Source organism: Siphateles boraxobius, unplaced genomic scaffold (genome assembly GCF_051911475.1).
Source record: "Siphateles boraxobius isolate OS27281-9 unplaced genomic scaffold, OSU_SipBor_1 130, whole genome shotgun sequence".
Classification (NCBI taxonomy): Eukaryota; Metazoa; Chordata; class Actinopteri; order Cypriniformes; family Leuciscidae; genus Siphateles; species Siphateles boraxobius.
This window is the reverse complement of record NW_027508734.1, coordinates 28673326-28786146: the sequence shown is the minus strand read 5'-3', so window position 1 is coordinate 28786146 and position 112821 is coordinate 28673326. Positions and strand designations below refer to the sequence as shown.

The following is a 112821-nucleotide window of genomic DNA, read 5'->3' as shown; positions in this document are numbered from 1 at the left end:
TAATAGGTCTTGCTTTATTTGATCAATTCTTTAATCTTCAGTGAATATACTGTTCGGACAATAACAGCCTCATCTCAACTAGGGAAGAAATTTAGTAAAACCAAATCTTATGAGAGCTATATGCTATATTAAGAGAGCTATATGACCCATAGACCGTGTGACGTCCTCTGTCTGGTTATTTCTGGATTGTAAATTACAGAGGGTTTGTTTATAAAATTAGAACCATTAAGGCAGTTAGTATTGCAGGCACCGGTATTCTTCTGTTCATTCTTCACACAACCCTTTTTTTCTCATTGTGAATGACAAATAATCTCTGTCTGATTGGCTAACTTTCCAGTTATTATAACTGCAATTCACTAGGGGAATAAGACATGTAGATGAGTGGAAGATGATGAAGATGATTCAGTGTCTGATTACATAGATTGATTCTAGTGAATTATTTCACTAAATTGGCTGCTTGCTCTTCTCTTTCCGATTATTTACTCTTGTCTATGGAGTGCTAAGAGTCAATTCAAGTGATGAGAAATCATTTCAGATCAAGAGTGCTGGGTTCACATAAGAGTTTAAAAGGATGAAACCTAACACTGAGAAATTCTTTCCTCATTGGCAGAGCTCTCTCACCAGTAACTTTACCTCAGGTACTGTTACAGCTCTCTTTCCTGCTTTTTCTCCATCTTTCTCTTTCTTTCCAGTTGCCCTAGTTTTATAGAAACCAGCTCTTCAATAATGGAATTTCTTTTTCCAGTGAAAGGTGTCATTTTTCAATTCACGTCCTACCTTCTACAGATTACATTTGATTACAAAATGATTTTGTTATGTAACTCTAGTTGTTTTTCAAACAAATGAAGGTGGAGCTATCAATGATTATTATGAATGGTTGTTATGGTTGATTTTACATTGGAATTTTACTTGGAACCTCACGTAGCCTACCAAGTTGAGGATAACTCAAGGATACAATGGTGATAGGGTTCTCTCAGCAAGTATGTCATTTACAGGTTTCCCGTACCTGGGATTGTCATTTTTATTGCAGTCCAGGCTTACAAAATATATCGGTGGTGGTCAAAAGAAAAATCTATGACTGTGAATTATCAAAGATGCATATATATAAGTTACAAATCAGGATAATATGAGACAGTCAGTCATAAATAGTTTTAAAGGTAATTTAATTTAGAAAGTAATAATATAAAATACAGACACTAAAAAGCCATCAATAATATATGACAGAAACAGACAATGTTACTGACCCTAATGATCAGTCAACATCTCGGTCCATATGACTAAAATCTCCTGACTGATACCAAACACACACATCAATACTGTTTTGGTCTTTTTGAAAAGTATTCAGGAGGAAGTTACCCTATATCGTGATTCACACAGAAATCTCAGTGGAAGAGTCCCACATGTGATCACAGACCAAAAACCTACCACACTGTGGAAATAGGATAATCCTATAAACGCAGGTGAAACAGTGATATTTTGAGCTAAACTGCATCCTCTTATTTCCACAGATTAAGAATCTCTCTGACGTCAAACAGCCTGTAAACACTGGAGAGTTCGTTCTCTTTGTAGTTGTCGTGGTAACCCTCACACCTGGTCAGCTCTCCTGTTCGTATGGTTTTTATGGTCATGTGAAGCTTCCGTCCTCCTCCTGTGCAACACACACACACACACACACACACACACACACACACACACACACACACACACACACACACACACACACACACACACACACACACACACACACACACACACACACACATCCCATAAACAGTATGTGGAAGGTGACATGCTGGAAAAACACCATAAAGCAAAGCAACCATGAGGTTTCACTTTATTTACTGCCCTGTGTCTCCACATGGTCTGCAAATTCCAACCCCCATCCTCATCCCCACACATGCCTCTCCGATCAGCAGCTTTTCAGTCATGCTGTGATACTCGCTGTATAGAATAGCCTACTATTAAATACACTATGAAATATTGAACATGTTCAACTGCCCAAAACAACCACAGACCAATGGCAACAAACGCTGACAGGGGTAACACATTGATCCGCCTAAACCTGACGAATGTCTGTCAGTGCAGTTTGAACTTTATTAAGAGTTTCACTTGTTTTCTTTTCTATTTTCACTTTAGTTTAAAAGTGTATATTTTTTGAGTTAAAAACTCCTCGCAATCTCATCTGAAAAGGATAGTTTACTCAAATATGAGAAATCTGTGATTTACTCACCCTTTCATTCCAAGCCTCTTCCTCAGTGGAACACAAAACAAGAATCTGTATTTAAATTATTATTTTTTTTTTACAGTTTTTGCCGATTGCTTACACAATAAAACCGAATGCTTAGACCAAAGCCTCAATACCTAAACTTCTTGTATCAAACCTTAAATACAGTGTAACCATAGCTTAAACACATTGTCAACTTTGCACTTGGTTTGCAATTCTGTAACACCCTAATTGCGAAACACACGTTTTCTTACAACACTTTGTTCAAAACCGAAATCACCTGTTATCATTGGGAAAACACTTCAAAATGCAAAACAAATCTGGCAATTGTAGGCACTTACATACACACCTGAAAACACACCTGAAAACAGAACACCAATCGGTCTGAGCCTTAGCACTACAAATAGGCCTCAGGCAAGCCATTTTGAGAACTTTGCAAGAATGGAGGCAATGAGAGTCAGAGTCAGAGTAAGAGGAGGACAAAGAAAGAGAGGAGTAGGACATGGAAGAGGTCGAGGACAAAGGCGAGGACCAGTGTGAAGACGTGTATCAGATGACATCAGGGCTACTCTGGTGGACCATGTGATAAATCATGGCCTGTCCATGAGGGAGGCTGGACAAAGAGTCCACCCTAACCTTAGTCGCTACACAGTAGTATCGATAATAAGGACATTCTGACTGGAGAACAGGTATATCTTCAAGTTTCTACTCCAGACTGTACCTACTGTATGTGTCACATGATTCTGTAACATATTACAGTATTACTGTACTAACTGTACTATACAAAAATGGGTAGTGCTGTGAAGTATATGTAAAGGAATACAATTGTGATTTTACAGTACAGTGTACAGTTTTAAAAAGTACAGTATGTGAAAAAGAACCTAACCAATGACATCTTGTGGTGGCATTTTCTACAGAATGGTTGGACGACCTCCTCAAGGTGGAAGGGAATGGCTCTTCACTCAACAACAAGAGCTTGCCATCATTGCGAGAAAATAATGCAATCTGACTTCGTGAGTTGCAACAATGCATAATTGCAAATAGAAATGTATTCAACAATGTCAACATTTCTACACTAAGTCGCATCCTACAGAAACATAACTTCAGAGAGAATCAGCTGTAAGGTGCCATTTGAAAGGAAAAGTGTCAGGGTCAAGGATCTGCGCCATGATTATGTGCAGGTATGTGTCACTTTACCTTACATACTATATATTGTGATGTGGGAATGAGGGTTTATGCTACCACCTGGCCTGCCTGTAGCTTGTAGTTTTTGTCTATACAGGCCCAACCCAGCCCCTACTGGTGTTCAAATATAGACATTGTAGTTACTGTATGTGTTTTCAGTAACACCATTCAATATTTTCTGTTATAGACAGTTTTGGATTTTGATACCACCGAACTGCCACATGAGTTCATCTACGTGGATGAGGCAGGCTTCAATCTGGCCAAAACCAGGTGTCGGGGCCGAAACGTAGTTGGACAAAGGGCTGTTGTAAATGTCCCGGGCAGCGTGGGGGAAATATCACCTTGTGTGTTGAAATTAGTGTCCAAGGAGTCCTGCATCACCAGGCCACTCTAGGTCCCTACAACACAGGACAGATCATTGCATTTCTAGATGTACTACATGTATGCAGTTCAGCAGGACAGATAAGAGCAGCCCAGGTTTATTGTCATCTGGGATAATGTTAGTTTCCACCGGGCTGCTCTGGTCCAAGATCGGTTCAACAACCATAAACATTTCACACTTTTATACTTGCCCCCGTACAGCCCCTTTCTAAATGCAATCGAAGAATTCTTTTCAGCGTGGCGGTGGAAAGTATATGATCGGCAACCACACGCCCGCATGACTCTGCAAGCAATGGAAGAGGCATGCGGAGACATTGAGGTGGGATCAATCCAAGGATGGACTCGGCACACAAGGTGATATTTTCCCCGACGCCTAGCCCACTAGGACTTCGCCTGTGATTTTGACGAGGTCTTGTGGCCAGATACGAAAAGAAGGCGGGATCTATAATCTGCCACCTCCCCACGTACAACACAAAACAAGTATATGTTTTTTTTTCACAAATAGCAATTTATCCAGTAATTGTTTTGAATCTTTTACTTTTGTTTTGTTGCTAAATTTGATGATTTGTAATTCTATTTTTCTTTAATTATGTAAGAATGTTTGTTTTTTCTAAAAACTCTTGTTTGATTACTGCAGAAATTCTACTTTTGAGTTTTACAGAAGACTGAGTCTGAGAAAATGACAATAAAAATAGAAACACAAAGACTGCAGTGTTTTAAATAAAGCCCATCAGTGTGTTGCTGGTGATATGAAAGAGTAATTCAAATGGTGCTTGTGTGTATGGCTTTGTTGGAAGAATTTAATTTTTAGACAAGAGTGTTTAAGTTCTGATTGCAGTGTTTCATTTTCGGCATAGATGCGATCTCCAAGTGCTATGTCTGATTGGCTTGTGTGTAGAGTTTTGACATAATGAGCCAAATTGACCGTTCGCAAAGACACGCCCCCTTTAGTTACTGTTAGTGTTACTATGTCCAACAAGCCACGCCGCTGTCACGCCACACTCCAGATCAGACAGTGAAAAATACAACGCGGAGCAGAGGACACTGACAACGCGCTGACAGACAGGACAGACCAGGTTACTTTTGATATGAAACAAAGTAACAACTTTCAAATTTGGTCATTTTTTAAAGAAATTTAAACAATAAATACCGTTTTGTGGCTCTTTAATGTGTCAGACAGATCGCTGTAGAGCCCCAGTTAAAGCTGCTCGTGAACTGACCATCTCTTCCTTTTAGTTAATTTATACTTCAAATAAACAAGAAGGAAGGTTATTTTAACCACGGAAAGACGCCAGTACACTTAGTTTTTCAAGTTAAAATCCTCCAACGTTAATCTACTAACTCTCCTGACTTCTTTGTCGGTCAAAAATGGCGAATTCGGCGGATGGCGGATTATGATTGGTTAGATCGCCTGTCAGTCAAACTCTTTGCGAAGAGTCAATTCTGCAAAAAGTAAGCAATAGGCAAAAACTGTAAATGTCCATGCAATGAAAGTCATTCGAGTCCAGTGTAGTTTTGGACCTCATTATCTCTGACTGTAAAGACAAAGAGTTTCCAAAATGAGAAATCCAGAATGAATTGTAGTAAAGCAGAATGAAAATGCTTCTTTTTCTCTTCTCAGAAACCAATATTTATGCTTACAATAGTCTAAAAAAGATCCTTTCTATAAGCACTATACTCAAACAAAAACATAAATATTCTTGTAACAAAAAAGAAGCAGATTGGGTTGTAATACAAGAATCATTGTTCTGGATTAGCTAATCTAGTTCAAATGAGTTCAATTTCATGATGTCTGCAGCCAACCGAGAGACACTGGTGAATGTCAGGGACAGGAAATAAAGGTGAACACTTAATGCATAATCCAATCAGACACTGTTGTCTCTTAATTAACCAATTAGATGACTAATATGCTCACTGCTCTGCTAATGCTAATGTAGCTGAGGAGTAAGGTTATGGTTGGGCGCTGTTTGCAGGTCTGTGAGGGGGTGTGCTGATGAAAGGACTTGAGACTACAATACAGCTGACGGTGGCATTAGTGTCTCTGCTCTCCGTTCCGACAGCTTCATCTTATTCATTCATTATCTTCCCTTCCTCCGTTCTTTATATTTTTCACTAATCACGCACAGCCATTTACGCTCACACGCACTGCTATCCAGAGGGCACGGGTGACACTGCAATGCACACCGCAGAAAGAACGAAGCAGAGATGATCATCCCTTTTTCAAAAAGCACAGTTGAGTCTTCGCCCCATATTTAAAGCTTACAGTGTACACTCTGAGTGGCATATGATTATAGCATTACTCTCTGTGTAATGAGTGAGGGCCAGCACTGTCACTCAGTAATGTAGATACAACAGAATATTCTAGATCACCTGTCAGGTGGACAGTAAATCACACAGGATTCAAATGAGGTTTTCCAAAAGGTTTCCCAGGGTGATTTTTATGTGGACAACATGCATGCACCACCACATCAACCTTATTTTGGACACTTACCCTAGACCAAAGACAAAATCACAAGCGATTAAAGTCAAAATCATTTAGCCCTCTAACACAGAGGTTTTCAAACTGGGAGTTGATAAGTTGTAAATTTAAAATAAGTAAATATTAGAATATTCAATAATTTAATAACAATAAGTCTTCTTTAGAGGACCACTCTTAACATTTCTCTAATATGTATAAATAGGTATATATATAACTTTTAATTTCCTATTTAAAGAATAATTTCATATTCCTGTATTTGAAATGTTATATTTAAAATCACATAGCATTGTTTTTGCTATTGTAATTGCTGTTCAAATGCATCTGTCCCTTCAGAGCTGCATTTAACAGTCTGTGTAAATACACCTAAATGCAACTTCTGTGCCACCTTTTGTTGATACTAATTTCATGTAATTGTTAACAACAACCTGTAGAATCTTATTATTCTAATTAAATGTATGAATCCATTATCATTATTTTAGGAAGGGGGTCTTAAATCTCCTGATCTGCCGATCAGAGGATGGACACATGCTGCTCAAAGTTCAGTTCATTTGTATGTCTCAAACAAATTTCAGGTTTGCACCTTAAATAACAGAAGTGCAAATCTTTCACACCCTCAAAACAAACATCTGAATGCCCCAGTGTTCAGATAAACAGAGTAAAATCCTATTTCAATCTCTCAATTCTTTACTGTATGTAACATCATAGCCACAGGTGAAGGAGTTTCCATATACCCACTGAAACCAGATAACTGAGCCTGGGTACTGAAGACAGGAAGGTCAGGACACACAATCAGTGAGCAGCCTCCGAGAACAATCCTTCTGTGCTGCCTATCACAGCTCCGGGTCCTCTGACAAAGCACGCCTGTGAAACCAAGCCTTTCTTGCTGAAACAAGCAGGGCCGATAGCCATCAATGTAGTTCAATATTTCAGTGAGTCGGGTGTGAGAGGGTCATTGAAAGAGAAAAGAAGAAATGTCCTACAACAGCCAGGGCAGGTGTGGCTTGGATTAGAACAATCAACAAATATTCAAGTTTCACAAAATTTCATATTCATTTCAATGCGGATAACACTGAATTTGAATTTTTGTTTAATGGGGTCATGAACTGCATTTTTTATAATTATGTTCTCTGAGGTCCACTTATAATGTTATCAAGATTTTTCCGTCAAAAACATCCTTCTATTATTTAGAAGTAATAAGCTATTTCCTATCCTGTTTTTTACCCTCTCTTTCAAGCACTCCATTTTGATAGGCGTGTCGCATTCAATACCACACCCACTGTTATGATTGGGTAATCATTACACGTGTGGAATTGTTTTGAAAACTTCCAATGTTGAAAAATATCTTGTTACATAGTTGAAACATTTGCCAACAATGTGAAACATTTGTGCGTATTACATATGCTTTATTAGTCTTGGTTGTGGCAAGTAAAGTTTAAGTACTTAAGAGTTACAACAGTTATAATTGACGAATGCTGACATACTGTGTTTTGTGTAAACGGAATTATAATTGAACGTACAATTGTTTGTCATACTGGCAGTTCATCCTTTTCGATCAAGTGAAAAACGTATACATTATCATTTGCAGTGTCCTGTTTAAAAAAATTATGTTCATGTCCTACTGTAATGTCTTACTGATAACAAAACAGATGTTTTTAAAGCTTATTAAAGCTTTTATTAGGATTACAGCAAATTACTTGACAAAACCATAACAAAAGCAGCATTCTCTACGTTCTTTCTTCTGTATCCGATGATCAAACACATTTACCCCATAGATGCCAAAGCAAAAGAAAAAAGAGTGAGTCACAATATTACAAGTATTTGGTTTGACTCCGGCGCTACAGCATAAATGCTCAGTACATTTCAAACAATCTGTATCAGACAAAGCAATTGTGACATGGTAAAAACACTGTTGCTCAAACTTGTGTGTCGGAACTAGTGTGGGCGATATGGCAAAAATATCATATGACAATTTTTTTCAGGAAAATCACGATTCACGATTTTATCATGATTCTTTTTCATGTTGGTTTTACTATTTTGCAAGTGACTGAGCTTAACAGCCAAACTAATGTCCCTATTTTAAAAACAAAGCCTTAGGTAACAAAATATAAAATAAAAAAAGAATGGCAGACATTTAGGACAAAATGGTGAAGATAAAAATCTTCGTCATCATTTCCTTTGTTATCAAAAAATAAGAACAAAGTTACACATAGGCTACACAACTTAATATACAAATGAAATAAACAGTGCTTTATTTTTTCAGCTAGAGGTGTATTTAACAGTAGCATTCAAGAAAGTAATTGAATGAACACATATGAAAATAAAACACTGCATAGACTTCACTGTATAAATTATGCATTTATTCTTATTAAAAAGCTACTATTACATTTCTCAGTCAAGAGCAGTGAGTGATTTGTGCTTGTTGTTTTATTAACATTAAAGGGATAGTTTCCCCAAAATTGTCGTCATACACTCTCTTAAGATGTTTAAACCCGAATAAGTTTCTTTCTTCTTTTGGAAATAAGTTATTTTGAAGAATGTGTGTAAGCAAACAGTTGCTGGTCCCTAGTGACTTCCATGGTAACCTATATTTTTCCTACTATGGAAGTCAATGGGGACCAACAGCTGTTTGGTTACACACATTCCTCAAAATATCTTCCTTTGTGTTCAGCACAAGAAAGAATTTAATACAGGTTTGGAACAACATTAGAGTGAGTAAATAATGACAGAATTTTTATTTGTAGGTGAACTATCTTTTTAAGGACAAGCAGCAGCATGTTTACTATAGGCTACTGTCACTTTAAGACCAGCACCCGACGCAACGCGTCTAATATACATTAGACTATAATATACATGCATATGACACACACCAGATTTTCTCCTGTGTTTGCTTTCACTTTAGACATAACCAACTGTGAAAGTAAATGTAAATGTACTATGTAAATCTTGTGTGTCTTACAATATTAGCGCAACAAGACTAGATACCTGTTACCTGATTATTGATTAATTTGCCCCATCTGTCCTCCCTCGTTACCTGCTTTATTTGTGCTCCCTATTTATTCTCCCTGTGTTTGCAGGCCTGTGTTTGGTCGTCGTCGTATGTCTGTCGTATGTCTACACATTTATGTTCCTCCTAAGTCAAGTCAAGGCAAGTCAAGTCAAGTCATCCCCCTTGGGATAGTTTTTGTTTATTTTAGTTTTTTTAAAATTTTATACTTAATAAAGACCCATGGTTCTGCACTTGAGTCCTGGCTACTTTCATCTACCCAAACCCTGGCAGAACTGAACTTACTTCAGCTGAACTACGACTATTTTCTTCTAGATCTGCTGTACAGCCGAAACAAACTTTGTTGCATTATTTTCCTGTTATCACTGTAAAGCTGCTTTGAAACAATCTCTATTGTAAAAAGCACTATATAAATAAAGACTTTTTTTGCATATGCCTTGGATGGGAATTGTTAAATGAGGAATATTGTGAAGTGTTCTGTTCCGGACCTGGTTCCCTGAGATGCTTCGTCATGGAGTCGACGCTATATGGGATGCCATCAGCGTCTGAAGTGTCATAGGCTGGTGTCATTGGCCGACGACAGTCCATGACGTCACAAGCGGAGCACCTGTGAGTATAAAAGGCCTCCTGAAATACACGTCATCAGATGTAGTGTCTCGTTCTCCTTCTCAGGGAACAAGGTTGCATACACAACCTAGACATTCCATTTCGAAGTGGATCTTTGATGCTGCGTCATGGAGTTTATGCTATGGGGGACCAATACCTACTATGCCATGGTGAAGGGGTGTCTGCCTCTCTAAGCTGTGAAAATACACAAACATAATAGGCATTGCTTAAATTGACTCTACGGATTACTTAAGTAGAGTCAGAGTATGTCAACCCCAAGGCCGCATCCAAAATAACTCATTTGGACTTTATAGAGGCACCATTCCCTATGCATAAATCTCTTAATACCAAGAGAAGATCCCAAAGCATCCATATTCTATAACAAGGTAAGTCCCAGCATTTACAACTTTCCTCCCTCCCTTGCTGGACAGGCATCAGCCTTATAAAGACCCAAGAGCAGAGCTCTAAGGTAAAATGGCCCCTGCTATGTCATCACCTTGACAAAAGCCCTTAGGAAGTAGCCTACCTAAAGGAGTATATCAACTATGACCAATTTGATATTATCACTTTTTCCGGGGGGAAAATGCAGTCCACCAGAAGGGATGCAAAACACGAGAGAGGAATGATGTAATTGCCAAAACTCTTGCCATCAGAAAACTAAAATCCCAGGGAAACCGCAGGGGAGCTTCAGCTCTTCTTAAATACCCTAGAGCAATTAGGAGAGAATGCTCATGCCATGCTTGAGCAAAGGTACCTCTCTAGGATCCAGTATGGAATTACTCAATTCATGTATCATACTAGAGATATTTTTCACAGCCTTTTGGAGCATTTTTTTATGCTCCAAAGAGGAGCATAAACCCCTACTTCAAGGCCCAACAATAGTTGGGGAGGGAGGCAAACTAAATGGGTGAATACAAATTACCAACCATACTTCAGTTCACCCTGACTCATCTCTAAGGGTCTGGTAAGCAGCTTACCAACCAAAGCATGCAAGGAGCTAAAAGAAAACCTTAGTAATTAGCCCTTCAAACGGCAATCTTCGATGTTGCTGCTTCTCTAAGGGGGAGCCTACACCCTTTATAAAGGGAGGCAAATGAGAGCAGGACATAATGCCAATTTGCCCAATAACTCCACTTCACCTAGGCTCTAACTCCAAGGTAGCCGCAGGGAAAATTAGGCTCTATTTAAAGCACAAAATGTAAATGGAGAGAGCAGCTCGTACCTTGCCTTGAGTAAAGGCACTCTACCTGAAAACCGCTATATTTCAAAGATAAGTGATATCCCTCAAACAATAATTAGAGAGGGAAGTAAAAAAAATAGAGGGAACTATACTGCTCACCTAATTTCATTAAATTCCTTTCATCAACCCTTAAGGTCATCCAAAGGGGAGATATGTCCTATTATTCAGACATGGAGGCAATAAGAGAAAGGTGAGCTACAGGTTGCCTATAATGCTCGTCTGCCAACTCTAACCCCAAGGAAGCCGCAGGGAAGTGTATGCCCTTATTAAAAACCCTATTTCTTTTCTCTTTTTTTGCATATAGGTGATGAGCAGCTAAACTCTGCCTTGAATAAAAGAACCTAAAACGCGCTATAGCTAGTGTTTTGTCTTTTTTTTTTTAGCACTAGACCATAGCATGTGACAGATAACAAGTAGGGTCGCTCCACAGGCGAGCTTCCTATACGTATTAGCATTGTCAAACCAGGGCCATAGTAGAGTACTCATCCAATGGCGAGCTATATCCCTTTCAATACCCAACAGTTGTTGGGGAGGGAGGAAAATTAAGTAGATGGAATCTATACTGCCCTACATAACTCCTTTCACCTTGCACCAACCCTTAGTCTAATTAGAAGGGGCAAGTGACAAGCTTTTTAAACAAAACCTATACAACTCTTGTGAATTTAACAAGGAGGTCTAGTTTTTAAACTAGAGTAATTAAGATTGAAGGAAGATAAAATAAGGCTCTATCTTGAATTCTTTAGGTGCCTCTAGAGCAGGGGTGTTCAGGGGTTTTGACTTCTTTCTCTTTCAGACCGCTTTCTATTGGCCACACTCTCCTTCTGGCCCTGTCTCCAGCTGTCTTTTGACGGACCAAAAGTGTTAGAATGTTTTAAGGGAAAAATGCACGCTGTATTCGGGTGTCAAATAACAAGAACACAGAGGCACACACTTTCTGAAGCACTTGTTGCCTGATCTTTCCATTTTCTCGCCTTCAAACATGCGCTCCTGAAGACAAAAAAAGCTGATGATGTGTATTTCAGGAGCCCTTTTATACTCACAGACTTGTGACATCATGGACAGTCGTTGGCCAATGAGAATTGGTGTGTTGGTACACATGCTTAAAGGGTAACTAAACACTAAAACAACTTTTTTTAGTTAATGATCTGTAAGAATGGATCTTCATAAATGCTGTTCATTGATTCGAGTATTTTATTTGACATTTGGGTTTAAAGTGTTTTAATTCTACAATATATGGTGTAAAAACGTCTGAGTTCTGCCTTCTTCAGGTTGAACGGTGGCTACTGCAGTTGAATTTTCCTATTGGAAGTTGTGGTACCCTCTGACGTCAGAGTACCAGCTAACCACACCCTTGCCTACAGAGAGATGCGTCTCAGGTGCACACCCCCCTCCGCTGGGCTCTGCCCACTTTTCCAGTATTTTTCAAATATTGCCAGAGGGTGGAGTCAGGCTATGACCAGGGGTTAAGTTACCCTTTAAGACATCGGTGTATTTTACCAGCGTCCCCCATTGTGTCAATTCCATAACACATTGTCAAAGTTCCACTTCAAAAGGGAATTTAAGGATTTAATCGATGTGTTTCAAGGAAGTTTAGAAAAAGTGATTACTGATATAGAGAATAACTCCCTTTGAAGTGGACTTTGTGCTTTGTAACTTTGCAGACCTACTTCATGCTCAAACAGTAACATTACACATGTTAAGAAAAGCAAAGCACTCTAAATAGTTTTCTGTGTTGATGTTCTGACATCTCGCCCAACATTTCATATGAAGGCAATATGATTTTACAATTATTTTAGTTTTTTTGTCTTTGATTCAGTGGAAGTCTGTCATTATGTGGAGGCTGAATCCTTTGGCAAAAGCAGCGTTGCATTACACAGGACTCAGTCAAAGTTAATGAGACCTAACAGGTGCGCTGTTAATAGCTGCACTGGTATGATCTTGCCTCTGAGGTGCCGTTCTGTGATTCTGAGCAGTGTTCAAAATCAATGACAGTCTATCTAGCAACTGTATCCATGACAACCACGCTTGCATTAAAGATCATGGGATCTATTTGTACTGAGAGGGTCAGAGAAACTGCAGTGCAGTCAACTGCACCGTAACAAGAACAACAGATTAAAATACGGACAGAGGAAAGGAAACAAAAAGACATTAAGAGGGAAAAGAAAATATTTTGTTAAGCATATATTTCACGTATGCTGCAGTAATAATCAGTGTTTCCATGACGTCGGGAAACAGGTGACACACTGACCGTACCTGACTCATGATGTCGTGACCATAGCTGCTAGCTAGTATCATACTTACGTAGTTTACAAAGCAGTCCAGTGTAAGAAGAGCCAGCGGTACTATGACAACAGCTAGAGCAGGACTGATGAATGAACATTCAAGCATGAAATGAGAAGAAAACTGTACAGAGACAGAAGGAAAAGTGGATGATATAGAGAAGACAGAGAACAAGAGAAATTATGTGTAATCACAAAAGATCTCATCAACAAGTGGAGATGAACACATAATTTGTAACAGGGTGAAAAAAGGAATCAAGATGGCACACGGATGGCTTTTTCTGCTGGATTCTGCTGTTTTTGTTTGTTTGTTCTGTTTAGTCCTTCTTTTCCTATCAGTTTTACCGGAGGCAAACTGCAGATCAGTAGACAAATTTTTTTTTGGGCTGCAGTGCCTGAAAAAGTCCTACAAGTCCCCAAAAATATAGCATGGTTTCCACAAAAATATTAAGCCGCACAATTGTTGAGTAATGGCTGCTGATATGCTAATATATTACATTTTAAATATGTAATAAAACAAAATAGTTATTTTAAAGCTTTACTAACATTTAATAATATACTATACAACAATATTTGACACTGTACAGTAATGAGAAATTGTGTGGTCAAATGTGCTATTATTATATTTTTATATATGTTATATATTATCCAAAATAATGTGTAAAGTTATGAAAAATATTTTCTACATTTCCTTTTTTTTCCACAGCTTTGTGCTATTTACCTTTGCAGTCCATGGACATTTTAATACATTTCAATGTTTATTTTTAATTGCATTTTTGCTAACTTCTGCTGTATGATAAACCATTTTAGTACTGTACTGGGTCATTTGGTCAAAATTTGGAACCACTTTTCTAATGCAAGAAATTAATTATACTGTTATGGTAAAGTGGTAGGGCTAAACATTGCATCACTTGTTTAAAAATAGAGTATAAATCTGTGGAAGGAAAGAACATACTCCTCTGTTCTGCCTCCACGGATTTATGCATCTTTTAGCCGGGTTGCAATCTGTGCACAACAGTGAGTCAGTCTGTTAGTCATCTCCACAGTTTTTTTTTAGGGTAAAACATTGTTCTGGAAGGTTCTTGTTTTAGTCAAGCACTCTTCTTTATCTGAGAACAATATGAAACTACTACAAATGCCGTTTCATAAAGGGATGAACATTTGTGTATTTGCATGTAGGGGGTGCTGTGACAAGATGAGTGAGAAAAGAAAACAATATTGTACATATAGAGAAAAGAGAGATACACAGAGAATGAGTAATAGAGACAGCTCTGTACATGCCCTAAGCCAGATACTTGGAATATTGAAACGTTTAAACAACATTATCCTGCGACCTAGACACAGTTTAAATTTAGTGCATCGAAACATGTATTCCCACAGGATATTGCACAGTGACCTGAGATTTTCTGGATTTCTGTTAGGGGCCTGGAGATATTTGCACATAATCACATTCATACATAGACGCCATAGAAAACTGCTATCATCATTAACGCCCCTCTCTTCTGTTTGCCTCCTGACTCTTTTTCACAAAGTGTAGCTTTATAAATCGAAAACATTCTGTTTTTACAGTGTTTTTGAGCAAATAATTGCAGCCTTGGTGAACATAAAATCTTAGCAACCCCAAAATGTTGGATGGTAATGAGAATCATCATTAAAATATAATGAATGAGAAAGACAATAGCAGAAAACATACGTGAAACTGTGGGGTAAAATGTGTTAAATTGTCCTAAATAATGTCATCATGTACAAAATTCTAGGATTGCTATATTACGGTTAATCATTATATAAACATTCAATGTGTCCTCTTTGCCCAGCAATAGTTATCAGTGTTGAAAGGTTTGTTTTGCCCTCTGGAAATGAAGCAGAGTAGAATTCAATGCAATTCAGTCAGGAGATAAAATGTTATTATAAATGATAATTGTTATTAAGAAATTAAATCCTTGCAAATCCATGAAGTTTGTTTCATATTGATTGTATGAATGCTGAGTTAAAGAGCTGTTAGTTTAAGGGCGGTAGAATTAGTGTAACCATATTGAGTGTGCATTAGAGTAACACTGAGCTGTTTGCCACCTATGGTGCCACCTGTGACTGTGTGGAAACCACTTATCGGGTCTAATTCATCCACAGCAGAGTGAGACGTAAGGATCAACAGATGACAGACAAATGTGGGATCATCAACTGTACTGCACATCAACTGTACTGAATAATGTTTCAGATTTACTATTTGGTGTACATGTTCATGTGTTTGCTTGTTGTGTATAATTCAGCAAAACATACAGAATACAGCGAGATTCCTGCGCTCATTTGTTGTGTTTGATTAGGGCTGGGAATCACAGGGTACGTCACGATACGATACATGATACCGATAATATCACGATACAGCAATTCTGCGATAATCATTACACTGATAGACAATCCTATGATACTGTCACGACACACACACAGGGAAACAGTAGATCCAAATGCAGTATGTTTAATGGGTAATCCGTACACGTAATCCAGTCCAGGCAAGGGTCAAACACCGTAAAAGCAATCCAAGAACAAAACAACAAAAACGAGAAACGAGCAGAAACAAACCTCAGAAGTGTGGGGACATAAAATACAACGACTCCGTACACATACTAACACAGACAGGGAATATATACACACACATCTAACAAGACTAACAATGAACAGCTGGGAACAATGATGACGGGGAACAGCTGAGTGCAATGAACTGATGAGTGACAGTGACAGACAGAATGCTGGGAAATGAAGTCAATAGTGAAGGACACCGTGATAACGAGGACCTCTAGTGGACACCTGGGGAACACAAACCCAACACTGTGACATAACCCCCCCTCTACGGAGCGGCTACCAGACGCTCCAAGACAAAACACACAACACAAGAGTTCAGGAGGGAGGTGGAATGGTGGAGGATCAGGGGGAGGGATGGGGGGCCAGGTCCACGACAGGGAACAGAAACAGGGGGTGATGGTTTAGCCGGGGGCCAGGGCGAAGCAGACAGTCCATCGGGCGGCCAGGGCGAAGCAGACAGTCCATCGGGCGGCCAGGGCGAAGCAGACAGTCCATCGGGCGGCCAGGGCGAAGCAGACAGTCCATCGGGCGGCCAGGGCGAAGCAGACAGTCCATCGGGCGGCCAGGGCGAAGCAGACAGTCCATCGGGCGGCCAGGGCGAAGCAGACAGTCCATCGGGCGGCCAGGGCGAAGCAGACAGTCCATCGGGCGGCCAGGGCGAAGCAGACAGTCCATCGGGCGGCCAGGGCGAAGCAGACAGTCCATCGGGCGGCCAGGGCGAAGCAGACAGTCCATCGGGCGGCCAGGGCGAAGCAGACAGTTCTTCGGGCAGCCAGGGCGGTGAAGACCCTTCGGGCGGCCAGGGCGGTGAAGACCCTTCGGGCGGCCAGGGCGGTGAAGACCCCTCGGGCGGCCAGGGCGGTGAAGACCCCTCGGGCGGCCAGGGCGGTGAAGACCCCTCGGGCGGCCAGGGCGGTGAAGACCCCTCGGGCGGCCAGGGCGGTGAAGACCCCTCGGGAGGCCAGGGCGGTGAAGACCCCTCGGGCGGCCAGGGCGGTGAAGACCCCTCGGGCGGCCAGGGCGGTGAAGACCCCTCGGGCGGCCAGGGCGAGGGCGACCATGGCACAGGAACAGCAACAGACCTCGGCTCATGAACAGACACCGGCTCATGCACTGGAACAGGCACTGGCTTTGGAACAGACATTGGCTCCAGCTCTGGAACAGGTACTGGCTCTGCCTCCGGCTCTGGAACAGGCACTGGCTCTGCCTCCGGCTCTGGAACAGACACTGGCTCTGGAGCAAGCACTGGCTCTGTCTCCGGCTCTGGAACAGGCACTGGCTCTGCCTCTGGAGCAGCAGCCACCGGCTCAGGAACTGCAAACACCGGCTCAGGTACAGTCACTAGAACAGACATGGTCACAAGGACAGACACAAACACAGAAACAAACACTGGCTCTGGCGCTGGAACAGGCGCTGACTCTGGAACAGACATTGGCTCCAGCTCTGGAACAGGCCTTGGCTCTGCCTCCGGCTCTGGAACAGGCACTGGCTCTGCCTCCGGCTCTGGAACAGCAGACACTGGCTCCGGCTCCGGAACAGACACTGACTCTGCCTCCGGCTCCGGAACGGGCACTGGCTCTGCCTCCGGCTCCGGAACAGGCACTGGCTCTGCCTCCGGCTCCGGAACAGGCACTGGTTCTGCCTCCGGCTCCGGAACAGGCACTGGTTCTGCCTCCGGCTCCGGAACAGGCACTGGTTCTGCCTCCGGCTCCGGAACAGGCACTGGTTCTGCCTCCGGCTCCGGAACAGGCACTGGTTCTGCCTCCGGCTCCGGAACAGGCACTGGTTCTGCCTCCGGCTCCGGAACAGGCACTGGTTCTGCCTCCGGCTCCGGAACAGGCACTGGTTCTGCCTCCGGCTCCGGAACAGGCACTGGTTCTGCCTCCGGCTCCGGAACAGGCACTGGTTCTGCCTCCGGCTCCGGAACAGGCACTGGCTCTGCCTCCGGCTCTGGAACAGGCACTGGCTCTGCCTCCGGCTCTGGAACAGGCATTGGCTCTGCCTCCGGCTCTGGAACAGGCACTGGCTCTGCCTCCGGCTCTGGAACAGCAGACACTGGCTCCGGCTCTGAAACAGGAGACACTGGCTCCGGCTCTGGAACAGCAGACAAGGGCATGTCCAGGATCCGAGCCAGACGCTCCAGATAGTCCGTAAGTGCCTTGGCGCCCACACAAATGGGCATTTCCGGATCTGTCTCTGACTGGGCAGACTGGACGTGCTCAGTCTCTGACTGGGCAGACTGGACGTGCTCAGTCTCTGACTGGGCAGAATGGACGTGCTCAATCTCTGACTGGGCAGACTGGACGTGCTCAGTCTCTCGCTGGGCAGACGTGACGTGAACAGTCTCTCGCTGGGCAGACGTGACGTGAACAGTCTCTCGCTGGACAGACGTGACGTGAACAGTCTCTCGCTGGGCAGACGTGACGTGAACAGTCTCTCGCTGGGCAGACGTGACGTGAACAGTCTCTCGCTGGGCAGACGTGACGTGAACAGTCTCTCGCTGGGCAGACGTGGCGTGAACAGTCTCTCGCTGGGCAGACGTGACGTGAACAGTCTCTCGCTGGGCAGACGTGACGTGAACAGTCTCTCGCTGGGCAGACGTGACGTGAACAGTCTCTCGCTGGGCAGACGTGACGTGAACAGTCTCTCGCTGGGCAGACGTGACGTGAACAGTCTCTCGCTGGGCAGACGTGACGTGAACAGTCTCTCGCTGGGCAGACGTGACGTGAACAGTCTCTCGCTGGACAGACGGGACGTGAACAGTCTCTCGCTGGGCAGACGTGACGTGAACAGTCTCTCGCTGGGCAGACGGGACGTGAACAGTCTCCCGACCACCTCCTCCACTGCGACCTCCACGGGTCCCGCGAAACTTGACTAATCGGGTCCCCTTAAATAACTCCCTTCTCTCCCGCTCGGTAGCTGGGGAGGAGATGTTAAAAAACATACCGCTGGATCTGAGTTGACGGAGTCGTTCTGTCACGACACACACACAGGGAAACAGTAGATCCAAATGCAGTATGTTTAATGGGTAATCCGTACACGTAATCCAGTCCAGGCAAGGGTCAAACACCGTAAAAGCAATCCAAGAACAAAACAACAAAAACGAGAAACGAGCAGAAACAAACCTCAGAAGTGTGGGGACATAAAATACAACGACTCCGTACACATACTAACACAGACAGGGAATATATACACACACATCTAACAAGACTAACAATGAACAGCTGGGAACAATGATGACGGGGAACAGCTGAGTGCAATGAACTGATGAGTGACAGTGACAGACAGAATGCTGGGAAATGAAGTCAATAGTGAAGGACACCGTGATAACGAGGACCTCTAGTGGACACCTGGGGAACACAAACCCAACACTGTGACAGATACATCACGATATCTGTCCAACTATGAAAACAAAATGCGTGTGAAAAGGTTAAGTGCAGTTTTTCTCTCTTTATTCAAGTTCAAACTATTAGATAACAGCACAAAAAGTTTTCAGTCTGTAAATTAAATTGAACATTTTAAGTAAATTAAACATTTTCAATGAGATTAGGGTTATGGCGTTGCAAGTAGCTTTGCATGTCTGTGGTATTACCCATGCACTTTACTTTTACAAGGCAGTTCTTGGATACCGCGTACTCTTTGTCGATTTTGTTTGCCCCATCAATGGTACAAAAAAAAGAAGTGGGTTCAAACTTTGGACTTAACTGGTTGGGCCATCTGTTATTTTACTTACCCTGATTTCCGCAATCCAATTAAAAAAACTTTTTTTCTTACAGTATACTGGTTAACTTACAGTCACGTTTCCCTCATTAATGTATTTAATCGCCACCTCGAGGAGCCATGAAGTAGCAACGCTGGGAGCCGGGAAATCTATTTAAAGCACCTTATTTTATGAACTAAAATATCGATATTTGATGCCAGCGTATCAATTTTCATATAGCACAGAGAAGGACAACGATATTTTGTCCCACCCCTAGTTTTGATTTCATTCAAATGGGGGAAATGCATTTGACAGAAAAAGACTGTTTGCTAAAATGTCACCACATTTGTGAGATCAACAAAGTGTGTATATATCTAGTTGTCCAATATTATGTTAAATTATGGTGTACAGTGTGGTTTTGTGAGTTTGATTATTGTGTTCTGTGTTTATGTGTTTGATCAGTATGATAATGTGAATTTAATCATCAACAGGACAGAGCCAGATCAGACTCAGAGGTCACAGAATGCGCTGTGAGGGGATGACCTTTTCATTTGTGTGTGGATGCGTGTGATCCTGACATTTTCCTATGACGCCTGTGAGAAAGGTGCAGTTTGATAAACACACTCACCAACTGAAGCGGATGGCAATGAATCTCACATAAACAACATGGAATATTCTAATGTGACTTTGGATGGGGTTAGAGACAAGTGACTCATCTTACAGACCTCGGGGACTGAAATGTCATACCTTAAAAACACTACGTTTATTCCAATTGCCCTTATAAATTAGTTATCAAGTGACAAACATGACAAATTATATTAAAACAATTTAACAATTATGTTTTATATATTTTAATTAAGAAATTTGTATGTACTAAAAACATAGTTTTGGTTTTATGTTAAATGTAAAACAATATATTGTTTTTAATAAATATACACATTGCACACACATAAAAATTGCATTATAGTAAATTATTGTTACGTATATGAATGGCATACATATACTTTGCCATCACAAGAATAATTTACATTTTTAAATATATAAAACTAGAAAACAGTTATTTTAAATTGTAATCATATTTAACATCAATATTACTGGTTTTATTTTATTTTTGATCAAATAAATGCTGCTCTAGTGAGCATTAGCGAATTTAAAATATATATATATTTTAAACATAGTTATTCCACTTTTCCATACAGCTGTATATGTGTTTGAAGACCTTGTGAATCGGAACACAGCTATATGGAAAGTATGAGCCTCATTTTTTTAACAAAAATTTGTGCTATGTTCAGAGTCTTATGTGTGTGTGTTTGCTTTCCGCTGGAGTGTATTCCCCCTTCTGTCCAAATTCTTCATTGTCTAAAACGCACACCTTACATACCCTCTCCTTCTCTCGCTCTTTCTCTCTCTCTCTCTCTCTGTATCTTTTATTCTCTGAGGTTTACTTTGTTATTTCGGTCAGAAGCCAAAATGAGACGCTTTAGACAGCAACCCCAGAAGCAGCCAGCAATAAGAGGTATATTTATATCAATCCATGGGGTCAGTGTGTCTGCCTGTCTGAAAAAAGAGAGAAGGGTGTGTCTACTCTCTGCTCCCACAGTCCTGTTCAACAGCAGCACTTCCACACACTCTTCTGAGGGCGGAGAACTGAGCACACGGCCGCAGGGTTCTGATGTGGTGTGTGTGTGTTGGGGGGGAGTGGGATGATAGCAGAAGACAGGGGGGCTGGTCTGTATGAGGAGGCTGAAACCCCCACTGAAGCAGCACTGCACACTGACCCAGAAACTGTCTACTTCACTCTGAGCTCTGTCATTTTCCTAAGTGATTCACAAACCACAATGTCCACCAAACCATGAGAATAATCCTTAAAATAATAAAGCTATGGCTCCCTTTTTAATCAAGGCATTGTGTTCCATTCCTCTTTTAGTTCAGTGATAGTTTTTTTCCTTCATTTCACAGCATGATGAAAGTGGTGTCTGGATTTCGGTAACTTAAATTAGGTTTCGGTTTAGTTTTACTGGACATTTTACTGTAATATAACCGAATTTAACTGTTATCAAATTATATTTGAATCTCTAGCAAAAATGCCTGCACAAAATCTCTCAGTAACATTAAATTGCAGAAATTTGATTTAGCATAAACTCAATCAAGGGTGGTCTGCTTAAAAAACTATGGAGTCTTTGTAAACATGTACACACTCACAAATTAACTGAAACAAACTGATTAGAATTGAAATCATTATAATAATTAAGTGTTTTGAAAGAGTTACTTGAGACAATTAAATTTGTTGCCATGACAAAGCCAACATACCGTTATTATACAAACATCAAATCTTTAATTATATATTCAAAACAACATAAGCCCTTAATTACTTTCAACCTCAATAGCTTTTCGACTGTTTGGTCAAAAATGAAACATCTTAGTTTTATACCTCTTTTCCCTGCACACCAACGGGTCCACACAATGTTCAGCAGCTAACAATGCCATTTAATCTCCCCGAAGCATTCGATTACATGTGTAACATTGCAATTTGCTGTGAGGAAGCACTATTGACCTATTATGACAAACTCCTCTGCGTATGGTGTGTGAGGTCTGGAGATTTTTATTTGAAGTCTGGTCTTGTCTGATCTGGTTTCTTCATCAGTGTGCTGCAAACAAATGTAGATGAACTCAACACGAGTCTGGGCAACATTTAGGAACAGATGGAGAGATGACTAGTAATAAAGCTATCAGCTCTCTTTACACTCACACACCACACAGATGTACCTGACTATTCTGCAATGTTATGATTCAGACTTTCCCTCTTCTTTTCAGGACGGTATATGCTACAGTTCCATTTTTGTGAGGGTGTGCATGATTACTCCCAGATAGCAAAACGAACATAACTCACAAAGTGTGCCTGTTAAATCCACAACATTGACACAAACGCACATACACCTACACACACAATCTATACCAGTTGCCCCTGTTGTATATTAGCGCACACTGACATGATCCAGTGTGTAACCCCTGTAAATTGAGTCAGAAATGACTACCACAAGAGGGATCCCTGGCCTAACAGCATATTCCCTAGGGATGCCTGAGGTCTGCCCAACTCATCAGGACTGTCTCGCTGCTCTTATTATGGTCATTTTATTCAGAAATCGAAAGGACTGGAAAGATTCAATATTTTTGAACACTAGAAATAGAACAAAGTGATAATTTGTATCTTCTAATGCAGAATACATAAAAAAAGTTAAGTAGGGTCAACATACAAACAGACTTTAGGCTAAAACAGCGGGATAGTGCCAAAACATCTGTGCTTTAAACTACAAACACACAGAGACACCTAGACATGCACATGCAAGCATTAATGAAAAACATCCAGAAGTGCACAAACCAAAGAAAGAAAGAAAGAAAGAAAGAAAGAAAGAAAGAAAGAAAGAAAGAAAGAAAGAAAGAAAGAAAGAAAGAAAGAAAGAAAGAAAGAAAGAAAGAACTGATAACTGAATGTTTAGAAGCAATATAATTTGTTCTAGCAGAAACATGCACAAGTGATGTGACAGTTTCCACATGTGAAGAATTATAATGATTTCATATTCTGGGTTTTTTCGAGTGTGTGTCTGATTGTTATCCAAAAACCACTTCACAGCAGCCTTTCCCATTTGAATTCAAACATACAGCTTGTAAAGAGTTTTAGCTATTGGGATTTATATTCATTAAGTCTGTTGCAAACATTAAGGATGAAATATGAGTAATTTAATTGTGCCCTAAAATTCACACAATTCACAGTGGAAAATCCCTGGGGAATTGCTGGCATTGGTAAGAATCCTGCCGGCTACAGTTTTAAAATGTTCTGTGGGAGGCTAATTCGTGCATTGGCATAGCAGTGTTTCTGTAGAACTGTTTCTATTTTAGTGTAATAATCCACAGGTTAGACTTCCTTATTTGATTCTTAGATCAAGTAAATAATTGGTGAAAATGTTTTAGGTGAAAATATAGCCAAAGATGTACCTCATTGTTGTAGTGTTTCTATTCTGAAGCAGTTTTTATTCATTGAATAGTAAGCACTTTAAACTCTACGTATGTTTCTTAAAGAAAACGGGATGAAGCCCACAATCATGGGCAATTTAAAACTATATAAATAAATGTAACAATTTGTAAAGAATTCTTAACAAAACTTGCATTACATTTTATGTTTAAGGAATACATTTAATTAGAAATATTAAGTGGATGAATTCAACTCCAAAAGGCTGTTTCCTTATTATTTTACACTGTAGCTCATCACCATTCATTGTTTTACTTTTTTTGTACTTTCCTGTTTTATTTCTTGTCCTGCAATCATGACAAAATACACTACAAACCATACTTCAACTAAAAAGAAAATGAGTAACAAAAAAAGAGAAACAAAGCAAGCAAGCAGGCAGACAGTGATTACAGGGTATATAAGAGACAGAAACATACAGTACGCAAAAAGGGCCATGTGGTAGGCAAGATGGAAGGAAACCATCTCTTTTCCTAATTCTATCTCTGTGTGTAGTAAGGTCAGAGGGTTTGGGTCAGTGAATGGAGTTCAGAGTGAAGGATGTGGTCATCCTGATGAGAGGTTTAAGGCAGCAGTGATGCTGTGGTTCAGCTATAGTATCTTCAGCATAGATGTCAGATCACAGCACTCTCAGCTGAACGCAGCTTTGCTTACTCTGTGCCACTCAAATTAACACCACACATGTCTCTCTCTCACTACTGCAGTCTAGTTAGAAGAAAATATGCTTCTGCTCCTTACGTCGTGATGCTGTTTCTGGGTCCAAGCCTATAAGTGAGAATACTATCTCAACAGCCCTTTATGAGCACTGAGCTTTTAAAAAACTCAAAGTTGTACACAACAGTCTCCAGGCTCATGAGTCACGGACACCAATATCTTAACGATAATTCGTTAAAGATAATTCACTGTCTGGCCAGCTGAGGTTAGGATCATGATTTTTTTGGTAGTACTACAGCTGATACGGTTAGATTCTGTTATTCTATCTTTGAAATTGTGTCCTGTTTCCTTTTGTTCCTGTTTTCCCGCTCTGTTTGGTTTCAGTTTCCTTAAAGCTGCCGTCGGCAATTTTTTTTTGTTCATATTCAGTGAAATCGACACTATAATCCGACAGAACAACATAAATAAAGTGGTTTTAGAAAAAAGCCTGAGCTTCTAACTCCACCTGGAGCGTGTTATTTGTTTTGCAAAAATCCACCCGTCCCGGATCATCGGGTCCAATCAGCGCAGGGGGGTGTGAGATCTGACTGTCAATCACAGGTTGTGCACACGCCACCCTTCGCGCATGTTACAATCACATGTACACGCCTGAAGTTCGTGCAGTTATGAAGAGTGATGGCGGAAAAGATTCCTCGGTTAACCTCAAGAGCTAGGAGGTCAAAAACAACACAGGAAAAGAGAACACCTGCTGAAAAGAAAGACGTAAAGAAAGAAAGCGACCGTGCCCGTAATAAAACCAGGATCAACATCGGATCGGCATTTGAAAGGTGGAGATTACGTGATTTACTGGGTTCAAACTGGATGCAGAGCTTGCAACATTTCTTCTCGACAGGCAATTGTGCTTTATCAACCAGCTACTTTATTTCTTAGTGTTGTGTTAGTAATCGAAGTATGTTTGCCCAAATGTGTTGGTATGGATAGCTAAAGTTAGCACTTGTTGGGCAGGTTCGTCAGCTTTGTTTGCACTGAAATCCGTGTGAACGTAACGTTAGGTGGATAAACATGTCCAGATGAAAATTTTGCCTAAATCCACTCAATCTGCCAGACTTGCCGACTGGAGCTTTAATTACTGATTATGTCCTCATTTGTTTCTATGGTTACTTAAGTTTATCATCTGAGTCTCTTTATTTTTGCCATTTACTTCCTGTTCAATTCAATACCTTGTCGGTTCTTGTCTATATTGATTTGGTTGTTTATCTATGCTTTTTACTCCTGTGATCTCCTGAGTGTTCCTAGTCTGTTCTTTAATAAAGTGTGTTTTGTTGTGGACTTTCCTTCATTGTGCGCTCATTACAGCCAATCGTGACAACAACAGCACACTGTGTGTGTGTATACACCTTTTGCTTCTAGGATCTGATAGAGCATTCAGGTCTGGACTCTGGAGATGATGACACGTCACGTCAGATATCAGAACAGAACAGAACAGAATATTTAGTGCCACAGAGACGGTGACATTAAATTTGTATAGGGTACACAACCATTTAAAAGTCTGAGACTTTAAGACTGGATTTATCTGAAGAATAATATTTAGAATTATTTGAATAATAATATGTTAAGAAATTTCAATACACTTAAAACTGTAATATTGTGAAAAATTATCATTTGAAATAACTGTTGTCTATTGTAATATATTTTCAAATGTAATTTATTCCTGTGATTTCAAAGCTGAATTTTCAGCATCATTACTGCATTATTCAGTGTCACATGATTTTTCAGAAATCATTATTATATGCTGATTTGAAGCTCAAGAAATATTTCTTATTATTTTTATTATTACCACTTTTTAAACAAAACTGTGCCGCTTGATGTGTTTGTGAAAACCATTATACATTTTTTTCAGGATTGATGAACAGAAATTCAATAGAATAGTGTTTATTTGAAAAAGAAATATTTTGTAGCATTATAAACATGTATAAACTGTGACTTTTGATTATTTTAATGCAACCTTGCTGAATAAAAGTATTAAAATGCTAAAGATTTAAAAAATCGTACTGACCCTAAACTTTTGAACGGTAGAGTATACTGCACAATGTGATACAAAACACAGTACACAAACTGATATATTCAGATTATATATAGATGCACTATAACCACTATTGGAAAGAAGACTGATCTTTACTGATAAGGGGTTTTAGTATGATGTCTGCGTTTATATTCGTCAACTGTATAATGCCTGTGTTAAATACATTGTTTGGGAATAAGATGCTAAGCACCTTATCATGCGTCCTTTCATTAACACTGAGAGCCTCCTTTGCTTTTTGGTTTATGTAAACACATGTTGACAAAAAGAATGTCTGACTCAGTTTCTGGCAGAATGGGACTTCCTGATAAATGGAGTCTTGTTTAGATCAGTCACATCGGATTAGTCTGGAGGTGCAGTGCAAAATCCAATATTATACTCTATCAATGTCTTTCAAAGATCACAGACGCAACGGCCAATCAAAATCAGCCAGAGAGGAAACAGCTCAATGAGGTCTAATGACACAAGAGCTGAAGAGGATGAGTCACTGACTGCCAGCTGATCTTTCATTGTGTTAGATGAAATAAGAAAGGTAGATAGCAGAGGCTGCTGAAGATTCTGATGGCTGCCCTCGTGCACTGCTGTGCAATGGACAGTATAGGGTCGAGAAGGGTCGAGTGAGTCCCCATGAAATCAAAATTGAAAATTCTTTTTTATGGAGTATTGCAGTATTTATTATAAGTGATTCATCCGTGCACATCATTGTTTATTTTTAATTCATGTGCCCTCATAATCTTTAATCAAAATAATTACCCCTTCCACTCCTCTTGCAACGACATCAGCTGTGTCCGAAATCGCATACTTACCTACTATATAGTAGGCGAAAAACTATGTGACAAAAGTATGTCCGAATTCACCGTACTCATAAAAGAGTAGACACATACTGTTTTTCGCCTACTATATAGTAGGGAAGTATGCGATTTCGGATGCAGCCATCTCATCTCTGATTATGTGTTTAATGGTGTGAGGGCGGGACAACCTGTCACTCACATGAGATCACAGCAACAAACCACAACCATCCAATCAATTACCAAAGGACAAACTTATGTCCCACACTACATTATTTCTGGTTCCAGAAGCCAGATATACGTAACATTAGGGAAGAAATGGAAGTGTATTCCCAGATACATGAGCGCTTTGCTAAGAAAGTGTTGTTTATGCATTTCTATGTAAAATAAAGGGCCAAGGCGATGAATCAGTAAGCATAGCATATCCCAGAATAGTAAATAAAAATACTTTCACTGACCTCACTCCTGGAAATGTGTGGATTATATAAGATCACAGACAGCCTCAACTCATCCTGCCTCCAAATAAAGAGTGCTAGGAAAAGAAACAGGAATATTAGAGAAGAGCTCTGTAATTATACACACAAGGAAAGCACTGATACAATTACATTCATTAAAACATCAGTAACTGTTTTGCCATTATTATCGGATTTTTGTTTCCATGTTCAACCACAACAGAAGATATTTATGCTCTTCTCTCATCTCTCATATTACTTTCAACTGCTTCAGCATGTTGTTCGCAATGTCTCGACAGACAGTGATGTCACTCTTCTGCTCTGTATTTCATTATTAAATGGATGTAAAAATGTTGAGGTTCGTACTCCCTGTTCTTTTTGTGCAGAGTGATAATTCATAGCGAACTGCGATGACTCAGTGGTGCTGATGACGAAGAGTGTGGACCAGTTTAGGAGGCAAAGGCCTAGAAAAGAAAACGGTGCTGAGAGAGCAGGATTGATCACTCACAAACAAAGCACTCTGTCTCCCCCTGCCGTTCACTTCTCATAACTCATGCCACCAGAAAACTGGCCACATTTCTGGTAGTTACTGACATCAAATAAAGAAAAAAAAGTAGAAAGTCAAAATAGTGTGTATTCACCAATCTCTCTTTATACAAAATACACTATACACAACAAAATCACAGATGAACCTATTGCACATAGATTATATTACACAGTGATTGAAAGGAAGTGTGCAATGAAAATGGTTTATATTGAACATATTATTTAATGCATAGCACTGCATCAAGAGCACTTGAACAGACCCCAGGTACATCACAAGAAATAACCAAAATATAGGCCTATGTCATATCACATGCAATACTACTAATTAAAATAAAATGCTTTTATAAATGAATTGTTAAAACATTTCTGTTTATAGCATTTTGAACTGGAACGTTGTGTTTTAAAGGTGTCTAAGAAGCTCGGACGCCTTTACGAGGGGATATAATAGGTTTACTGAAATGATCATGGATAAAACATAAAAACTTCCTAAAAATGCATTTATTTCTGTGAATACGTGAACAGCAAATCTCTTCTCTGTTATCCTAACAATATATCGGGCCCACACTGGATGCAGATTAATGTAACTTCACTCAACGTGAGTTTCACTGAGTTTACATCCGGGGCTTTTCCCTAGGCAATGGGGGGCGCACTACAACCGTTCCTTAGGCAAAGTGAAATAAATTCGCCGCACCGTTAAATAAACTAGTTCTCTTATTCGAAGTGTTCTTTCGTGCTGGGTAATACTTCTTTCGCCCCGGTTTGCGACAATATTAAATTAATATCCAATAATATCCATAATGTGTTATGTTGGGCGAGTTATTTTGGGCGTTATACGGCATGGTTTTGCTGTCCCATTATCTCTCTTCTGCGCGCATTGATACGCCGAGCGCACAAGCTTGGGGTGAATGGGATGGAAGAAGAGTTCTTGTTTTGTATATCAGTTTCTGTCTTTTTATGTATTTTTGGTTAAAAATCAAGCGAACAAAGCGAAGATTCCTCCTGCTATACTGTACAAAACTTTAGGGTGGAAAAGAGAGCGAATTCATCCGTGGGATAAGGTTTTAGTGGTGAAATGCCCGGCTGTTTGTAGATATATATTTAAATAATTGGTGAGTGTGTGTAAGTGTATGAAGATCGGTGTTTGACTGCTGGAGGAGTGAGTACAAGGGTAAGTGCACCTCGGTTTTTTCATCTTCATCTTGTGAACTTTTGGGAACGGTGTCTTGCAACTCTTTTAGCGTTCTTTATTTGATTGTGCTGGTGGTGATTTGAGTGGATGTGAAAGCGCAGAGGCAGCGCAGGGGGGTTTTGTTCATTTCTCTTTATTGTAGGAGTTGCAGGAGAGAGAGAGAGAGAGAGATAGAGAGTGCAGCTGCAGTCAACGAAACGTTATAACTTACAACCGTTACACAATAACGCATCGAATGGCACCCAAACACATTTTAAACGACACTTGCTTAAGAGAAGTGGAATAATGGTTGAAAATGTGATTCCAGCGCGTGCCGTAGTTTTCACAGCATGCCGTGAAACAGTCATGGGGTGCCATTATAAATTCACTTTGCGCTTACATTTACATTCATTAGAGCAAGGGACGAAATCTCGAGTCATAAACAGGATAAAGTGTGTGTCGGTACTCTTGATGTGTTGAGCTCGACCAGCTCGCACGGTGTTGAGCTACTATTATTGTTAAGAGCCGCTAGGGCGACAAGACGTCTGATCATGAAAGATTTTTTCCAGTTCGTGTTGTCGGCACCACGCCTTGACATATCTGCACAAACGCGAGCTCGCTTTCATGAAGTCTCCTAAAATCTGTTCTGTGGTAAGGTGGAGGAAAGTTGTAGGCCCTGTGTAGTGAGTTTGATGTGTGATTGTGTGAGTATATAAAGTGATGGTGCTGTTTCCGGTGAGGATGCGTTGGAACGCTAATGATGATGATGATGATGACCTTTCTCAAGCTTTCAGATGGCGCTCGGTCCGCTTTAACGACTGGACCGTCATGAGCTCCTTTCGCAGTCTCTCAGTGTGTCTTTTTTTAAAATTATGTTATTATTAATGTTTTGGTTATTAGGTTTAGTACTGTAGGCTATAGCCGTCAAACAGTATTGTTGTTCCTCATTAAAAAAAATCACACCCTGTTTTTAAATAATATTTTAGCTTAAAATTGCTACATGTAGGCCTACGAAGTTATAAAATAATAGGCCTACAGGTTTTCTTCTCTTCAGCTTTTTCATGTTTTATTCATGTGCGGCTGTGCTCTTCCATTATCAACTATGTGGACTGTACAGCCATTTTTATGTTTGTTCTTCCTCTTAACTCCACCTGCTTTTTTCTTGCAATGGGTCACCAAATTCATCCAGTTAGACATTTCATCATTTAATGTGCAAAGAAATAATTTATTTATATTTTTCAATAAATTAGGACTTCAATAATGTAGTTTCATTATTTTCTAATTGCTTTTATTTTCAGTTCTACACACGCAGTTGTATATTGTGTAAAAGATAAGTGTTTACCTCCTGTTTAGTGGTTTTCTCACTGCATGCTGTCGTCATTTTACTTTCACATGAAGATGCTGAGTGGATACCAGAATTTTTATACCAAGGTACTTGACCTGAGTGGATTTGGGGCCTTCTTTTTTCAGTATTTGTTCAGATGTCAGGCCCACACACTGCCACATAGTTTCAACAAGAGGCAATCTAAGCAGCAATTTACCTCACCACCGTGACAATTTGGCAAATCTGACATTCCTCCTTCACCCCAGCTCCAATTTGTTTCTAATACTTCTCCCCCATATTAAACGGCACCACTTATGCCCCTTTTTACAAGATGTTATATAAGTCTCTTGGGTCCCAGAATGTCTCTGTGAAGTTTCAGCTCAATCGCGGTCAAGCTAATGTGATATTGCAGTTCTTCATCATCATGAAAGTTTATTATCTGCATGCGTTTTTAAGCCATATCTGTTTAAACTTCTGATATATGGTTTTCTGAGCGCACACATCCGAAGCACGCACACAGAAAGCTTGTTGTGCGTTCCGTGAGTATGAAACTAAGTTCTCTTTCACGTCTTATTGTGCTTCAACTGTCACATACACATTACACACAAGGTTATTTCAAAAACACAAAGTTCACATGAACAGTCGGTTATGTCTGTGAATGTAAACAGAGAGTAAAGAAATCGCATGTGAATATTAGATCTGTGTATTAGTGAAAGCAGCGTAAAATTCAGTACCTACTGATATGTTGTTAATATTTCTCAAACAACAAAAGAAAAACAGAAAATCACTCATTGCCCTTGATTGAATAATTTTAGTAGCTTTAATAAGAATACATTTCTTACTTGAATGCTGCAGGGGTCTATGCCAATAGGCTTTTATCACACTTCCGTGTTTGAACAGCGGAAGCTTCAAATAGGAGCGTAAAACAACTTCTGCTGCAGCCTGTATCAATGGCTGTGCCCATAGTATGGGATTGTTTCAATTTGTGTAAAATTCCAAAAACGTATGTTATGTACCACGTCGGTAATACTTTATAATAACTGCACGCAATCATTAGTTAAGCATTAGTAAACAGTTCATTCATAATTTATAAAGCATTAATAGAAAGTAATAAGCGTTTATAAATACAGCTATTCTTGATTTATAAGTATATCTATAATGTGTTTAATAATTGTACTTTCATACTTTATTAATGATCAATTTATCATTTCTAACCAGTTATTTAGGAGTTGTCAGTGGTTCATAAGATCAATTAGAAAGTGTAAGTAACTGATTAATAAAGTATATAAACGTACATTCATACATCTTATTATTCATACAAATAGTAACCATTAATTAATGTGTTAATAAATGCTTTATTAACATGTATTTCTACTGTAATTCATGGTTAATTCAGGAAGTTATAAAGCATTTAGTAGTGGTCAGTTACTGTTTTTGTGAGATCATCTAAAGTGGGGACTATTCATGCCTTGTAAAGCATTTACAAAGGATATTTAAAGGCTTGGTTATCTTCTAAACAGAAAAAGGAAACAAACACAACACATTGATCTAGAACATAGAAATATTTAAGATGTATGAATGTAGATTTAAATAGTTTATTAATCATTTACTTAAACTTTCTAAGTGATCTTATGAACCACTGACAACTCCCAAATAACTGGTTTGTATATGCAATACTTTTAGAAATGTTAAATTGATCATTAATACAGTATGAAAATAGAATTATTTAACACATTATATATATGTTTATAAATCAAGAATAAAGCATTTATAGATGTATTTTTAAACTGCTTATTAATTCCTATTAATGCTTTATAAATGATGAATTAACTGTTTACTAATGCTTAACTAATGATTAATAGCATGCAGTTATTATAAAGTGTTACCGGCTTCGAAAGACACCAATCTCAGTTTACAATGATTAATTGGATATTGTGAAACAAATAAAAAAGGTGTCTCAATATTCTGAAGGATATTTTGTGATTTAAAGGGGAACCATACTGTGTAAGCGCAGTACTTCAGAGACTGATCAACTAATTTTATTGCAGAACTCCAAGAATACAATACAAACAACATCACATTAAAGAGCATTAGAATTAGACAAATTTAAAATATTAATTACGACTATTTCTAAGTCTATTTTGGGGGAAACTTATTAAACGAGTGGTAAAACACATTTTTTCGAAGGCTTGATTGTGTTTTTGGGGTGCACTGTAACGTGTTCGTAACATTCGTGCACTGTAACATGCTTCGTTTTAAAAAATTTCATTATTTTTCATATATTTTACCTTAATCTACACTTTTACCTTATTCTACACTGCTCTGTCCCTCCTTGTAAAAACAAACGGTCTGATGGTTTCCGGGCTCTTTGAAGCCAGTCCCTCAAAACTACGCAATGGGCTCAGATTGGTTAGCTGGCCCAGTGTGTTGTGATTCGCTAACCGCCTAGTGCACGTTTTTCGGAAACGTCACGCCCCTTACCTTTACCGGTACTTTGTGCTTTGGTGTATTATAAACAATGGCGTCAATAAAACGATACCAATTTGAGCCCGAATCGGACCCAGAGAATGTTAGTGAAGATGATCAAGCAATCCTCAAAGTGATTTTTTCGAGTAAAGACTGCGGATCTATAGTGATCGTTTATTTTTAGTTTTATTTTATTAAATATGGCACCATTACTTTTGTATTTTTATAATGATTGTTGCCAAATATCTTTCGCCAGAACTATTAACCCAAAACGAACACTAAACTTTGGCTTTACTACAGTAGTCAAATCAAACACACAACCATAGCATGCCTGTAGATAAACAAGCATGTAGATAAACAATACATAAAAGCTCTAATCAAAGAATTATTTACACTAATTCCAAGTTCGCTGTTTAGATTAAAAAAAAAGTTTGTAACGTTAGGTGCTTGTCGTATAACGTTAAGTATGAATGAGCATTTAACAACCTGGTTTGCAGAGCCAAAACAGCGTTGTCATTTGTTTACTTCCTTGCTACAACGTACAATTAACAATATGAACTATTGCAGGAAAACACATTGACGAAAAATAAATCATACTTACAGGTTGTGGCCCGTAAACAACAGCTTCTGTTCTTAAAGTTGGAACTGCTCCATCTTTCTGGACAAGCCGTTGTGCGGGTCCTGCATTGAACTCGCGAAGATTGTGGAAGCTTTCCTCCGTAAAATGTGCAGCACAGAGAGCGAGATTTGGGTAATAATTATGAGGGACTGAGTTAAAAATAAATTTTAACCATTGATCCCTAACTCCCCCGTCACTAGGAAGGCTGAACAAATTGGACCTGAAATCCGGATGAAAATAACAGCGTTTCGACTGCACTGCCACAACAACACTCCAGCCTACTATACCACAACAATTCTTCTCCAACGCAATATAAAATGGCCTCGTCCCCCTTATTTAGTATTCTCGGAGGAGGGGTTTATGTAAATATTGGGGTTAGTGATGTCAGCAACCCTGGAGAAATGTCATGTAGTCCAAAACCGGTCGTTTGCTGTAGTCCTTAGAAATTGATTTCTTTAAAACTAGCAAATATCTCCCTTTGCTTTGAACTTTGAGCGCTGTAACTTTGCAGATGTTGTTTATGCTCAAACAGCAACATTACACACTAGCTAAAGTTAGAAAAGTGAAATCGTGTTTTACCACCCCTTTAAATGATAATGTTACATTTTTTCATGCACTTTAAGATGCAATTGTCAGTAATTAGATAAAATTAAAGTTGTTTAAATAAAGGAATATTTCCACCCCATAGATTTTATTAAAAAGTATATGGTTTGATCATTGTAAACGAGTCATATTCTTCGTATTTGAGTGCAATGTTTGGATAGCATTATACTGTGTAGACAATAATGGGTGGTAATATAATGCAACAATAACATTAAAAATAAAATTAAATCAATATGATGATTCCTCTGGCAGTAACTTGAGCTGTGTGCTACTCGTTTAACCCATGACAGCACTGGCAGCGCTGATGATCACGTCTCTCTGATAGTGTTACACAATAAAATAAAAGATGACAAAAATAGTAGGATATCATGTAAGTCTAAATAAACAGATTTCAAAATTGACGTTTATTAAGTTCAACTAAATTAGTTTACTTTTCTTCTTAAAACTGGTGTCCGTCTATTGACAATAATGCAGATGGAAATTCCTTTACTACTAACGCTACTAATCGGTGCAGGATGTAACAACACGCGGACTGTGATAAAGGCCATTGGCAGTCGTGGGTGGGGCCTGTTCAATGTGCACTTTATTTGCACTTCATTTGAGGCTTTTAAACAAGGGTGAAGAAATCAGAATTGCTAAAATGCTAACTTGTTTCCGGGGTTTGGCCTACAAAAATATGTAATCTCAGCTGCACTCTAGTAATGTATATAAGCTATCTATTATTAAGAATTCTAAAGAAATTTTAGAGCTGAGTAAGAGTCATTGCAGACAGCAATCTGTTCACCTTCATCATTATAAAGAATTATATCAACACGTGAGGTTATGAAAACGCTAACATATAGACTGGGTTGCATGATTGTATTGCGTGGTAATGAAGCTGCTTTGAGTCGAGGGCGGTATTGTAAAAACTGCTTTGGTTGAGTAGAGGCATTGTAAAAGTTTTGTTAAATTTGATTAGGTTTGAGTGCAAGCATTGGACAGAGAACGATGAAGGGTGTATCAAATGTTCCCTTTCTCTGAAGAGTAGTTCTGAATTACTTGTGCCCCTGCACATTTACTGAGCCAACAGGTTAGGGTATGGTGTGCCAGTCAGATCAGGCAGGTGTAGTGTGTGTTATGATCACTTTGGCTGTTTGCCCTTACTGAATACAGAAGTCCCAGAAAGTAGCCCTCTTTTGCTCTGCTGTGCAACTATAGACACTTATAATGCAGGATTAATAGGACACATTACATCTACTTGTAAGATTAATTGTATTCATTTTTTAATATTTTTAATATTATTTTGCTCAAATATCAGATCAGTGACTGGTGAAGTTACAGATCAGGGTTCCAGACTGCGACCAAATTTGAGAATGTGCGAGTTAAAGGGGTAGTTCGCCCATTTAAGACATGAAGTTGTATGCAGTCCTTACCAGCACTATAGTGCATACACACTGACCCACTCTGTAGTCACCACCCTGGTCAGAGTTCTGGCTGCGGGAAGTTTTTCAAGAAAGTACTCCCGGTTAGTTTCCGGGGCCTCAAAACTGTGCGTTTTTATCTGAAAAAATTATTTGCGTTTCAAAGCTTTATTAATTTAACACACAAAAAACACGCCGGTCAAAATTCATACCTCAGTTTTAATCGGCACTATTTTCTTTCCATTTCTATCAATCCGCGCTGCTGTCAACGTCAACAGTGCGCACGTTCCGATCAGCTGTTCCATAGTGTTTACACAATCGATTGACAACGACATAAAAAGTAGAAAATGAACGATGGTGCGAACTTGTACATTTACAGGCTGTGACCACAAGGATGTGCAGTGATCACCGTTCAGATTCCATCGTTTTCCTGTTTCGGATATAGCTACGAGACAGCTTTGGCTGGTTGCCATCGGCTACTCTGCGGGAGCTAAAATATCCAGAATCAAGGATTATCGTGTGTGCAGTGCTAACTTCAGGGAAGACGATTACATCCCCAACCAAGGAGGAAAAAGAAAAAAACAGATTTTAAAGAGTTTTGCTGTACCAGTACCACGGGTAAGCTCTATTTACTAACTTTATGATCACATGTCTAAACTGTACGGTAAACAAGCTGATGTTTAGACTCCAGTGGAAAACACGTGAAACGATGTCTAATATAAAAACAGTATATAGGGATATAGGTACAATTTGCTGAGAAAACTATTTGATTTAGTTCAATCCCTCTTCCCGTTCTATCTCCATCTGTTGAAGTTCGGCATCGGTATACTCCGGTTCATAAAGGTATCCCTTTGGCGTTGTGCTAAAATTACTTTCATCCTCATCTGTTCCGTCTGACATTGTGCTAAAATTGGTTTCATCATCAGAAGTTTCGCAGTCAGACATGTTGTCAGCGAGTCGCGCTATCAACAGCTGATCGGAACGTGCGCACTGTTGACGTTGAAAGCAGCGCGGATTGATAGAAATGGAAAGAAAATAGTGCCGATTAAAACTGAGGTATGAATTTTGACCGGCGTGTTTTTTTGTGTGTTAAATTAATTAAGCTTTGAAACGCAAATAATTTTTTCATGTAAAAACGCACAGTTTTGAGGCCCCGGAAACTAACCGGGAGTACTTTATTGAAAAACTTCCAGCGGCCAGAACTCTGACCAGGGAGGTGACAACAGAGTGGGTCAGTGTGTATGCACTATAGTGCTGGTAAGGATTCCATACAACTTCATGTCTTAAATGGGCGAACTAACCCTTTAAAATGTTATGTGGTAGCATTTGTGCGAGTGGACGCTTGAGCAACAGAACGCCGTAGTATCAGCTGCTGCAGTCCGTAACTTATGTTCAAAATGAACGAGTAAGCTACATCATGAATCCATTTTCCAAACCGTGTTTTTGACTTATTCTGAATCACTACGGTACGCCTATAATAAGTGTTTATATTCGGACTATTTTATCCCGGGGTCGTCTCGGCTGCGGAGTAGCCCAGTGCCTGCTTGACTCGCCATAGACATTAACGGAGAGAAGTTCCGTCTACAATGTTCTTCCGCAAGACACGTGCAGTTTATTTATTGACGAACGTAGACGTCACGCGCATTGCACACTGATGGTGAAACGCGCCAATTACGAATTCAGGAATTAAGGCATATAAAAATGGTCTCACGAAACACAGAGACCCTTCCTCCTACGTCTTTTCAGCGGTTATATTTTCCTCTGTCGAGCGATTACTCTCATGATCGCTCGACAGAGGAAAAGGAAATTATTATAAAATGCAGAAGGTAAGGAGTGTGAGATTTCTCCTTTTTGTTACAACTATAAACTTTGATAACGAAAAATCTGTATCCGTTTATTATAATACTCTAATCTTTTAAAATGTAATGCATACATTTGAATGTTTAATGATTTTTAAAAGATAGAAAGATGATAATAGATTAATCCCATGGCATGTAGCAAAAAAAAGGTGCGACCAAATCATATGCTGGTGCGACCAACTGAGAAAGTTGGTTGCACCAGTGCAACCAGTGGAAAAGTTAGTCTGGAGCCCTGCAGATAGAGGATGCCACTCTGTAGATGAGTGAGAAGCTCTCTGTGTGTGGAGTGCCCATCTGGTACTCTCTGCTTTCATTCTGATGAGAAGAGAGTGATGATCTGTGGCAGAGACAGAGCCTGATTCTGTGAGACACAAGTACTGAGAACAAAAAATAACAGCTCAAACAAATCAGAGAAAGCAGGAAGTGAGTAAATTTGCACTGGCATCAACTAATTCAACTCCAAAAGACGTTTTAAGACCGAGACAGTCCACTTGTACATGCATGAATGGAGGAAAACATATGTGGCGGCTATAGTCCCGCTTTACAAAGGACTTTTTATGGAGGCTTCGCAACTCAACATGTAGCTGTTAAATGAGCCAATCGCCTCTTAGTTTACTATAGAACATGCTTGTTCCTTAGCTGGACCAGTCCAAAAAAAAAAACCTTTTTATGTGAGCACAATTTATGATTTTATTCTTGATTTGAAATATGTTATTGAAAAGTGCAAGTTATTAGAGCTGTATTTGCATGGCTGGAAATAGCTGCCAGGGGGCATTACGAATATGGCCGCCAAGTGAAATTACTTGCCTTCAAGGGACTTTAGCCGTTTCTCAATATGCGTTCTTATACTTGTGTTCTTGTGGACTTGTGAAACATCATCACTGGCTGCCCAAGTACTGTTTCAATTAAAAGTTCATGTTAGCCAAATACAGTGCAAATCCCCGGATGTGTTCTTGATCTGCCCCTTTTATCGAGGATCCATCGTGAGGTTTGCGGACTTGAGTCAGCCAGGTATCCCAGAATGCATCTAGCACCAACCAGCAAGCGTGAATAGCAGAGGATAAAACGTGTGTAATTTAAAAAAAATATTACAGTTATTGTGTCACAAAATATAGTTTTAAGAGTTTTTCAGGCGAGAATGTAGTTTTAGAATGTATAATTTAAATGTAGTAAAGCTCAATTCTGTGGTTTATTGATAAAGATAGCCTATTTGAAAAGTTGATCTAGAGTTTTTGTAGTGTCTAGGTCCAGGCGTTCACTGGGCGCTCAGCACTCATTAACCCCTGCCAGAAACCGCCGTACCTCGACTAGTCCTTCTGAAGTTTGCCTGGCTCTGATGTCTCTGTATTGGTTAAACATGAGATATAATCAGGGGTAGACTGGCCATCGGGCATACCGGGCACTTTCCCGGTGGGCCGACGTGCTTTTTCGGCCGATACAGATCATTCTTTAAAAAGAAAAAAGAAAAAAAAGATTTGGCTGAACGGCCCATAATACTCGTACATCGGCGGCCCATTCGTTTAGTTTTGCTTAATTGGCGGCGCTGGGATCTTTGTGCCGGTGTGATGCATTGGACAAAAAAAGTCAGCATAGGGGTTTTGTTTTTTTCACAGACCGGCCCATGAAACGCGTAGATCAGCAGCCCATTGGTTCTTCTCTTGATTGACACTGGGCTGGTCCAATCACATCTTTAAACTCCTCCCCCTTTGGGCTCTGAGCGAGCGTGCAGTGTCAATGTGTATCTGTCAAAATAGTCAGAGATGTAGAAGAAACGCAAGGAATGTGCAGAGAAATAGCATGAAAAATAGAAACTTCAAGTGTCTGATGATGATATTGAGGAGGATCAGGAGAGAATGAGTGAGTGTAGAGAACTGTGGTAAGCAGAACTAGGCTTCTTTCAGAATACTTAGGCTATGAGTGAGGAACCCATTACCCAGTTACGCATTATTTACACATCTGCATAGTTGACGATTACGCATTTTACTAGAATTGTAATGAGACGCGTTTGTAAACCATGTTTTCCCCCAAAATAAAAGATCATGTGTTTATCTCTTTCAAGCATAGAAATTAGTACAAAACTAAATATGATAGTCGCTTTTATTTTTCAGTGCATTTGTTTTACAATATATGGCTATGACTGTCATGGGATTAATATTATAACTATTATTATGTAGTAGTGTAATGCAGACAGACACTATATCACAGCTAAAAGAGTTTCGAATTTTTCTTTGTTCAATTTGCACACTGATTATGGGTTGGAGCTCTTAATTTTTAACTATCAAAGTGCACCAGATTGATGAATTTAACATTAAAAAGCACACATTTTTCTTACGGGGGTGCTTCCCCCGAACCCCCTAAAGGGACAGAGGTCCACCCACCACAGATTTACCAAAAATCCTGTCAAACACTGGTATTGCTATGCCAGTGCAGCTTATAGCTTGTTTTAGGATTCATCATTGTGGAGTAGTTCGATTGTATTTTAGTTATTTCATATATTAACTCTTACTCATTCCTAGTCACTCATTACATGGCATTAGTGGTTTGAATAGGAGTTAGTATACATATTCAGGGGCGTAAAAAGATCGGTTGTGTTTATGATTATATGTAGTGGTGGGCCAGTCTGGGTAAAAAATGCCCGGGCTGATTTTTAGTCCCAGTCCAGCCCTGGATATAATTTGTCTTGTGTATGTCTAACAGGCAATCTTTGGTCTCCTGAATCTATCATTTGTTCCCAAGCAAATCGTTTTGGCTGAGGGCAAAGTGAAGTTTCATAACTTATGTATACTTATATATATATATATATATATACACAGGTCCTCCTAAAAAAATTAGCATATTGTGATAAAGTTAATTATTTTCCATAATGTAATGATAAAAATTAAACTTTCATATATTTTAGATTCATTGCACACCAACTGAAATATTTCAGGTCTTTTACTGTTTTAATACTGATGATTTTGGCATACAGCTCATGAAAACCCAAAATTCCTATATCAAAAAATTAGCATATCATGAAAAGGGTCTCTAAACGAGCTATTAACCTAATCATCTGAATCAACTAATTAACTCTAAACACCTGCAAAAGATTCCTGAGGCTTTTAAAAACTCCCAGCCTGTTTCATTACTCAAAACCGCAATCATGGGTAAGACTGCCGACCTGACTGCTGTCCAGAAGGCCATCATTGACACCCTCAAGCAAGAGGGTAAGACACAGAAAGAAATTTCTGAACAAATAGGCTGTTCCCAGAGTGCTGTATCAAGGCACCTCAGTGGGAAGTCTGTGGGAAGGAAAAAGTGTGGCAAAAAACGCTGCACAACGAGAAGAGGTGACCGGACCCTGAGGAAGATTGTGGAGAAGGACCGATTCCAGACCTTGGGGGACCTGCGGAAGCAGTGGACTGAGTCTGGAGTAGAAACATCCAGAGCCACTGTGCACAGGCGTGTGCAGGAAATGGGCTACAGGTGCCGCATTCCCCAGGTCAAGCCACTTTTGAACCAGAAAGAAGAGAAGCAGCACTGGAGGTTGCTCAGTGGTCCAAAGTACTTTTTTCGGATGAAAGCAAATTTTGCATGTCATTCGGAAATAAAGGTGCCAGAGTCTGGAGGAAGACTGGGGAGAAGGAAATGCCTGAAGTCCAGTGTCAAGTACCCACCGTCAGTGATGGTCTGGGGTGCCATGTCAGCTGCTGGTGTTGGTCCACTGTGTTTTATCAAGGGCAGGGTCAATGCAGCTAGCTATCAGGAGATTTTGGAGCACTTCATGCTTCCATCTGCTGAAAAGCTTTATGGAGATGAAGATTTCATTTTTAGCACGACCTGGCACCTGCTCACAGTGCCAAAACTACTGGTAAATGGTTTACTGACCATGGTATTACTGTTCAATTGGCCTGCCAACTCTCCTGACCTGAACCCCATACAGAATCTGTGGGATATTGTGAAGAGAAGGTTGAGAGACGCAAGACCCAACACTCTGGATGAGCTTAAGGCCGCTATCGAAGCATCCTGGGCCTCCATAACACCTCAGCAGTGCCACAGGCTGATTGCCTCCATGCCACGCCGCATTGAAGCAGTCATTTCTGCAAAAGGATTCCCGACCAAGTATTGAGTGCATAACTGAACATAATTATTTGAAGGTTGACTTTTTTTGTATTAAAAACACTTCTTTTATTGGTCGGATGAAATATGCTAATTGTTTGAGATAGGAATTTTGGGTTTTCATGAGCTGTATGCCAAAATCATCAGTATTAAAACAATAAAAGACCTGAAATATTTCAGTTGGTGTGCAATGAATCTAAAATATATGAAAGTTTAATTTTTATCATTACATTATGGAAAATAATTAACTTTATCACAATATGCTAATTTTTTGAGAAGGACCTGTATGTATGTATGTATATATATATATATATATATATATATATATATATATATATATACAGTGTTGGGAAGGATACTTTCAATACGTATTTCGTTACAGAATACAGAATACATGCCCAAAAATGTAATTTGTAACGTATTCCGTTACGTTACTCAATCTGAGTAACGTATTCTGAATACTTGGATTACTTCCACATTGAATTGCATTGAATAAGTGTAGGAATGCGGTCATCACATCCTGCGTACTAAACAGGCCTATGCTGGTGTGTATTTCTGCATGTTCCAACTGGCTGAATGTGTTATAGGCCCATGTCTCCCTGAAAGTGCAATATATTATAATTTGCTATAGAAGAACAAAGACTATAGTGTATGTTGCGGTCACCGCTGCGGTGATGTGGTGACTCGTACATGTAACATGTAAGTGTTGCGCTGCCAATAAAACACCTAAAAGCTGTCTCATAGAACCGGCAAAAGTAATGATTGAATATGTTAGTGTCGGATGCAAAGATGAAGTTGACGATGCTGACTCGCGATCTTCGCAGCAGCCAAAGTGAATGCGCCGGAGAGAAATGCACGTTTCATACGGATTACATAAACCGAGAGCAGTCTGTTTTCTTTTGTTATGAATTGTTCTGTTTAAAAGTAGACATGTTTGTGAGGCAAGTAGGCTAGCCTACCTTATACGCTAAGTTTCGGTTCATTTATGAGACGAGCCCCAGTTCATGCGCTGGCGCCTCCGTGCCGTGATGTCTATTTTCTGCTATATTTACTTCTTATTTTTAAAATCCAGGCAATTGGTTGATGAAACATTAATTTAAATTTAGATACAATTAATACAAATCGAGATTCACTTTAAAGAAAGGCTTTGTGCATCTGTTTGATGTTTCTGCCTATTAAAACATATTTGGACTAAAAGTTAAATATTTTTTTGTGTCACGCATGTTTATTTCCCATATTAAATATAAAACGCATGTGTATACAGATATTTTTCTAATGTCTGGACTCCTTTATTAAGGGAGTATGGATATATAAACAGACATTTCAATATATTGGAATTAAATGCATTTTCTGATAATGTATATTTCAAGTTTTGACTGCAAATGATTACGTCCTGGAATTGCTCAATTTTAAAGAATTATTCCTCAACTAGTTTTGTGGTGTAGGTCTACGTATTTTATAATGTTAACTTCAAATAATACTAATAGTAATTTAAAGATGTGTTTGCATTGGATCTGGACGGGAAGGATAACTCTGGGAGTTGGAAGGTGAGTGTCGCGATTCTGCCTTCTCACACGCGACACAGGTTCGTGGATTTGAGTGTCGCGATTTCGGTTTCATATCGCATATCCTTACAGCCCTGTAGCTAGTAGCCTACCTGATACAACTATAAAATAGCAAGGTGACCAGTAAAACTACAGCAGACGACTACCCCTGGCTAATTAAAAAAATTATAATAATAACTTTAAGATGCTTCTTCAGGTTGGAGGTGGAGTCTTTGGACGCTGAAAGGAGGATGGTTGCTTGCAAGCAGAGGTCGCACTGCACAGTTATATTTGTTCTCCCTTCTCTTTCTTTAATGTGAAATGCTGTTTGAATTTCCAAGATAGAAACGCATTCTTGCCCTGGCTTTTTTGCTCCTGCTCCATCTCTACCTCTAGCTCCCGCTGCTCCTCTTCCAACTCCATTGTGACTTCACTGATCACGCAAACCGCACATTATCTCGTTTTCATATTGGGGCTTCTGGGAAATGCATGGAGTTGCTTTAATTTATTTAGAAAGTGAATAAACTCGTGACACAGAGAAGTATCGTCATGTAATCCATCGATTTCATCAATGTAACTGTATTCTAAATACCAACTATTTAAATTGTAACTGTAACGAAATACGGTTACTCATAATTTGTATTCTGAATACGTAACGCCGGTACATGTATTCCATTACTCCCCAAAACTGTATATATATAATATTATGTATATGTCTTTAACTTTACCATTGTAGCCTACTAGAACGCTGACTTTGTATGTTTGGTACTGAAGATAATCAGAGTACATATTCACATATTGCCTAAAACATATTAATATGTTTAATATTTTTAAAATGTAAACAAAAAGAGGCAGAGTTGTGGTTTATATTTTGTTTTGTTCTAAATATACATGCAGTGAAGATAATCAATCTACGCATTGTCTGAACCACATTTGTGTGGCTATTAATGTTTAACGAAACGAGGCAGAGTGGTATTTTATAACATTTTTCATTTTATTGTTGCTTAAAGTATACATACTGATATAATCGGAGTAGCCAGAGCGAGCTGAGTGACGCTATCATGAACGCTGCTGTTCCATTGGTAGAATTACCGGACTTGCGTCCTCCCGTCCTCCGGAGTTCGTTCTCCTAAATCGAACTTGGCAAGTCCGAACTACCAAGGAGCCAAGTCCGAACTTTGCATATTTGGAAAGTTAAGAAACACCTCATGTCTCTGTAAATGTTGTTTCAGGACATTGTGCTAGGAACTTAGGTTCTTGCTGTATAGGGGAAACTTTTTCACAAAGCAATTTGTAGTTGTCCATTTTAGGAACCTTGATTGAAAAAAATCCCCAAATCATGTGGTTCCAAACTTGAATGACTTTCTTTCTTTTGCGGGTAACACAAAAGAAGACATTTTGAAGAGGTGTTTGCCTGTACAATGAAAGTCTGTGGGGTTCAATAATGTTCGGGGTTCAATAATGCTTGAAAAAAAACTTCTTTGTGTTCCACAGAGGAAAAATAAGTCACACAGGTTTGGAGTGACATGAGGGTGAGTAAATGATGACAGAAGTTTCATTTTGGGGGTGAATTATCTCTTTGAGTGTATAAAGATGTATTACTTTCTTTTCTAGTAAGCTTCCAATTTCTGTGTCCTCTCAATTTAGGATTGAATCTGCAATCTTTGCATGCAGCCAAAATCTTTATCCCCAAAGCATGCACTTAAAATATTCCTGCTGACATCTTTTTTTCAGTATTGCTATGATGTAGATTTGTAACTCTCCGGAGCGCTATGTGTGTAAATGTGTGTGCTCCAGTCCTTACCATCCTCTCTTGTCTGTTCCAGCTCCACCCCCCACTCTGCCAGTTGGATGGTGTTCAAGACGGCAGACGCTGGGAAGGTATAGAATAAACCATTGTCATAAGGGGGGTGCACACATTCTGACACAACTGTGATGTTCTGCTTTATGCCGTTTCATTGGCTAGCTAATTCATTTAAATGTTTTCCAGAACTACACTTAGTACTATTACTCAAAACAGCAGCATAGCTACACAGTTCTGACGAGGAGAGAATGAAACAGTTAATGCATGCGTCAGCATCATTTCCTCCCAAAGAAGAATGACAGCAGCAGTATTGTGTGTGTGCAAAAGAGTGCTGTTCAGTTTGATCCGTGCTGTTCAGGCAGGATTTTGATGAGAGTAGTTCTGATTGAATCAGTACACAGAGATATATCCTACGAACACTGAGCAGATTTACACACACTTGCACAAGCACACTAACAGATCTGTCATGCATGGTCATGCACATTGTCAGACCGCAAAAAGCTCTTTTACCTCTTTTTTATATACTTAGTCATTCCATAACATCTCAATTAATGAAGGAATATCTGCTCTCTTCCTTTTATTCGCCAGGCAGCTGTGTTGGGTTTTGGGAAGAAGAGATCGATTATGGAACTACAAAATTTACAGGAAGCACTCAAAGTGGAAATCCAGATCCATCAGGTATCCCCACCGCCCTGCCCTCCATATGGATTGAGTGTGTAATAGTTGCGGCTGCAGTACCCTCAATGTCCTCTAGAGATCACTGCATCTGCATGTCACCCACTCCTGAGAGTGCTAAAACTTTCTTCTCTTTCTTGCAGAAACTCGTGAGCCAGATGAAGCAAGATCCACAGGTGCGTCTCCCTCACTGAACATGTCCCTCACTTAAGTTACTGTTTGATCGATACGCTCTCATATACCGGCCACTGGACTAGTGTATTAGGGAGGAGTGTGTGTGTTCTTTGTACAGAATGCAGATCTGAAGCTGCAGCTCCGTGACCTGCAGGCCAAGATCACAGCGCTGAGTGAGCGGCAGGTGAGAGCTGCTCTCTGAGAGAACACCTGCTGCCATATCAGTGTTCTCTACGACAAACACATGTCTTGATTGGGGTCTGAAAGTCTTTACCTCCTTGTGTGTCCCAAGAAAATGAGGCGATCTTGTTTGGTTATGAAACCTGTTACATCATGGCATTGTTTTGTGTTGTATTGTGCTGAACATTTGTGGTGTGATTTGTGCGTTGTGGTTTTGTGTTGCCAAATGAACTATTTGCCAACACACAAACATGCGCAAATCTATTCTCCCCCTTTTCTTTGACATTTCTGTAACTGATGATTAATGTCTGGGGATGATTACGTGGCGTACTGTTGTTCGATTGAGCTAACTGTACAGAACTCTGTTTACAGAAGTTCTGTGGAGGAGATGGAGAAAGATGTGTTGTAGATTTCTGGCAGTGGCAGCAGAGATGAATTTTAATTAGCATCTTTAAGCCTTTTAAAGTAACAGAATAAAGCAGGTAAAACACATTCGCTAAAAACACACCTGAGATCCTCTCTCCTTCTGCTGAGAATAGGGAATAAGTCAACCCTCTCAGAGCTTCAGAAATGTGTCAGCCTGCAGCACTATTTAATAAAGTGTGCTGCCTTCCTCGCTCAAACACATTCAGTATCCGGTGGAATACTCCCAGATCTAGGAGTATGTGAGTCTAAAAGATGGTGGAGGAAGCCTGTTAAAGCTATAATCAGTGAGAGGACTGTGCTGGGGGGTTGTGTTCATATTCATTAATGTAACTGTCACTCTGTCTTCACTAGTTACAGAATCAACACATACTCGGCTGAACACAAACAAGCTGTATTGCACATTTGTAGCCTGCATTGAGTAAAGCCTTAATGCAGTGAACTTTTGATATCTTCCTCCTTCTGTCTTCTCTTATGATTGTTATGGATCCATACTGTTGCTTTGTGTACACGTGATTATGTGTGTGTGCAAATTCTGTGATGCTGAACTGTAACACAAACAGTGAATGGCTTCAAATGAATTGCATTGAGAGTACTCGAGGAATGATCATGTCATTTAGAATCACATTCTGTTTTCTCACTGTAATTTCTCACTTCCATAGTTATAACAGAGCTCAATAAGTGTGCAAGTATGTTTGTTTATTATCAGCTAGAAGAACTTTTATTTTTCATTCCTCTACGTTTACTTAAGACTACGATTTCTTTCCTGTTCATCATCATGTAAGTTACTAAAGAACCTGCCGCACGTCACTAAAGCAATTCTATTTTAAAATTGTGCCTAAGAGTTTTTTGAGTTATTATGCAAATGTAGGTGTGTTCTTATAAATGCTAATGATCTAGTTTTTCTTAGGTTTGAACTCTTCTAAAAGAGAAAAAAAGATTTGATGTATCATAAGTTTAAACATGAACATTTCACCCTTTAAAGGTGAATTTCTGTGTCACTGGCAGCACCAAATAGAGTATAATTAATGGTGATTGCTAACAAGTCTGCTATCTGTCATCGTTTAGACTTTTTTTTTTAGAATTATTTTTTCAAAACATTCCTTAACCTGTATGGCTTACTTTCAATTGCAGAATATAATTTATTTTAAAGAATGTTTCAACTGTTTTTGTTCATACAATAAAAGTCAATAAGGTCTCTGCTCATGAAACTGGAAGTATTAGAAGTTTATAGAAGGAAGTATTTCAACAGAAAAAACACATTATTTACTACTAAAGAACAAAAACACAGTCAGAAACTCAGAAAAACAGAAACAGAAAAATGTTGTATAAGTATACCTTTATAATGAGTATCATAATATATTAATCTATAATACTTTTTATTTGAAGAAGCAAATGTGGTGACAGTCCTTTCAACTGTATACTGGACATGGCTCGCTAATTTATTACTGCTAAATGTTTCATGCCGTTATGCCATAATCCAGTTTCTTGAAACACTTTTAAGATGTTTTTGAAGGTAGATTACTGTTGGCCCCCTGCCTTAGACAGAAAGAGACAGAGAGAGAGAGAGAAGTTCAGTTGTAGGGATTCCATGTTTTCACTTGCTGTCAGTGCAAACGGGCCAAAATCCAACATGACAACAGCAAACCGAAAAAGAGCATGAGTGAGAGGGACTTCATTGCAGGTATGGATGACAGAACACACAAAAAATGAACAGGCACTTGCTCTCTCTTTCTCCCTCAGAAAAAGGTTGTGGAGCAGTTAAGGAGAGATCTACTGGTGAAACAGGAAGATATGAAGCTGCAGACGCTGCAAGCCGATGGGCAAACGTCTACCTTGCTCATCACACAGACGCCTCTGCCTGCTGCCAGCCTCACTACTCCACAGGTACCCACATAACACACAGGAAACTGCGTCAATGGACTTCTTTAAAAACAAAGCCTTGTCTTTCCTGAACATTTAAAGGATTAGTTCACCAAAAACTAAAAACATGTTTTTCCAAACCCATATGACTGACTTTCTATTGGAGAACACGAAAGGGATGAAGGCCTGGGCTGTCAAGTGCCAAAATTGCAAAAAAACTATAAAAAAAAACAACCACTAAAAGTGTCATAAAAAATTGTCCATATGGAAATATAATTCAGAATTTTTTAGTATTGTGTTCGTTGCACTTTTTTACGTGTGATTAGGCTAATCATTGAGGCTTTCAGGGCACAAAAGCACCATAAAAGTGTTCCATGTAAAGTTACTCTTGAGGCCATATTATTGCTTTATGTGTGGAACAGGCTGAAAGTTTAATTTTGTTATCCACTTGACATCTGCCCTTGCTCTCTTTGGCATATTCATGAAAGTTCATGAGAAGTAGATTCTATGAATCAGTTCTTTTTGTGTCAGTGGTCTGAATGATTTATTCATCAATTTAACTGCACTTGAGAGACTCAATAGCTACTAGGGGTGTAATGATACGTTTTTTTATGGTTAGGTTTGTATTGCGGTTTTGGGGTCATGGCTTCAGTACCGTTTGGTTTGAGGGCAGTGGATGGGGGGATTGCCAACTGGTCTTTGGAGGAGACTAAATATGTATTTGGTATTTGCTAAAATAAGCTCTGACATGTGTTACTTTCTTTTTAGATATGTCATCAAGGCAAAAGTGACATTTATACTCTGAGTAGCTCCAGTGACATTATCACAGTGGCATTTTTCATTATAAGGAAATGAGTGGCAGATCATTAGGTTAGAAAAAATCATGTTTCAATGTTGTATGTGTTTGTGACCCTGTAGAGCTCTGTGCCCCCTGTCATTGCTTCAAAGACTCTACCTCTGGTACTGAGAGCCGCCACCCCCTCCTCACCTATCATCATGACACCAGCACCTACTATCACCGTGGTGACAACCCTTGGCAACGCACTCCTTGAAGGCCCTCCTAGCTCAGATCCTCAAAAATCCCCAGTAAACTTCCAGCCGCTCATCCAACCGACCAATCAGGGAGCAGATCCAGTACGAGTCATATCTAATAGCACCATTGTTGTAAGTATTTCTCAAAGCTGTTTTGAGTCTCTTGTTACAGAACAAGAAGAGTTTTGTTTTCTTATTCCCACTTGTTTTGCAAACTGCATATGAGGCGGGAACAAATTTCAGGCTGTCTGTTTTAATTTAGAACCCAAGAGCTCAGGGTTGGTTCTTTAGATACAATTATTCTATTACATCTGTGGCTTAAATGGTTAAAGTTATTTGTAGTATGATGTATGTTGGACAGGTTAGTAAAGTAAGGGTGTCTAAATGGGCGGTCTTGTCACAGGTGCAAGCTGCTTCCCAAACAATCAAAGTTCCTCAGTTTGTCCCACCAACCAGACAGACAACTCGACCAGCCACTCTACCGCAGGTTTGTTTCCATAGAAACCCTTCACACCCTAATGCCTGGCTGGGCTAGTGAAAACCCCTAACTGCTAAGTGTCAGTGTGCATCTATGTCTTGTTTCTTTTTAACTACAGGTGTTACTTTTCTGTGTGATATTTTCTTCTTGCCCCATCTTGTTTACTTGCTCTGGATTTAATTTCTGTGTGCTTGCATAGTCACGACATTTGCAATTCCTGCTTTGGCTGTTGCTTTTCACCCTACTGTAAAGTGATCCTTATTTTTGAGTGCATTTTAAAATAGAATTTATTTCTGTGATGGCAAAGCTGAATTTTCATCAGTCATTTTTCCAGTCTTTAGTGATCCATGAAATATGTCTAATGTACTGATTTGCCGCTCAATAATTATTTTTTATTATTATATCAGTGTTGAAAATAGTTGTGCTGCTTAATATTTTTGTGGAAAAGAATAGCATTTATTTAAAATATAAATATTTTGTAACACTATAAATGTATTTACTGCCGCTTTTGATCAGTTTAATGTGTTCTTGCTGAATAAAACTATTAACTTCATTCAAAAACATCTTACTGACCCCAAACTTTTGGTAGTGTATATCATAATATATTTGTTAAGCTGAAAAATATTTATCAATTCATCGAATTTCATCCTTTACAAATGAAAGGTACTGCATTTAATTTATTTTCTCTTTATTTTATTTTTTTATTATTTTCTCTTTTTATTCAGAACTTGATGGATGAAAACCAGGAGATAAGGGTTATGCATAATAAATAATTAAACATTATTTTATTGTAACAAATTATATTATAAAACAATAGTCAATAAGTAGAGAACTTTTATTTGCATTGGAGTGGCGCTGGTGTTAGTGGTGGTGTGGAATAGTAGGGAAAATATTTGTTGTTTGTTGTATACTAGAGTCTAAATGTGAAAGTCTTCTGCTGTTAAACCGCTGAGTTGTGCATCACTTTTCTGAGTCTTTTTTTTCACTACTTGGGTCCACCTTTTATTTCTCAGTTTATTCCACAAATAATTGTCTTTTTTTTTTCCTGTGTGTGAGCAGGTCAGGCCAAAACCTCCAGCTCCAGCTGCTGGTCAGATCTCTGTGCAAACCTTGCAGTCACCGGTGTTACTGAGCACTGCCCTCCCTTCCTCTGGACACGTCCAGCAGATGCGTATCCTCAACGGCCTGCCCTGCCCCAACAGCTCTAACAACACAAGCATCCTGATCTCCCCATCTACACACATGCAGCCGTCTGTGCAGACACGCACACAGCAGTTACCTCAAAACAGACCAAGCTCTGACAACACGGTGAGGGAAATTTACACTTTATGTATTTAAGTTTACTCTAAAAACATTAATCACATGGAAAGTTTCTTTAAGGAAAGTCAGTTCACTCAGCCATATTGGTCTATCTCTTTCTAATACTGTCTAGGTGCACTATCGTTCAAAAGTTTAATTCAAAAGTCAATAGGAAAGACAAATGACAATTTATATTTCAAAGAAATGCAGTTCTTTTTAAATGTATATTCATCAAATAATCTTGAAATAAAATATGGTAACCCATACTCGGAATTTGTCCTCTGCATTTAACCCATCCAAGATAGTGCACACACATTAGGAGTAGTGAACACACACACACACCCTGCAAACCGTGATACACACCCAAAGCAATGGGCAGCCTTTATGCGGTGGCGCCCAGGGAGCGATTGGGGGTTAGGTGCCTTGCTCAGGGGGACCTCAGTCTTTTACTACCGGTACTGAAATCAAACCAGAAACCTTTGGGTTACCAGTCAGACTCGCTAACCATTAGCCCATGACTGAAATGTTTCTTGAAAGCACAAAAGCAACATATTAGAATGATTTCTGAATGATCATGTGACTCTGAAGACTGGAGTAATGGCTGCGCAAAATTCAGCTTTGCATCAGAAATAAATTACATTTTAAAATATATTACAATAGAAAACAATATTTCACAATATTACTGATTTTACTGTGTTTTTGATCAAATAAATGCAGACTTGGTGACCATAAGAGACTTCTTTCAAAAACTAAAAATCTAACCGACCCCAAACTTTTGAATGGTAGTGCATGTATTAATACATCTTTGTTTCTTCTTCAGATACCCGCAGTAGAATATGCGACAGAGCCAAAGACTTCATTGCTCATCTCTCCAGACACACCTACACACACTTCTCCTCCACTGTCCTTACAAACACCTTCTTTACCTGCTCCCACCAACACACACACTCCTTCCTCCAAACATCAGGAGGGCCCTCTGGTAAAGTATTTTTATGTTTATAAGGAATATAATGAGTGTGGTGATGTAAATTATGATCATTACTGAGATAATGACACGCATTCTTTCCACAGAAACTGGCCTTCATGTTGTCTCTGGGACTAGTCACGCGCGACTATTTAGAAGGTCAGGAGAATGAAATGTGTCTGTGTTTGTTCGTGAATGAATGTCTATTAACCTTTTCCACTTTGTTTGTGTAGAGATTCAGAGCAGGCGTCAGGAGCGTAAGAGACGTACAACAGCAAATCCAATATATAGCGGAGCCATGTTTGAACCAGAGGTAACAAACATACACATGCATTAAACGAGCAGTTCACTGCAAACAGATTGGAGATATCTGATGGAATTAACTGTGCTTGTGTGTGTTTCAGAGGAAAAAAAGCTCAGTGTCGTATCTGAGTTCCATAAACCAGTCCAGCAGGAAGAGAGGTGAGCCAATCACACTTTCTCTCTGTGCCTATATTAGATACTCTGTGTGGCTTATTGAGGAGAAGTGTGTGATTGCTGTTTTAAGAGATCAAACTGATAAATAACATTTTTTGTTTACTTAGTACTGATAATTTATCCAAAATGATTAATAACAAAACAGTCACAATTGCAAAGCAGCAATATGAAAAACTAAAAAAACATCTGGACAAGGTATACAACTATGGAATAATTCACATTCTGACCCTCTGAAACCAAAACCAAAGGTTAAGGAACCATAATATAAAAGTGTGGTGATGCTTTTTGCCACCTTCCTCTGCATCATCGTTATGAAGCAACAGGAGTAAACAGCTGCTGCTTTGATGATGCAAATTCGCAGTTCAGACCCAAATAATATAATGTGAACACAGTCCAGCAGGGGAGGGGGAGAGCAATCAAACTCCGGTTCAGACTAGGCAATCGCACCAAGTGTGAAAGAACTTTTAAAGTGTAACGATTTTTTTTTAATATAACCCACTTTGTATTGTTAGAATGTCTGTACTAGTATACTTAAATTAACTATTCTTACTTGTTTTCTGTGTTACGTGATCTGAGAAATTCACATTTATTTGTCAGCAAGACTTGACATCTCCAGAGCTTTTGTGAAAACTACAGATTATACTTGCGCACTTTTATATCCCCGCCCTCAGACTACCCAACAGACCCCGTCTGTTGGGTAGACGGAGGGTTATTAACAGAACATTGTAAGGGTAGGTTTATCATTGAAAATAGCATCATACTTTATCTACTTGTTAAACAGCATTATGGTAAAAATGGAAAACTATGGAAACAGCTTTTTTTAAACCCGTTGCTTCAGGAAGTTGGGCGGATCTGACAGACTTACAGTTTGTTAGTTTCTTTCTGTTTTTCCCCTCTGTTTGGCCTTAAAGGAATAGTTCACTTAAAAATGAAAATTCTGTCATCATTTACTTACCCTCAAGTTGTTTCAAACCTGTATGAAGTTTTTTCTTCTGCTGAACATAAAGGAAGATACTTTGAAGAATTTCTATAACCAGACAGTTAATGTACCCCATTGACTTCCATAGTAGGAAAAAAATACTAGGGAAGTTAATGGGGTACATCAACTGTTTGGTTACTGACATTCTTCATAATATCGTCTATTGTGTTCAGCAGAAGAAAAAAATTTATACAGGTTTGAAACAACTTGAGGGTAAGTAAATGATGACAGAATTTTCATTTTTAAGTGAACTATTTCTTTAAACACTGTGTTTGTGGTCATCCAGTTTAACATGTTGACTACAAACAGAAGTTTTCAGATTTTCCCGCGTTGCGTTCTCACCATATTTACGATGCTTTGCAGCCTTTAGTCTCTGGCTACAACGCGCTGGATCCTATACCAGTCAACACCATTATGACTAAAAATTTTGCTAAGAAGTATTTCCTAGTAAAGCAAGGCACTATCTGACTCTGGTAAGCATATCCATAGCAGACAGCAACATGTCCAATGCATTATTGACATTTAAATCACCCAGAACACCCTAGCAAGCCATAGAAACACTTAAAAAACATTTAGAAGGCCTTAGCAACTGTATTACATTAGCATTTTCTTCAGAAAATATAAAAATTTGATTTTAAATGTTTCAGGTTGAAAACAAGCTTTTCACAACACTGGTTAGATATTCTCCATATCTGTGAAATGTGAACCCACTGTAAATTGTCTAATTTTACTGCGGTAAAAATCTGTAGCCAGTCATTAAGCCCAGTGCATTAAGCCCCTTTTCTACACCTCTCATCCTGAACTGATCCACTCTTCTTTACTCCCATCAGTCAGTCTCTCTCGGTTTTACACAAGCACACATTCAGCAGTAATGACTGTTTGATTATGTAATGTGCTTACAGGCACTCTGCTATGGAGTGGCCCTGGAGTGTATGTGTGAGGCAGGAAGACATGACCCTGCAGTGTGTTAAGTGGGATAATGACTGTCTTCAGGCTGCTGTAAAAGTCTATACATTAGTAAAAGACTCAGACAATGTTCTCAGCCTACTTTATAGGTTTACAATCAGGCAAGTTGTGCACATCTTAAAGGTGTGACAATACCGCATCATTAGTGTACCATTAGAACTTGTTGTGTTTTTGTACTCCAGTCTTTCCAATACATTACAGTTTGCCAAAGAGATTTTTTTTTGATACTTTGATATGACCAATATTTTGATTGCTCTTCAAAGCTCACCCAAAACAGCTTTCACTGTTGCAAATTAAAGGAATAGTTCACTCAGAAATTAAGTGTTATCATTTACTCACCCCTTACTCACCTGTTCCAACCCTGTATGACTTTCTTCTGTGGAACACGATAGAAGATATTTTAAAGATTTTTTTCAATTCTTATTGTTATAATGGAAAGTCCTCTGGGTCCTGAACAGCATTGGACCCCATTGACTTTCATTGTATAGACACAAAAACACTGTGACATTTTAGATGTCAGTTTAGATGTTCCTCGAGGCAAATTCTGTCAGAAAAGTGTAGTAGGTTAGCATTCAAGTGGTTGAGGACAGAATCAGAATAAAATTGCAGTAAAGCCAAAATTATGCTTTTTGATAAAAAAAAAGACTGTTCCTGTCTTTTATAAAAACTGTAGGCTATATATTTGGTCTCTTAAATTGATCTTGAACACATTTGGGACCAAGGCTCCAGCCATATATTGTTTCGTTGAATATAACTCTTGACTTGGGTCTGCGTGTGTAAAAAAATAAATTATATAGATATATACGTGTATGTGTATGTGTATGTGTGTGTGTGTGTGTGTGTGTCTGTATGTATATATATATATATAATGTGTGTGTGTGTGTGTGTGTGTGTGTGTGTGTGTGTGTGTGTGTGTGTGTGTGTGTGTGTGTGTGTGTGTGTGTGTGTGTGTGTGTGTGTGTGTGTGTGTGTGTGTGTGTGTGTATATATACAGGTATATATATGACGTTGAAACTTTGCGACCATGTGTAATGTAATGGTACTATTAGTTCTTGGTGATAAAAGACATGCATACTTGCTCTGTTAATGTCCAGTGCACACATAAATGTGCATAATCTGTTGATTTATGATGTTGAATATGGCTCGTCTTAACATTTGACAGCATCTGTGTTAGCTGTAGATGAAAATAAGCTTCTTGATGCCTGGATAAGCTTCTTTAAATCGTTACCCTCTGATCCTTCTTTGTTATTGGCATTTCTTATCCCCATCTGCCTAAATGTAATGCCTTCTGCCTTTATCAGCTGATTTGAGGCCAGCTTTTGCAGAATGTGTTGTTACCCAGCATGCAATGCTTCCTTTTGTAATCTAACGATGCTCTCTCCCTCCCAACCACCATCACACCACCCCCACCTGCTCCTTCCTGCTACCCTAGCCAATGAGGACAGCTTGTCAGAGGTATGCTACACCAATGTTTTGTCTTCTTTTTCTTTTCTTTTCTTTTTGTGTTTTGTTTGTCCTTTGTTTCATCTCACCCAGGTCGCCTTTCTAAAAACTGCAGTATTGTGGAGCGGGGGCCCCTCCCCCCAACCACCAGCAGCCATCATTCTACCTTCCCAGACCTACAGCGGCCCACCGCGGGCAGCCCATTCTCCCCTGCCCTCTCACTCACCCTTCCATCACATTCACCCTCACCCAGCCCCAGCTCAGCAGGGGATGTAAGTAGCTGTGATAGTCCACTACAGTTACTGAGACACAATTCAGACTTCCCTATCTCAGTGTTCACCGTGCTCACCAGTGACATCTAGTGGTAGCGGAGGTGAATGCTGAGTCTCCGGTAACTGAGAAACATTTATATTAGAGATTCATTGCCATTCACTGTCGTTCTCGTAATTCATTTCATTTCTTTTTTCTGTTCCATGCCATGACATGTTTTACTTTTGTCAGTGATCTTACAAAGCAGACAGTCTTTATAGAGGTAACTTAATAGACTACTCTTGCAGGTTATATTCTTTCAATTTACAAACTTTTAAAATGAATGGCTATGTAATTTCTATCCAAAATCTAATGAAATAGAGGCAAAGAGGCAGCTGTTTAACCTGGACCCACCAAAAATGTTCTTTTTTTTAAAAAATAGCTCAAGTTAGAATGTAATAGAGACAATAGACCCTTTCACAGCAAGCCTAAATTTCCGTAAAATGACCAGAACAACTTTTCCGGTAAATACACAAATGTGCTATTCACACAAGCAACAACATTGCGTCTTTTTACTGGTACGATACCATTTGCACATCAGTACCAGTAAACTCATGTCATGTTGGTCATTGGAAATGACCCATTTGATTCATCCACCTGGATGAGAAGCGCTTGAGTTTCATTTTAGTTACATTTTGTTTTACTTCTGAATGACCAGCGTAAGGAGATGATGACACAGAACGTGGTTCTGCTCTTAAATACACGAGGCACATAATAGTTATGGTACTGCAGTCACTATGGTCAGATGTTCGTCTAGTGCATGTTTATATAGAAAAACAATTAAAAGCAGCAGAACTTACTCTAAACAGCTCCGACAGAGCTTACGTCTTCTTAATTTGCTGGTATTGTTACAACTTATCAAAGGAAAAAGTGCCAGAAAAGGTCCTGTTCACACATGATCTCCTGATGGTAATTTACCATCAGTAGAAGCTGCATGTGTAAAAGGGGCTAATAAGTATCAGGTTTTGATTGATGAGTCAGTATTTGGCAGCTGATGTCATGAGATGGAGGGGGCAGCGTTTCATATGTGATACTTGCTCACATATAAATCATCTGGGCTTCATAAGGGCATGCATATCTGCCTGAAACGCCACAGTTCTTCTGCTCAGGACCCCTGATTTGATGCAGGGCTACAAAAACTTAGTAATATTCACTCTAAGTACACCTAAAACTGGAAAAAAGACTGTTCAACTTTGTAAGTTGTAGGTAGCCTCATGCCTTGCCACTTCATTTGTTTTCACTACTATGCATTCATTTCCACATTCATTTTAAATGTTCATGTTTTTGTGTGCATCACTTTGAATGCAGACTGTTAACAGTTGTGTATTTCAGTGCCATTCAGTACATGTTTTCTTTAGATTCTGCAGAAGGAAGATGCCATTGAGTGGCCAGGGACTCTTGCTATTGTCCATTCTTACATCTCCTATAAAGCAGGTGAGAAGTTTCACAGACATCTGATGATACCTAGAAAAGTCAACCTGCAATGACACAGAATCAATGTGATGTAAGATTGCTTAAAAATGTTTTGAGTTAGGAGTTTAAAATGGAACAAAGTTTCTTTTTATGAATCTGTTATGAAATGCACCAGTAAATCTCTGATCTTTGGAAAAGCTGTCCTAGAACTATAGAATAGCAGCAACAATTTACTTTTTCTGCAGCTTTGGTACTGGCAGTATTTTTCCATTCATTTTCTTTGTTCTTCAAGTCATGAACCAAACCAAACAGCTCTGAAATGAATTACAACATTACAAACTTAGATTTTTGACCAGTTTTGTTTGCAGTGAACACCATTGTTCAGACGGTCATGAACATTCACATTCTGTCAGACACATTAACTACCATTAATTAAAATTTAAAAACAGGCCTTCAGGGTGCAATTTAAAATAAGTCTTGATCCCCCTGAAGCACGTCAAAAACGTTGTAAAATGTAGTTTAGAATGGAAGTTTACTTCCAAAATTACAATATAAAATCAGTCAGAGCTATAGAAATGTATCTTCATTTTTAGATTTTGCTGAAATTGGTCATACCATTGACATTACCTGTGCAGTTGAAGTAAATATGTAAATGCTAACTTGTTTAATGCTGTTAAACTGAATGTTCAAAGCAATTTGGGAGTCAGAAACATCATAATCATCATTGGTCTAATTCATTTTTAAAAGTTATGAACTACATTTTTTTATTTTATAATGTTTCCTGGGGTGCACTTATAATGTTATGTTATATGATATTATCCTTTATAAATAAAAGGCCATTTTCTACTCGTGATTTTAGTCCTGACTTGAACGCTCTGTTTGAAGGGGCGTGTCTGCTGTGAGACTTAAGCGTAAACGCCCTCTGCTATGATTGGCTAACATCTTTGCGTATGAAATAATCATTACATGTTTAACTCTCTCGAAAATTTGACTACGTTTTACCATGACAGTTGTTTTGACATTAACTAATCGTGAAAAGTTTTGATTATATCATTATATTTAGATCTACTCCCGTCTCATGACATGTTGCAGCGATAAACGTTGTAGTCGATGGCGACAGTCTGAGTGCATGAATGCAGTGATCTTGTCATTGCAACTCTATTTCTGCACTCTCACGAAGGCTTTCATCATAACTAACAAAAATCATATAGTAACAGAGGAGTTCTGAAACTTACAAGATGTTTTTATAGTACATTTACCTCTTACATGTCAAAAGATCAAGGAAAATTTGATTTCTCAATTCATGACCCCTTTAATATTTAAGGGCACCTATTATGCCCCTTTTTACAAGATGTAAAATAGGTCTCTGATGTCCCCAGATTGTGTATGTGAAGTTTCAGCTGAAAATACCCCGCAGATAATTTTTACAGCATGTTAAAATTGCCACTTTTTGAGGGGTGAGCAAAAACGCGCCTTTTGTGTGTGTCCCTTTAAATGCAAATGAGTTGGTGCATCTGGTCCACTTTCAAGAAGAGGGCGTCGCTTCAAGTCAAGAGCTCTGTAGTACAACTCAGCGTGGGTGTAGGAAGAAGAAGACAGGGTCGGCTGAATTGGGACTCGCACGTTATTTAGAAATAAAAATAAAGAAAACAAAAGGTGCGCTCGTGCGCCTTCACCGTAGTGAAACACTACAGCAATATATAAACACTCTGCCCGCTGTACCAGCTCACGCTGTATGTCTCCAGCTCTCACAGTCTTGTCAGATGACCACTCTTTCCACTCAGTCCGTTTGCCAGTGCGTGCTGCGGGTCGCGTGCGAGTCCCAGCTCTCTCTCCCCGCTCTCTCATTCCCGGCAGCTTATAAGCGGTCTCCACGCCAATCACTGCAATCAGACACAGGTGTTCATCATCTGCACTTGACCTACTTACTCATGGCACAGCTCGCTGACTCGTCTCTCGCTACAGACTTCGCAAAACCACGCCCCCCTCGCCACATACCCCCACCGCCCGACTCAGGCCGGGGAGCCGTCCGTTCGACCAGGCACGGGAGAGAACACATCAGCAAATTTCAGCTTGTAAATTTTTAATGTCAGTGAGCTGGGAGGGTGAGAGGTGATCTCCGCCAAGAGCCAGCGCGAGAGATTGTGGTTTTGTGTTCGCTTCTGGCCCGAGATCCTCCTCTCCGCTCACTACCGTCGCCAGCATCACTGACTCTGCCTCAACCCACTTTTTGAGGAGGTTGAGGTGATAAATTTGATGTGCCCCGCCCCTATCTGTTCGAACTACCTCATAGTTGAGATCGTTAACCCGCCGTGTGACCTCAAAAGGTCCTTGCCACTTTGCGAGTAATTTCGAGCTAGAAGTAGGGAGTAATACAAGCACCTTATCTCCCGGTGCAAATTGACGAAGTCTAGCCCCCCTCAGGCTTTGATGAATGGAGGTTTGGTTGCAGCCTGAATCCACCAAAGCCTGATAAGTCCCCCCCTTGATACTCACTGGTATCTGGTACAGGCCAGCTTGATCGGGGGCAGCCTGTGGCGCGTCGGGAACCCGGATCAGTGTCCCCACCTCCATCACCGGACACCGGTCGATAAAGTGTCCCGGGTCCCCGCAGCGCCAACAGGCCGGCCCAGGCCTCCCCGCCGCCCCCAGTGGCGGGAAGCGGGTCAAGGGATTGGCGTGGAGAGCGTAGGGCTGCCGGAATCGGGGCGGAGTGGTCGCCGGACGCAGCCCCCCTGGGTGGGGCCCTGAATGCGGGGACAGGCTCCGCCGGAGCCCCCGTTTTCCACCTCGGCGCCGGCCGGGGCATTAGCCCCCCACGAGACCTGGGAAGGGGAACAGGTTTGGGGAGAGAAGGGGACGAGGGAGAGAGAGAGGCAGATGGAAGGGGCTCGCCGACCCCTGGGCACGCCACCATGTGATCCTCCGCCAGGTGGATGGCCTGGTCCAGCGACGTCGGCCGGTGGCACTGGACCCACTGTGCGGTCTTCTTGGGCAGTTTGGAGATGAATTGTTCCAGTACCACCTTGTTGATAACGTCCTCGACGTCGCCTCCGTCGGCCATCAGCCATCTGCGGCAGGAGTCCCGGAGCTGTTGCGCCATGACGAAGGGTCGGCCGGACTCTTCCAGGCTCAGGGATCTGAACCGCTGGCGATGTTGTTCAGGGGTCCGGCCGACCCACTGAAGAATGTCGCGCCTCAGGTCTTCATAAACCAGGAGATTCTGGACTGGCAGTTGGTGGGCGGTTATCTGCGACTCTCCCGATAGCAGTGGGATGAGTCGCATGGGCCAGTCCGCTCGGGGCCATCCCCGGCCTCGGCCGACCTCTCAAAAAGGTCCAGGAATCCCTCCGGATCATCCTGGGGTCCCATCTTATTGAGAGGCATGGGCGGGGCCGAGGCCGTAGCTGGATCGGGGACGGCCCGAATCTCCCGGTCGAGCCAGCTCCGGAACAGCTCGCGGTCTTCTTGCTGGCCTTGGAGAAGCATCTGGAACCGGTGGTCTTGCTCCTCCTTTACGGCCAGCAGGGCGTGGTGTTGCTCCCTGTGAAGACCCGCGAGCGTTTGGATGAGGTCCGCAAATGGCGTTCCTGGCGGGGTCTGCATGGAGGCGGCAGTCTTCTTCTTCCCGGGTTTCGGCACCAGTGTAGTACAACTCAGCGTGGGTGTAGGAAGAAGAAGACAGGGTCGGCTGAATTGGGACTCGCACTTTATTTAGAAATAAAAATAAAGAAAACAAAAGGTGCGCTCGTGCGCCTTCACCGTAGTGAAACACTACAGCAATATATAAATACTCTGCCCGCTGTACCAGCTCACGCTGTATGTCTCCAGCTCTCACAGTCTTGTCAGATGACCACTCTTTCCACTCAGTCCGTTTGCCAGTGCGTGCTGCGGGTCGCGTGCGAGTCCCAGCTCTCTCTCCCCGCTCTCTCATTCCCGGGCAGCTTATATGCGGTCTCCACGCCAATCACTGCAATCAGACACAGGTGTTCATCATCTGCACTTGACCTACTTACTCACCGCACAGCTCGCTGACTCGTCTCTCGCTACAGACTTCGCAAAACCACGCCCCCCTCGCCACAAGCTCGTTCTTCAGTGACAGCACATCTCATCTCACTGAATGAAAATGTCAGAACAGAAATTGTACTAGCAGTGTTCAGTTTGAACCGGAGTCGGACAATAATGCCTACAGAGCCAAATAAAATATACTTCATGGAGATAGAACAGGTATAGTTTAGTTTAATTACGGTTATAACATATTTGTCATCTTGCTTTTACCCACTATTAGTGTAAAAGCCTGTTGTAGCTGACCCCGTCTGAATGCTGGCCAAAAATTTACTGATGAGTTTTATGAAGTTTATTGTTCTTCACACAAAATATGAAGCACAGAAAATCACTGTAAGAGCGGATTAAATAGTACAAGAAGTGCGCATTAGAGTCTTATCCATAAACTCTCTCTCCTTTGCATTATCATCATCATACACAGCGAATTACACAAAAACACTCGTTACAACTAACAGTAAACAAATATGTACAGACCTTTTCAGTTGGTGCTTAATAAACTGATAAACTTTATGTCCGTAAAACAACTCTGATGAACTTGAATAATCTGTGCGCTCTACCTTTCATTACTGCCTTGACCAGTATCGATCTGGAGACTGTAAGCTGGATCACAAACACAACAGTTGGTACTGATCCATCCTCGAGTAACAACTTTTTGCCAAAGCCTGCTTTGTACGGACCCTCGTTCACAAAGCAGTCTGGTTTAAAATGATTCGCGCAAACATAAACGCATTTAGGGAGCGCGTTCCCTTTAAAAACAAAAGTAATCCACTGCGTGTCTTCAGCAGCTCAAATGTTGGGAGTAAATGACGACTGCTATGTTCCTTCTTACATCCAACAACAAAACACCTCAATCTGGCGTCGAAACTATGGCGGTCTATGTAGAGCTCACTCAGGACGGGTCTAATACGGCAGTGTCAGTCAATAGTTGTGGGCGGGGCTTATGCAAAAGGACGTCACATTGCCCCGAATCTGAAAACAGCTTGTTCTGAGACACTGGTTATGATATATGGGGATTAAAAAAAAGCACTGGGTGGATTTTTATCAATATAGGGTGGTTTGTACACACACTGCCAACACACATTTACTGTATTTTCAAACACCATGTAAAAGTGAATTTTACATAATAGGTGCTCTTTAAAATAATTTAGAATCATTAAAAATGAACATGATCTGACCAAGACCATATTTATAAATTAGCATTATACCAAAATGGACAAATGTGTGAAAAATATATCTCTGACCTGCTCCCTGACCCCTGAAGATCACAGTGTCTCTCCACAATCATGGTTGGTCTGTCTTACAAAGTTTCTACAGAAAATACCTTTGGGGGAAATGAATGGGATTTTTACTTCCAGAACCCGACTTGTGCTTTCTGTTGAGATTTACTTATACACTCATTTCCCCACAGCTAAAGAGGGAGAGAAAGATCGCCTGAAGACATGGAGCACAGAGCTGCGGCAGGAGAGAGAGACACTAGAAGACCAAGTCGGACAGCTCAGCAACTCTATAACGGTGAGAGAATCCCTAAGTTCATATCATCCACTTTTCCTCTGGACGAAGAGTCATACCACTGAAATTACAAATCTAAACGTGATGCTAATTCATCCCGTACCTCCAAAACTATATAATGATGAGATTTTGGTTGTACGAGTCAGCAGCACTGCGTCCTCTCTCCCTTCACAGAGATGTATGGACAGCAAGAACAGCGTACTGGCCCAGCAGAGAGAGATGGAGGCTTCGCTTGAGAAGATGAAAGGGCTGGTGCGTCTGATCAGAGGGATCCAGTTGTCTCCCTTCATCTGCCCTGGGGTCATGGCTAATGGAGAAATGCCCCACAATGGTGCTTTTAAAGCCAGCAGCTCAAGTGCGGTCACCACTGACACAAACAACAACACAAATACAGCAACAAGCTCCTCAGAAGCTATGATTATAATTAGCCCCCTCACAAACACAAGCGATACCTTAAACCAAATCGCCACCAATAATTACGTTGAGGCTGCAAGCGCAAAGAGCGATGAGGGCAGTGAGGAGAGCGCACAAATCATCAGCACGTCCAGGATCAGGAACGAACCCACAAATACAAACGCCGCAGCTTTCAGCAATAACAGCAGTAACCAGGCAGTTCTGAGTACCAATGGAACCATGCCCACCGGGGATGAGAGTACAAAAAAACATAAAAACAATAACAACAGTGACCTCAGCGTCATCCCACAGGGCCTCCTCGGCCCGATCGTACCCCTCACAGAAGTGACAGAGGGGGTAAAATAGCATTGACCACCCCCGCAGCAGTTGGGGCCCAAAGCGTGCCAGTTAACAGTGTTGTTGTTTTGCGTTGTTGTTTCATCTCTTGTATCTATGAGGGAAAGAAAATCCATAGTGCCATTTACTACATGCAGGAAGGAGGTTCCTAAAGTACCAGCAATGTGTATGCTAACGTATGCACACCGAAAAGATTTCTACAAAGAATAATGATATAGAAAAGAGTAATAAAATTTAAAGATATCACACCATTGTGTGCCTGATACAGTTGCCATAGCACCTCTGAGTGGGAAAGCTTCTGAAGGCTGGATCGGGTAAAGGTCTCGTCCTGCTAGATGAGTAGTGCAGCTTCCTATCAGGTCCTGTAGCTCTGATCTAAGACATAAGATATGACGCGTCGAGGAGTTTAGTATCCGTTTTGTCTGTGAAACACAGCCGAGGTGCAGTGGTTTCGTCTAGTTTTCTGTTGTAAAAACAGTTTCTTTATCACACTGACAGAAATACAGGTCTTCCAGGTGTTCTGCTGGAGGTTTAACTATTATCATTAGCATTTGTCTACTTTGTGGTGTTTTTAAAAACCGAAAACAACATTTCTGTAAATATGTTTTGCTATTTTTACACATGACCTTATTTATAATTTTCTTCTTTCTTACAAAAATATTCTGTAGTTCTGTTCTGCCAAATAATCGATGCCACAGGGAACTGTTCTTTTATGTTACTCTCAACATTAAATAGATATTTAAGAGTAGTAGAGTAGTATTTGTAGTGTCAGTCCTGAAGTGTCTGTGAGGTAAATTCTGACCATGCCTTATCTACTGACCAGATGTGATATACTGAGTGCGCAGTTCAGGCGCAGTCACAGAAGGGAATGATTTGAGACTTCTCTCACGTCACTCTCACTCCATTTCCACATCCAGAAGACTTTTTATTTTTATTTTTACCCAGACTGTAGCAGGGGTCTCATGCCTTGTCCAACGACTTACGAGGAATCATGCAGTCAGAAATATCCCGTAAAACCGGTGTGCCAGTAACGTTATGCTTATGGGCCAATTTAAGGGCTTCTGTTCTGTATCGTTTTAACACGCATGGTGTCACTTTACTTAGTGATAACACTGTTCTGTAAACCTGTCCAAAAGCACAATACAGCAGGCGTACGTTATACGTGCCTAGCGCAACTACTTCACCATTGTCTCCTAGGGGCTGTTCTGTTAACGCTTTATTTTCTTTACATTTTGCATTTGGCTAACGCTCTCTCACCGCTGTGTATTTCACAGTGTGTGACTGCACATGAATAAGCACAGACAAACACTTGTAACACCTGAGATACAGCCGCGGTAGCTTGAACACTGTATCATGTGCCAAGATGACACTTCCATAGTGTTTTTAAAAAGCACAAGAAATAATCCAGAAACAGTGGCGTCGAACACACAAGGGGTGCGTCGCTTTTGAAAAAGACAGAAATATCTACAGTGTTTATATCTTCATTTCAGGTTTGTGGGTGTTTTCAATGCTGAACATGCAGCTCTGGCCTGCAGTAGCCTCTGTGTATTGGTTGCCTTAAGTTCTATAGACTATGTTAGGCTGTTTCATAGTAGTGTTATGACTTGTCTGTGTCTTAGTCAGTTGTCAGCAAAACGAGTGTTTTTTCCCTTTTCCGTAACAGAACCTACTTTGTCATACAGTGTGTGATCATTCTGGTTGTGTTAGTGAGGACAGTGCCTGCGCTGCCTGTAGTGAATCCGAAGTCTACACATAAGAACTCTGAAGTGCTTATGTATTTTAACAATACACAAAATGAATTGCTGGTATGTTCGTTCACGTTTTTATGAAAAGACTTTACTTTTACTTACAACGATTCCATTCCAGTCTGATGATCTGGGTATGTGTCCTTCATTTTATTTTGCATCTGAGTTTTCAAGAGGATACTAGTGCTGAAAACTACTCTGTTCCGGTTCCGAATTCAGCAAATGTTTCAACGGTCACAGAAGTATTCACACATTTTGTCTGATGAAAGTTAAGAAGTATTTCATCACAATTGCGAAAATTCCAAAGTAGCATGCAGAGAATCTGCGTTCTGTTAGGTGGTTTAATGGTATGTCAGGTTTCTCAGTGCATTTAAAAAAGAAATAAAAGGGAAAAGAGCCCTTACATAAATGCTCATCAGATGTGACATTTGCAAATGTCATGTCCCGTCCTTTAGGGCCAAGAATCCTGAGGCCAGATGTGGCTAGTAGGACTGACAGAGCTTCTGTGACAGATGTTCTCTGATGAGATAGATGGGAATCTACGGTGTCTCCTCATTCATGTTCCTTACACATAAGAATTGGGTATTGTGTCCTGAAGTGTGTGTGAAATCTGATTTGCTCAGATATTATAGTGTTTACTGAGAGCTCAGGCTTTTGTTCATGGTTTCAACACGCATAGTAATGCTTATGAAGAGTCATATTCTTACACTTCATGCTGTTACCTCATTCAGGTTGATGAAGCCCTCAAGTAAAATCAAGGATAGATTATTGCAACGTGAAAGTATCAGTGCTTAATCTAATGTCCTTTACTATAAATTAAAAACACAATTTACATCAATTTGTTGTATAAAATTGTCTAGAATATTTCATAATGGTTTTTGAAAGGGATGTGTATTGCTCTTGTTTCATTTTTTAGTTTTCTAACATTTTTGTATGTTTTGTTTCTTAATCTTGTGTGTTGCCTGATGTCTGTTTACCTTTTCTCATAGAAGTCAAGTCCATGTGTAAGTTATTTGAATATATAACTTTATGAAATCTTTCTGTTGAGGAGGCTGGTTATTACTGGAGCATTTGATCAATTTGTATTTATTTATTTTTACCATTTTTGCTAAATAAAATTGTAAATTAAATAGTCTGTTTATCTCTCTAGATGTGTTTTACAGTGAAGCAACAAATGAATATTTTAACACTTATACTAATATACATGTAAAGAATACAACCACAATAAATTATACAAAGATTAGCCATACTGTAACCAATTTTGGAAACATTTTTCTCCACAGAGTGAATAGTCCACGCTGACAGAATATAGAAAGTCTAAAAACAGCTGCCTAAAATGGAAAAAATCTAATTGGTTCGGTTCCCTCATGACATTTCAATCTCATAGAGGCACATAAGAATGAAATTGGATCAAAACAGCATCAAAACACCAAGTCACAAGACACAGATCTTCTGCCAGACATAGATCATGCCATTTTAGGCACGACTTAATAATACTAGACAAGAAAGAATCAAGTGCCTATAAATATGCATTTATGACTTCTCACACATAAAATGAAATTTAAATACAGAATGAATGTTGCACTGAAAGGCTGCTACTTACAGTAATAGTGATGCAAAAGCAGTACACTGAGCTAAAGTGGTCAAATGGATCCTTTATAGATGTTAAAGGACTTTCTCTTAAACCAGTTTAATGCACAGAGAGTGGGAATCAACATTGTTTTGTTTTTTGGTCCGACACATCGGCTTCTGGCTCAATCAGAGGCAAAAGTGGGACTGCCTGTTTGTCCGTTTTAACAGTCATTGTTTGGTGCTGCCAGTGGCACATAAATTACACACTGCACCTTTAAAAAAACACACTGCTGCTTATTGCGGTCTGACATAAACATACAGATAACACTGTCCATGACAGTATTTGGACACCCAAAAGGCACTTGTTCTTCTCTGAAAGGTAGTCATACCAGGACACAGCACTGTAGCTGTCGGGTCTGAACTGCAGTTAGTCGTTCTTGTCACCATTGCATGGTTTTACTCCGTGTGAGTTTGTTTTTGAGCGCATGTCTCATCTGCAGCATCCGTGAGCGCTTGTCCATAGCCAGCAGGTGTCGCTGAAACTCCTGCCGCACTTCACACACCAGCTGCCCGAACACAGCCTCCACTGCTGAAGTGTCCTCTGCTACAGACAGCTCAAAGAAACTGCACCTACATCACCAGTGAAACCTTAACTTTAACACACAGCTAAACCTTCACATCCAAACAGTAAGTGATGTAACAGGGCCATTGAAGATCATCTAATAAGTGTGCTTAGAATTTTGACTGGTAGTGAATTGAATATCTGGTAGTGAAGTGGTTATCTTATTATTATGACAAAATTCTGTAGTAAATAAATTGCCCCTTTTAATTTTGGAAATTGTGAGTAATCCATGGAGTGTATAGGAATTAATTGTAATTATTATAATTAAATATATTTATAAATTATTACTATAACTAAATATTATTATTTTGAGCATGAAAACTGCATGTCACATAATCCTTCAGAAATCATTCTAATATGCGGATTTGATGCTCAAAAAATATTATTAAAATAAGATATTAAAATCATTATTATTTTCAATGTTGAAAACAGTTATAATTACAGTATATAGTTAAATAAACAGTTATTTTTTTCAGGATTCTTTGATGAATAGAAAGTTCAAAAGAACAGCATTTATTTGAAATAGAATCTTTTGTAACATTATAAAATGTCTTTACTGTAACTTTTGATCAATTTAATTTATCCTTGATAAATAAAAGTATTCATTTATTTTATTTATTTCCCCCCCAAAATAAGATAAAAATTCTTACTGACCCCAAACCTTTGAACGGTAGTGTTTAATGTTACAAAAGCTTTCTATTTCAGATGAATGCTGTTCTTTTGAACTTTCTATTCATCACAGAATCCAGAAATAAAAATGTAAATAACTGTTTTCAACATTTATAATAAAGATAAATGTTTCTTGAGCATCAAATCATCATATTAGAATAATTTCTGAAGGATCATGTCACACTGAAGACTGCAATGAATGACTGTAATGATGCTGAAAATTCAGCTTTCACAACAGGAATAAATATATTCACATAGAAAACAGTTGTTTTAAATTGTAATAATATTTTACAATATTACTGTTGTTTTTCTATTTGTAATCAAATAAATGCAGCATTGGAGAGCAGATGAGACTTCTTTTAAAAACATTAAATATCTTACCGATCCAAACATTTTGACTGGTAGTGTACGTCTAACACATGTAAATGGCATGGCTGATTCTCACAAAAAAGATTTATGAAGAACACATGGAATAGCAAGGAATACAATTATATTATTAGAAAAAAATGTGGTAACACTTTATTTTACAGTGTCTTTGTTACACATGTTACATGTAGTTACTGTAGTAATAACTATAAATTATGCATAATTGCATGTAACTAACCATAAACCAATCCCTAATCCCAACCCTATAGTAAGTACATGTAGTTAATTATTAATACTCAATACTTAAATGCATAATTACACTGACAATAAAAACACAGACAACTTAAAATAAAGTGTGACCAAAAATGTTTCCAAAAACCACACCCTACTGGGGTAATTTGACCCCCATTAAGCATTCTAGGGTTAAACAATTCAGTTATATTAACCTATATTTGTATATACTTCATACTAACAAACTATCTTACTATCATAAACCTGTGCAGTTATCAGTGCGAGCAAAGCGTACTGACCTCAGGTCCGAGGCTAAAACCTGTCCCTCATCCGTCCTCACCACTCGACCGTTCTCCATGTCACATTTATTGGCAACAATGACTGTTGGAATACCTGGAAGACACGCAAAGACATACACAGAATGAAGTAATGGATGCTGTAGATCTGAAGAAAAACAGACTACCATTAAAATGACAGTACCTGGAGATGGATGGTATAATAAAAGACTGCAGTGTTGTGATACTTTCTCTCTCTCTTTATCTCTTTCCGCATATCTATCTGTCATTAACAAACTCACACTCATAGACTGCAGTGTACTATATTAAGAGTTCATGCCTGAGGTGAAATCTCTGAACTGAGACCAATTAAGGCAGGCTGAGTCACACTGATGGATAACAGCACTATTTACTAGTTGGAGGGTCTGTATAAACATGACTGCTCGAAAAAGTGCTAATAACAGTACATTGTTTCTATTTGTCCTCAGTCACTATGTTCCCAGAGTGATCATTCACAGTCTGATCGGCCGTACCGAGCGTTTGTTTAACGTGGTCAATCAGTCTCTTCAGGCGCGACACAGCCTCAAAACTGCTGCGATCCGTCACAGAGTACATGATGAGGAACCCATCACCCCATTTAATGGAACTCTCCAGAGAGGACACAGCAGGTCCTACACACTCCTGAACACAAACAGATTCACACATTTGAATAGTTCTTCCTGCATGTGAGTGAATGTGTGCGTAGCAGTGAGGATAGAGATGACGCACATCTAGACTTTCACAGATGGGATTCTGAAGGCAATTCTGGAGCACAAAGGATGTGAACTAAATTCCCACAAACCAAAACCTTCTCCTTTCCAATGGAGTTCCCAATCCTGGTCTTTGAGTCCCCCCGCACCGCAGATTTTGTCATTATCTAAAAGGATAGTTAAGCCAACAATGAAAATCATGTCATCATTTACTCACCCCTATGTTGTTCCAAACATTTATGACTTTATTGGGACCTGTGGAACACAAAAGATGATATTTTGAAATTTAAAATTTTTGTCCATAAAATGAGTCAATGGAGTCCAAAGCTATTTTGGACCCCACTGTCTTTCATTGTATTTAAGGGGGGGGGGGAAATCATACAATGCTTCAATGTAGGGACAGAAAAAAAAATTGTGTTCCGTGGAAGAAAGTAAGTCATACAGGTTTGAAACGACAAGAGAATGAGTAAATGATGGCAGAATTTTTAGTTTTGGATAAAATATGGCTACAACACCTATGATTTATATCATCAGCTCATAAGTACTGGGTGTGTCACACAAGGGAGTCATCCAAAATATCAGACCCACTACTCTACTGCACTCACACAGATGGTAATGCTTCAGCCTAATCCTATGAATTAACGTGTGCCGCTTTCTACTGTGTAACATGATCAGTGGCAGGCAGGCTGTTAAAGCCGCTCCACCAGCCTGAGATTCAGCACAGCAGACATGAAAGGAATGGAATGGTTCAGAGAGTCCTGTGTCTCATCAGCCGTTTGACAAGGCAAGATCATCCTGTGGATAAATGTGTGTAGAACAGCACGCCGGCAGTTGCACAGTCACAAAGAGATGGTCCCTTAATAGGTAAGAGCCAACACTGTAAGATCTCATCTCAAGTGCACTGTACCTTATTAACAGTGTCTAAAATCTCCAGTTCAATCGCCTCCTTCTCCACGATTTTCTGACACCTGTAGGTGACCTCTGAGACACAAAAAGTAAATGGCATGTCATATGATGCACAGAACTCAACTGCAATGCAGTTACACAAATATATACAGCGTGAAAACGGCTATATTCTGTTGCTTTACAATGATAGGGGAGGTATGTTTTTCACATGGTCAACAGATCATCAATGTGTATGTATTTCATTTGTGTTACCCCTTTTATGTTCATACTCTCCAATAAAACGCCTGGTGATGAATCTGACACACAGAGCTGGAGTTCAAAAGAGAAAAACTGAGTTAATGCAGTCGTCAAGATATGATATAATAATCATTGAACCCAATAAATAACTGCAGTGTTACCTGTCTTCCCACAGTTATCTCTTCCCAGCACAACGAGCTTCGCCCTCAGCATCTTCCGTGCAGACTCTGACATGATCACTGATAATATTATATCTGAATAGTATTAACACTCAGGCAATAAACGACCGCAGCAATATATGTAACAGGTACGAATTTTCCCTCGGGTTAAGCGTTGCTAAACGTGCGGTAGCCATACGCTAGACATGACAGATAACTGCGGCATAGATGCAACTCTGAATCTAATACAAAGTTAAAATACAAGGCAGTGTTAAAGAATGAAACAAAGCCTTCCAGACAAATACTTACTTTGCTCCCGAAAGTTGTAAAAAGTGCGAAGCACAAATGAGCAGCGCTTTACTCTATATCATTGTGTTCCAGTGGAGACTCTTGACGAGTTCATATGCTGCAGATTCTGCTGCTTCTGCGCTCTCCGGATGTCTTCTTTTAGTAATGACATTAGACACACACAGACACACACACACACACAGCGGACAGCACGTCATTGTTCAGCGCGGTCTCTCTACTTATTCCGCACATTCATCACCGGGCTCGACTGCGAGACTCATTAAACAACCATCTGATTTATCGCCTTTGACAGTCGAGCCTCCGGAGCAGCAGTCTACTTGGTCTTGCCGCCAACAAAACCATTAATTAACCCGGGCTAAAATTAAAAGCTTTATATTCTGGCCTCGATATATCTTTTACTCAGATACAATCAGTGGGATATCTGCGGGATAGCTAGCCTTTTTGATAATACATAATCTAAACAAAATTAACTATATTAATCTGAAAAGAGCTGAGATCATAAATAACTAATAAGAAGTTTGTTTGGAAAGTAAGCTGTTAAAAGCAAGTTTTGAATATGACAAATATATAAACAGACACGATAGTCTACTGTTGAGGTGTCATTTATTGATTTCTTCTTTTTACAGGCTACAGGTCTGTTTTTTTTAGTAAAATATCAAAAAGGATGTTAAAATGACATATGACATCTATAAAAGCCCCTGACTCTTTTCATATCATTCCTAAAGTACTAGTAAATAACTGAAGTTTAAAAAAGACTGGAGCTTTGCGTTTTGTGTGTGTGTGTGTGTGTGTGTGTGTGTGTGTGTGTGTGTGTGTGTGTGTGTGTGTGTGTGTGTGTGTGTGTGTTCACAGGACCAATACAGAGTGGCAAACAACACATTCGGGATAGTTCACCCAAAAATGAAAAGTTCGTCATCATTTACTCATCCTCATGGCATTCTAAAACCATATGGCTTTCTTTCTTCTGTGGAACATTAAGAGAAACATCTCAGTGTTTTTCCTTTGTGCATACAATGGGATCAATTGTCACCAAAACTGTTTAGTTACCAACATTCTTCAAAATATCATATTTTGTGTTCCGCAGAAGAAAGTCATACAGGTTTGGAACGACATGAGAGGGAGTAAATGATAGGTGACAATTTTAATTTGGTCAATTTTCAAATTTCTGTCATTAATTACCTTCGTTCCAAACCCATAAGACCTTCGTTCATCTTCGGAACACAAATTAATATATTTTTGATGAAATCTGAGAGGTTTCTGAACCAGCCATAGGCAGCAACGTCATTGCAACTTTCAAGGCCCAGAAAGGTAGTAAAGAAATCGTTAAAATAGTGCACGTGACTACGGTGGTTCAAACTTCAAATTATGAAGCAACGAGAATACTTTTGTGCGCAAAAAAAACAAACAAATACAACAACTTTATTCAACAATTTCTTCTCTTCTGTGTTAGTCTCCTATGCTGTTGATGTTGTGTACACAGTGCATCGCTTCCGGGTTCTATGGCAGAACGGCGGCTCAGTATTGACCAACGCTGTTCACGTGAGCACTACGACGCATGCATGTGATGCTGACGCAGGAGCTGGCCAATGAGCCGGCATTCTGCCATAGAACCCAGAAGCGATGCACTGTGTACACAACGCCAACAGCGTAGTTGTCACATGGACTATTTTAACGATGTCTTTACTACCTTTCTGGGCGTTGAAAGTTGAAATGACGTTGCTGCCTATGGCTGGTTCAGAAACCTCTCGGATTTCATCAAAAATATCTTAATTTGTGTTTCGAAGATGAACGAAGGTCTAACAGGTTTGGATTGACATAAGGGTGAGTAATTAAAGACAGAAACTTCATTTTTAGGTGAACTAACCATTTAACAAAAACAAAAAAAGTTTGGCACAGGCAATGGCATGTGTATTAACGATTAAAAATAATTAAATGGTGAATCCCAAATTCCGTCCTAGCTAAAATGATTTTGGACGATTTCCTGTCGAACTCTTAGAGCCTCTGGATCGACAGTGTCAGTGGGATCGATATCCTCCCCTGATTGGTCCGTGGCCTCAGTCCTCTCAAAAGTCCAGGCATCAAGGCCTGACTGCAGGGAAATATTATGTAGCACGCAACAGGCCTGGATGATATGGGAGCATTTCTCTGGGGAATACTGCAGGTAACCCTTTGCCCCATCCAGGCACCGGAAACGTGTCTGAATGGCTCTGAACGTGCGGTCCACAATCTCATGTGTCGTTGTGTGGGCAAGGTTATAGCGGTAGTCAGCAGGGGACTCCGGACTCTGCACTGGAGTCATCAGCCACTTTTTTAGAGGGTAACGGTTGTCACCTGGAGGCCAGATACAGAAAACACACTGACATTTTCATATGTAAACAATACCATAGAATTATTTGGAATGTCAAGAAAAAGTCTCACTGTGGGTCTTACCTAAAAGCCAACCTTCGTCATTGTCTTGCTCTTCAAACAGCTTTGCCACACTGGACTGCTTAAAGACAGCTCTGTCTGTCAGACTACCCGGCCAATGTGTCTCAGCGCTCAGGAGCAGTCCTCTGGCATCACATACTAATTGGCAATTGATTGAGTGAAATCCTTTTTTATTTACATATGAAGAGTCATCTGCATTGGGAGCTTTAATGGCTATATGTGCACAGTCCACTACTCCCATGACATTGGGAAATCCTGCTATTCTGTAAAACTCCTCTTTAGACTGCTGCCTGGTGGCCTCATCCCTAGTGAAGCCAATAAACTCTGGTGCTTTCTCAATAAGAGCTTTAGTGACATTAGACACACAACGACTCATGGACGCCTGGCTGATGCCAATCGCATCTCCCATCTTGCTCTGGAAGGACCCGGTTGAGTAGAATCCCAGCGCTGCGAGTATCTGAACATCTGGACTAATGGCTCGTGACCTCTGTGTCCGTCTCAACAAGCTGTCCTTTAGTAGTTCCACCAGGTAATAAATGAAGTCACGTGGGAAGCCGAATGTTGTCAGCAGAAATTCATCCGACACCGTCTCGATGTCAAATCGATCCAGTGTTTTGTGCCCTCGACCATGCAGCAGCAGGTCACAGTCTAGGATTGCAATGGAGATTGCCATTCCACACTCAGCAGGACCTATGGACAAATGGCACATGTGAATGTCGGCGAGTGTCATGCAATGCCTTGTCAATAACTAAACCATCCAGCACCCACATACACTTGGCTACTTTTGAATGATATATATTAATTGATAACATTCGCAATTCATAGAAAAGCAATTAGTATGGGAACGAAACGTGCTAAATGTTTCTGCATACACCGCGGAATTGATTTATCCAGTGCGTGGCTGCTAACACAAGCCTAGAGCCATTCCAAATCATATATTTTGATAACAACATTTATCTCAAGCTGAGTTAGTTAAATCAACCAGTTTGTCGAGGAGTAACCAGCACAGTACAGTATTTTACACAAAAACTAACGCAATTAACTCTTGATATAAATTATTTCCCAGTGAATAAATTATCTATCTATTCGAGGACAGAGCGAATGACTAAAAATTAGAAATTCTCTGCTAAAAACGTTACCAGCACCGGTGATTGTTTGTGTACGCCGACATTGAAATGTGTCGTCACAGTCTTAACAATTTCCTGTTCACTATTTGCATTTTCGATAGTTGTATTCGTTACTTTTGACAATAAATTAAGAGCGGTTAGATGCATATTAAAATATAACATATTATATGTACTATTATAACAATTGCATACAGTTATCAGATGTATTTAACCATTTTTTCACGAAATAACGAAAGTGGTGTGGTTGAATCGGTACAGGCAACACGTCATTCCTGACCTAGCCGAAACAAGCAAAATAAACAAAAATGGGGAGCCCGTCAGTGTGTGATGTTGCGGTGCTACGATGTGATTAATTGAAAATACAGGATCGTTTATAGGCTGTATTTTGCCGTTTCACACAATCAGCTACGGTGAATTGCACAGTTAACGTCATACTCTGCGTGTTTACAGTTGAATCTCCACTCTGTGATGAGCTGTAAGTATGTGCGCGTGTTTTGCTAAGGTGTTAGCATTGACTGCACAGACATACAGATGATTGTAAACAACTTGAGATGTATGGCTGTTGATAACAAATGGCGAGTCTGCTGTTTCAAATCTCTACTCGGATGAACTCACAGTTAATTGACGTTGATTTTTATAAATCTGTTTTTGAAGAGAAGAGTGCTGTTGTTATTGTTTTCTATTGAGTAAGTTACATGATTAAATGCTTAGAGGCGAGCTGTCAGAGATGTGACAGTATTAATGACACGAAGACAATAGTGAATTCGTTTATTATTATATATTAAGGTAGGATTATGCAAAAGACCCCACCACCATATTGATTTTAACTTATACATGGCACAAAATCCCAACTCAACACATTTGGTAAATGGCTATGCTCTTCTTCATTTATCTGAATACTATGTAGTATAAAAATATAGGCTAGTTTTTATTTTAAAGTGAAAATATTATTCTGCCCTCAGAACAGAAGACCCTAGTGACATGTTATATAATAATAATAATAATAATAATGTAAACACATTATTATATTGCGTTTATTCAGTAATTCCACAAGTTAGATGTTTATTTCAGACATCTTGGTTATTCATAAAACCTATAGGATAACTCCGTGAAAACATTCAGTTTGAATTCAGTGTTGTTATTGACAACTATAATCAATTAATAATGCATTCATGTGTCTGTTATAACTTAAGTACTCGAATAAACTGGGATTCTGCTTTGTCTGTCATCAGTTATTCAAATATTCAACAAAATGGTCAAAATAGAATAGATAATTTAGTAGTTTACATCAATGACACTATTTCACCTTAATCTATATTAAGCAAAAGTCATTTATACATTCTGTAAAAGTTTACCTGTGCAGTGGAGTAAGATGGCCTCTTTGAATAATTTATATTATTTTCCCTTGGTAACACTTTGACTGATAAATTGTCATCTTGTAGATGTTGTATCTGAATATGTTATGATTTTATATTATATAATTTATTTATTTTTTTGACTAATTGACTTGACTTTGAATTATGCGTTGTATATACCTTTTCGATTATTGTACTATTATCTGTAAAGTTAATCAGCTCTTCCACTGTTTACTGAGAAAACTTCTTTCGTTTGTATGTCTTAGGCTTATGCGACAATGGATAGTGATCTGAGTACACAGGACAAGAAAGACTTGGATAAATTCATCAAATTCTTTGCCTTGAAGGTGATTGCATTAATAAATACATTATAAGGTTTTGTTGCATCCGTGAAATCTGGTCTCCCAGTCGACACAGAGTGATGATGTACTTTGTTGTACCTATGTGTCTTTCAGACGGTGCAGATTATAGTTCAAGCCCGACTTGGAGAGAAGATCACCACTTGCTCATCTTCATCACCGACCGGTTCAGACTGGGTAAAACACGATGAGGATGCTCCTTTTACAAAGAGCCCTGTTTTCTTTACATCACAACTAACATGAACTCTGTTTGTCTGTGTGTCTTTATGTTCTCTCAGTTTAATCTGGCAATAAAAGACATCCCTGAGGTGACTCATGAAGCAAAAAAAGCTCTTGCTGGACAGCTGCCTGGCATCGGCCGATCCATGTGTGTGGAGATCTCCCTCAAAACCTCAGAGGTCTAGTCTTCATTTCTGTTCACTCTCTATATAATAACAGTATTATGATAAACATGAAACAAAATGTTTGAAATGCCTAAGATTTTTACCTGAGTATTAATAAGTTGTGTTTACCAATTCAGGGAGACTCCATGGAGCTGGAGACGTGGTGTTTGGAAATGAATGAAAAGTAAGCACTCTGATCCCCTACACATTCAGATGCTCTGTGTAGAGGTTGGTACATTAACAACATATACCAGGACGTAACTACGGTTTGGATTTTTTCCCAGGTGTGATAAGGACATTAAAGTGTCCTATACAGTTTATAATCGGCTGTCTCTGCTGCTCAAGTCTTTACTGGCCATCACAAGGGTGACACCTGCTTACAAGCTTTCACGTAAACAAGGCCATGACTATGTCATACTCTACAGGTACTCAACAAACTTCCTTCAATGCTCCACAAGGCCCCATAATAATACATGGTTTTATGCAGGGAAAACATGTCCAATCAGATTTTGCTACATTTCTTGACACTGTTATTGAACTGAATTGAATCAACACTGAAGTGAATTGAGCTGAATATTATTAAATGACACTATTGCTGTCTGTAGAGCTGCTAATAGCTGAATTAAGCTTGTTTCATGATTTGATTAACTTTGCACTTGTTGAACTAAACTGAATCCACACTGAACTGATTTTGAGCTGAATAACGACACTATTATGTTCTGTAGAGCTGTTTTATATTTGAACTGAGTTCGTTTCATAATTACTGAACTCTGCAACATTCACAGTGCTGAACTAAATAATGAATAATGACACTTTAGAGAAACAGTCTGTATTGTATAAAGCTCTACATAAATAAATGAATTGACTTTATTGACATTATCTTAATAATATCTCTTCGATAGGATCTATTTTGGAGATGTCCAGCTGACAGGTCTCGGGGAAGGTAATACTGTGAGGAGCAAAATACTAATAAATGTTGTTTAGATATTCTCCAGAGCTGTGTATTTGTTCAGATTCTTCACGTCTCTACGCAGGGTTCCAGACAGTGCGAGTGGGTATTGTAGGCACTCCCATAGGCACCATCACTTTGTCCTGTGCATATCGCACTAATTTGGCCCTCATGTCTTCAAGGTATACATTACAGCTTCCCATATGCAATACTTTTAAACGCCTGGGCATTCTGGTTATTGTAGTTTTGTAGTGGTTTTGTGCTAGATGTCTTTGTGTTGTTTTTTTTACAGGCAGTTTGAGAGGACAGGCCCCATCATGGGTATCATCATTGATCATTTTGTGGAGCGACCCTTCACTAATATGGCACACATGCATCCTTGCAGTTACAGGTGTGAAAAGTCATAGTCACAGAATAGATAATGTTTAAACATTTGGGGTCAGTACGATTTTTGTTTTACAATGTTACAAAAAACTTTTACAATTTTACAAAAAAGTCAATTTCTTATAAATGCTTTTCTTTTTAACTTTCTATTAATCATAGAGTTCAGAAAAAAAATTCCACAAAAATACTAAGAAGCACAACTTTTTTCAGCTTCGATGATATAGCAGTATAGAAACCCATATTTTGTTTTTACAGTATAAAGTTTTACAATAGACCTATGTAATAGTGTCAGCTGTATAGAGCCTTTTTAACAATGTTTAATATTATGTTTAATATTAAATATGTTTACATCTGTGGGGGGGGGTTTCCAAGCACTCAGGATGAGTTGGAATTAGGCTTGCTGCGATAGTCTATGTTAACGGTGTTACGCGGTTTACAGCCTCACACCGATTACATCACTTGCCGCCCCTACTGCCCCACACGCCCCACACGCCAATGAACCGGTGGGAAAATTTCCTCACTGTCACATACCTAGTTGGATTTAAACTGTTAATACCAGTGTCTCACTTCAACATACTGATAGTACAGAGATTCAAACTGCTAACTGCTCTCTTAACCTCTGGCCTCATACCTCCTTTTTTCTTATTTCTCTCTTAGAGCTCCTGGAGAAGATGAGGGAGGGACTTATGCAGGAATAGAAGACTCTCAGGAGGTGTGCACCACATCCTTTTCCACCTCCCCACCATCACAGGTAATGCCGTCACTGTCAAAAGTAACCTTTTACCACCATCTTTGTGCAGGTCAAGCCTCAATACAGGTGCAGTGCAGCCTGTCATCTAAGAGATTAACTGTTAACCTCTCATAACGATTAGCTGTTTTCATTCACGAGTCTCATTCTGTGGTACTCATTCTTTATATGTGATTGTTTTTTTTTGTATTCCTCCAGTCACGAAAATGATCTGAGACTGCTGTGTAGGAAAAATCTGAAGTGTTTCCCCCTCCCCACTGTTTGGTTAGACTGGTGTCCTGATTAGTGTTGTTATTGTAAACTAAAAACAAATAGTTTTCAGTATTTGAAAAAACTTAAAATAGAATTTTTCCCTAGGAAACTAACTGAAATAAGTTGAAGTACTAAAATCACAAAAACTGAAATAAAAATAAATTAAAGTAAAATAGACATTTAAAAAAAAATAATAATAATAAAAAGAAAAAACATGTAACAAAATAACAAAAATGTAAACTAAAAGTAAAAGTTTAAAAATAAAAGCTATTTCAATATATGAATAAATATGAATAATACTACAATGACACTTGTCTTGCTGTACTGTGTGGTATTGCAGGGTTCAGAAGACGAACGTTAACAAAGTCAATACGGTCATAAAATACCATTTATGTGGCCAAAGTATCAGATTCTCTCTCTCTCTCCATTATCTCTTTCTGTGGTAGCGTTGCTTCTTTTCATTTCTGTTGCCTTTGTTTTTCTTCCTTTCTCTCTTCCTTTCTTTCTTTCTGTGTGCATGTAGTGTGCGTGTACTGTAAGTAAGGCACATTTTAAGACACCTAAGCCAGCTCTGATGGCCACACTGAAGGTTCCCCTCATGGGGCTTGGCATCTCACAGCAAGTGAGTCGTGTTTGTGTGTGTGTGTGTGTGTGTGTGTGTGTGTGTGTGTGTGTGTGTGTGTGTGTGTGTGTGTGTGTACACGCATGCAGCTGGTAGAATAATTACAAAGAGTGTGTGTGGCCCAGTAACCTACAGTATATTCCACTGCTTACCCTTCATAACCTCGTATAACCTTTTAATTCAGAGGGTTATACAGTAATACCCATCCAAGAGATTGTTTGCACACTGCAATCGCTGCTGCCTTCTCCTTGAGCTCACCTGCCTGCTGTTTTATTTGAATTATTATTGTGTTCGCTCTGACCACTTCTCTGTTCCCTCTTGCTCTCTGCTCTGCAGTGAGGTTAATACAGGACCGGACTTTAAAAGGGCTCTTAATCTGACATTTGACCCCATTGTGACATGAATCTCTCTCTGTCTCTCAGCTGTACAGCTCTCGCCTGTCATATCAGACTCCTGCCCTGGGAACTGTGGATTTGTGCCATCCTACGAATTGTACTGCTGCTGCACATCCTCACCAGGTACGGCCCACACACATGCAGGGGCCCTATCCTGACTTCACTTGACTTCAAGCCCTTCATCCCCTCTTATGTACACCAGCTGCTGGGAATTGTGTGTGTATGTTTGTGTGTCATTCTGCCCTGAGCAAGGTGGCCATGTGTGTTTCTCTACCTAATCAGATGGTTGTGCTGGGTAAAGAAGGTGGAGTCCCACAGTTGCCGGCTCAACCTAATCATGGCACTGCAGCTGAGCACGGTCGTATCCCATCATGCCCCACTGGACAGTCCCATCAGCCAGCACCGCCCACATCCTGTGGCAGGTAAGAGTGAAGAGATTATGTTCAGTACTGATTTTTTAATTTGTCAATTCACCAAAGTGTGTGTGTGTGTGTGTGTGTGTGTGTGTGTGTGTGTGTGTGTGTGTGTGTGTGTGTGTGTGTGTGTGTGTGTGTGTGTGTGTGTGTGTGTGTGTGTGTGTGTGTGTGTGTGTGTGTGTGTGTGTGTGTGTGTGTGTGTGTGTGTGTGTGTGTGTGGGTGGTAGTGAGGTGAAGACTGTGTGCCCTTCTGATGCTCCAGAGACAACCTTCACCAGGAAAGTAGGAGCTTTTGTCAACAAAGCCACCACACAGGTTAGAATACACTTACAAAAACAATCAGAACAAACATTCCATCATCATCAGTTGCGTATACAATATTTTTCTGCATTTACATGAACTACTGGTTTGTTTAGCATAGAATTAAATTATAATTTAAAAGTTTGAGGTCTGTGAGGTTTTTATTGTTTCTGAAAGAAGTCTCTTATGCTCAGCAATGCTGAACTTAATACAAAATATATATGAAATAATACATTATTACAATTTAAAATAACTGTTTTCTATTTTCAATATTTTAGTTCAGTTTTCATTTTCACTTCAGTCGCAAGATCTTTCAGAAATCATTCTAATCTGCTGATTAGCATGCTGCTCAAGAAAAATGTATTATTATTATCAATGTTGAAAAAAGTTGTGCTGCTTAATATTTTTGTGGAAACTGATACTTTTTTTCAGAATTCTTTGTTGAATAGAAAGTTCTAAAGAACAACATATTTAAAATGCAAATCTTTTCTTAAATTGAAAACATCAATTTAATGCAACCTTGCTGAATAAAAGTATTAATTCCTTAATTGTTCTCATCCCAAACTTTTGAATGATGGTGTATACATTAAGCATGCGTTTTTTGATATTCATAAGCCAAGACTTGCTTATTACATATATAAGTATATGATATATAAAATATTACTGATAAGTGCAGTATACGCAGAGAACAATGTAACTTTAATGTAAACAAGTTGGATTATAGCAACATTGCTAATTAACATCCATTGTCCCTAGGCAGGCACATACAAGGACACATACACAAATATAAATAAAACACTAATAGACAGAAACCTCAAACACATTATTTAAAAATGTCTAAGTAAACTTTTTACTCATCTGGTTCAGCATAAGCCACTTTTTTAAGGTGATGTTTAAAAGTGTAATATGTAGAACACTGTCTTATTTACTGCGGTAAGCTATTCCAATAATTACTCCCTATTACAGACGACTTTTTGTCCAAAATTTGTTCGCCTAAATGGCACCTCGCAATCCCCTCTAATGATAGACCTAGTACCAATGCCACAATCCGTCCTCTTTTTTTATAAATTCATTTAACGAAGGTGGGGCAAGCCTGCAAAATGCATTCTGACGTGTACGTGTTACTCCAGGTTACGACAAACAGTCTGGATCTTCCTTTTGCTGCGTTCGCTCCAAGAGTATATGACCTGGAGGAGAACGACCCAATGGTACAGTTAAGCAAACCCACTACATGTCCTTAGCGTGCAGCTGCGTCCTCCACTGTCTCTTCATGTTTTTCTCGTTTTGCAGGTGCACCCTCCTCCATCCCCGGCCCCTTCATCTCCTTTGCAAGGCAGCCTGCACTCAAACAGCTCGAGCCACAGCGGGGGACAGCCACACGACGACTTTGTCATGGTTGACTTTGTAGGTGCACCGCAACATGATATAAAAAAAATAGTTATCAAGATCAACTTTCCTCTAGAGGTATTGACAGCTATATTGCAGCGAGCACATTGAAAGGCACAGAATTAGCATAACATTGAGTGAATGGGGACTTATCAGAATCATTAGAGAGGTTCGACACCAAAAGGGAGTTTATCAAGCAATTCACAGAGCATCTAGTGATCCAGACAAGTCAATAATTCATCTGAAAAGAAGCTTAGACTCTGACCTGAGAGAAAGCTCCAGATGATTGATGTTTAATAAATCTAAAGAAGACTTTACTCTTCTGTATTTTTATTTCACAAGTACAGTGTTAAATGATGCAGTATCCCAAGCCAAATGGACTCCTTTGAAGCTAGTGAGTGTTGACTCCGAGAGGCCCAAAGAGACCTGCTTGATCATGCTATTTTTTTAAGTCTGTTTATGCGTGACCGAGCATAACTGTGTTGATCAGAGCAATTGATTATTGAGCTTAAAATCAATAATAATATTACTAGAGAGAGAAAACCAGAAAATACCATCTTGTTTTGTGTGGGCAGCTGGGACATGAGAATTGTACTATGAAACCAATGTAAACAAGCAAGTACCTTGGACGTATAAGGTAAAAGACAGATATGGTTCATATTGTGTTTAAAGACCAGTTTTGTGTTTATGTGTGCCGAACAGAAACCAGCATTCTCTAAGGATGACCTTCTTCCAATGGATCTAGGCACTTTCTATAGAGAGTTTCAAAACCCTCCTCAACTCGCAAGCCTGTCCATCGATGTCAGCGCTCAGTCAATGGCTGAGGACTTGGTGAGAAACAAACACATATTTGCGTCACAGCACATTCCGAACATTTTTGCAGTCTAAATGGGACAGGATAACCTTCAAGCAAGAAAGGGATGTGAATTTACATAGGAAAGATTATTTAGCACCAAACCAGGGCTGGTGTTAAAATCATAATTAATGATTCTAATGATACTAAAATTAAGAACTATTAAATAATTGCAAGTATTATTTAACCGTAGTTCTTTTAGAAACAGAATCTGTATACAAACTATATACAGGGTGTAGGGTGACTGATTCATTATATTCATTTCGTAGTATGATGTTTTAACATCGGTAACATTGTGATGTGTTTATAGTTAAATGTTTGGTAAAGTGAATGTATTTGAATTTGTATATGAATGTATTTTTGCAGGACTCTCTTCCAGAGAAACTGGCCATTTATGAGAAAAACATTGATGAGTTTGATGCATTTGTGGACACCTTACAATAGAACAGAACAGAGATTGCATCCTTCACAACCTCTTTACTCATCCTGCTTCCTTCACTGAGGTGTCAATGTTTTCATTAACAATGTTTTGTGTCAGTTTTACCATGTGCAATGGTCTATGAAGAGAATCATCATTAAGGAAAAAAAAGTGAACTGAGGTAGAGTATGAGATGAATCCACTGGCTTGGGGATAGCATCTGTTAAAGGAAAAGCAACATTAATTCTCCCACCCCTGTATTTATTAAGATAGCAGAACTGTGTAAGTAATACTCACTGTAATGAATGTATAAACCTGTACCAGCCTTTATTTTTGTTTTGCTCATCATGACAACACATCCAGCACACTGACTAGTCACTGACGCAGATTTCTGAAGTCTTTACAACATGAGTGTGAGGGAAAATATGAGAATATGTCCAGTTTTGTTTTAAAGGCTTACCCATGAATGACACTACAGTGAACATTGACAACAGTGAATTGTGAGTTGGTCTGCTTACCTCCTTCCTGTAAATGTATTTTACCATAACTTTTCAAACTTTGTTTAAGTAGGGACAGTTTATCATTACTACTTGTCCGGTCTTTGAATGGTGAGGAATGTTTTTTCTTGTCTTTTTTTTAAAAGCTTATGTTGGCAACTGGCAAGTCACTAGGAGCTGGACCTTCTTCAATTATTTTAAGTGTCATCTTTCTCCCCCCTTCACTTTGTTAATAAGGCATGTACATGTTGTGTAATAAACTGATTTATTTCACACAGCCTATTTTTTTTATCTCTCTCTTTCTCTCTCATAAATCCTGAACTGGTAAAAAAAAACAAAAAAACATTGCGTCTCCTTGAAGCAAACTTCCAGTTCCTTTAGCTAATATGTCATATGTTAGCTTGACGTTCACCCAATAGAGAGGCGAAGATTTGACTTATTAATATTAATTGAGTTGCGTCACTGGAAGGCTACCAAGGAACTTTATCAGTGGCTATTTAATAATGCATGAGCGCAATAGGACAAACACACGCCTTCTTCCATATTAGGATAAAACCAGTGTTGTTTTTAACAGCAGTTGTGAAATGTTTTTTTTCTATCGTGACGTCCAGTTGTCTGAACAACACCCATATGTAAAGCTGACTGTGCCGTCTTCCTTCTTTGCAAAAGCGGACTTCAAGCGCCTAAGTAAGTTTTATATAGTCTTCATTACTTCGGGTTACGTAAATGCACGTACACTGTATGTCACGTATGTTTGTTTAGCCTACGTGCTGTTCTGTAGTTACGTGTACGTCGTGCTCACCCGTCAGATAGGTGTCCACACTTTAAAATGTCCAGAAATAGGCTCGCTTAGTCAGTCGTCTTTAGGTAATAATAACTTAAAGTGTTACGGAGCTTATATGTATATTAAACTTATAAATATTCAAATGAGAGCAAATGTTTTTTTTGTTTTGGTAATGGGAAGCATTGGGAGTCTGATTTGTTTTGTCTTTCCTTACTGCATAGTGAATGATGTGTAACAGTTATGTTTTATATTGTGGAGAGCAAATGTTGGGCTCTTTTAGAGATCACACTTGGGACCGTTGGGAATGGGATCCGGACAGTAAATCTCCTGATGCTCATCTGTCTCTAAGCCGACAGGCTGTGTATTTTCATGTCAGTCCTCTGCTGGACAGTCAGGGAACCGCAGGGGTCAGAGGCAGCAAAGGTAAGACTAGTGAGTGAATAGCGCTGTTTTTGTTGTTCTTACGTATTATTGTATTAAAGTTCAATTTTACATTTAATCAAGGTCATACGGGGTATATAAACGTCTAGTTGAACATTAAGTGCCTTCTTGTACTAGGCCTGGAGAAAGTTAATTTTTAACTAGTGATTGAAATGCTAATAAGGCTTTTATTATACTCTAGTTCTCGAGTAGTCGTTTTGAAGATAACTATCATATGTTGCATTTGCTGAATGTAGAAAGCTCTTCATTACTTCATAATAACACACATTTCTACATAAGGTTTCACCCATGGTGAGCATTACTGGGAGATTGAGTTCCTTGAGCCGCCATATGGAAGCTCTGTGATGGTGGGGGTTGGTACCCAAAATGCACTGCTTCACACAGGGGACCAAAGGTTCATTAACCTCATAGGTGAGTAGTCATGTTTCTCTTAGAAATACCACATTATTCACCCACATTTTAGGGAGACAATCAATATGTCATGGCTAAAATCATTCAGTAGGATGTAAATAGCAAATTGGGAGCAGCAGCAAAGGTTGATTCATTTAAATAAATTACACCATCTAATTATCAAACAGGAATTTTGTCCCATCAATGGCTCATAGATTAACAAGGAAGGAAAGAAGACCATACAAAAGAACACAATACTTCTCTTTGTATCACTGAAACTGTTTATTGTTGAGTGTCCCGTTGCTTTCTTCAAAAAGGCATTGACAGTGAGAGTTGGGGTCTATCATACAAAGGCTTCATCTGGCATAATGGAAAGAGTCTAAAATACTCAGAGCCTTTTTATGAAAGAAATACAGTCATTGGGGTTCTGCTGGATTTGAACGCCGGAACGCTGACGTTCTTCCGGAATGGAGTGAACCTTGGGGTGGCGTTCTCTGGCCTAGAGCAGGTAAAGAGGGAAACATCACTGCATAGAGTTTGTGGAAGTATTGGATGTAGTTTATATGTGGGTACTTATAAATGCTTCTGGAAGTTTTTGTTCCTTGCAGGTCAGCAAGGCTCTGTTTCCTCTGGTGAGCTCTACTGCCCCTGAAACTGAGCTTCAGCTGGGTTTGAGAAGCCAGAGAATGTCCTCCCTACAGGAACAGTGCATACACATCATCACACAGTCCCTTTCACATTGTAGACACGCACACAAATTACCATTACCCACACCTCTGCTCTGTCAAATACACACACATGCACATTTATAAGCAGGGCATAGTCTGTTTCTGACTTAAAATCATGCCAACCTCAAATAACAACACAATTCTGTCCAGTGCAATAGATTTTATATGCAGACCCTCTTCAAATTTTTTTTATTTTTTGTGTGCTTAAATTGAAAATAAATAAATCAGTCAATTCAAAGCCTATGTGACTGTATATATATATATATATATATATAAAATCATATGTAAGTATTTCAATTATAATTATTATCCTCTTTCTCTATCTGTATTCCTGTTTGTATTCTTAATTTATATGTAATTTCTGCACTTGACAAAGTGGCAATGACGAAGTTCCAAAATACTATATAACTATTTATTATTAGTTTATTATACTCCCAGTGTCATTATTACTGGGAAAAATATCTAAAAGCCAATAAAATGCCTGCTTTTATCTGTCTTTATCACTTTTTATTTGCTCATCACAACCTGTAGATGTTCTAAAGCTTAAAAAACAAAACCACAAAAGGGGAAAAAATATGACACCATCTCTAACAATTTATTACTCTGAATTCACAGCGTGATATACAAAAGTAAAGATTTCAAAAGCACAGAATACATTTTAACAGCCAAAATGGAAGAAAAGAACCTTCACAAAAGAAGTAATGCAAAGTTCCACCTGGAAACCAGAGATACACGTCTACAGCACAGGTAAACAGGTATGTGTTTGGATACAGATACAAGAGAATGGCACAAAGTTCACAGATCTGTCCAGAGAAGGGGAATTCAATTCAACAGCTAATATCATCGCCAGTTCACTTCAGTAAGGCACACAGACACGTGGGTTTGAGGGAGCTTGTCTAAAACTATTTAAGCCACTGGTCCACATGTCAATGCTCAGGTGTATTGACATGAATAAGACATTTGCATGACACAGTAAACAGTTACAATTCAATATCAAGGCATATGACACAACTCGTTAGTGCTAAATTAATTAGTACCCAAGGACCTGCTGTATGGTTCTTTTGGACTTCAGATCATGAAACAATCCTCCTTTGTGCAAAATCCGGACGGTTCATATCCATTAATTATGAAATTAAAGCGAAGGGGAAACTCCCACTTCAAGTACAGAGCCCCGTGATACAACTGGAATGTCGATGTACTTACGTCTTTATGTACTCAGACACCAGCAATAACTTATCGCACTATGATATATTTACTCATAGATAAAACCTCAATTTTACTAAGAGGACAAAATTGCATCAAATTGTTGTTTGCTATTCCTAATCTTGTTTGGGCTTTTGTTTCAAATGCGCCCATGTGTAATGGCACTGTCCCTGACAGGCAGTACGTCTTCTAGTTACAAATACAATTTACCACAACCATTTTAACCACATAATCTTTGGCCAAAATAAATATTTCTGGGGTATAATAATACAACAGCATTACTGAAAAGACCACACACAAAATACACAAAACTCCATACATACAGAGAGAAGGGTAGATATGTATATAAAAAAATCAGCTGTTTCAGCATCAGGAAATTTGTGCTGGCCATAAAAGTATCTGCCCTGTTCCTGGAACCACTGAGACACTAAAAAAAAAAGATGAAACGGATAATATAAATGAAGTGTGATTGAAAGATCTTTGAGACAATACATAATACCATATATACTTTGTGTAATAAGAAAGAAGCATGTTTAAAATAAGTGTTTCAAGTTTTGTGTAGTAGTGCTTTTTACTTGTCCATAGCTTCTGCCAGCTATGGCTTACAAAATAAAGGATGTGTGCATTTAGTCTGTTTTTTTCTTGGAAAAATGTACTGAAATAAACTTGCATCGGTCAAGTCGAACAAACAATATCCAAAGTACAGCTGATGAGCAACTAAACTAAAAATAAAAATGGCTGCCTGTACTCCTTGTTGGTTTATTGATTTAGGCCTCTGCTAACAGACCTTATAAAACTCTTGTGTCTGTGCAGTACCATTATGTCTGACAGCAGCTACATGACTTGTGCAGGAGAGACAAGATGATTGTCAGAATTTAAATCACAGCCTAAACTTTTGTGAAAGCTTGACCGCCCTGCGCCTTCTAGTATCCTTTTCGTGTAGCTTCACCCATTTGAAACACTCATGCATTTTACAATACTGAGGGAGACACGGAGGACGGGACACAGCAGAGGGGCAAAGCTATGGAACAGGGAAGGGACAATAACCGGGGTGAAGTCAATGTGAAAAGTTCTCCTGCTCCTCACTGAGCGAAGACCTCCTGATGAAGGTCAAGCAGGACGCGGGTGAAGTTGTTGATTGGTCCGATTGCGCTGAGTGTCATGGAAGCATCCTGACCCCACAGCAAGTTAGGCCCAAACACCACAGCCAGGTTGGCATTGGTCATCTTATTGACTTCACTCTCAGCAGATACCTGCACATCAATAACAATAAAGATCGAAACACTAACGGGCTTAAAGGAGAAAGTAGGAAAGAAATACTGAGCAAGATCTATTAGCATGGATATTTATTGCTACAATGAGGTTACCTGTACAATTATCAGCTATTTTTGTAAGGAAAAAAAATGTGTTGGGAAAAGTTTAATGTAAAAAAAAAATTATTTTTAAAGTGCCCCTATCATGGTATTTTAAAGGTTCCTAATTTTGTTTTGGAAGTTTCCTACTATAAGTTTACATGTAACCAAGGTAATAAAACATTTTTTTAAATAAAAAGCTGTAATTTTCTCATAATATACACTGCACATCACCTCATTTCTCAGTGACTGAAAAGGTTCAATAAAAGATTCAGACTCTCTAAAAACCCCTCTTTTCCAAGAGCCTACTCTGCTCTGAATGGTCAGATGGCGTGGTCAAAGTACACACTGTTCGCGGCAGCCAGTAAAGACCATAGGCTGGCATTATGCAAATTTAGTTATTTCTTTTGGGAGACAATAACTCCATGTATCGTGCACTTTGATCTTTGTAGCTTTGCAGACCTCTTACATTCATAAACGGCTATATTACACACTACATGAAAGGTAATGTCAGAAAAAGCATAATAGGGGCACTTTAAATAATTTTTTTTAAATAATTGTAAAACATTAAAAATAAGTTATATTTAAAATTCTAAAAGTAAAATAAATAAAAAGTTACTGAACTTTTAAGTAAAAAATCCTTATTGTCGAACATTGCCGAATATGATGAGTATTACCATTACCTGAGCAAGGAACTGTATGAGGAAGCGCAGTGATGCATAGTTCTCCTCAGGAAGTGACATCAGCATGTTCCGAATTTTTTCTGCCTGAGACTCCGTATCAACATCTGATAAAACACAAGGAACTGTAAATAGTTTGTATGCAAAAACATGTTTTAGCAAATCCGTTAACAAATGTCAGTATAGGAGGTGTACAGATCTGTTTGTGTGTGAGTGCTTTCTGGAACCTGCTGGAATTTGGAGGTGGTGTGTGAGTGGGTTGTGTGTTTGTGTTCTTACTGTGGAAGTTGACAATGTCATTGTAGAGCTGGTAGGTGAGCAGCGGCTCTGGCAGTTCTCTGAGGAACATCTTTAGAATCACAGCTGCCAAGTGGACATTGTCCAGCTGAGTGAAATTCACTTCCTCTCCTATAGACGCACACACAAGCTACATTCAGAAGACTGATGCCGATCGATCTTATGAACAGGAAATGTGTACAGAGGATCACATGACTTTACCAGAGTTATATTTCTGCTTAATATCCTTAACCAAAGAAACATTTGCAGAACGCCGGAATATTCCCTCTATCTGGAGGCCTACAAATGAAGATGAAAAAGAAATTCACATTCTCAAATAAATAAATAAATGTACAATAATCTATAATCAATTTGGCATTCCATACCTATGACTGTGAGCTCAACAGACAATTTCAACCCATGAAGGCAAAATATATATATAAAGTAACAAAAGACCAACCATTCTCCTGCAGGTATCCAATAGTGTCACGCATGACTAGTGGAATTCCCTCCGAATCTGCTGCCAATTGTCTCAATCTGATTTCAAACAACAACAAAAACTCAATCTCAATAAGCAAAGCTTCTAAAAAAAAAAAATGGCAGGGTTAAGAGTACATTCTGTCCTAACTCAAGAATGAAGGTGCTTCATGTTTTTTGTCAGTAAAAGTAGCTCTGTGAGATGTTAGAAGAAAAGGTTTAAGGAAAACTCACGCTGACAGTGGGACGCCAAACTGCTGGAAAGGAAGAGGAGGACTACGGGGGGGAGAGATCGGTCCAGGGACGACAGACGGCTTCAGAGACAGACGGATCTTATCATCATACCTACACAAAGAAACTCTTGAATGAATTTTTTTCTCGGCTAAAAAATGATCCGAGTACATGTATAACTGCATATATAACTTCTTACTCTCTGACTCTGTTGGGAATCACCAGCTGATCACACTTCACAACCTCCTCCAGCTCACTCAAATAATTTACGTAATTTATCTTCTGGCCAAACTTGAAGCTGTAACATGAAGTATAGAATACAGGCTGTCAGACCCAGATTACAGTACAGATCTGATAGAATCTACAGATTAAATACAGAATAAAACAGAACTTTACGGAAGACAGAGGTTCAGCATATTAAGCATAGTGTGGCACTAACCTGATGATAGGTTTGAAGAGAATAAGGATGGTTCTGATAAACATGGTGGGATGGACGATGTACAGCGCCTTGATATTTTTCTTATACCTGCAACAGACACAGCGATAGTAAAGCTTGAGAGAACCAATTAGAACCAATTGCTCTTGTGTACTATTGTTAAAGCACTCATGAACCTCTCACTAACAGAAGCATCACTCACTTCCTGTCAAACTCCCGATAGGCATCTCGAAGCCAACTGAGAGAGGGCTTGTTCTCCCTGGTCAGACCATGATGGAAGTAAATGAGGGTATAATCACTCTCCACATACTTGTCAAGAGTCTGCTTCAAATACCTGCACACAAATATCAAATAAATCAATTCACACCAAATATAAACATCAAATTAGGCTGAAAATTTAGACTTATGAGAAAAATGTCAACTACTGAAACTTCAGGTTTCATTTATACACTTTAGAGTGAAATTTGCTCTTCATAGATACACATTCCATTATCCTCTCAGACAACTCCTGAAGTTCATAACAAGGAACTAAACAGATGTAAGACGTCTGTCTCGATTTCACTTCATTAAAAACTTGAGCATTATGGTGCTTTGACCCATTAACCACATGACTGATTTATCACTCTGCATAAATGTCAACTACTCAGTATATGCTAACAATGAAGGAAGAAATACCTCGAGAATATGAAATGAAAACAATTCAAATATTTTGCTGACAGGATCATATACATTTGCCATTTTAAACTAACTTTAATCGTCTTAGTTTCTAGAATAATCCCTGAAACTGCTAAATGATGTGACATAGTCCCTTGGTTTCACAGGCAAGGCTTAAGCCTAGTCCCAGACTAAAATACATGTTTGAATTGTTTTAACTGAAAGAAACATATCTTAAAATATGTCAGTGCCACTGTTTTTTCTCAAGATGCACACCAGTAAAAAAAATTGGGCAGGTTTATAAAGTCTACTTAAATGTCCTAATTGAACTAAGGTCTAATCTAAGCCCGGTCTATGAAATCAGGTCAGTGCGTTTTATGCTTTTATTTTTATTTATTCATAAAAATGACAAACATTTTAGTCGACTGAAATTTGTTTCATATGAATTAAGTACATGAATGTGGTTAGCAAAACTGTGCTATAATTTAATAAAACTTTTTCTGAAACCATTAACAACTATCAAACTCTAATAATTTTATCTGAATATTATTTTAAATGTCACACCAAATTACTTTGTCACACCACAGGATAACAAAAAATGAACATTATTTATTGTAAAAATATATTATTTTCACAATGTAAGAATATAATCAATATATTTAAACACCATATCTATTAAAACCTAAATATATTAGGATTAACCAAATAAACTACACAAGAAAACATCAGTTGACAACTCAAAAGTGCTGCTTATATCTTCTCCATTTGTTTTCCCTGAGGACAATTTCTCTCCTTGAATCATAATCAATGTTTTCCCTGAACTTTTTTGTTCTCTGTACTTGACCTTAATCTTTATAGTGTCTTGTGCTAATCTACATAAGACTGCCTGGACAAATAATAAACCATGTCATTTCAACCACCCGTAATTAGCAAAAAGGCAATGCATAGGTGATGCAACGTATTAAAGGGTCAGTTCACCCAAAAATGAAAATTAAGTCATTAATTACTCACCCCCATGCTGTACCAACCCCGTAAGACCTTCGTTCATCTTCGGAAACACAAATGAAGATATTTTTGATTAAATCTGAGAGGTGGATCACTGCTACATAGGCTGCCTAAGGGAATGGAACTTGACGGCCCAGAAAGTCATTAAAGAACATGTTTAAATATTCCATGTGCCTACAGTGGCTCAACTATAAGTTTATCAAGCGACGAGAATACTTTTTGTGCGAAAAAAACAACATAAATAACGGCTTTATTCGACTATTCCATTACTTCCTTGTGGGCCTTAAGACGAGAGTTGAAGAGATTTCCACGACGCATGCACGAGAACTGAGAAGAAGACGTTCTTCTTCTACTACTTCTTGTTCAGTTCAGTAGGCACATGGAATATTTAAACATGTTCTTTAATGACTTTCTGGGCCGTCAAGTTTCATTCCCTTAGGCAGCCTATGTAGCAAAAATATCTTCATTTGTGTTCCGAAGATGAACGAAGGTCTTACGGGGTTGGTACAGCATGGGGGTGAGTAATTAATGACTTAATTTTCATTTTTGGGTGAACTAAGCCTTTAAGACAAGCTTGATGAAGCACAAAAATCAAGTAAGAGTAGTGACGCCTACATGAGAAGTTTATGATGATCCAGCTGATGTTGGGGGGGCATGCGACAAGCGTTAAAAACGATGACTTTCCGACCAAAGTTATCATCACCTATAAAGAAAGAGAAAGATCAAGAACTTTAGAAATAGAATAAATGCTAGCTGGTGATGCTTATGCATTTAAAAACGTCTCACCTGCCACCTCCACAATCTGATGTCTGGCGATGTCATAGAAGGGGTCGTCCCAGGACAGATGTGACTTGTCACCAAGACTTTTAATGTCTGAAGCTGCAGGGAAGAATATATTGAATGGCACATTTCAAGCAAATTTTAAAAATTAATGAGTCTAAAAAATGTAATTTTGCAGACTCTTCACAGGATCCTAAAATACCACTTGAATGTAAATGTCTCTTGGATTAAAAGTAAGGCATGGCACTATTTTGTAAGGCTTACAATATTACAGTCAAAGATGATACACGGAAACAAGGCTTGACATTAACACATGCCAATATAAATATTTTAATTGTAGTCTTCTCAAATGGCATCTGAAATAATTGAAGGTATAATGGTCTTTTCACATGTATGTGAAGTTTTAGCTCAAAATACCCCACAAATCATTTTTGATAGCATGTTAAAGTTGTCACTTTTTGAGGGTGAGCAAAAACGGGTCGTTTTGTATGACCCTTTAAGTGCAAATGACACGGTACAGAGGGCGGAGCTTCAACAGCTCTCTCTTAGCAGCTTGCAGACATGCACTAAAATTTAAACTGTTCTGCCTTTTATGTTCAAACCAAAGTCAGAGAATGATGGAGAGCCTCAAGAAAAAGTGACAACATGTAGAATGCAACAGGACGTTTCTGAATGGTTAGTTGATGACTATGTAGCTGATGTGGAGTTAACTATCTTCAAGGATTTGATAAGCTATAAATCGCTCGTGTGGGAACTGTTGTAAGATGCTATTGCATACGTGTTACATACTGTATTGCAATAAATGTGAAAAGACAGATGCGACTGCTTGAGCAGACTCACAAATGTGCTATACTACAACAACTCTTCCTCTTCTCAACTCTTCTCTTCCTCTTCTTCCCGGGGGCGGGGTTTATGTACATTTTAGGGGTAGTGATGTCACTAACCCGGGAGGAATACCCTTGTGCAGTCCCTACCAGCCGTTTGTTGTAGTCCTTAAAAAGCGATTTCGGGGGGAAAAAAATATCTCCATTTGCTTTGAAGTTTGAACTCTGAGCGTCGTAACTTTGCAGATGTTGTTTATGCTCGAACAGCAACATTACACAGTAACTAAATTTAGAAAAGTGAAATCATAATCAACCACCCCTTTAACTAATTGCAGTATGACACTACACTATGCTACAACTCCCATGAGCACTACCTGCTCAGAGTGTTTGCTCATTGGTCAATTCGTGAAGCCTATTGCCTTTGCTCAAGCGCCAGTGACTGATGTCACAAGACAATGTAACCAAGACGTCCCTGTAGAGAAGTGAACCTGTTCAGCTATGTGGCGGCACATACATAAAAGGCTTAACAAAACCCAGAGAGTTAACAACACACAAAAGAATAACTGAGGATGAAAAGGAAGAGGAAACAAAAAAAGAAAAGACAGTTCAACCGAAAGTGATGTTGAGAAGGGTTGGTATATGATCCAGCAACGAAAATCATGTACTGTGGCGATTGTAGGATGTACGGCAGTGAAAAGGTGAAGGGGGTCTCTTTTGTGGTTGGGACGACCAATTTTAAAGTCGAGACTATAAAAGACCATGAAATGTCCGTTGGTCATATCGACATCATATCGATAGCAATTTGTTGCATACAGTATGTCGTAAGCGTGTGTGTGCTGTATGACTAATGCTGCATAATACTTGAGTTCTCTGCTGGATCTTAAATAGACAGTGACAATTATGTCATCTGGAAGACTTCAGCTTCATTTGCTTCTAAATATAGCAAGCATATGATTGGAATTCATGATAAAAATTGTAGTTCTTTGCAATTACTTCCTCACACAGCTTTATTTTCCAAAACGAACAGTGATTCTGCAAAAAGAAACTAGCCTACATTTAAACATTATTATTATCCTGTATGACACACACACACACACACACACACACGTGCACTCACCAGATTTGCTCAGGCTAAAAAAAGGGTCATCTGGTGGCCACTGTTTGTCCTGTACCAGTTTGAGCTGGTCCAGGGCAGCACTAGGAGAGTCGTCTCCTCCCAGTTCATCTTGAAGGTCCACCAGCAGGTCAGAGGACATGATGGTCCTCTAAGACAACACAATTCACACACAACAGTTAGACATAGAACAGCACAAAACGATACCACACAACATTATGCTGAGATCTGCAAACGCTCAGTTCCCTTCACATTAGGTTCCTGTCCGTCCAGCATAAGCCTGTGCAAATGCAGCGTTTCACACGCACACACTTGCTTGAACAGTAACTGGCTGACTCACATGGGTGACCACAATGACAAATGATGAACAGGTCCTTTGAGTTTGTTTCGTAATACAGTCTTGCAATCTATGAATCGGTTCCGTGAGGATTGTTTAACGGAAGCACCTTTCATAATAAGGCACAGCAATGACATAACATTAGAAACGGGCTAATATTAATTTAGTTTTCTGGCTTAGATACTGATTCATACATTTAGGTAACACTTTATTCTACAGTGTCATTTTTTATGTTACATGTACTAACTGTAGCAGTTAACAGTAAATTCTGCAAAATTATATGCAACTAACCCAAAACCAAACCCTAATCCAACACACTATAGTAAGTATAGTACATGTTCTTGATTAATATTGCTCAGGACTTAAATGTATAATTACACTGTAACAAGGACATTATAATAATGCAAGTTTCCATGCACAAAATTACTTAGCATAAATGAATAATATTTATATTATTCAGAATAGGTTTTTATTCATAAATGATACAGCTAATGGACTAGAAAGCAGTTGTGGAATCAAAAGAAACAAATGAGCTTTTGTGATGTCTTGGACAACTAATAGTTGCAAAACTATATAATTTCTTCATTGCAATAACACTCCATTCAAAAGAACCTGTAAATTGTTGCATTAGATTCTATTCTGTTAAATTAGCAAATTAGGTTAATTAACTAAAGCATTATTAAAAAAGGATTTGTTTCTAGATCAAATAATCTTTAGGGGTGTAAATTGGACAGTTCATTGTGATACGATATGGCACTGATTCTCATAGCCAGCGATTCAATATTTGACAATACCTCAAAAAATTCTGCAGGGTCAAGCTTTGTGGAACTAAACTATTAACTAGGCTATTTATTACATTATAATTATATTTTGTTCTTATTCTTTTAGTATGAAAATATTGTGACATGGTGAATGTGCTATATTTTTGATTTCTGTATGTGTGTAGCTGTAAGGCTACTAATGCTGGCGTCAGTAGGGCTCAGACATTGATCTGCTGTGACAGTCCCTCGCTTTGGTGCCGCGCGGCAATGTGGCCATCCAACCGTATACTGACAAGAAATCTCAGTTTTACCCTATGCTCCTATTTATAGCCTTAGCCGTAGCAGAGCCAGATTCACGTTTACTAATATCTGTGACAGTCTTCATTCTACTGTGACACCCACGTCCATATCTCTAAATAATGGGATATCATAACATTCTTCATGTGGCGTAACCCGGGTCAATCTGTCGCTCTGATCAAAGAACATGGCTTATCTCAGTTATGTGATTGACTGAGTACGATTCTGTTGTAAATACTGACAGCAATCTTGCTATATTCATAGAAATCATATAGAGAAGCTCTCATCATTCTTAAGTAGCTAGTTGTTGTTGCTGAACTATCTTCTGATGTCAGTGCTTGACCAAATATCCTTTTGTTCTGACCAGACAGCAAAAATCAGTCCTGTTCCACTCTACGATGGTTCTCTAATTCATTACCCAAGATCATCAGCAAAAACAATGCTCCTCATTCACAGTTGTGCTCCAGAGACTTCAAGGCTGCAGCCAGTGAAGTCAACCAGCACTTCAGACAGAAACAAAGACCCTAAAGAGAGTTTAAAAACAAAACACATAAAGAAACCCCAACACCTCCCAAATAAACTATACGCTTTCTAAAAGACTAGCCTTACAACACCACAATTTAAAAAAAATGCCAAAAATCAATATTTAGTTTCTTTCTCAAGTACCAATGACCTTATAAACAAAAAAGGTACTACCAAGATTTCATTATTGTTTATAATCTCATTAATAATACTACAGGGGGAAAAACAATGTGATCTGTGCTCATAGCTTGCTTTCTTCTTCCCATACATATGGTAATTTATCTGTGGCAGGTCAGCAATCCAGGCGCCGCTCATCATATTCCCAGCTCCATTCTGCTGCAGCAATCACAAATGTAATAATTTTCTTTTTGTGTCTAGTCTAGGGGAGTCATTTAGCATGGTTCAGATGTGCTCAGCACATCTACCACAGAAAAATCTGCAGAGCGATGCACAAGAAAGCAAAGCTAAGTGTGTGGTGAGATTCTGCTCATCTCTCTGCAGTGTGGTCATCCATCCATGAATCCACAGGAGAAAACACAACTAATGAACTCTGCACGCCTCAAGTGATCACATAAGCGAATGGGTAGATTTTAGATTAAACTGAGAATAATAGTGAAGGATTTATTCAACATAGCCCTGCAGTGAAAGAAATGCAAGTCTCTTAATTAATACGAGGCCATAAAAGCTACATAATAATAATAATAAAGAACAAATAGCTGTTTAAAATTGTTTTAGATGGAATAGAACATGTTACACTGTAGGACACGTAAACATCTCATATAAAGATTCACTAAAGACGTAAAAAAGGACACTGAATGAGAGCGTTTTGTTGAGCTGCGTTTACTGTACACAAAAAAGGTATAGCCAAGATTTCACTATTATTTAATTATCATATGAACAATACTGTGGGAGCTAGGGGAAACTATCGACATTGGGATCGGTGCTCATAGCTTGATTTCTGCCCATGCCCATACACATTGTAACGTTAGTTTATCTGTGACAGGTCAGTAATCCTGCGTGTCTTCTGCCAGACAACAACCGCTCATGCCAGCGGTTCTTCGAACTTTTAAAGTGCTTGGGTTCAGTGTCAAACGTTTAACGTTACTCTCTTTTCATCGTCTCATGTAGCGTTAGTCAACACGTCTAGACTCCTGCTCTGGACAGATAAGGTCGGATTCTCCAGCGTTTCTAAGGAAACACAACATCTGGGCACGTAAGTTAACCGTGCGTTTACCCAGCAAGAACAGAGTAACAGTTAAACGTGTGATTTAAATAATACGCAACAGATTTCCTTGCAAGTGAGGGCGTCAAAGCAAAAATTCTGCACATATTGGTTCGTTCGTTGTTATCAGTCGACAGTCTGCTAAGCTAACTAACGTTAGCTGCAAACCTGTTTCATCTTGACTTAACAGGACGAACATTCTAAGAAGTGTTGCCCTGCCGTACGGCTAAAGACTTATGCGGATCCGAGGAAACGATGAGCAAAACCCTGCAGGTTTTATTAAGTCAAATGAAAATAAATGAATTTACCTAATTTTCAGCGCTCCCTACTGAAGTCTTCACAACTCTGTCAATCTTGCGAATTTCATTCGGGACTTCCGGTTTGCGGTCGTTGTAATCATAGACATAATAGGCTTGTTCGACTTGAACCGGCGCTGCACAGACCGATCGGTTGATGACATCAAAGTACCGCGAGAGCGATTAGAGAGCAGACGGCTCCTTATGCTTTTGAATCGCTCTCGCGGTACTTTGATGTCATCAACCGATCGGTCTGCGCAGCGCCGGTTCAAGTCGAACAAGCCTATTAAATACATAGACGCCCTATTGGCCGCTTTGGAACGTTGCTGGGATACGTCAACGCGTCCGCCATTTTGCGAAGGGCAAGACTGCACTGTAATCAAATGCAAGTAAACTGTGAGCTGCGGTTTTTCTGGATAAAAAAAAAAAATACATTTATCAACTGATTTCAGTGGTTTGTACGTGGTGTACAAAAAGTTCCATCTCTAGTTATTTAAAATCTCGAAAGTTAGACTTATATATAAAAAAAATGTAATAAGGAATTGTCAAAGCTCAGGCTTGTCATTTAGGCTATCTGACTTTTTATTCTTGGATAAGAATTGTGAATATATCATTTTATTTTTTTAAATTAAATTAAATTAAATGTTCTTATTGTGGAACAAGCATTTTCTGTGATGAACCGATTTTAGCAATAATAAAGATAACTGATGGATCCTTTATAATACATATGATATGGTACAACTACAGTGCAATGCAAATTGTAAATATAAGATAAAGTCAGAAGTAATAGTAAATAGTTTAGTCAATAAAATAAACAAACAGTATACGGCAAATAAAATAGTAATGAATAGTATAATTATATAATATCATAAGTACATAATATAATAATACAAATATTGATAATAGCATATAATTTAAGTATAATACTATAATAATAGCAATGGAATAAGAAATATCAATTACAGTATATAGACAATTAAAATAAGTTAAATAGTGACTATGAATAGTACAATCATTTAACAGCATAGCTGTAATAGATTGATAATTGCAAGTGGTATAATATTACAATAATAAGAAGAACAGCAAATACAATGTAATATCAATTGCAGAATAATATAGACAGTAGGAAAAAATATGAAACATGATAATATTGATCATTAAACTGACATTGAACAAAAAGATTTGTGTAATTTTATTTTATATAGGCAGTGAAGAGAATGTATATATAAAATAATTTATATATTTTAAAATATTTCTACATAGGCTATATAAAATAAAATGTCACAACCCTGTCTCTTTTTGTGAAACCAAAGATCGCCCGTTAGATATACACAAGACGAATTATATCTCATGTTTAACCACTAGACTAGAGACATCAGAGCCAGCGGCAAACGTCAGAAGCACTAGCCGAGGTAAGGCTGTTCCAGGCGGGTTACATGAGCGCTGAACGCCCGGTGAACGCCTGGATATCACAACTCCGAGACAGTCAGATCAATTTTTTAAATAGGCGCTATCTTTATAAATAAACTACAGATTTGAGCTCTAAACAACTACATTGTCGACTGAAAAACTATTAAAACTACATTTCGTGACACAATAACAGTAAGTTAGTATTTTTAAATTTCGCGGCTTTTCTCCTCTGGACGTTACTATTACTAATTATATCATGACCAAATACAACCAGAAACAAATGTTCAGTCTTGCTTGTGAAATATAATTCCTCGAGACCTGTTTTTAATTGTGTGGCGATTTTTACACCCCCAAGCAGCACACGAAACAGGCATTTTTCTCAATTCTCGCTATGAGAAGTATGAGACAGTTGCCCTCCGCAATATGGCGGCGCCGTTGACGTGCGCTCCAGCAGCCAGCCTATGTAGCCTACTGTGTCTATTATGTCTATGGTTGTAATTCAGTGTAAACGGGCCGGATGCAGCAGAAGAACGGATGGCCACGCCTCATTTAATATGTTGTTATTATAACGATTGGTTGAACAACAGCCACTTATTAGGAAATGATCTAGAGCAGGATTAAAATACATGATATAATGCTTTTGTGTGTTCTGAACAGCCCAAGAGCTATTTGAAATGTCAGAAGTTTCATCCATGTCAACACCCCTTCATTCAGGGACAACAGAATCTCTGAGCAACACCATCATTTTGAGCAAAGCAACAATTATAAGTAAGTCCGAACCCCGCCTACAAAATTTTTAGGTCGGGAAGTTCGGTCTGGACTCGATCCGTTGAGGAGCTATACTGTACAAACAGTCGGCAACGCGTCATAGTTGGGGGGCGTGGTCGACGTGGGGGAAAACACCGCGAACATCATGTGTATTTGAATGACAAAATGTATTATTGCGAAGCATTGACGCCTGCCGACCGGTAACGATATTGCTAAATTAACTGCAATAGGGTACGATTGGCCATATTTAATTAAAAACTGGGTCAATGACCCGACCAAATGGCCGGAGGTGTCGTTTCCAGGCATATTTTGCTATCTGGTTGAATCTCCAGGTAAGAGGAGATATATCCAGCTGCAGACCCGCAGCACCACCAGTTTCAGAACCCCAGTGCCAGAACCCCAGCGCCAGAACCGGAAGTGAGGGAGGGGCGGAATTATTTACAATGACACAAGCATGGTTATTTTTGCAAGTATTTAAAAATATTAAAAATTGTTGCACTTTTTAAATAATATTTAGGGTATGTTTTTATTACACAGTGAGTCACTGCTCGTTGTATGAACTATAACTGGTATGTGACAAATAAAGAGCAAGACAGTGCTCGTGTTGTTTGAAGACGTGAGAGTGCGCGCGCGCGGCCGGGGCTCTCTCTCTCTGGCTCTCTCTCTCTCTCTGCTCGTTAAGCGCCCTGTCATGCGCAGCAGTCATTCTATTCCGCCAAAAAGCGGACGATCTGACGGGTTTTAGAAGATTTAATACAACCTGAAACTAAAAAACAGACCCGACCTCTATTTGAGACCGGACTTATATTTACCCAGACCTGCAGCCACACCAGGCGTGTAAAGAGACAATCGTCTATTTGGGACTCGGCTATTATTTGAAGTACGGTACATTTTTATGGTTTCTTTTAAAACAATGCCGGATTTTCTCTCTCTTTTTAGATTTTTGACATTATTTTACATAAAGAAAAATGCATGCTGCACATGTTCTTGTGAAATAAAGTATATTTTATATAAAATGACCATAAGTTTCAAGCATTATTTTCACGATCAGGAAGTAACTCTCATAATACAATAAAACGGATAACTATATAGAATTATATTACACAAAATCAATGTTTTAAATGCTTATTGTACTATACCTTAATGTATCATTATAATAAGTATAAAGTATGACATTTCGTGTGTAATAATGACGTTTCGTGTCTAAGCAAATTACGCTCCAAAACATTAGGTGGCGTTACTCGGTTTAGAACGTAAGCTCCGCCCCTCACTTCCGGTCCTGGCGCTGGTGTTAGAACGTAAGCTCCGCCCCTTACTTCCGGTTCTGGCGCTGGGGTTCTGAAACTGGTGGTGCTGCGGGTCTGCAGCTGGATACTATTGGGTAAGAGACATCGCGGTAAGAGACATCCAGGTAAGAGACATCCATAAAACCTTGTCACTTACCAATTGTAAATATATGCTTCACTACAAACTATTAATCCTTTTGTAAAACGGTGATCAGTAGTACGAAGTTGCCGAGGGACTGTACAGACAGTGATCCCTAACTCACAGATGGCAGTCTGTATTGAGTGTAGACCGTAGCGATTGTCCTATCAAGCGAGCCTTCAGCTGATAACACTAATGTGAAAGAGACATCCCTTATGAAAAACAACTATAGGAATCTTGTAGTATTTTAGGACAAAATATTATAGTAATCCTATAGGAATACCATAGTATTTTGGGACATACTATAGAAGTACTATAGAGGTATTACAGAACATCACAGAAGTATTACACTACTATTTATTGTTTGTAGCCATTTTGTCCTCCTTTCCGGTTCTGTGTGTTTATTAGGAAGGATGTAGAACTTCAATTCATAATTTGTTTGTTTATTGGCGGTACAGAAAACGACACAGCACCTCCTCGGCATGATTGTCGCGTGTATTTCAATGAGCGCCAAGGCAATGTTTTCCCCCACGGGCTAAATTCACATCACGTGACGGGGCGTTACCGGGGACGTTCCCAGACCAACCGACTGTATCTATTATGCCCTTACAAAAATTGTATGGACCAATTAAAATGTCAGGGCGGGCATTATACGATGATGGACAGATGAGCAACCATAGACATCATATCTATGTGAGCAACGGTAACGTAACCATCCACGTCATCAGAGTGCTTGGGTTGAATTCATTGCTGCCGCTGGAGAATTTAGTTTTGTATAGGGGCCAGGGATCTGGTGCAGCCTTGGTCCACCCTGATATGAAGATGGCCTGAGCGCCATGGATGGGGAGGAACCTGTGGTTTCAGCCAGTACTGCAGGGGGCACATTTAAAGCATACCCAGCGGAAGTACTGATGACTCAAAAGCCATGAGGCCTAGCATCCTCTGAAAAGTTCTGAGGGGGAGCTTGGTCCCCACACTCTGAACAAGCTTGCGAGTCGCTGAATAGCCAGAATTTGCTCGTCTGACAGTCAGGCCCTCACTTGAGCCGAGTCTATAACTGCACCCATGAAGGAGATCATCTGACTGGGATGCAGAGAGTTCTTGGCTGTGTTTTTCGGAGTCCCAGGCATTCCAAACGACTAAGGTTCACAGATCTGTGAGCGTTCAGTTCCACCTCCGACTGTGCCAGTCATTGAGCTAGTTCAAGATGCGCATTCCCTTCAGTCTCAAGGGGGAAAGTGCTCCATCCATGTGTAATAATGGGGTCATTTGAGTTATTTTACAGAATATGAAAGTGTAGCGGGGAAGTATATTTAGGGGGCACAGGTAACTTCTGGTCGCTCTTAGTTCCGTAGCGGGGAAGGCTATTTAGGGGCACAGGTAACTTCCACTTGTGCTGCGTCCCAATTCGCATACTATCTGTCCTAAATTGTTTTAAAAAATAGAACTAGTACGTCCAAAATCTTAGTATGTTGAAATGAGTGTTCCAAAGAAACCCGGATGGTCTACTATATCCGGTCAGAATCCGAAGTGCAGATCGATGCACACTCTAGCTGTACGTTCACACCGCCGCCGACTTGAGCTTCCAAAGCTACCGGAAGTCATTCATTTTCAATGGAAGCTGGCTTCTCTCAGCTGCAAGGAGCGTCAAATCCATCGGCGTCGCGTTTTGGGCGTTTTGAGCATCAATCAGAAAGTTGAAAGTAGCTCAACCTTATGGTAATGAGCTATGACGCGGTTCAGCGGCAAAAGCCAGCAACCAATCGGAATATAGACCCTGGCTGATTCCAGAGAAATATACCATGTAAACTTTTGTTCCAAAACATTAGTTCCGAGAAAATGGAGGAGAAGCTAACCATCACTGTTGCTGGGTTTCTTATAATTTATGATATCACATTGTTTGCATATAAATAACGGTCCTGGAGGGTGTCATGAACCCAAAATCTCAGAGTCCGAAGTCTTCTCCGCAAATACAATACAGCAGCACCAAACACAAGTAACACAACAACTTCGCGATTATCCATGATCCAGTGATACACGTTTGAGAATGAGCGCAACTTTTATTTGAAATATTTACGAACGCTCTTTTCAAGCGGGAATACAATTCATTTGCTCACGGTAACACCGATTTGACCAATTGCACTAATGCAAATAATAATAATAATAGCTAATTATTCTTTTTTCCCCCGATCAAATGTGACCAAAACGGTTATAAAAATGCTGTCATTATAAAATGTTTCTTCAATATATTGCTTGTTTTTTCTGTTTATTACATTTAATGTTGTGACACTTCTCTTCTCCCTGCTACGTCAGAGCGGCCAGAGGGGCCAAAGCGTCAACAAGCTTCCCCGTACTTTTTGACAAGCGTCCTTGGCCTATGGAAGCTTGTTTCCGCCACTAAATAAATAAATTATAATAATAATTGCGACTTTTTATCTCACAATTCTGACTTTTTTTCTCACAATTGCGAGTTTACATCTTGCAATTCTCACTTTATTTCTCACAATTGCGAGATATAAAGTCAGAATTGTGAGATATAAAGTCAGAATTGAGTGATATAAAGTCGCTATTGCGTGTTATAAAGTCAGAATTGTGAGATATAGAGTCAGAATTGCGAGATATAAAGTCGCATTTGCGTGATATAAAGTCGCTATTGCGTGTTATAAAGTTAGAATTGCGAGATATAAAGTCGCATTTGCGTGATATAAAGTCGCTATTGCGTGTTATAAAGTCAGAATTGTGAGATATAAACTCGCAATTGCGAGTTATAAAGTCCAATTCTATGGGGGAAAAAAGACAGACTTTTTTCCTCTCAGAATAGTTTAATCTCACAATTCTGACTTTCTAACATGCAATTGCGACTTTATATCTCACAATTCTGACTTTATATCTCATAATTCTGACTTTATATCTCGCAATTGTGAGAAATAAAGTGAGAATTGCGAGATGTAAACTCGCAATTGTGAGAAAAAAAGTCAGAATTGTGAGATAAAAAGTCGCAATTATTATTATTATTTATTTATTTAGTGGCGGAAACAAGCTTCCATAGTGGCCAGAGCTTCTTTGTCGCTCAAGTCGGCGGCGTCGTGAACGTACAGTAACGGCTGATATTGCCAACAACCCATCGCGCGTTGGCCGAGGATTCGGTTAGAACTACAAACACGAGTGAAAAGTGTTAAAAAACTACAGACATGGAGGACGCTTGTGTCCGGCGGTTGTGTAGAGGTGTAGAGAGGTTTAGATAAAGGGGTTTAAGTAAGTGATTAATTATCAGTATCTAACCTGACGAAAATGTATTTATTCAATTTTGGCTACGTTATATTGCACTGCAGCAGCATTGTGGACTTTTGTAAAGATACGTTATAGCCATTAAATTTTAAATGCATCATTCCATTCAAATTGCATACACATGAAGAGAGTGAGAGTCTCCGCTAGAGCCCGACCGATATGGATTTTTGGGGGCCGATGCCGATACCGATATTAGGGAGTAAAAAAAGCCCGATACCGATATATCGGCCGATATTATTTATGTGTATATTATAATACAGTAGCAATATTATTTATGTGTATTATAGTACAGTATACCAGTCAAAAGTTTGGACACTTTCCTATTGGTGTGTACAAACTTTTGATGGGTACTTTACACAGTAGCTATAAACAGAATAAATATATTTTATAAACACGTTTTGCAATGATCACTCAAATGTGGTAATCATACACTTGTGTGACAGAGATATGTAATGGAGGCAGGGGGAATGATAGAATGAGAATTATACAGCTGAGCTGTAACCAAACTAGTTTGCATTGCATGTTATATTATATTATATTATATTCTAAATACTGTTGCATAATCTTCACTAACGACGACTTTGTCTTTTAATTTAGTCATAACTTGTATCAATAAATATATAAAAAGTGTCACTGACAAAACCTTATTATCTTCTATTTTTACTCTTAATTCCTCTAATCTCTACCAGTGGAGGAAGAACTCAGATCTTTTTACTAAAGTAAAATGAATAATATCATAATGAAAACGTTTTTAATTACATATGTACAGTACTTTTATACTATTTTAAATAATTAGTAAGCAAAATGTACTAAACGTGAAACTAGGCTACTCTTAATGCAAAATGGCCCTATATAAAGTGTTATAATTATATACATTTTTGGAATATTGCTTGATGTTGTAACGTAGCGTTATCAGGCAGAATGAGCTTTAACACTGTGTCTACACCGGACGCGGCCGTTACTGCTCGCGTCGCAACAGCTGTTTACCCTAGACAAAGCAGAATCAGTTTACTGTCGGAGATCGCTCGCGCCACGCATTTTAATCAATGTTTCATCAACCAATTGCCTTAATAAATAAGAAGAAGGCCTAAATATAGCAGACAATATAATCAGGACTTCTCAGCTGCGCGCTTGCAATAGTCACAAGCTCACACAATACGTGACAGAGGCTTGTAGCAGAGAAATCAATTCTGTGAATTACACTGCGCAAATCACAAGTAGGCTACTACCCACCGGATGAAGAAGGGTTGGCTCTCAGTCTCCACAGGCTACATAAAATATTCATTTTATTTTATTTTATTTTATTTTTCGTGTTTGCATTTATGAGGAAAAAACAATGTTACAGACGCAACAGTTCAGCACTACGGACGTGAGCGCTCTGAAAGCGGCACTAATGCTTTGAAACTTTCACATAGACATCAAACAGAAAGCACAAAACCTTTCGTTTCAAAGTGAATTTCGTTTTGTATTAATTGTATCTTAATTTTAATCAATGTTTCATCAGCCATTTGCCTGGATTTAATTTATAAGAAGTAAATTTAGCAGACGATAGATAATCTCGACACGGAGGCGCCTGCGGATGAACTGGAGCTCGTCTCATGAACCGAAACTCAGCGTATAGACCTGAGAATTGAAATATATCTATATTGAAATGTCTACTTTTAAACAGAACAATTCAAAACGAAAGACAGACAGACTCATGTAATCGTATGAAATGTGCATTTCTCTCTGGCGCGCGCTCACTGAAGATCGCGAGTCAGCATCGTCAACTTCATCTTTGGCTGACACTGACTGAAAACACTTGTTTATTAATAAACAATTAAAAGGTCTCCTTGCTATATTTGTTGTATTCATAATCATTATTTTTGCCAGTTCTTGTGACAGCTTTTAGGTGCTTTATTGGCAGCGCCACCCTTACATGAATCACCGTACCCGCATTTTTTAAAATATTCATTTATCGGCCATTATAAATGCCGATACCGATAGTTAGGAAAATGCATAAAATCGGCCGATAATATCGGCCCGCCGATATATCGGTCGGGCTCTAGTCTCCGCATTAAAGACCCACGATTGGTAGATGAACGAGCTACAACATTTCTCTCCGAAACGGTTAGAAATGATATTAGAATGGAGGATTTTAACTGTGACGAGATTATTGACAGGGCAGTTTATGGCGTTATTTTTTAGTCAAAAGTTATGAGCGTGTAAGACATGCTCACGAGCACATTATGTTATTTCACACGCGCAAAAATGAACCTTCAGCTGGCATGATAAAAGTACTCGCGCACAAATTCAACAACCGAGAGGTGTACAGGTAGCTGCGAGCGAGCGCCTGGCATACTCTCATAGGTTAACTCTGCTTGTACAGTGGAATCCTGCTCGCGCGCAGCGGGCTTCTGCTCGCGGAGTGCTGTTTTGCTCGCGCAGTGGATTTCTGCTCGCTCAGCTGATTTCTGCTCCCTCGAGTCTACATGACTTTTGACAATTTGGGGGCGGAAACCAAGGAGGGCACTGACCCTCTTATGATTGGTCACTTTCATCGTAATCGCAACCACAGGGACATCTTTGTACCTTGATTGACAGCTCTCATTACAGGAAGTCAGAGTCAAAGGATCTGACGGAGTTTTTTTTTTTAGTTTTTTTTTTTAAATGAATTTAAACTGTAGGCTATATAAAATCCTTAAAAACTTTGAACGGTCCTAAAGCACAAAAAATATATGATACCCTAAAACACTTCCCAACTAAGATAAATGGATGAACAAAGACTGAATTCTCCCCTTATGTCATGTTATATTATAATTCCTTATCGTTTATTTATTAAAATGTTTATTTTGCTCACAAATATCCTTATTTTTGTACTAAGACTACATTTATATTCTTGTTGTATTAAGAGCTGCTCCCTCTGACTATATTGTCCTTGTATCCTATTCTAAAGAAAAGGAAGTTATGCAGCCATGTTTGTCTGTAAATCTTGATATTTCAATAAAAATAAAAAAACTCCGTCAGATACTTTGACTCCGTGCTTCCTGTAATGAGAGCTGTCAATCAAAGTACAAAGACGTCCCTGTGGTTGTGATTACGATTAAAGTGACCAATCATAAGAGGGTCAGTGCCCTCCTTGGTTCCGCCCCCAAATTGTCAAAAGTCATGTAGACTCGAGGGAGCAGAAATCAGCTGAGCGAGCAGAAATCCACTGCGCGAGCAAAACAGCACTCCGCGAGCAGAAGCCCGCTGCGCGCGAGCAGGATTCCACTGTACAAGCAGAGTTAATCTATTAGAGTATGCCAGGCGCTCGCTCGCAGCTACCTGTACACCTCTTGGTTGTTGAATTTGTGCGCGAGTACTTTTATCATGCCAGCTGAAGGTTCATTTTTGCGCGTGTGAAATAACATAATGTGCTCGTGAGCATGTCTTACACGCTCATAACTTTTGACTAAAAAATAACGCCATAGCAGTTTACGGTGATGCACGCGACAGAGCTGTCCGTTAAAGGCACACTATGCAGGAATTCTGTTTTTGTCAAACAGCGACCCCTAGAGTCGCTGTGGAATACTTGCACTGTCGTAAATGCCCCCCACCCCACCCCACCCCCCACACTGGTACCCGTTCGGTAGGAAATAGAAGCATCGGGCATGCAACAGGCACAGATAGTCTCGGAAGATATTGACCAGGTAATGTTTCACGATTTCATACAAATATTAGGCTACTGCATAGTCTACTGAACTACTGATGATGGTAAAAGGATAATAATAACTATATGTCAAGTGTTAGACTACTTTATAATAATAAAGTAGCCTACCGCGTTTGCTGGCTTATAACGTTTTTACATGATTGCTGCTAAATCACAAGTAAATAGCCTATAGTCTAGGACTACTGTATAATTTCATTTGTGTTTTTTGATTGTAATGTAAACATTACAAAATGCCAGATGACATCAATAAAGTTAAATGTATGTCGCATTATTTCATAACATTCGCTGTTGTGATGTCATTAGACATGATTATTGCAATTTATCATAATAGTTTGCAAATTGTGCTCGTTTACACTTTTTACAACCTTGTAGGGTCTGGACCAATCAGACCCACACTAATTATTCATATTCACTATATTTAATGAATATAAAGGTCTATGAAACTCTCCCCCAAAACTAACCTCACAAATGAAGTTACTTTGTCAGCCGGGTGTCCGGTTACAGAACACTTTAAGACTGATAACAGACTTTACGACCTCAAAGGAATGTGGCCACATGCGCCACATGCTTAAGAGAGAGAGACCATCTTTAATTAAATAAACTTTGCGGTGTTACTCTGATCTATGAAGGAACATGCCTCACATAAACTGTGATGATTTACTGTCTCGTGTACTATTAGGTATAACAACATGGTATGTTTGATTGGGGTGTATGTGGTTGAACAACCACCCAACGGTCAATATAACCTCACCTGTATCATGCTTCCTACCTAATTAATCCTCATTTAATGACACACACTTTGATGTACATCACCTTCTCTTAGAATGCAATGTGAATTTGTTATGTCTATTTGAGCTTGAATGAACAGTCTAAGCATGCTGGGGACAAAGACCATAAATCAACTAAGAGCCGCTTCCCCTCTCGGACATGTCACCTTACTCATAGGTCCATTCAAACCTTAGGGGTTGGTTCTTTTCTCAGGGTATATCAGAGGCAGGCAACAGTGACCGCCCTCTCTTAGTTTTTTCATCCAGCCGCAACACTGTTCTGGTGAGACTGGGGAGCCCCCTCCCCCTCCACGGGGGCCCCAGGGCCCAGCAGGCCTCGATTCCAACCAGATCCGGCCTCATGGAAAAGAGAGAAGACTCTCTCACAAAGAACCAAGGACAATCTCAGGAGTTTTGGAACAAAGACTCCAACCAACAAAGACTCCAACCAACAACGACTCCAATCACCCATCCTTCCGACTTCCTCACTTCTCCTGGGTGCTCGGCGTGGCCTCAACAGAGTCCCAGGCCTTCACCAAACCAGTCATGCGTTCCTGGAGAAAGAGAACGCTCAACCAACTTCCACTTGACACTGCCGGAACCATCAACGACTCCAATTTTCAACAACTTCAAGAATTGTTCCCATTACAAATGCAAGTATTCAATTCAATGAAATGTGAAGATGAAATTCTGATGGTTCTTCTCATAGACCCTCTTCCGGTTTCCAATTTCATCCTATCACTAACCTATTTATGTATTCATGTGTGTATGTTGTTTTGTTTAGTTTATTTATATTCATATAAATGTCTATATTTAGTTAATAAAACTTGTACATAATATGTATTTGGTTCTGTTTTGTTTGCAATACAAGTCACTTTACGATCACGGTTTTTGCTACTGGCTCAAAGTACTGTACAGGCGAAGAAATAATTATTCTTCTGTGGCCATGGAAGATACCCTTTATTAGAATAAATTAATAATCAAAATAGTTCGTTGGAAGAACTGATTAATTGATTGTAATATTAATTCAGCCACATCAAGTTAATCCAATTAACTGACCCAAATATTTATAATTAATAATAACAAGATATTATTGATTATTAATATTTCCAAAAAGCTGAGTTCCTTACATAATGGTGGAGAATTTTAAGGCAACGTATTAAACATTGTATGCAAGCAGACAGTAATCAATCATATGTTGTCCCATAAGTTTTATTAACATCTCATACATGCACGTACAAGTTTCTGAGTAAATCAGCAAAACTATAGCTTGAATATGCCTTCCTACGAATGGCAGAAAGTTCACAAATGCTATAATGCATATTTAAATCGTACGATAAGAAACTCCTGATATTAGTGAAGAAAGCCTAATTTCAGATATAAATCGAGCATAAGCCTTCTCTGACTAAGAAATCTCAGATTAGCCGCCCGCATAAATGGTACCAGAACTAATTAACCTGATATGGACGAAGAAATCTCCATTTTCAGCATTTTTGAATGTGATCTGAGCGATGTTCCTCAATCACCGATTAAGGCCTTATTATGCGTTACGTCATTGTATTCATATTAAACCGCTGAAGCGCTCATATGAAACAATCGCGTCGAATTAGTGGTATAAATTCTAGCTTAGCTAACTAGTAATTTGCCATTGTCTGTGAAAGAACGGTGCTGTTTTGATTTGTTAAAAAGAGTCACTCACACGCAACGTCGTGTCTAAGCGAGAGACTCAGTGCAAACTGTCAGCACAGCTCGATCGCTGCTCCGAACGATCTGTGTTGTTGGTTGGCATTGCGTCCGGAACACGAGCAGGCGTTCCTATCTAGTTTTTCTGACAACAGCACCAATCTCACAG

The 112821-nt window shown here is 39.3% G+C and overlaps 6 protein-coding genes and 1 long non-coding RNA gene across 16 annotated transcripts; 3 read left to right on the top strand and 4 right to left on the bottom strand.

The window, feature by feature from the left end:
* Positions 1–1146: 1146 nt before the first annotated feature.
* Positions 1147–28184, bottom strand: LOC143736618 (uncharacterized). Its single transcript, XR_013203508.1, has 3 exons — positions 28040–28184; positions 27680–27753; positions 1147–1648 (listed from the first exon to the last, which is right to left on the bottom strand). It is a non-coding gene; the product is annotated as an uncharacterized LOC143736618 (long non-coding RNA).
* Positions 28185–29103: 919 nt separating this feature from the next.
* Positions 29104–66975, top strand: phf21aa (PHD finger protein 21Aa). Of its 4 annotated transcripts, none has more exons than XM_077229033.1 (17): positions 29104–29387; positions 45124–45178; positions 45690–45779; positions 45920–45952; positions 46069–46134; positions 48297–48440; positions 49335–49580; positions 49852–49935; positions 50986–51234; positions 52046–52204; positions 52297–52348; positions 52423–52502; positions 52594–52651; positions 56148–56326; positions 57722–57797; positions 63250–63353; positions 63525–66975. In XM_077229033.1, exons 2-17 carry the CDS (start codon positions 45149–45151, stop codon positions 64107–64109), a joined length of 2235 nt encoding a protein of 744 aa, XP_077085148.1. In that variant the 5' UTR covers positions 29104–29387; positions 45124–45148; the 3' UTR covers positions 64110–66975. The 4 variants fall into 4 exon arrangements, with proteins under 4 accessions (XP_077085148.1, XP_077085150.1, XP_077085149.1 ...); XM_077229035.1 differs by lacking the exon at positions 56148–56326 and adding an exon at positions 56044–56066; XM_077229034.1 differs by lacking the exon at positions 46069–46134 and having other exon boundaries at positions 29108–29387.
* Positions 66976–67067: 92 nt separating this feature from the next.
* Positions 67068–72220, bottom strand: LOC143737500 (ras-related and estrogen-regulated growth inhibitor). Of its 3 annotated transcripts, none has more exons than XM_077229038.1 (7): positions 71940–72220; positions 71634–71726; positions 71488–71544; positions 71237–71310; positions 70114–70261; positions 69605–69698; positions 67068–68047 (listed from the first exon to the last, which is right to left on the bottom strand). In XM_077229038.1, the coding sequence occupies exons 2-7, from the start codon at positions 71704–71706 to the stop codon at positions 67858–67860; spliced, it is 636 nt and encodes a 211-aa protein (XP_077085153.1). In that variant the 5' UTR covers positions 71707–71726; positions 71940–72220; the 3' UTR covers positions 67068–67857. The 3 variants fall into 3 exon arrangements, with proteins under 3 accessions (XP_077085153.1, XP_077085154.1, XP_077085152.1); XM_077229039.1 differs by having other exon boundaries at positions 71634–71699; XM_077229037.1 differs by having other exon boundaries at positions 71634–71711; positions 71940–72219.
* A 530-nt stretch (positions 72221–72750) lies between these two features.
* On the bottom strand, positions 72751–75574 carry harbi1 (harbinger transposase derived 1). Of its 2 annotated transcripts, XM_077229032.1 has the most exons (3): positions 75506–75574; positions 74370–75056; positions 72751–74270 (listed from the first exon to the last, which is right to left on the bottom strand). In XM_077229032.1, exons 2-3 carry the CDS (start codon positions 75037–75039, stop codon positions 73894–73896), a joined length of 1047 nt encoding a protein of 348 aa, XP_077085147.1. In that variant the 5' UTR covers positions 75040–75056; positions 75506–75574; the 3' UTR covers positions 72751–73893. The 2 variants fall into 2 exon arrangements, with proteins under 2 accessions (XP_077085147.1, XP_077085146.1); XM_077229031.1 differs by lacking the exon at positions 75506–75574 and having other exon boundaries at positions 74370–75435.
* A 156-nt stretch (positions 75575–75730) lies between these two features.
* atg13 (ATG13 autophagy related 13 homolog (S. cerevisiae)) lies at positions 75731–85083 on the top strand. Of its 2 annotated transcripts, XM_077229027.1 has the most exons (18): positions 75748–75968; positions 77115–77195; positions 77304–77384; positions 77486–77605; positions 77728–77774; positions 77875–78015; positions 78493–78533; positions 78625–78721; positions 78832–78930; positions 79581–79674; positions 80447–80545; positions 80968–81063; positions 81223–81362; positions 81584–81671; positions 82787–82864; positions 82947–83060; positions 83745–83873; positions 84262–85083. In XM_077229027.1, the coding sequence occupies exons 2-18, from the start codon at positions 77127–77129 to the stop codon at positions 84337–84339; spliced, it is 1611 nt and encodes a 536-aa protein (XP_077085142.1). In that variant the 5' UTR covers positions 75748–75968; positions 77115–77126; the 3' UTR covers positions 84340–85083. The 2 variants fall into 2 exon arrangements, with proteins under 2 accessions (XP_077085143.1, XP_077085142.1); XM_077229028.1 differs by lacking the exon at positions 80447–80545 and having other exon boundaries at positions 75731–75968.
* Positions 85084–85367: 284 nt separating this feature from the next.
* On the top strand, positions 85368–87336 carry LOC143737495 (SPRY domain-containing SOCS box protein 3). 3 transcript variants are annotated; one of them, XM_077229024.1, is made up of 5 exons: positions 85368–85497; positions 85853–86017; positions 86315–86446; positions 86743–86933; positions 87034–87336. In XM_077229024.1, exons 1-5 carry the CDS (start codon positions 85395–85397, stop codon positions 87235–87237), a joined length of 795 nt encoding a protein of 264 aa, XP_077085139.1. In that variant the 5' UTR covers positions 85368–85394; the 3' UTR covers positions 87238–87336. The 3 variants fall into 3 exon arrangements, with proteins under 3 accessions (XP_077085139.1, XP_077085141.1, XP_077085140.1); XM_077229026.1 differs by having other exon boundaries at positions 87018–87212; XM_077229025.1 differs by having other exon boundaries at positions 85442–85501; positions 85855–86017.
* Positions 87337–87729: 393 nt separating this feature from the next.
* Positions 87730–99798, bottom strand: arhgap1 (Rho GTPase activating protein 1). Its single transcript, XM_077229023.1, has 13 exons — positions 99633–99798; positions 96189–96336; positions 94254–94346; positions 94083–94170; positions 92011–92142; positions 91812–91898; positions 91572–91670; positions 91376–91486; positions 91125–91201; positions 90887–90964; positions 90668–90796; positions 90392–90495; positions 87730–89609 (listed from the first exon to the last, which is right to left on the bottom strand). Exons 2-13 carry the CDS (start codon positions 96325–96327, stop codon positions 89439–89441), a joined length of 1308 nt encoding a protein of 435 aa, XP_077085138.1. The 5' UTR covers positions 96328–96336; positions 99633–99798; the 3' UTR covers positions 87730–89438.
* Between the last annotated feature and the right edge of the window lie 13023 nt (positions 99799–112821).

What these genes read in the sequence shown, in the direction of transcription:
- phf21aa (XM_077229033.1), top strand. Translation starts at nt 45,149, where the DNA reads ATGGTGTTCAAGACGGCAGACGCTGGGAAG. An exon ending in AACATCAGGAGGGCCCTCTG is followed by an intron (nt 52,205 to 52,296) that starts GTAAAGTATTTT and finishes TTCTTTCCACAG; the next exon opens with AAACTGGCCTTCATGTTGTC. An exon ending in GAGCCATGTTTGAACCAGAG is followed by an intron (nt 52,503 to 52,593) that starts GTAACAAACATA and finishes TGTGTGTTTCAG; the next exon opens with AGGAAAAAAAGCTCAGTGTC.
- LOC143737500 (XM_077229037.1), bottom strand. An exon ending in AGAGTATGAACATAAAAGGG is followed by an intron (nt 71,311 to 71,487) that starts GTAACACAAATG and finishes TTTGTGTCTCAG; the next exon opens with AGGTCACCTACAGGTGTCAG. An exon ending in TTTTAGACACTGTTAATAAG is followed by an intron (nt 70,262 to 71,236) that starts GTACAGTGCACT and finishes GTTTGTGTTCAG; the next exon opens with GAGTGTGTAGGACCTGCTGT.
- harbi1 (XM_077229031.1), bottom strand. Translation starts at nt 75,096, where the DNA reads ATGACACTCGCCGACATTCACATGTGCCATTTGTCCATAGGTCCTGCT. An exon ending in TGACGAAGGTTGGCTTTTAG is followed by an intron (nt 74,271 to 74,369) that starts GTAAGACCCACA and finishes TCTGGCCTCCAG; the next exon opens with GTGACAACCGTTACCCTCTA.
- atg13 (XM_077229027.1), top strand. Translation starts at nt 77,127, where the DNA reads ATGGATAGTGATCTGAGTACACAGGACAAGAAAGACTTGGATAAATTC. An exon ending in ATGCATCCTTGCAGTTACAG is followed by an intron (nt 78,931 to 79,580) that starts GTGTGAAAAGTC and finishes TTTCTCTCTTAG; the next exon opens with AGCTCCTGGAGAAGATGAGG. An exon ending in GGCTTGGCATCTCACAGCAA is followed by an intron (nt 80,546 to 80,967) that starts GTGAGTCGTGTT and finishes TCTGTCTCTCAG; the next exon opens with CTGTACAGCTCTCGCCTGTC.
- LOC143737495 (XM_077229024.1), top strand. Translation starts at nt 85,395, where the DNA reads ATGTTTTTTTTCTATCGTGACGTCCAGTTGTCTGAACAACACCCATAT. An exon ending in AAGGTTCATTAACCTCATAG is followed by an intron (nt 86,447 to 86,742) that starts GTGAGTAGTCAT and finishes TTCTTCAAAAAG; the next exon opens with GCATTGACAGTGAGAGTTGG. An exon ending in CGTTCTCTGGCCTAGAGCAG is followed by an intron (nt 86,934 to 87,033) that starts GTAAAGAGGGAA and finishes TGTTCCTTGCAG; the next exon opens with GTCAGCAAGGCTCTGTTTCC.
- arhgap1 (XM_077229023.1), bottom strand. Translation starts at nt 96,327, where the DNA reads ATGTCCTCTGACCTGCTGGTGGACCTTCAAGATGAACTGGGAGGAGAC. An exon ending in TGGATACCTGCAGGAGAATG is followed by an intron (nt 90,965 to 91,124) that starts GTTGGTCTTTTG and finishes CTTCATTTGTAG; the next exon opens with GCCTCCAGATAGAGGGAATA. An exon ending in TGACATTGTCAACTTCCACA is followed by an intron (nt 90,496 to 90,667) that starts GTAAGAACACAA and finishes GTGTTTTATCAG; the next exon opens with ATGTTGATACGGAGTCTCAG.